This window comes from Dermacentor andersoni, chromosome 2, assembly GCF_023375885.2.
Source record: "Dermacentor andersoni chromosome 2, qqDerAnde1_hic_scaffold, whole genome shotgun sequence".
NCBI classification, from domain to species: Eukaryota; Metazoa; Arthropoda; class Arachnida; order Ixodida; family Ixodidae; genus Dermacentor; species Dermacentor andersoni.
Window position 1 is genome coordinate 28,903,886 of NC_092815.1, and position 110,869 is coordinate 29,014,754.

Here is a 110,869-nt window from a genome sequence, read left to right on the forward strand (position 1 = left end):
GATATCGCAGCGAGAAATGCGCGAGAGGTTCTTCCTAAACTTTCGGCTGTGCTTAGTGCATCCACAGTGGTAGCAAAGCGATCCAATAGTTGCATCAATTGTACTTTATATTTAATTGAAAATAAATAGGGAAATGCGGGAACTTTTTTCTAGGTTGTCGTCATTGCTTGGTGAAACGAACAGGACCCAACGGTTCAGCAGGTGTTGATATCCTTGAAAAAAAATAAATAAACGCACAGGATTTCTGGAAATTTTGCCTTGTTTGATGCGCTTGGGCGTGTGTCAGACGACACACGACAACGCCTGTGTAGGCGTTTTCCTCCAGCTTGAGTGCGCAAGCGTCCTTGCGCGAGCTTTTCAAACCAGGAAACCTAAAGTTCGGCAATTTAGTTGCGACACATAATTTCAATATAGGCCCCCACGCATCAAAACACTTGTATACAGATGTAACTTTCGAAAATATTTTGCATATATTCACATTTATTTCTTTTCAGCTTACTGTTCCTCAAGTCCGCCGCTGCGATATGCACAGTTTATCGCTTCGTAAGCTGTACTAACGATGACATAGCCGGTATAATATGACAATTCCCTTTGACCAATTCTGTTCTATTCTGATCAGTTTATCACTGACCGAGAAAATTAACTCAGGTTAACCTCATTGTGGCATGTAAATGTGATAACGAAGCGTCTTCCAAGTGATTTTCGCCACTCAGCTGCATGTATTTCGTTATAGAAAGGTAACGAAGGAACGAAAGTTACGGAACAACGGAGTCCAGTTGGCTAGATTACGCGGCGTGCGTGGGTGACGTGAAAAGATGGAAGATCGGAAATTTGAAAGGAAAAAAGAAAATGCAGGCGGAAATGAAAGAAAGTCGACTGCGCATGCCTGATACCACGACGACCAGTGGTAGTACCTTCGGCCGTCAGGATGAATGCAGACACACTTCTGTTCTCAGCTTTTTCGGGTCACACGCTTTGCTTTTATTGTCGGCTCGTGGCGAGGAACTTTTAACCCTAAGAAAGACGTCCAGGGCACTCGTGTCTTTCCGCTTCACCGTGCCCCGCATACCTCAATACCACGGAATGTCCCGGTGTCGGGTCTGCTGGACACAGGTGCTGTAGGCTTAACCAACGGCGGCGTGACACTCCACGAAGAGTCGCCCTTTCTTTGCTGTTTTTTTTTTTTTTTTTTGTGACAGGTCCACGTGAGCGAAAAGCAAGGAAATGCACAGCGAAGCCACTCTCCTTTCCTTTACCCGGTATGTACAAATATGAAGGCTACACGCACCCCCACATCCATCACGTGATTGCAACAAGTCATGCACCTCCTCCTTCAGTAAAGAAACTTATAAACGCAGCGTGGAAACGACGGCAAACAAGGCCTGGTGAACTAATTAAGCTTATCTGGCGGTGAGAACAGTTAAGAATCGGCGATGAAGCGAAACGCAGAAAGCCGCGCACGCGTTCAGCTGTTCCACCTGCACGTGCACCGATGCAAGCTCATCGTATGCATTTGCACCGGTCATTGTTACCATGCTTTCACGCTGTGTTTCAATGCTCAGTGACAGATGAGACATTCTTTTACACGTATCAAACTCGCATACAATCCGCCATCATGCATTAAAGCTTCTAACACAAGCGAACTCACAGAACAAGTTAGGTTTTGAAACCTACAGTAATGAAGAAAAACAAAAGACATTGCACACTTCCGGCCAGCTGTATGTCATGTAGACACAGCAAACGCTTGAACAAACACAGAGTACAAAAACATCTTTGAAATAGTGGAAAGAAGGCTGACACTGAAACGAAGTTAAAAAAAAAAAAGTAGGCAGAATAGTGGGAAAGGCGTGTTGCAACGTGGCAAGGTTAATCAGAAAAATAACTGCGATAATTCTAACGCATTACTTTATTATTAAAGGAAATACATAAACTGCTCAGTTACTCTGGCGCCGACAGCTCACCCGTTAATTTAGCTTCGAGAATGCTGCAGTGTTACTATTTTACAGACCTTACGAAATGTGCACTTTTCGTACGTTAGACTTCATTGACAGAATACTTTCCTCGTGAAGATTGTTATAGAGTCAGTCTTTCGGATCACTAAAGTTGAAAGCACAGCATCATAATGGGAAAGGCGATGAAATTAACTAGTAATAAAAAAAAGCGCGTTTCAAAGGTAAGGTTCTAACGTAAACGTAACAGAGCTTGAAAAATGCACTTATTCCCAAGGACATTATGGTGGGCAAAGAAGACTGTTTATATACAGTGAATGAAATAAAAGAAAAAGATCTATGCTTTTTATCACAAACATCGCAAAGAATAGACGGCGAACTTGTAATAAGAGCATCACAGAAATATTGTATTTTGCAGGAAAAAAAGCAGATAAAAAGAGAGAGACATCGACAAATATTTAACACAAGCACAGCAGAGCTTGGACAATGCACTTATTGCTGAATACCGTCAGTGGAACACTATAATATATATAAAAACAAAATTTGTCAGCATAACATTACACCCAAACAAAGAGGAAAGAATAGGAGAGACACCAACAACATGACCTCCGTGTTTTCAACAACGACTCAAAGAGTACGGAGCATTAAATGCATGCAAAGAAACCCTGTTTGTCCGTTCACTGATCATTGTCCTCGCGAGTAGTGGAAGAAACTGCGCTTTACACAGTACGACATCGGCGTGAACGAAATTTCACTCACAAATATTTTGCCGGTTCGTAACGGCGCATGAAGAAGTGAGAGAGAAAACAGGTCCACAATAATAATAATAATAATAAAGAGAACAGTTCAAAGAATCAGAAACCAGAGATCACCGTGAACAGATAACAGATGGCACGCTGAAAGCTTTTGAGGTACTGCAGCATGCTTATGTGACACCTGGTCACATACAGTCTCATTGTGTCATCGGGACTCGTATGAGGCGGCCTCTATTTCACATTTAGTAATTTGCGCTGCCGTACATCCTCCCTCCTTCGCCTTTCTCTTTAATCTCACAAAACGGTAGGAAATAAAAAGCTTTACAGGACATGTATCGCATCTTTCATTGGCAGCTAAGTCATGTCTGCAAATTTAAGCGATTTTTCGTTTAGGATACACAAAGCCAGGCGATCGCAAAAAGACAACTCGAGCCTGTGAACACTCTTGCATTTAAGTTGAGAATTAGAAAAAGAAAATCAAGCCAGTTTGAGCATGCAGAGGCTTCTTACACTTTGAAGAAAACGTTTTTTTTTTTTAAATACACGTTGTTTCCCGCTGAAAAGCCTTATTTAATTACTCTGGACTGTGTACCACATGATCAATTAATGGCTAATAACGCCTAAAATAAGTGTTTCCACTCTTTTTTTAATGCGAGAGTTAGTACCTCAGGGCATACAAGGGTATGAGCTGCGGCCGAATAAGGATGATTAAATGAATGAAAAAAAATATTTGCGGATTTAATAATGTCCACGAGGGAAGCACTTCGTAGGCGTTGCTGGATTCTCAGCTTATTAGAAATTGTTCTACCAGAAATCAATGTTTCCCGAGATTTACAGTTTTCGGCTAAAATTAATGTAGACTTTCGGCTCAGCTGTTTTTTTTTTCATGTTAATACAAGTTTAGTTTTCTCTTTTTTATTTTCTTTCAGAGGAAATGCACACGCCTTGTGTATGCAAACCCCAAACGCAGAACTGGAGCCCTGTTCTGTGTTTAAAGTGTGGGTTAATTGTCGTGCTGCCAAGAGCTTTCTAATACACTTTTTTTTCATGTTAGGTTATTTGCTTGGGCGAGCACATTCGTGGCACTAGTGACCAAAGCCAGTATAGTCAGTTGTGAACAAGCTAGCACCACACTCCTGGTGCAGGCCGTGGTCACCAATGGAATTACTTATTCGAAGTAGACAGAAGTAACTTACTTTATGTCGATTTTACAAGCCTGCATGTGTGCAAAAGGAAATAAAGAGGCGAGCTGACATGTAAACAATACTGCGTGACCACGAAACGGAGTTGAGGATGATTTCAACGTTAACGAACCGAGCACATGCAACGAACTCATCGAGGTTGAAAGAAAAGAGAGAGAGAGAGAGTGAGAGAGAGAGAGAGAGAAAGAAAAGAAACTGCTCAAGGGGCGCCCGGTTCTCCTAGTGCCTGAGGCCGGCATAGACCGAAAGAAAGCAACGCAAAAAGGAGGCGGCGCTGTGAGATTGCAGGAAGCGCACGACGAAAGAAAGGCGCTTCACGACAACATAGCCACTTCAGATGTTTGCTGCGCATGCGCCTGAAGCTAACAGCCTGTCCTCTCTTCTCCTCTTCACGCCCAGAGTTCAGGTTTTTTTTTTGTGTCCTTCTTTTTCTCTCGCGTCCCCCGTTTGTCGCTATGAATTGCGGGGCGACACTGCGCAGTGGCACCGATACGAAAACAAACCAACATCGTAATGAAACAAATACGCAAGACTGACACGTACGATGCAGCGCTAGAAATAAAGAGAGAACAAAAGACCACCGTGCTGACTGGCTACAGCCTCTTAGGTTGCCATGACAATAGGGCCGTGGCGCCCGAGAGCAGCATAAGGGTGGAAGAGGACAGGGGTAGCAAAGAGCAAAGAAACGACGATCGTAGGAAAAAAAGAAGACGAAAAAAGAAGAGAGAATAACAGTGTGTGGTGCAGTATATTTACACAGCGTTGTCAGAATGGTGTCGTGGGCTTCCATCGGCGCTTGCGATAGCTGTGCCAGGACAATCCTGTCACAATCGATGATGTCTTTTCCGGTCCGGGAAAATCGGCTGCGTTCGCCAGACGATGCACGCACAACTTGTTCGTCCGCCGACCGATGGGTAAGAAGTCACTTCTCGCCTTGTTCTCTTCTTTCCACGGTTTCTCTCTGTTTCTTTCTTTCTTTTTTGTACGCGACAGTAACATGGTCACGTCACACGCACGAAAATTCAAGCACGCACGCACACACACACTCACGACGGCGACAGGCTCGGAAGTTGCTTCTCTGTACCTCCGCGTCTCCATTCCTGACTCACCGTGGACGAAAAAAGAAAAAGAGTGGCACCCCGACGACAAGCTTCACGTGAGGTGCGACTGTCCTTGCCGTTGTAGTTTGCTTCTCTGCAGGAACCTTGACAAGGTAAATAAGGAAGAGAATATAAATATCACGACATGACGGAGCAGCCGGAACTACGCAGCAACACGTTTGAAAGCCGCTCTTCGATAGAACCAACAACAACAAAAAGTACGCCTGTCTTCTCGCTACTCTTGAACGGCTTGCATTAGCGGAGCTGGGGGACGCATGCAGAGCAACTGTATACCACGACGTTCAACTGTATGTAATACAACATAATGGAACTATATACAACGCTAGACATGTTCGCTGCCATGCAAAGAGGGACATACATATTCGCTACTCCTGATGGGAGGTGTGGGGCTGGGGGAGCAAGTTCAGCAAGCGCCCTGCATTTATTCTGTTCCACTGCTCCTCCGATGAGCTCTACACGATAGCAACAGCTAACCTGAACACAAGAACGCGAAATCGCCACTCATAGCTGCAGCTGTGAGGAACACCATTGTAAAGGGCATGAACCTATCACTGATTCACTAAAATTTATGTTACATTTAAATATACACCACTATTGTTTTTTGACGCCGCATATAATTGCTCCGCCTATCTAATAAAAAAAAAAAAAAGCAATGGTTTGTCAAGCGTACTTTACTGCAAGCATAGTGTCTACAAGGTGAAGCCGACTCTAAATACCAGAGCGCGGAAAGGAGAGATTACTCATTCTACTACTTCTACTACAGATTGCAGCTTGTTGACTCTAACGAAGGCCACGTAGTGAGTAGCTGACCCGCTGTATCTGACGTTCGGCGTTTCTGATTAAAAATGAACAGCACAAAAAATACAAATGTATTTCCAGCTAACATTTGAATATTAGGCGCAAATCAAAACAGGTCACTCTTCGAGAAGAATAAGTTTCGCGAGCAAGTTTGAGGTTTCGTCGCAACGATGCAGTATCGTACACGCTTTCGTTTGTTGGATAAAAAATTTCACCTTATCACGATGGATGCTGACTGATACTAAATGTTTCTTGCTGTCGAGGCTTAATGGGAGACTGCTTACACACATTAACTTTAAAGCGCTTGTCGCCAGTAAACTCGATGTGCTGTATAGTCGGTAGCTACGACACGCGTATATAAGCAAGACGGTGTTGTATGACCGCACTGCCTCAGACGTAGTAAGGAGCTGTTTGTAAATACATCAATTTCCGACTGATAAGAAAAAGTTAACATCTGTCATAAGCTCGTAACGAATGATTGAATATCGCAGAAGTATTGTGAACAGATTGGAAATATTTTGTGTAAATAATCACGAAAAGAAAGTAAAACAATCGGTGCTTCCTTTGCATTTATTTGGGATAGAATGGATACCCAATAAGCGACGTTAAAAACTCGTGCACTGCCACTGAGAACCTCACGAAGCTTCGATAATGCTGTACACGCTGCTCAGAACGATACAGCAATTGAATTCGTTGTTTGCGGCCACGTACCTTTCACATGACGCGAATGCAATAAAAATATAGATCACTTCGCAAGCTCATGCATAACGTACGGGTCGATCGGCAAACAACCCTGGGTGCAAAGCGATGCGTGGCGACATGGGGCCATGTACGAAAGGTGGCGCGGGCGCATAGAAATCAGCGAGCGTTGCATGCTCAAACGCATGTCCTGTCTGACTCCGCGCGGCGACGGAGAAAGCGTTAAAGAAAAATCTGTGGTGGTGGTGGTTGTGGTTGTTGTAGCTTTGCGATCCACATTTCGAGCAAATTGGTGTATCTTAAAAATATGAGATGACGTGCAACTTCCTTGCAGGTTATAGCGGACCTTTCTGGAAACAAAATGTTTTAGGCACGCAAGTGGAAGGCCTTTCTTCTGTACGTTCTATAGACGAGCATCCTTTTCACCACGTTATCTTGATCACAAATCACGACCACAGAAATTGTTCGATGTCCCTTGTCTCATTGCAGTAAGTACAGAGCGGAGAATATGTACCTCCCGCCTTGAATAATCATGCAGGCGTATCGGCAAAACTTGACTTTATCCAATGCAGTAGAGAGGCTTTCTTTCGACTAAACCGTTTGGTTATTCAAGGCGCATGTGGCCACTCGCAACGACGTGTCATGTGGCAGCATGACAGCCAGCAGGTTTTTTGGCAGGACGACACATGACACCAGTCCGTCACCTGTTGCCTGTGCCTCGGCGTCGAGCGGACAATTTTATTAGGCCTAGAGAGCCGCGCATCGATGCCGCAGAAATGGACGCCTCAAAAAAAAAAAAAAAAAAAAAAAAATACAGCCGTAGATAACCGCGAGATGTTTTGTTTTGTTCCCATTCCTGACACTCTCATGTTCTATAGCTTTGACTTGAGAACAGCTTCGCGTAGTGCATGAGTTCTTCCGGTAGTGACAAGAGCTCGTATTAAAGTATCACACTGGAAATTTGCACAAAATGACCATTTGGGGTTGTATATATGCAGTGTTATTTCCACAATATGCGTTTTGAAGAGCTCTTATCTAAACACAACGGAGCGGAGAAACTGTTGACGCGAAAGCACCAAATGGACCATTGAGCGAAGAAGCCGGCGTCTGTAGGAGTGAAACGGCACCTAAATTCACACTGGCTGCGACGCCACGTCACGAGCGCGCTTCGACGGAGCAGATGCGGCGACGCTACGCCGCGGGGCGAGACGGGTTGTCGTCGGCGAGCCAGTCAGGTGACACGCGCGTGTGGGTGGGTGTCGCCATCTCGCTCTCGGAAGCCGGCGCGCGGTCCGTCCTCTCTCTCTCTCTCTCTCTCTCTGATGTTAGCCGCGGCGCGCGCCTGCAGGTCTTGGTGGCCACTGCTGCTACTCGGTCGCTCGTCACGCAGGGCGTCGGTAACGTGCAGTGTTGGCACCGTAGGCTGCTGCTGCTTGCTGGTTCAGGCAGCAGATACCGCTATGTTACATTACTCGCAGCGCGAAACTAGAAGGACGGCTCATCAGCGATGGGACTTGCAACAGTATTAAAAATACACAATAAGTATTCTTTTCAGAAAAAAAGAAGGTGTCACACTCACTTAGAAATGTAGCTTGGCATGACCTAATTCCATAGCATGTTGGAGTCGAGCATGCTCCAAGATTGTAACGAGTTGTAGCAGTTTCCGAAGTCTGGTGGACTGCAGGAATTTGCAGCCTGCAATCAAAAAGTGGAATATATCTCAGACTGCATATTTTCAAATTAACACATTTCCCTGAAGAAGAGTAAGCGCTAACATGAACTCGAGCACCTTACGAAACAAAGTGTCATCTTTTTATTGCTAGTGTCCATTAGAACGGAATAAAAATACCTACTTTGTGTAGCGCATGTCCAGATTGCAAGCACCATTCCATAATTTGAGGGCCTTCAACTTAGCAAAAAGAAAGAAAAAAGAGAAACAAAACCTTTTCGCTTGCGCAATGAAAATATGATCACAGAAAGAAAAAGAAACAAGAAAAAGAAAAACAACACAGTTTATTACTTATGCCGAGCCCGGTGTGAATCCACTGGAGCACGCTCAGAGCCATAGCTGAAGCACCTTATCGGAACCTTATAGATTCCCATGCATTCTATGATGAGTTAATGATGATTTTGTAACTGATCTATGTATACACCTTGTAATGCCACTGTTTCTGAGATCCCATTTGGGCGTCTGATTTCAGTTTTCGTTCAACGTTTTCTACAACATTTCGGACCAGCTCGCATCACCCTTTGCAGACTTATATACCGCGATGACGTAATGATGATGAACTACGATATCATTTCGAGTCGGAGTAACAGCTCAGTACAGCAATCCCCGAAAAAAAAATGCGGCTGGGTTGCTACGGGGTTTATTGACGGTTAGCTGGAATCTCAGTCACGTCGGTTCCAGCATAGAGAGCAGCCGAGCAGTTCCAGCCAAGCGCCAGCGCGAGGTAGTTGTTGTTGTCCTGAGTGGCTGTGGCACATACCTGCAGTGGGGGATCGGCCATGAATCGGGTGGTTAATTAGGTGTATAAAAACAAGGGAATTAACAATTTGAACGTTGGAGCTTAAAAAGTAAACGTTTTGTGTGTGGAGAAAAAAAATAATCAGAAGAAAACCTTGTATAAGCAGCGACACCGATCTTTTGGTCTTTGTCTTCCTCACTTCAGGAGCCATGCGGCCGCAGCGACGCTTGTGCTATCTTCGTCATTGCAATGGCCCCACGGAGAAGAGTAGCGATCCTGGCGACTCAAGGTGACGACATGATAAGGGTACCATAATACGGTTTAAGTCGGCTGACGTGCATGGTCTTACGACCGCAACGACCCAGGGCGTCTGACGGCGTCAGAAGTTCGAACACATAGTTTACAGCAGATGTGCAGGCGACGATCCGGTAAGGTTCGTGGTATTGAGCGACCGGGAACCTGAGGCGGAATCCACAAACAAATGAGGGAGCCGACACGGAAAGTGGTAGTCCCCAGGTCGTTGTCATGTTGACTCCGCTGGTGAGCTTGACCTTCCGTCGTGAAGGTACGAGCAAGTTTGCGGAGTTCTTTAACGCATTTGGCTGTTTACGATGTGGGCCGATATTCGGAGGCGTCGGGTTGATATGGTAATACTGTAACGAGCGTGCACAAGGGTTCTCGTCCATACAACAAAAAGAATGGCAAAACACCTGTGGTCGCTTGAGTCGTAGCATAGTGAGCGTGGGTTACAAAGGGGAGAACAATGTCCCAGTTGGAGTGGTCCTACACGACGTGCGTAGTGAGCATGTCGCCAAGAGTGCAACTGAAGCGCTCAGTTAATCCACTGGTTTGAGGATGGTACGCGGTAGATGTGCGGTGGATGACGTGGCGCTCACCAAGCAGGGATTTAACCACTTGGGAACGAAATACAAGCCATCTGTCACTCAAGGAGCGCACTGTCGAAGCACGAAATTGCGCAGGATGAAGAAAACAACATCACGTGCTGTAGCGGCAGGAAGGGCGGCTGTCTCAGCATATCGGGTGAGCTAAATGGTCAACACCAACGATTATTATTAGGTTTCCAGACGTAGTGCTCAGCAGTGGGTCGTAAGGTCGAGGCCGTCGCGATCGACATGCCGCGCAGGGCAAGGTAGAGGCTGAAGAGCGCCGATCGAGGATTGCGGAGGAACCTTGCTTTGTTGGCAGGCTTCGCAAGCACGGATATACTTGAGGACAAAGCTGTACATACCGCGCCAGTATAAGCGTTGAAGCAACCTTCCGTAAGTTTTCAGCACGCCTGCGTGAGCACTCTGAGGGTCGGCATGAAAAGAAGCGCAGATGTCGGAGCGCATGTGACGAGGTGTTACGAGAAGCCACTTGCGACCATCCGGTACATAGTTGCGGTGATAAAGCAGGTTGTCTCGTACGGTAAATGAGAGGCTTGACGGCGGAGTGCGCGGGAGAATCCGACAGAAGGTCGAAAAGAGCATGCAATCCACGGATCCTTCCGTTGCTCCGAATGCATGGATTCGACGTTGAGCGCAGAGATAGCAGTGTACGAGAGAGACGCTGAAAAGGGCGAGTGCAGAGCGAGAAAGAGCGTCCGCGCCGGAGTGCTTTCGTCCAGACCTGTACACCACTTGGTTATCATACTCTTGTAGCCGCAGGGCCCAGCGACTGAGGCGGCCCGAGGGGTCTTTCAAAGTTGACAACCAGCAAAGAGCGTGGTGGTTCGTGACGACGTAAAAGGGTCGGCCATAAATGTAGGGTCGGAATTTCCCAAGAGCCCAGACTATTGCCACGCACTCGCAGTGGTTTCGGGGAAAGGGATAGACGTCCTTCCGTGTTACTTTGTTGGCACGGCGGTAATCGACACATAGTCGAATACAACCATTTTTTAGCGCACTAGCACAACAGGAGAAGACCACGGATTCTGGTATGGTTGAATGACGCCACGCTCGAACATGTCATTCACGTGGTCGTTGATTACACGACGCTCTACCGATGAAACGCGATAGAGGCGTTATCTGAGGAGTAGCGGGGGCCCGATGTCGTGGTGAGAAGCACTGTCTACGTACGACCCAAGGAGTGTTCGGTACAGTCGAAGGAAGAGCGTGAAGTATCTAGGAGACACAAGAGTTGCTCCCTGGTGCTCGAGGGAAAGGTTGGCGTCAATGCACGAATCAAAGACTTCGGAAGCCAATCGGGAGCTTTTCCGAAATGGCGTCATGGCGTCGAGCGAAAGACCAGAAGAGCAGCCAGGCACGTCCAAACACTCAGGTATGTCAAGGGGTTCGACAAAGCCGACGGACTTGTTGCGAAGGAGAGCGAGCGAGTATGCGAAAAGGTTGTGCACTAGCATAATTGTCGTACCAGCGGCGACGTGAAGAACGGCAAATGGAAGTGGTAGAGGTTTGCGGTGCAGAAAAGCAGAAGATGGCGTGAACAGTACCTGGGCGTCGGGCACAGACGGACGAAACAAAGCAACTGGTGTTGAAATTACTGGCGGCAGATCAGTGTCGGCGGTGACAATAATATTTAACGGGGTGGGAGAGGCAACCGGCACTGTTGTTAAGGACAGACAGAGCAACTTCGGCACGGGTACAGTCAATGACGGCACTGTGGCGCGATAGAAAGTCCCATCCCAGGATGAAATCATGAGAGCAGGAAGGCAGCACAAGGAACTCAATTGTGTAAAGTGCGTCCTGAATAACGATCCTAGTTGTGTATGCTGCTGAAGGTTCAATGGGTTCCGTGGTGGCAGTACGAAGTACAAGGCTGGAAAGTGATGAAGTGACCTTCCTGATCTTACGGCAAAGAGACGGAAACTGCTTCGCCCGTGTCGACAAATGTGAATGTAGCAGGTCCTTCAACCTGCACTTCTATAATGTTTTGCGGGGATAGCGCAGGTCCTGGCCATATCTACAAGCGTGCAGCTCTTGCCTCCGGCAAGAGCTGCACGCTTGTAGAATTGCAGAGTACTTAGTTTCCCTCGTTGGAAGGCGGCTGACGACGCATCTGAGATAGTGAACGACGGCTGCTGAAGTTCGGCGATGACCGGTGGTGGGCTACATGTACGTGTGGATCAACTACGACGGCCAGACACAGCAGGCGGCGGCGACAAAAACCCACCGCATGCCCTGCGAGACCGCAGGAGAAGCATATCGGCCGGTAGTCCCGCGTGCTCCATGGATCTAGCGGCCGGAAGTATTCAGAGGGCATTTGAGACACGGGGAATTGCTGGGCATGGTGGCGGCGTCGAGTAGGGGAAGCGTCATTGGTCTGGGACGCGACATGACTTTAGCGTACGTCAGCGGTGCGGCAATCTGAGTGTGCTGGTAGACCGGCGGAAGAGCTTCTGCAACATGCTCGCGGATGGCCTGCTGCATGGCCGAGGACAAAGGTTGGACAGCCTTCTCGGTGAGAGGGAGCAGCGAGAACTGGCGGGCCACCTCTTCACGAATGAAGGTGTATCAGCATCGACGTCAAGGAGCACGAGGAGAACCGCGTCAGGCTAGGGACAGGTCATTGACTAGGAAGCGAAGCGGACACGTGGCTCAGATCACGTAATGCCCGCGCGAGGCTCTGGGAGGTTAATCCGCCGAGGCTAATGACCGTCAGTTAGGGCCTTCTCTTCAGTAAAAAATATACTCCTGTTTATTGTGGACCATCGTCATCGCCAATTTTGCACGCCACAAAGACTGATTTGAGACAACAGAGACCCGTCATCAGTCCGTCCGGGAGCAGTCGCCAAACTGGGAAGGGAGGCCACGTGAGGAACAGTTTGGCAGGCAAGCGTCTTCAATGCCCTTGAGGATTTGTTTAACCTTACCTTTCTCAGCCATCGTTCGGCTCACTCGTTAGCAGGGATCGATGACGTCTTCGATAGAACTACTGAAATCCTCGCCCGACTCTCGCGCTTGCTGGCGGAGGCGTTGTTCGGCGCGAAGCTTTCGCACGGCCAAATATCTCCAAGAAGGCAGTCTTACAGTCATTCCATGTCGCAACAGTTGCACCGTGGTTTCGGAACCAGAGGTCGGCGACATCCGCAAGATAAAAATAACGTTGGTGAGCTTTGTCCAATCGTCCTATTTGTTGTGGTTGCTCACCTTTCGCACGACGAAAGCCAGTCGTCGACGTCAGTATCCGCGGCGCCACTGGACACACCTGGGTCTCGTTGACGAACGTCACCGCAGGTGACTGGTCCAGCTGACGAAGTGGGTCGCTCACCGGCGTCGTCTGGCATGTTCTTGGCGGTAGCGGCGGATAGAGTGTGGCTCCGGAGTTCCAGGGCGAGTAGTTATGGTACCCCACACCTCCATCAAATACTACGGGGTTTATTGGCGGTTGGCGGAAATTCTAGTCAAGTCGAGTCTAGTGCAGAGAGCAGCCGCGCAGTTCCAGCCAAGTGGCAGGGCGAGGGAAGCAGCGACATAGATCTTTTGGTCTTTGTCTTCCTCAGTTCGGGAGTCATGCGGCCGCAGAGACGCTTGTGCTACCTTCTTTATTGCAATATATAGTGCCAAAACTAAGCACAGAGACACGCACACACAAACACACGGCGCCCTCTTTCTTTGTGTGGGCCCCATTAAAAAAAATAAATGCTATCTTTAAAAACCCAAACATAACGCAATGGTTTTCCTCATATTTCTCCAATTGCAAGCAGTACGTTGAAGTGAACACTAAAAAATCTACATTTACTAACGTTATGTCTGGAGTTCCCCAAGGTAGTGTCTTGGACCCACTGCTGTTTTTTATTTTTATCAACGATTTTCCTAACTATATTACGGTTCCTATAAGGTTTTTTTTTGCAGGTGATTGCGTAATATATAATCCAGTTAAATCTCCTTCTGATCAATGAGAACTAAATCTAAACCTCCAGGAAATAAATAACTGGTGCATTACTTGACATATGCATCTAAACGCGGCAAAATCTGTTACAGTTAGCGTTTCCAGGAAAAAAAAGCATCCTAGAATGGACGTACTCCATAGGTGATCACGAGCTTGCCAGAGTCGAATACTAGCGTTTGCACTCGCCAACTCAACTTCGTAATCTAGCGCACCTTCAACCACTAAAATAAAGGACAGAGTACGACAGGCTTAAATTACTCTTTCTAATAAATAAAGATCAAGTAAAAATTGACAGATCAAAGTACATAGAAATAGAAACTGGGGAAATATCAAGAAACCGGAATAACATGTACATTCCTCCTCCGAGACACCACAACGATTTCTTTAAGTACAGTTCTTTTCCACGGGCGATCAATGAGTGGAACAGGCTGCCAAATTCCACTGTTTCATCTGAATGTGTACCTTCTTTCGTAAAAAAACTAAATGACTTAGTGTTTAAAGATGTAGAGTGTATTATATGCATTGTTTGCTGTGCTTCAGATAGCTTTGGCTATCCTTTGTCAATCATTGTTATATGTTCATAGTTGTTTGTATAAGGAGTGCTTATTTTTTAGTATGCATGCTCCTGTCCACCCCTGTTATAGCCCGAATGAGGCTGACAGTATAATAAAATGAAATGAAATGAAATTTTTCACTTTGTACTGATGGTGTTGCCACGAGTTACCATCCCACCCGAGCTTTCACCCATGCCTACCTGCGCGATGGTTGGCACGGACGTGGGCGGACCAAGCGGCGGCTGCCTGGCCAGTGCGGGTCCCAAGTGTCCCATCTGGGACATGCTGGCGTGCGGCGCCCAGCGCGGCGGTCCGCCGGGGTCCGAGGCCGAGCCGAAGGTGAGCCCCGCCGCGGCATCGCCCACCGAACCGAAGGGCGGCAGGCTGTGCGAAGGGAGCAGCGCCCCGGGGCTGCGGAACACGTTGCTCGTCTTCTTGCGCTTCTTCCACTTGGCGCGGCGGTTTTGAAACCACACCTGCAAGGGGCAACACTACAGGGTTGGTCCGAGGAAAACATGCAGCATTGGTACACGTAGCGCCTACTTTTGCGCGTCACTGTATTGCGCTTTGGAGCGTTCATTTTCGGAGGAATGAGGAGGGTGACAGTCTAAAACCCACGTGTCACGTGCAGCGATCCTATGCAGCGCTAAAAATGCCCTTTTCATATTTCTGTTTCTTCCTACCAATACAGTGCGGGTTCCTCGTCTTCTGGTTATCCTTGCTACCTTTCACATCCCCCCTCTCTCTCTCCCCTCGTCTTCTGGTTATACCTGCTACCTTTCACGTCCTCCCCCCCCTCTCTCTCTCTGTTGCATTCCGCAAAATAGATAAAGGACGAACGAAGGAGGACAATGGCACTTGTGCCATCCTTACAATAATATAAAACCATGCACATTAATGAAGTTAGTTCCCGAAGATGAGACGACTGGGTCTGACGGTAAAGTTTGCAGCGCACAGTGCGAATGAAACAAGAAAGCTGGATATCGCAAAAAAGAAGAAGGAAAGAAAAAAGAAAAACGATTGTATTTTGGTGCTGAGCACGTTAAACCGGGAGAAAGAGCTGCGTTCTCGTAGAAGTAGCGCCTTGCTGCGCGGAGATTTGATTCGGTAGGTCAACAGTAATCTGCCTGTAGAGGTGAAACGTAAAAAAAATAATACCAGTATTCATAATAAAGCAACATCAAATGCAACCACAACAAAGCGCTATGCAGAGCTTCTCGAGTTTACGAACCCTGAATGTTCCTCTGTACATCTGTCTGTTTCTGCAGAGTAGCGTGTCGGCCGAGCATATGCCGGCGAAATACAGTAAAACAGCTATCTTTCTCCAGATTAATGTAGGGTGTGCCTAGTTCAGCAGTCGTGTGTGCATGGGTGTGTGTGTGAAGGCGTAGACATGCGTACTCGTTCACTCAAAACGGCAAACAAAGAAAATATGTCGACCACATGTGCTACTGTCGGGCCCTATACCAAATGTGAAAGGAACAGAACGTATAATAACAAATATTCAAAAGGGCAGCACCCAAAAGGTTTTAACTAAACGAAACTAGTTGGCAAAGTGAGTCTATGTTTTCTTGGCAGATACAAAAATACAAACACAATACAGCATAGAAAATTTTTCTGTAAGCATTCGTATATTGCGGCCATCTAGAGGTAGGGCGAACTGGTCTCGGATTTGCTTCCCTCCTAATTGTTTTTTTTTTTCTGGCTTCTAAACAGAATCAGTTAAACAAGAAAATGCTGTTATCGGCTAAAGGAATGCGCTAGCCGTTGCGCCCAACGTGATAAAACTCCCGGCTTAAGCCCTCGACACGATACAGAACTTCGAGCCAAGACAGATCAAGGGAGAACTCTTTGCGGCAAGTTCAGTGCCCTGTCGCCGTACCTAATGAGAAGGCTGTTTTCCGTTCGGCGCCTACAAATTCCTTCCGTTCCGGAAAACAGGCCAGTGGCTTGCGCCCGTCTATAAGGCAGCGCCGGCGCACACCCGGAATAAATGAAACTTTGCGGCCATGAGAAAGTCACACAAAGACAGACAAAAAACGAACGCGTCCCGGCCGCGACAGCTCGGCCGGGAGCGCGAAGAAAAAGTTGCCGCAGGAAGAGAAGGACTTTGGGCCGGCGACACTCGCGCCCTCTCTCCCTCTGCGCGGGCAGCCTAAACCCCCGGTGCGATAGCCGAAGGGAGCCCGGCCAATAAACAGTCTAAGCAATCCTCGGCAAGCCCCCCGCAGGACAGCGAGAAAAGACAGTGGACACGCGACGACGCAGGCTGGGGGGAGAACGGAGGGGGACGAAGGGAGGAACTGGAGCGCCGCGGGATATATACGATCGAGCACGGGCCTGGCGCCCGACCAGAGCGTGGCGCCGCTGCGGAAGCCAAAGTACAAGAAGAAAGGAACCGATAACCGCGGCGGAAAATACCGAGGTAAGAGGGAAAAGGGCAAGAAGCAACAGTGACCAACACCTCGCCGGAGGAAAGAGAAGAACGCTCCACGTGGCAGCGACGTTCTCCAGAGACGCGACGAAACGAACACCGGCGACGAGGCTAGCGTTCTTGACGGCGCAAGAAAAACCACGGGCCGCTCTCTCGGCCACCGCAACTCCCACCGACGGTGGCACTCGGCAAGAAGATACGACTGCTTCCCCTTTCTCCTTTTCGCACCTCCTCCCTTTATACCTTAGCCGTCTTTCTTTTTTTTATCCGCGTTCAGCCTCCAGCTCCCGCCGACCGCAAGCAGCAGACCGGGCAGAAGCCAAAGTCGTATCCAGAGCCGCGGCGGCCACCTAGTATAAATTACCAAAAAGGGCAGGCCGGAATGACGGTGACAACCGTCAGCGGGAAAGCGGAGGCAGACGGCGGCTGGGGGAAGCGGCGTTCCTGGCCTGCCACCCGAGCATCCCTCTTTCCCTACGCGCCCAGACTTGTCTCCGCTTCCCCTGCCCGCTCCTCCAAGTATGCCCGGGAGAACCGTTAGGGGGCGCATCGTGGCCAAGTCTCTCTCCCGGCCAAACCGAGTCGAGCCCGAATCCCGAGTCCGAAGCCGCCCGCGTCCTCTGGGGACGCGGCGCCGGAGCGTGGGTCGGGCCCGCGACAGGGAACCTGCATTTGATATTAATGTGGTTTTGCTGTTCCATTAAAAAGTAATCTCTGCTCCTCTCGCTCTTGCTGCTGCGCCGCCTCTGTCCCCCCTTTTCTTCTTTCACCGCTGTAGGTGGGCGGCCGATGAGTGCGCGCGAGGTGAGGCCTGCTGCCAACCGACGCGGCGGCTTTTCTTCCGAGCACTTTGCTCGTCTCCGAAGCGTGTGTCTGTCCGTGCGTGCGCGAGAAGCTGAGGGCATAACCTGATGAGCAGCCTTCTGCACACTTATTGTTTCTGCCTCCTGGCTACGAAGGGAGATCGATACGCACCTGAGAGAAAGCTATCTGCAGGAACAAGTGGAGCACACGAGCTCACGAACATCGGCAGTGGCGGCGCAACTATAGCGTTGTTGCAGCCATCACATTCCGAAGGAAGAGAAGTGCTGTAACGCCCACGCACCTAGATTTTTGTATAAGTAAATGATCTTATGTGGCCATTTTTAATCCGAGTAAACCGCGCCTTTGAAGGGATGCTGATATCAAATAAATTGCTTAAGAAAAAAGGGCATGCTTTATCAAGAAATTACAAATCTCCTGGAGAGCCGGCATAGCAGAATGTTTTACATTGCGAACAAGTCGCAGTGTCTTTCATTTCTTGAAATACGTGATGAGGGAGAAGCCCTTAAAATCTGAAAATGATAGCTTTAGGCTTAACGCAGAAAAATAACTAACAACGAGTGGCTAAGGCTTTCTCAATGTCTTACTGCCTGACAACAAACACATCCCTGCAAGTAGTAAAACAAAACTTTGAAGAGACTAACTAGAGAGGTCAATCAAAAGAGGTCTCGCTATGTTAAATTGACGAGAAAGCTACGTGCACACGATAAGAATGGAACGTTTATGCGAAAATCTGACGTGAGGTCTTGTGTTTCATTGATTCAGATCCAATATTACTCAAGAAAGGCGTTACAATTATTTGTTTGTTTTTTAACGCTGATCTTTGCCGCCCATCTCTACATTTATATTACGTATAAATCTTGTTTCACTAACTCCAAGCTGGGAGGTCGCGACTCGCAGTAGTCGTATTCTCATCAAAATAAGGATCCAGCAGTTTTGCCAGCATTCATATGGCAAGATTCACGATTTTTCTAAAATAAAATTATTAATTAAAAAGAAACTACGAATGTTTATCATCAGCCCACTCGTTAACAAGAATGAACTAATAAGGACTTGCTCTCAAAACGATCACAAACTTCACTGAATACCGCACGGATACTCGCGCCTACATATAACAGATGCGCGAGTAAGACGCCAAAGAAATAACGCTGTGGAGTTTTCACCAGAATCAGGCATTTTGTCAACTGAAGCCGAGTTCTCATAGATTGGATGTCTCGGCGTTTAAAAATGCATTCGGTGCAAACTCCGGCTACATTTTTCTTGCTGAAGAATAAGAAGAAGAAGAAGGAAACAACAAGAAATGAAGGCGCAGAACATCTTCGTCGACGCAGTTTTTCTTATCTGGGCTTACGCGCTCTCTGTGCATCTAAGCGAAGCGGCACACAAATAAAAAAAACACGGTGGCCAGGCGCCGAAGGCGAGAAGTCGGGGTAAGTGGCTCCGGGCGCGAGGCAGTTTGTGCGTTGGCACGCGCGCGCGAATTGCTGCCGACGCGCGCCGCACCGTCTTCGCCCCGGCTCATTTCGACGCCCTTCACGGGACGCACTTGAAAACACCTCTGGGTGATATCGCGCGCGCGCGCATTTTCGTTCGGCTCCAGCGCGCGCTTAATGGAGCACGTCACCCCTCGAGCGCTCTCGACGTGATACAACTCGCTGCCCGCCGCCTCTCATTTCTCCCCCCCCCTCTCTCTCTCCCCACCTCGCAACCCTTTCTATTCGGTCGCAGCCGGTGTTTTGCGGCTACTCGCGGACTCGCCTGCAGGACAGGCGGTCGCTGTGCATCTTGTACATAGGCTATTTACAGAAGCAAAGGCCGTGGGAGCCGGGCCTCACAGCTCACAGCTCATCAGCCCAGAAAGCCCCATTCGAGCTCTTCTACACTACCTGAAGGCGACAAACTTTAGATATGCTTCACCTGGCTTAGTGCATGTTAAAGTGCGATGAAGACTCGTGTCTTTTCTCTCTCTCTCTCTCTCTTTCACCCCCTCCCCCCGTATAGGTAACCAAACTAGACAAAAGTCTGCTTCCTTATCTCTTTCTCTCTCTCTCTCTCTTGTACATTGTGCAAGAAATGCTAAATAAAAGGGGGAGCCCGTATTCGCGCACGCACGAACGCGAACGCACGCACACACACGAGCATTTACATTGGAAGCGTTCGTAATGGCAAACTCTAGCCAATCCTGATGTTTGACATATTAGCGAAGGCCGCCAGCCAATGGCGAAGAGCACTTACGACTAAAATCATTTTCAAATAATCGCCCGAAGGACGCGGCGTTAAAAAAAGAAAATTCATTCGTTCAGACTAGCAAATCTCGCAGTCGTCCTAAACAGTGTATCTTATACGCCGTCGACATTTCACAGCAAAATTGCCACTTTCTGACATGCATGTGACCCCGGACACCTCCCTTTTTATTTTCCCATATCTCACTTTGGGCCTTCGCCTTCATTTTTATGCGTGTACCAAGGGAATATGGTGCACGGCTGAAAGTGGATGTGGTGACCGCTTGTAATTATTCTGTAATTAATTATGGCAATTGAACCAACAGTTTTCAACGCTGTAATCAGGCGACAGCGTATACGTCGTTGAAGATATTTTTGCATCGGGAAGTTCTGTTCTGACCTGGCGACTCGCGCAACTTGCTTCGGTTTCGTGCAGTAGACGCGGCTTATGTAAATACGCTACCGCACTGTGTTCACTGCGACACTGCAGATATTGCCTGCTATTGACGCGAAAGCGTTAAGGGCGCCGTGTGGCAGAAAATCCGGCGTCGACGTCCCGCGTCAGGTGTCCAGCGTCGGAGGTCGTTTCAACAAAATGTTCGCACCACCAATACCCAGGTCCTCCATGTGACGCAAGGAAGTTGCTGAACTAATTGAATTTATGAAGCAAAATAAGTAGAAAAATCGTAAATTACGACTTACACAATACCTTCAGACATGATGGGTTCGGATTGTAATTTGAATATACGAGAAAACTTAATTCTGTTGCACGAAAACTCTTGAGGGCCACGGAGTGGCGCGCCCGTTTCCTTGCAACACTTCCAGGTGGCGCTCGCCTCCACCGCATCGTGGCCTACGCAAGAGGACGCGTTTCTACTAGAAAGCCCACCTTCGCGCACAGCGTTCGCCGCGAGCGTCTCCCGGTAAACATTACGGTTACATACGCTGTAGTTGCTATCACGTTCCACTCTTAAAGGCGAAGCTTAAGCGTCCTCCAAATTTGTTCTCTTATTTTGTCTCTCGATGGGCTCCCTGAACCGCGAATTCAGCCGGTGAAATACGGTACGTAAAATAATACCTAATAGCCGCCGAATTGCTCGAATGTTCCACAAGTTGAGAGTCAGCGAGCAAAGTTATATAGGCCGTAGGTGTCGCGAAAAAGCCAAATACACGCCACGGTGTCACTAGATATTTATGACTTTCCACTGCTGTTTACGAGGTCGCGGGGTCGTGACCTCCGGCAGCAGCGGTAACATTTCGGTAAGAGTGGAATGAAACAACGCTTCTGTTACAAGCTTTGGTTGCACGTTAAAGACACCCCCCTCCTAGGTAGATCGAAATTCGATCCCTGAGCTCTTCAATACCGCATTTATCACGGCATCCAGTGTTATTTTGGAAGAGTTAAACTCCGTTAACAAAGTGAAATACTGAATTTCTGTATAGTTTAAGCGCATAGCCTGAAACTGACAAGCGCGCCGTGGGCCTACGCACGCAACACCAAGTTCTCGCTCTGCATAGGAATGTGTACTGCCTATATACAGTAAAAGCTGCCAAACAATTTTTTTTTTTTTTTGATTTCGCGATTTCTGCGGTGTCTGTATACTTTTGCTCACGGACGCACAAGTGCGTCTGGTACGTCCGTGAATATACGGTCGCACAAGTCGCCAGCAGCCGCGTCTTATCATCCAGCCCGCTTCTGGGTCGGAGATTCGGCGTTTCTCGAAGGCACTGCTCACGAATGCAAGGTAACGAAGCAGCACGCATCAAAAGCAGCGGAACGAGAGATAGAGAGTGGGGCGTGCGCGTAACCTATAGACACCGAGCTGCGACGCTCGCGTGGCTGCGCACGCCTGACAGCTCGGCGACGACTGTCAATCAAGCGCGGCGGTCGATAAGAGGAGGCCACGCCCCAACTCTTCGCGACACCGATCGATGACGCCGCCTCTCTCTCTTCCCCGACGAGGATGCGGGCCTTCGCCGCGTCGCCCGCGAGCGTTTATTTGCCCTCGCGGCGCCTCGATTACACGCCGCTTGCCTCGGCGCTTGATTTGGAAACACGACTTTCTCGCGCGCGCACTCGTAACCGAGCGTCGTCGTGCTGCTTCGGCTCGCGCCCACGCACGCACGAGGACGCTCTCCGGTTTCAGTCAGTTCCTGACGGGCACGCGCAGTTCGCGATTTCTTGCGCGCCACGTTTTCCGGGTCTCGCGTCTCGAGGGTTCGTTTTGCGACAAACGAAACGTTTTGCCGTTATTCTCGGGCTTGTGTCACACCAACTGTTTCTTTTTTTTTTCCATCCTTTTCTACTATAATAACGAGCGCGAACTAAGCTGCTTGGTCCTTGCTTTTTATGACGCGACACAAGTAAACCGGGTTTCTGTTGCCTCCCAACAGAGCCTTTAGCATCAGCTGCCGCAAGTGTGCGTTTAAAACCGGAATGTAATTAGCTATATAGGCAGTTTATTAATTTCGTGGCATTAAGGGGAGAAATATATAGTCACGCATCTTTGTTCTACTTTTTGCCAGTGACCGCGTTCATCGGATTGTCACTGTTATAAGCTGTTGCTCGGCGTAGTTGCCCACACCTACACACAGTAAGCGAAATTTATTGAACAAAAATCCGCAGCAATGGAGACGTGCCAGACCTGTATATCCGCGCGTCGCGAATAGCGTTGTACATGCTCGAATTTACGTAAGCACTAGCGATTACTTTGACATGCATATGGCAATACCTGTATGAATAGCGCACGTACTCGACCTATGGGGTTGGATTCGACGACTGCGCTCGTAACTATCGCTGTGGTTTCGAGTATTGCTCGTCTTTCCGGGTGCAAGTTTGCCCAATAAATGGAGAGTTCAATTCTTAGCTTAGGTCTTTCAGACTGACACCAACCAAATAAGTGAATTTTATTAGCCCGACGTATCGGAGCCTGTTCGGCTCCTTCTGCAGGGGGTATTCTTCGGGGCTGGCGGTGTGCAGCTTTTAAACGGTCTTTTGTAAACGGGAGGGGAGAGTAGGGAAAGTGGGGAGACACCGGACAGACGGGAGAATGGGGCGGGGGGTCGAAAGGGTGGGATGCCTGCAGCGGTGCTGGTCGGCTGGGATGACCGATGCTGGGGGAGCTTGACCCGCGAGAGTGCCGGTGACAAGATGCGGGGGGGGGGGGGGGGGAGGGAGCGGTGTTGGTGACCTCGAGCGGAAATCTACCTGTCTGGGCGTCCTTTTCTTCTTTTCGTCATGTCACCAAGGCCATGGATATAGACCGAAGGTAGGTTGCACTTCACGCGGTTTATTCGGCCCCTTGAAGAAGGAGCCGAACAGGCTCCGAAACGTCGGGCTAATAAAATTCACTTATTTGGTTGGAGTCAGTCTGAAAGTCCTAATCAATTTCCCAATCAGCAGGCGATTCTGTAAAACTGTTTAGCTTCAATTCTTAGCTTACACTTTTGGCAGTGTTTGGTTTCTCACCTTCATTACAATGTGAGAATATACCTAAATACAAAAACAAACTTACTGAATGCGAGTACGAAAAAAATGAGCGAGTTCATTAATGGCGGGAAAAAAAAAGGAAAGGACTTTAGTGCAGAATTTAGATCACGAAGTACCGGTAACGGTTACATGGCTTCCCCCACGTAACTATTCTTATGGATATCATACAAGCAATGACACAGGAAGTTCTTTTATCACATAAGATCAAAGGAAACGAAATGTGGCAGCGCATAAAAATAAGCAAGCCATGGATCTCATATTAGAACAAAAAAGAAAATGAAATTATTTTTGTACTTGTTTACTAATCTATATTAATCCCTGTCAAATGATATGTCACGACGCATGCATCTTGGTGCATGTAGAAAGTATAAAAGGCCGACAATGACAAACTACGTTTCCATGATTTCTTCTTCATCTGACCAGACGAGATCAAAAATTTCAAACTCCTATTTACAGAAACACATATCTAACATAATCGTTCAGGCATTCGTACAGCTGCGCAAATTAGGTGTCATCAATACTTCTAATCTGAAAGCCCGTAATTGTACTTCACCTCATTATAACGCATTTTGCAGAAAAGCAGCCTTTACAAAAACAACAACAACAACAACAACAACAACAACGAAGTTTTTCTTTCCGGCAAGTAGCTCATATAGTTGGCTATGAGAACCAGGAGCCGTACTTCGTAACAATTATATCATTTTGCGCTGTTCTTTCATTATTACCCGTCACGCCGAGTGGCCGATACCGCCGGTAATATTACACCGCGATGTTATATTGTTACCATATTCGGCCATAGGATCAAAGCAGCAGGGACGAACAACAACCAACATAAAACGAGGCGTGAGCGGGAAACACAGCTATTGAGTACAAAAACTCAGAGGCTGTTCACCATTTAGCAAATGAAGAAATGTAAGCCCGCTATGTGAATGCATAAGCAGCCTAAAAATATATATAGTAATAAACGAAAAGAACGCCAACAAGAATGAAGTACTGGAATATTATTATATGCTGAGGATGAAAAAAAAAACTGCTATTTTGTGCAAAGTTCACAGCAGTGACGTGTATGTCTAGTGCAGTTTTACGCGCGGTAAGCTGGGTTGCATTAAACATTGGCGGCGATGCGCGAACGATCTGCGTGCAGTGCCACTGTCCGTCTACAGTCGGGCTTTGCAAGTACAGTCTGCACTTCGTGTATGACGATACTTGGGTACAGTACTGTACAAAACATTAGATCAAAGAGAAGAGGGTGACCGGCCCTCAGCTCCCATACTGGGCCGAATACGCTCAGGTTTACGTACATCATTTTGAATTACTTCAAATGACTGCAATACATGTAACGGAAATACAAAAGATGTGAATTTGCACTATATATATATGGGCTCTCATGACTTAAAGCTGCGTGCGCGCCTACTGAGAGGTGTTCTTGCACCTTTCTGGAACGCAGAAATAGGGGCTAGTTGGCCATTAGGACTTTCAAGTGTTCTGGAACCGCGACACGCTGGACAAGGAACACACATAAACGTGCAGGACCAGCGCTGAGTGCTATATAGACTTCACGTTGTACCATGTTATATCACGTTGCGAATGCTGTGTGCGTAGCATTTTATCTCTGTATAGTGAAAATGTGTGAGTAACCTAGTCAACGTTACAACATATGGAACCTTATTCTGTTTTCTTTTCTAAAAAAAATGCAAGCTGAGCGGACGCTAAACATAGGTATTAGTTTCGTGCATTTAATGAGCATATTCACAAAAATATTTTCTTTTGCTTTCTTTCTTGCGTATTATTATTAATTATTTCAATTTGGCCATAGAAGTTATGCTCTTGTACCAGCCTTTGCGGGGCTAGTTTTTATTATACTGGACTTCGGCTCCCCCACGGTATAAATTGTCTTAATAGATATAAAATAGTTGGCTCGAGCAGAATTTGATGGAATGGTTGCTAGAACGCATTTGAGGCTCTTCCTAAGCAAGATAGTCCTAAAGGGCCTATATTAAAGATATCATTAAACTTTCTAGACATACAGAACTGCGACTACTCCCGCCGCGGTTGCTTAGTGGCTATAGTGTTGGGCTGCTAAGCGCGAGGTCGCGGGATCGAATCCCGGCCACGGCGGCCTCATTTCGATGGGGGCGAAACGCGAGAACATCCACGTACTTATACTTAGGTACACGTGAAAGCACCCCGAGTGGTCTTAAATTGTTCCGGAGTCCCCACTACGGCGTGCCTCATAATCAATCGTCGTTGTGGCATGTAAAACCCCACGATTTTTTCTTTAGAACTGCGACTACATACGCGCGAAGCCACCGGTGCAAACCGAGCATTTGCGCTGGGCTTCACGAAGGCAGGCTTCGGAATGTGCGCACCTTTTCGTCCTCGTTCACGTGCCGTATGCACACTCTGGTCGCTGCAATGCACAGTGGTGCTTGCGGAGGTTCCACGTGAAATTTACGCCCGCCTGCGCATATAGACTATATAGCCCTGAAGATGACAAGGAAATTTTACGGCGCCAATGTATTAGGCTCTGCTGAAGTGCTAATGGACACCTCGAGGACGCCGAGGTTGATCAAGGCAGAGAAAGGGACGTGCCTGCCGTGGCTCGACGGCCATGGCGCTTCGCAACAGGGGTAAGATTCCCTATGGTGACAGCCGCGATGCGATTGCAATGGTGTGCGTGTTCGAGAACGCCTGTCCATTTTGATATAAAGCGGCGCTAGATAGGGAAACGAAAGATTTCTTCTCTATTATCCCCTTCAGTCACGAATTACGATCGGCCGTCGATAAATGTGTGATATTTGCATAATTTTATGCCAAGATGCTGGAGACAGCAGAAAGCAAGTCAAGGTGGGAGAATGACTGTGCATTTTACATAGTGACCCATAATAATTGCATAGCAATTAAATATTCATTTATTGTACAGTCGGTCATGCTACGTTTCTTCATTAAAATATTGAATCACCCGCTCTAGTTACATGCAGATGTTAATTATTCGGTGCAAGCATTACAACAAGGCAATAATAATTAAAAAAAAACAGATCTCTAGCAATTGGTACCGCAACACCCCGCTTCAAGTGTCCCGTCAAGCACGGCGGTGCCTTCACCGAAGCGGTCGTCTGAAGTGATACATTTTACTCAGAAGTAAAATTGTTTATCTATTCCTTGCAACCACTGCACAGAAATAGCAAAAATAAGTCGCGCCCATAAACAAGTACGCCGTGACAGAAGGGTTTAGTAAATAAGCCTTCCACAATGCCAAAAACACCCTTCTTACCGCGAGAATACCCTTGGTACAACCCAGAAAAGGGGGTTAATACGAAAGACGGGTAGCGACACCGACTTGAAGTTCCCGTACGAGCCCGTCATGACGTCATGAAATTTTACGGCGTCTGCTAGGGCCTAGGTAATTATTGAATGGTTAAGATTTATCACAGTGTGTCCTAAAGGAGCCAAAGACTGAATATGGCAAGTTTCGAGAATTTTTTGCTGAGCCAACGCTGCCAAAACACGAAAACTTACTTTGAAGTCCGCGAGATCACACTGACGTACAGACGTCCGGCTTTCGGCGCGAAATTAACGAGAACAGAGTCTTTGAAGACTACTTGGTCAATCTAAACTGACTCATAATTAGGAAGGCCATAGTTATTAAGGAGTCCCCCATCACGACGTTTCTTGTATATCCGGGTAAATCTTTCAAAAGTTAAGCGCCACGAGTCGGGGGAAGATGACCACTGCGCGGGCGCGCGGACTCTGTCCTCCTGCCCCCTCCTCTCTCTTCCCACTCACTTTGCTGAGTGTGGGCTTTTTACCTGGACGCGCGACTCGGTCAGTCCGATCCTCATGGCTAGTTCCTCCCGCATGAATATGTCCGGGTAATGTGTCTTGGAGAAGGAGCGCTCCAGCTCCTGCAGCTGCGCCGGCGTGAACCGTGTCCGGTGGCGCTTCTGCTTGGCGGGCTTGTCACTCCCGCCTCCGTGCTGCGATCCACCGTGCGGCGGGTGCTGCTGCTGCGGCTGCGGAGGTGGCTGTTGGCCAGCCAGGGGTCCCGACGAGCTCTGCGAACGCGCGCAAGCCCGCCATGTTGTCCGGCGCTTTTGTGTCACCGAGTGCGTCACGTGCAAGTGTACGGAATCAGCTGCCAAAGTAGTCTCGAAGCTTTTACACCGTTACCCGTGCACCTGCAAAGCTGTTGCGTTTCGATAGCCCGAGAAATTGAAAGGGGGGCAGCACGCTTATAAATTTCCTGTGCTTTGGAGCATCAGGCGAGCTATATATAGAGCAGCCATGCCAGAGTGTCACGTGCTATAAAGTGTCGTTCTCGAAGTATGTTTAGAAGCACTGAATGAAAACTACAATTTTGAGTTTTGAAACACCGCTATTTGCATCCGGAATTTTCAGCTGCGGCGGCACTGCCCAAAAAAGAAAATGCTCAATATTACGCACGACATTCGTTGCTCTGCAACAACGGAACGACACTACTAAAAGTTACCTTACACGGCGACTCGCGGCCTGCCACCGCGAACCTTTCCTGCATGCGGGATGGCAAACTCGCCTGCGACGAAGTTCCTGCTCCGTGTGCCCCCGTTGGCACTTCGCGGTTGCGCATCTGAGGAGCCTAATCAGACACCTAATCAGACACGCTGCATGTTTTCTATAAGCGATGAGTGTGAGCAGTTAAGAGAGAGAGCGAGGGAGGGGGGAATCAGTAGTCGGCTCCGTGCAAAGCATTTAAAGTAAAAAAGCTCGTTGATCGCCTAGCACCGCGGAAAAAATAAGCGCATAAGTGCAGCTTAATCCAAGGTGTCTGCACAATGAAGAAATCAGACGTGAAAAGGCCCCCGCTTCGCTCACCGAGTGCTGCTGCGGCTGCTGGTGGTGCTGCGGCTGTTGGTGCAAGTGTCCCGGCAGACCCATGGAGTGCGGGTTCGCCTGCACTGGAGCGACGGCCGATCCCAAGGGTCGAGTGGCGGCCTCCAGAACCTGCAGTGTGGCGTGGCCCTGCGTGGGGGGCTCCACCGCAGGCTTCAGGGTCTCCAGGTCGGCTGCCTTGACGGCTGCGCCAGACCAAACGAGTATAGCATGATGTTTAAAAGACAGCGCTAAATATGTACACCGGACAATAAACCATGGTAAAAAGCCCGTGGCCTGTAAGATAGCTGTTGTTTACCAAATCCCTTTGTCATGCGGCCTTTCGTACCTAGGGCAGCCAGGCCGATGCGTTAATGTAAGGCTATCGGAGAACCAGAATTCTTCAGACAAGAAATCTACAAACCTGGCAAAGCACTGTTTCGAATGCGACTGTAAACTGTTCTTTGATGACACAAAAATGCTGTTTGGGCACAATGATAGCATTACAAGAGGAGTGGCGGAAGCATTTCACATAATGAGAAAAGGTAGTGGGTGTGTTACTCAGCTTTCGGCAACCTTATCTTTGAAGGAAATCGGCTTGCTGAACCGGGGTGAACAATGGCGTTAATCTCACCCGCGACCACGAGGCAATGTGTTGGGAATGACAAGTGCTTTTATTCACATCGAGCATGCGCGCACGCTTGAAGTAAGGCTTCAAAAAGCCATCGTGCACCCGCCGTGGTTGCTCAGTGGCTATGGTGTTAGGCTGCTGAGCACGAGGTCACGGGATCGAATCCCGGCCACGGCGGCCGCATTTCGATGGTGGCGAAGTGCGAAAACACCCGTGTACTAAGATTTAGGTGCACGTTAAAGAACCCCAGGTGGTCGAAATTTCCGGAGTCCTCCACTACGGCGTGCCTCATAATCAGAAAGTGGTTTTGGCACGTAAAACCCCATAATTTTTTTTTTTTTTTAGGAAGCCATCGTGTACTCGTTTTTTTTTTTTTTCAATAAATGCAGTTGTAAGTAAGCACCATGTGTGTCCCATACTCTATAATGTTGTCCGGTGTATGTTTTCAGCACTGTTTTTTTAAACATCATGGAAAACCACCAACCCTCCCAATCTGCCGTTCTTCTTCGAACAAGTACGCTTGGAGCTGAGACTGCGCGAAAGCAGCTTTACTTGCACACAAGCCACGTCATGCGCAGTATTACGCGCGCTTTGTCGACGAGCGCTTCGCTCGAGGTTTTCTGTTCTCTCTGCTTGCTAGCATTCAATATGACTATATGCACAAAAAACCTTTCTTAAGCATTGCATTACATTTTGTATGCCTGTATTCAACCGTTCAACCCTTATATAACACGTGTGCACTTCTATAAATAATATAAAGAGAAACGAGTTCTTGCGTGCCATTATGTGAGATTTTATTCGAGCAAAATCGAACTTGCTGGAACTTGGCGAAGGAAAGGAGAATGCTCAGAATGCCCCAACCATTTGTTTATGTACTAATGCATACTTGACTTCTGTGTTGCTCCAGCTTATGGTTTTGGTGGATCTTGAAATGCCCGGCTTCCACGCTCACTTTAAATGTGTATTCGTTGATTCGATAATGAGGGAGTGTTCGCTTTCCAGTCGTATTCAATTTTCCCTGTCTGACCATCGTATAAGTTGGTTAACTCTATAAGTAATGCGCTCTGCTTCGTTCACCTTGATTGATCACCACATTCCGACAGAGGCAGAGCGCAAAAATGCCCGCGTACCAAGCTTTGGGGGAAGGTTTGTCTTGTTTTGTCTCATCTCCAAATACTGCATGGCTCATACCAGTACGGGGGATTGGCCATGCAGCATGCAGTTTCAAGTATGTTTATTAGAATTAAAACAAAATCTAAATTTGCATAGCAGAGCGTGGGTTAAAGTAATATAACTTAGAAATGAGAAAACTATACTGTTGAGAATGTTGAGATAAAGTAATTTAACTTAAAGAAGTTAAAAGGCTCGTTTCGTTCTTTCTTTCCTTCTTTCTTTCTTTCTTTCTTTCTTTCTTTCTTTCTTTCTTTCTTTCTTTCTTTCTTTCTTTCTTTCTTTCTTTCTCTCTTTCTTTCTTTCTTTCTTGCGTGCTGTAACAGAAGAGGTTGCCGCCTCTGGGTGACACTGGCTACGTCTCGTCGGTTGAAAAAAGAAAATGTTATCACAAAATTTGTCCCACGGTGCGTGACAGATATATCATAATATACAGTCAGTCAGCATGAACGCAAAGTTATGTATATGAGTGCTCAGAAACACAGAGATAATAAAAATGTATCGGGTGCATATGCAAACACAAGTATACTTCGAATTGTCCGAGAATACATGCAAGGACACAGTTTTGCAGATGAGTGCACGAAAATTAAGTACACATACATAACATACAACATACCTACTTGACAACATAACAAGCTTAGATACGCAACACATATGTCTTGCGTTATATTCATCTACTATCTAGTTCACTGCAGAGCATATACGTCAAAGAACCTAAAATAGCCAGAACATATGTGAAACTCCATAATATAGCGCGTCTCTCACAGCCTTAGTGTTAGTGTTGATTTGGGACGTCGAACCATGAACCAACCATAATAGATGTGAAGAACTCAACGGAGACAGATAAGGCGGTTCCTCAATTTTATTGAAGTGTCTCGTATTCCTCTTGTTCTCCTCCGGTACTCGTGCCACTTCGTCCTCGTTTTCGCGGCACTCCACAATTGATCATCAAAAAATGTTGTTACTTTTGTGGTCGGCTATGTATACACAAGAGGACATTTCAATAATGTTAAATTTTTATCGCATATACGGCTTAGCAGCAGAGTTCCAAACTGTTTTGTGTATTTTGTGTATTTCATTTGCGAGATTCTCGCGGCAACCGTGGTTAGCTGATTTCAGTGAACTTCTCTCACGACGTAGTTCGAAATTCGAAAAAGTTCGCTTCGCGGCAGACCACTCTTTCTTCTTTCATCGAGGACGCTCGGATATATCAGAACGGCGTTTCATTTTTTTCGTACGGCTGCCATACGGTACTGTGGGCTTTCTTTTAGGTAATAAATAAATATCGCGACAGAAACTTTCTCGTTTTTTTGCGATGTGTGGATACTACGCTGGCGCTGACCTACGCAGCAGGAAGCTCAGCCATTTCGGGGATATAGGTGAAACATTTAAGGAAGCAAAAGCTATACTGATTCATGTTGCTACCCCTGCAGGTGCTGCTTTCCTTTCGGGCATATTGTGTTTTGATGGTCGTCTTTAAGCATCACGCTCATTGTGGGGCTAGCTTCCCAAATTTTGCCACTGAAGCCAAGATGAAACGCGCAATTTAAAATAATTTCAATGTCATGCCTCTACAATTTCAGACTGTTGAAAGCAGGCAGAAAAAAAGCAGGCATGATTTGGAGAACGATTGTTTCTGTTTTACTGTGATATATTCGTGTCAACTAGAAGATAGAGCTTGAAACCCCTTCAATAAGTTCAGTTTTCAAGCGCCAGCCTTCTCAAACAATAAGTAAGTGTCAAGTTCTGAATGAAAAAAAAAAAAAAACACAGCAACAATAACATACGTTTCAATAAAAAATATTACCAGATTACTAGATCTAACCGACCAATGAAAATGAAAAAAAAAACCCCTAAATTTATGATTCATCGTTCATACACAGATTACTATGTTACCCTTTGGTGAGTGCGACGAGCGCTCCATGCTCTAGCTCCCTCCACACTTCGCGGCTTACCGGTCCTGTGCGCGTCAACCTTGAAGCTATACAATTTTATACGGTCGCAAGGAGTTATAATCCAACATAGGGCTCAGTGAGACATCAGGGTATATTGCTTTTTGTATGTATCGGACTGTCGCGTTACGACGCTCTGCGTGTTCTGTATATCCAAAATCGACTCTATATGCTATTCGTGTGCTTTCTGGCGCTGAGGTAGTATTGAATACCATATTGCTCTCCTCTGTAATAGCCGCAACCTTTGCACACTCAAAACGTCTGTGTTTCTCTCACGCCCTGACGGCTTTACACCGTCTAGGTGGAACAAAATTAGCGCTTAAAATATTGTAAACATGGTGCCACATGTACCTTGTAGACCAACGCGGGTTCAAGGGCAGTAGCGATTTCTCACGCGTCATCAATACCTCGCCAAATATCGAGTCACCTACTTAAGCAGCCCTGGTGGTCGCTAGCCCGTCAAAAAGGAAAGGAAAACATAAACGTGCTCCATGTGTTCAGCTGGAAGCGTTCGCTCTCGGCAATTGACACTAACTGTCTCAGATTCCAAGGCGTTCAACGAAAACCCCTCTGCCACTCTCACAGGCCCCGAAACAGTATTATGCTTCAGCCGATGCAGGGCGCCTGTCGGCGGTGAGACATAATGAGCTTTGCCCGGCACTTCTTTTTTTGCTGCGTCACTTTTTTTTCTTAGGCGGGAGAAAAGTGCGCCGAGAGAGGGGAAGGCGCCTTCCCGTGACCAATCATGTCCGGCGAGGGAGCCGTTGCTACGGCAACGTTGGCCCTGTCGCCCCGGCAACAAGCAACGGGAGGGGGAAGATGGTGAGAAGGAAAAGCTCTGACGTTTCCGACGTGGACTCCACCCACGAAACCGCGACGCGAAGCTTGGAGGGAGCAGCGGCGGCGCGGTGGATACTTCTCTCCAAGCGACAGCGCTTGGACCCCTGAGCCTCGTACAAGCAGTTATGCTGACTTAGTTGCACGTATGACACCGTATAAAAAGCATATCATGAGAAGCCAACAAACACTGACACCAAGGACAACATGGGGGAAATTACTTGCGCTTAATAAATGAAATAAAGAAACGATAAATAAATGGAAATGAAAGTGGAAGAGAAACAACGCGAAGGTTGTGGGATCGTTCCTCATCTCGGCAAGTTGCTTTCTTTTAATCCACTTTCATTTTCATTAATTTATAGTTTATTTAATTCATTTATTAAGCACAAGTAATTTCTCCTATGTTGTCCTTGGTATCAGTGTTTGTTGGCTTTTCATGATATGACTAATAAAAATCGGGCTCCTCTGTTAACCGTCTTTCTTCTCGTTTATTACCGTGTAAAAATATGACAGAAATGGTTACTGCGACGCGAAAAGAAAGAGCGGATTTGTTACTGCCACACGGGGAGGAGAAAACTGAACTTCAACAAACATAGGCGCCCTCGTAGCAGGAGAGGCTGGATCGACGGGATTGGTGAAACGAAGGAAGTTTGGCAAGTGCATGGGTATCTTTAACGTTGAAGCGATCAGTCGGGTTCGTCGTCGCGACGTTTTTCGCACTTTTGTTGTCAGCCCTTCTGCTTGAATTTTTACACCTGCGCTCCATTGAGTAGTATGCGGTCGGTAGATGGAGATGAGAAGCATTGCTCATTTTCCTTCAAATATCAAGATTGCGAAAATAAAAAGAAAGCAGAAATGTACCACAGGAGCGTCTGGGAAGCTTTTATTAGTTATGCGGCGTTAACTGAGAACAAGTTCAAAGGAAAAAAAGAAGAATTATAAATAAAAAAAAAAAACTTAGTCGCCGGTCTAAATATCAAATTTTGGCCGATACTCGGCATAGGAGAAGAAAAAAAAAGGAAAGGAAGAATAGACTTGGAAAAGAAAGAAGAGGATAAGAAACGAAAAACGATGATGATAGGGAGGAAAATAGGGCATGTATATCGAAGAAGAGCGGGCTCTCCCGAGACTTTTCGGATTCATAGCGCTTTCAAGCAAGAGCTTCGCCACATGGCTTTTCACGTTCGGTGGTCACGTGAAGGTTCTGGCCAAGGTCCTAAGAGCAGAAAACTTTATTTTCTTCCACTTTTTTTTTTTTTGGCGCTCCTTGCAATTTGCCGTGGTCGCAGGTCTGCAGCGAGGCACCGTAAATAAACGCGTTGATTTTGCGTTTCTGACAATTAAGCGCTTATCGCCCCTTCGAGAACGGTGTGCCGTCGGCTTCGCTGCGAAGAATCGAAATGTAAGCACCATCATATTCCGTGCAAATTGCTAGGCAGCGATACATTTACGTACATAGACCCCTTTCATGCTTGCAAACAGAGCTCCCAGAAGAGCTCTGTTTGAAGCATGAAGAAGAAGCGCTGAGGAACAACACAAGTTACAATAGCCTATACCAGTTTTGCTGCAGAGTTGGAGTGTTTGACAAGTGAATTGTATTGCTAAGTGCAAAAAAAGAAAAAAGAACAATACGAAGCCTATACATAAGCTTGACGCACGGCGCCCCTTTATGTGCCTGCAGTACACTATATGCGTCAGAAAACTTCTTTTTTCTTGGCTAACTGGATTGTCGAAAATGGCTGACCGGAAGTTCTCTAGGGTCATGAACGCCCTGCTGCCACATCGCGGATGCAAAGGGTTTATAGCTCATGGAGCATACGTATACCATAACTCTACCCAGCGCCATCGAAGAGTATACGTTCCGCTTTACTCTATCTGCATAAAGGTTGTGTGCACGCACAGCATGTTTCCGCGCAGCGGCTCTGCTCAGTCCGTAAAGATATGCGCGCGCGTCAAAGCCTGAGATGACTGTAAACCAAGAGATAAAGCCTGTGCCGTTTCAAACGAGATCGATTGTGCAGCAACTTTGAAGAAAGCGCCAAGCTAATACCATACGCTGTACTGCACGACGTACAACACGTGCTGTTTGGGCTGCATGCAAAATGGGTGGGCTCGCGAGTTCGTTGCGAAGCCACGTGCACGAGAGATGCATATATACATGTAATCGTTAGCACACCTTCGTGCGTCTGCTGCAGGCCGGCGTTGTAGGAGTAGGTCTTGAGCAGGTGCAGGCTGAGCTCGAGGGCCCGTTGCCGGCCCCCGTGGAGGTCGGCCATGGGACTGCGCATCTGCGGCGGGTCTGCTGCTACAGGGGCTGCGACCGGCTGCTGCTGCTGCTGGTAATGATGAACCGCTCGCCTCACGTCCATCGGACGAGAGCTGCTGCGACAGTGGGTGTACGCACACTTCAGGGCAAGGGTACACGAGCGCGGGGCACGCGCTGACGCGGCCTAGAACGCGCGCATTGACGAATCACGATTGTATAATTAACTAAAGCAGTAGACTCGAAAGAACGCGGACACGAAAAATAACGACAGAGACAAACTATGTATGTAGAGCTGAAGGTATACTCTGGTCGTTAATTACTCCGGTCGTTTTACAGTACGCGTGCGGCTTTAACTAAGACGTAGATAAACAATTAGCCCGCCCGTATACCGGTAACTCAAGTGTAATGCATTGCTTTTTTTTTTTAGGGTTGACATGCTAATGATGATAGAGCCTGAGTAATCCGCCTTAGTCTCTGCTGCTGCGCCATCAGTGCAAGAAGTTGGGATGGTTCGAAACTTGACATCGGATACCGCCAACGCTTTTAAGAAAGAGGAAGGGACAACGTCAACAATGCTGTTCTGTCGCCTCGCCGCTTTTTTAACGGTATGGAGCACCACAAGGCTCATGAGGAGGTCGTGGGTATTATATATGTATACGACTCCCACCAGCCGTAAATTTTATTTTTCTTAATCTTTCGTTTCCTTCCCCTCCCACACCTTTTTTTAATGCGAAAGCTTTAAGTGGCTCGTACCCCCGATGTCCTCGAAAAAAAAGAAAAAAAAGCGCGTCGTCCAGTCCAATGGTACAAAAACTGTCATCATCAGCAGTGGCTCAAAACCTCCTACGCAAGCAAAAGATGAAATGGCTCATCCCTCTCGTAATGCAGAGTATACAAGCACTCACCAATCTGCAGCGTACAGTTTGTACATTCATTGGAATCACGCATACAACGTACATAAACGCGGCGTCTAGACGAGTGATACAAAAAATGAAAATCACGTGACCTCAATGGCACATACCCCCGTAAGTAATAACTCATACACCCGTAAGGCTGAGGCTACAAGCGTTCAGCAAAGTTAAACGAACAGTTCCTACATTCATTGAAATCATCCATACAACATACAGAACAGCATACGTTTCAATCCCCTGCTTAGAGGATGCAACGTAAATTCGAAGAGAAACGTCGTTGGAGCGAGTCTGACCCCGCTATACGAGCATGCGAAGCCGCAGCGAAGCGTCGAAAACGAGCCGAAGCTGAACTGCGAACGTTCCGACACGGACAGAAAGAGACGACGACAGCACCAACGAGCTCAGGCAACCACTATTCTGCGAAAGCAGCTACGCGACGATGCCAGACGGCGCATTGCACGAAGTGTGCAGCAGGCTTTTACCTTCACATGTTACAAAAGTGTAACATGACGCTGAATTAAAAAAAATATATATATATTTATGTTTAGAAGCATGGAAAGGTAGGCTACGTCAGAGCCAGCTATCCCAAAATCTGAAATTCGCCTGCCAAGAAAATTACAAAAAGAAAAACAAAGAAGAAATAATAAAATTTCACAAAGCACGATAACACACGAACACAAGCGCACAAAGGTTGTCTCTTCTGCAGTCACCAGCACCAAAAGCACAGTCCAATACCTGTAGGATGCTCGCCCATTACACAGGAGTGCAGGAGTCCAGACAAGTCTGTTCATATACACATTAAGGACAACACCAGCTGGAGATCAGCTCGTTAAAAAAAGAAGCACAATGCACAAGACAAAACAGTAAATAATCACAGGCCGTCTATGCGATTAGACTCCACTAAAAAATCGCGAAGGGCACTTACAGCACGTCTCTGCTTATTGGGGTGTGAGCACGGTCCAAGATCTTCGCTCACTGTGAGAGCACGTTTTTCAATGGTGCTCAAGCGATCACGCAGGTGAACCCGATATCGGTCATATTGGGTGCATCCTATGATAATAGGCTCCACTGAGGCGTCGGAGTTATCACAGAAACTACAATGTGGGAACTTTCGTCTCTTGATGCGACAGAAGAAGTGAGGCGTGTAGGCTTCGTCTAAGAGTAAATGATGGAGAAGTGTGTCGAACGTGCGGTCAATCTATTGGTTCGGTGAAAACCGCAGAAATGTGCCAACTCTGTGTGGAAGTGATGATTTTGCACGTTCGTATAGAACGTGTCTTTGCAAAGTTTGTGCCGCAGAGTGCAAAGAACATTCTTGGCGTCTGATGCAGAGAACGCCACGGGTGTCAAACTATAGAAACCTAATGTGTGTGCTGTATAGTTACTATCTGTCTGCCACGTCGTTTCCCAAAATTCGAAGTGGATCGGTAGCCACTGAAAACAGACTTCAATGACGAGCAAGATAAGCGATGGTCAATGTTCTCATACTTTTATATATTAAACATAGCGGCTTTGCGTATACCCAGAAACCCAAACATTTTTGTATAAACCTTTTGTGTTCTGTGGTACGCCTGGCCGATAGCGCCACCTAACTTCGGGTTCCGTTTTTGTTGCCAGCTAGAACCGAATTTCACACATTACAGAAGGCGACCCGAAAGTCACGTGTGCCGAGGGTCACGTGTGTCTGAGCGAAGAACGCAAGGTTAGCTGCATGATTACCAGTGTTATGCCTGCATGGTTACAAGGGTTAATATGCGACATTAATCGTTTTAAGTATTATGATGTGTATTGTCTTCTCTATTATAACATATTATTGTATGTATTCTGCTTTATAAACTTTTTTTTAGCTTTACGTCTGTACATCTTTCTCACGATAGTCATTTTATGAAATTTCTTTTGCATTACTCTTTGCTCCCCCGTTATGTTATGCCCAGCTGCGAGGTGTATAATAAATGGTGATGAGGTTGGTCGATCAACCTTCAGATTAATCGGTTATTGCTTTAATCTCGATTATTATTATTATCAATTATCTTGATTGATATATTAAGATCAATCGATTAAATACAGGCACGCGTTGGCACCGACGTCCCCGCCTAGCTTGCTCAACGACAAGAAAGGGAAGAGCAGACTGAGAGACAAGTGGCCGGTTGTCGATGCGTGCCATTAATTGTCTTTCTCGCAAGTACGGCGGGCACACACAAAGCACACGGTCTATATAGTCTCCAACACGGTGCAGATTTCACAGTCCGCGCTTTCCGCACTGCCACTAAGAGGCCGATCAAGTCTCAGCCCGTAGCTTGCGTGGATTCTTTGGCAATTAAAACGATGCCTGCGTGCGCGTCTCTCCGGGGTCGGAACTTCGATCCAGCCAGCGGAACACGGGATCCAACCAAAACCCTCACCGCAGCGGCACGTATACGATTAAGCCTGTGTTAGTTTGATGTGCACGTGATATTTGCGCACTCAATGAAGGTGTCGCTGATCCGGTATATCAAAGGCAACTGTACACTCCAATCGCACGGCTCGTTTTTTTTTTCTTGAAAATCTTTGCAAAAACAAAAAAAGAAGGATCTAGGAGTCTGCGTTGCTCAGCTCGGACCTGCAACACCAACTCTGGGCCGTCCAGTGAGCCGAGGAAGCCGCCAAGGGCCAACAACCATTGGCCGAAACTTTCTTGCAGGACGTTTACCACACCGGCTTTCAATAAACGACAGAAGTTTTGGAGAAGAGGCAACCGAAAGCCGGCTATCCCAACATTGCTAACAATAACACTCCCCCCCCCTCCCCACCAAAAGGAAGAAAGAAAGAAAAAGAAAAGACAAAGATATAAAGAAAGGACAAAGTGACACAATGTGAATAAATAAATAATCAGAAAATAAAAGGACGTGTATACACTATAGCAGTCCTGCCAAACAGTTCAAGAATGGGGTCTGAGGGAGGGGAAGATGACACAGAAAGCCATATTGAGGTTTAAGAAAACATTAAACGGTTTAGGACTCGAAGCTCGCGTCAGAATTTTATTGCAAACGTACTATAGTTACTCAAGCGCAGACTGATACTTTTCCTTAAGAAGATAATGTACGACAGTTGGGGAAAGGTTTAGAGCCGGCGTTGTGGCATGCCGCAACCGCCAGACACTGCCAAGCGCAGAAAGGTCGGTAAAATATGTTGTTGATTTGGATGATGATGGTTCATGGCCTATCTCCCGTAGTGGGTTTGTGCCATTATGCAAGGTATCATCATCATCTGATAAGCAGGAATGTCCTTAACGACGGAAATCATACAGACTGGTCGCTAACGTTCGAGGCGTCTCCTGGAACAAAGTCAGATGCATGTTTACTTCGACATGCCCTCGACTTGCCAATTTACTTCACTCAACAGGTAATGAACTGGGTCGCGTCGATGCGGGATGAAATTCCGACCGATCTGATAACGCAAGCATTCCAAAAGTACAACATCTCGATGACGTTGCATGTCTTCTCGCAGTCGAATGCATTTTTTTTCTTCGGCTTTACACTCAATGAATACATTTTTTTTTCTGACCTTCCAATTTTTGGGGGCCGGTCTAAAACCGAGACCAGCCCAGGCTCGAGTACGTACGTTTGTCAAGGAATGAATACTGAAGCAACGCGTTGATCCGTTCGCATAAATATGCACTACACAAATGTTTCAGCGTACTTGAGTCAATACTCTGCCTCCCTATATATGGCACCGGATTATTTGCAAGAATGACCCGGCCCCCACGTCGTGTGAGTGAGAGATTTACATTTGGATAACACTGAAAATTGGAGCAATTAATTTCCTTGCTCAGAGTATGATAACACGAGGTGATACGAAATACGTTCCGGCGATAAAGCACATTTCGCAAACGTGCCTAAACAGTCCACATAAAAAAATATAAATAAAAGACAGCAACAACACCGCACGTTCTGTATATTCTGCCATTGAGCACTGGTCAATAAGTTAAGCCAAATGGAACATTACGAAGTCAACGCACACAGACGCACACACGCACACACGTACGCATTGAATGCAATGCTAAGTGTTCACATGGATGCATAGATACAACGTCACTTTCTAAAAGCCGCAACACTGCGCTGATTCGTAGCCGTTAAAAAACCCTCGACGAGACTCGCCGCTGCCACCGCACCCTGCTGGTGTCAACAAACTCCGTCTGCGGCGCTGCGGTCTGCCGACGAGGGGCGACGTGCCGCGCACGTGTGGCTGCCGGTGTGCGTGGGTGGCTGAACCTAGTCGGCGCCGAACGTCTTTCGAGGCGTCGGCGAAGAGTAATGTTGTCCTTTGCCGCCTTTCCGAAGATAATGAGCGGACGCGCCAAAATCCCCTTCACGCAGTCGCCGCGCGGACATCAAAAAAGCGCCGCTCCTCTTCCGCTCAGCCTCGCTACACAGTCACAGCGTCGGTAGAAGCCCGAGCCCCCTTTTCTCTGAGCTACTCGTGGTGGAGGCGATGTCACTCGGGAATGCAAGTTTTGTTGTTGTTGTCGCCGTAGAGTTCAACGAGTTCAGTAGAATGCTTTCTGGGCGAGGAGCGACCACCCCGAAACTCCACGCTATATGTCAGGCATCTCCTCGGAGACCCATTATATGTATTGGAGATTTCTCTTGGGCTAGTTGGTACGCAGTGTACTTAGAACGGATGCAGCGCAAAAATATAACGGAACAAAAAGAGAGACACAGACATTCTCGGTCTTCGCGCTGTTTCCGTTCCCGATGAAGTCTAAGCATGTGTCATGGGCCGACAGGAGCGCAGAAGACGGCGCCAACGTTTTCAATGAGTTGGCAGATTTCTTCACGTAACCGCTGTAGACACATTACCGATATACACACACAATTAAGCGCTGTACATACAAAATGCGGTTACAGTACACTGCAACTGCTGTGTACGGCAAAAACAAGCACTGGAGGGCAAGATGGAAGAAAAGCGATTAGGACTGCAAGTCTTATGTTTAAATCTTGTTCCAAAATGTAAGGTCAGAATAATGGGACGCTTTAAAGGGATACTGGTTTCTGAATGAATTGACTTCAATTAGTTGGACCGACTGAGGAATTAGTAAAACGAGGTAAACTGTCAAGGCGTCATTGTACTTGCTAGAATAATGCAAAAAGTAATATACGAACAAGTGAACCTTTTCTTTTTCGTTGTAAGGAGTTCTTCACTTATTTCGCTTCGACAAAAGTAAAGCGGAGCTCGTCATGTTATTTCTTCTATAGTTACTATCTCTTTACCACGATGTTCAATCAAAGAAAACATAAAATGAATACCCTAATCACAAGTGCATCATACGACAAGACTCATTTCGCGCGTCGCCAACAGACACCACGGCATGAAAGAAACTAATTTACTCAGATTGGTACAGGCTTTTGTCATAAACAGAGTAGCCTACGCTACCCAATTCCTGCAACTAAAGAGTGATGAATGCACTAAAATTAACCTCACGATCAAGAGAGCCTACAAGCAGGCTCTACACTTCCCAATTACGACCGTAAACGAAAAGTTTGAGGCTCTAGGAATACACGATATTCTTAATGAGCTCATAGAAGCACAAATAATTTCCCAACTGAACAGACTCGCTGTGCCAGACGGGGCAACACATTTTCCAATAACTCGGGATTACATACAACACCCAATTCAGACCAAAGCGGGACATTCCCACAGAGTTACCATAACCATTACCATTACCATTACCACAGATTGACCATTACTCCCACTATAACCTAAGAACACCCACCCTTTTCACAACCAAGAGCACAGGCAGGAAAGAGCCAAAAACGCGGCCGAGTATCGTGATCGAGAAGCCATGACAGCGGCTGTACTATAGATCAACAAAAAACCATCGCTGCAAGCTCAGTCATTACAACCTCGCCGGAGGTCGGGGAGAAAGTCGTAATAGCCTTGGCGTACGCCTCCTCCACAGCCAAATTGATAGTCAGCGACTCAAAGACAGCCATACGAAATTTTGCGAAAGGAAGCTAGCAAAAAAAAAAAAAACTACCTTTAACGGCGACTGCATACGTGAGCAGTTGCACGCGAAAGTAAGCGCAGCAGCGCCGTTTCTGCCCCATGCGGCGCCCGTAGAAAGCTCGCAACGTGCCACGTAGCACGGCCGCAATTCCATTGCCGTAGATCTCCATTAGGGAGTTTCATGTCAACACGACTACGTGTTTTTATGAAAGGAACTGAGACCGTCGTTTAAATACGATGGTTGCCCCCTAACTGGCTATTTTCAAGCTAAGTCCTTTAAACCTTGACAGTAATCTGTCGAAATGGATTGAGTGTTTTCTTACTAACCGCTATCAATTTGTTACGGCTAAGAAGCTTCCCTCATCATTGACTGAGGTTCGCTGTTGTGTGCCTCAAGGATCAGTACTAGGGCCTCTTCTTTTCCAGATTTATACTACCGACCTATCTTTTTCGTTGACGTCTCACATTCACCTGTTTGCAGATGATTGAGTGATATATCGTGAAATAATTACCACCGACAACATTAATTATTTTCAATCTTAATTGGACTATGTGATTGACTGATGTAACATCTGCCTAATGGAACTAAACATTACTAAATGGAAAATGATGCATGTGCACAGGAACACCAATACCCTTTCTACTTACTATCGGAATAAAATTCATATGAAACCTGTTTACTCACACACGTATTTAGGTGTCCATATAACTACAAATATTTTGACTTTGTACACTTTGTGCACAAATACGGTGCAGCCGCCTGGGACCCATGCCGTGGTAACCTCATTTTTCACTCGAATTTGTTCAAAAAAGCTCAGCGCAATTCATATATTTTAATGATAATCGTATCGCTAGCATAACCTCAATGAAATGTAATCTAGGTAGCTCTTCAATCACTTGCGTCATGTGGGACAATAGCACGTTTGAGCCTGTTTCGAAACAGAGTTCATACAGGTAACACCAACAATTTCAGTCAGTCCTTGTTTTCCCAGATCATCGCAATAATGGAACCACCTTCCCGGTGACGTTGTCGATATCGTCGATAACAAACACTTCCGCGAGGCGTTAGCGAACTTTGTATAGTGAAGAATGATTAACACGTTATGTTGTTTACCTTAGTTGTGGCGCTTCATCTATATGCTCTTCCTTTTACCACTCCCCTCTGTAATACGCTTGGGCCTAGAGGGTAACATTATCAATCAATCAATCAATCAATCAATCAATCAATCAATCAATCAATCAATCAATCAATCAATCAATCAATCAATCAACTACTTACCGTGCCTAGGAAACAACAACAACACTACTACTACTACTACTACTGCCACTACTACTACTACTACTACTACTACTACTACTACTACTACTACTACTACTACTACTACTACTACTACTAATAATAATAATAATAATAATAATAATAATACGAGCAATAAACTGCATATGGGAATGTAGGCAACATTAGAACCAGCTATCCCAATACGCATTTGAGAAATTGTAACTACCCATTTCCCCATTAATCTATGCACACCATGTTACAAGCAAACACACCTGGTTTATGAAGTATAAACGTAAACATGAGAAGAAAAAAACAGGAAACGCAAAAGTTCATGTACGTTGTACAACAGAACCACTATTTGCGTGACAAACAAATGTCATTTTTTTTCAAGCATAGCCCTCGCATCAAACACTCAATTTAGAAACAGTTTATTAATATCTACGACTCAAATCAAATTAATTAATTGTTGTCTACCAGAAAATCCCCTAAGGCTGTCAAGGCACGTCTCTGTTTAGCGGGGTATGACCACGGACGTATTGGAAAATTCGTCTTTTCTAGTATGGGATCACTTATCTCGGAAATGAAATACGATGTGAAAGTTATTTAGTAGATATGGAAATTGTGATTTATTATTGTATACGTGAAGATTGAAGACAAATACGAGGGTACCTCGTGCGAGGACGTCATGTTAGTTGTAATGCTGTTGAGTATAAAGTCTCTGTCGTACCTTCTGTTTCACTTGTATTGCGTCCTGCAATCAAGTTTCTAGCTGTATATATACACCATTTGTACACTACAACATCTCAACTAGGATTACAAGCAAAAGGCGATGTATTTTAAGCGGACATGTATTCAGAGCAGGAAATTTAGCGGTAAAGTCATTTCTAAACTATATCTCAGGCTCTCAGGCAATAAAAAAGTATTATAGTTCTCTATTGTGTAACAAAGAAGTGATAACATTCAAAAGCTTTTACGTTACAGTAAGAGTCTGAGAAAAGGGCAAGCATGTCTTCAGGAAAGAAACAGTAAAGTAAGATAATAGAAGAAATTGGATACATCTCGTAAAATATTCCTTTATTCGTATTCTGTTTTCATTCTTTAGTTATGAATTTCTTCATATTCATTTATTAGCTCTGTCTAAATTCTAGGTAATATATTTCTTTGTCGATTAGTTCTTCTCGCGTCTAAGTTATACCAGGTTATACTAAAAAGGCTTTTCGATATATTTTAGAACAGTCGTATTCAAGCGCTGCAAGTACGGTGCGCCCAAAAAACGATTTCCGAAACTATTTAAGCATTACCTGAAGTAGAAAGAAGCAAGTGCTTTCATTACATCTGCCTGGTTCCCAGGTTAACCTACACCTACATAGTATTGAATAGAAAGCTTTTTTTTTATTACAACAAAGTTGTTTGTGGCTAGGGTTCCGTGGATTTTTCACGTCAATAACAATTCTGCGCGCGCAAAAACTCATCTCACTAAGTTGATGCAAAATCGCTTCATTCTCTGCAAAAGCTTATACTTGTCATCACTTGGACCTACATTTTCAGTAGATTAGTTATCAATAGGCACCATTATCAAGATCTCTAGATTCTCAGGTAGATAATTTTATTTTTTGCTTGTTTGTGGGGGTATGAGCCATTGCTTAAGGGGGTATGAGCCATTCGTTGTCTTACGTGACGGAAACATTTTTCGTTAGGCAGGCATAGAAATGCTTACGCATTTAATAACAGAGGTGATACGAGAATCTGTGCGCGTACTTATCGTCACGGTGACCACCGATCAGGACGATAAATGTGTTCGTACCTTTGTTCAAAATTATGTGTCAGCTCTGTGTCGTGTGCTAAACAGCTTCGCTGGTCATGCACCTTCACAGAGTGGAATGACTCATGATTTTTTTTTATCTCTCGCTTTTACGAAACAATATTCGTACCTGCAACGTGCTTAAAGTCTGCTACAGCTTACACTCATGCTGAGCAGAGCTTGTACGAGGGAGCAACGCGCAGAAGCTAGATTGCAACACAGAGTGGAAAATGACCACACCTTAGCCTATGTTTTGTTTGACTGGAAAAGATAACTATTAACGCTAAGTGAGTACAAGATACGCAGCATATTAAGAACTGTAGAGGGATAAGGAAGTTCCGTGATCCGTCTCTTGAATGTTTCAGCACATCAAGCAAGTGTTCATGAACGTGCCGCTAAGGAAGTTAGAAATAGCTACACTCTTAAACAACTGTACACCCTTTGCGGCGTATATTTGCCACACAGCAATAATCGTCACCTGTCTTGCTTGCGTTTCTTTTCTTGAAAACGCCGCGCCCGCTATTTTTCTGTCGAGAATGCTCTGTCATGCTGATAACGTGCATGCCGTTAGTGACTTGGAAGTACCGGGCTCGCAGTGTTAAAGAAAGGAAATGCGGACAAGACAGATGACGATTATTGTCGTGTGGCAAGATATGACCCAAAGGGTGTAATTTTGCTTAAGAGTGGAGCTGTTGGAACACGTGTAGATAGATGCTGCATGTCATCAAATAATGAATTATTTCGCTTACAAAAATAAAAAAATGACACTCTATACTGCCCATGTCGGGCTCATGTAGGCACGAATCGACAAGAAATTTAAGCTAGACAAAGATAAACCGCGAAGTGGCAGTAAGCGTACATAGGCATTCAGACTGGACATTTAACACTAGTATTTATGAAGAGAAGAAAATTTGAAAGTTGTGCGCCTTTTGGAAACATCGCCAGGATGCGGCAGTCGCGGTGACAGAGCGTTGCCACTTGCGGATAGGTTTTCTGTTCTCTCTTTTTTCCGGCCAGCCGAGCAAACGAGTCGGCGTCGCCTTCAAATAGGTCCCAGCGCACACGGAGCACATTGCACCCTAATTGGGGTCGTTTCGCCGAGGCATCAACTTCCCGCCCCCCCCTCCCCTACCCGCCTTCGGTCACTCTTCTAATCCCTTCGGCCACGCGGCATCCGTCTGAAGCCCAGTGACCCCATTGCAGATGCGTAGTCCCGTCCCGACCGCCAGCGACGCCGGTGAAAGTACCGTGGCGCCTTCTCCGTCCTTGACGCCACACCCGAGACTACTCGGCGCAGTGGCCGAGGACGCGGCAACACTCCCCCAGTCGGCGAGTGCTGTGACTTCCAAGTGAAAGAACGAAGCGAGGAAGGTGTCGACATCGTCGCCGTCGCGGCTGTGTGACTACCGCTTTCGCTGGGGTGCGGGTCGGCAGCACAAAGGGGAAGTGGACAATGGTCCAGACGGTCAGCAGCTGACGGCGACGCCAACTACCATAACCAGACGTCGAGCGAGCCTTCGAGTGACCGGACGTATGGTTTAGGGCCTCACAGGAGGAAGTGTTCGTCCCCGCGAAGGTGAGACGGCGGTCGCACGCTCGAAGGCGCGTCCGAAATAGTCGCGGACGTGGTTCTTGGAATTGCCTCCTAAAGCGAAGACATCTGTCTTAGCAGGTACAGCTCTGAAAGCTTGAAATATGCCGCAGCCGGTTTCTTGTTTTCAAAACGTACGCAAGGCCAAGACTGACCGAAGAATCCCTTCTTCGCTTGCAAATTGAATAAACCCAGCACGAATAAACGATTTGTGGCGAGTTGTTGACAGACAATATGCATACACTTGAGCTGCAATTTATTGCGTCTTGCTAATTTATGCTGTACAAATCAAAGCATAACATGGCATCATTCTTAACCGTGCAACACTTAACCGGAGCAAAGGTCGCATTTTCTAACGATCTACTTCATTTTTCGTTCATTCGCACGTCCTCATTGGCTGGGACGCCACTACGCTGCCGTTGTCGCTGGGATCGGCCACCCGGCACTACGCACGATAAAAAACGAAGAATAGAAAAATTTAATGGGAAGCTATAGAAAATATACGGACCAAGAGTTTTTCTGCGCCGGACCATTAAGTTTATCAACACTGTGTAGAAAATGCATTTTTATATGACAGAACACACGTCGCAAAGTCCACGTTTATCACATAAATGACGCATACTTCGGCGAGTTACGCACAAAACATTCATGCCACAATTTGCTTGGAAAGCGGGCGCTCTGCTCTGAATGTGGTTTAGTGAGCGACGGTGAAGTGAGGTTACCGAGTCGATTTAAACCCGTGGGCCCTTCTGGGAATGTCGCGTGTCTGGAGTTTAGAAAAGGTAACGATTAACGCTAGGTGAGTACAAGATACGCAGCATATTATGAGCTGTAGAGGGATCAGGAAGTTCCGTGATACGTCTCTTGAATGCTTCAGCACATCAAGCAAGTGTCCATGAACGTGCCGCTAAGGAAGATAGAAGCCTTGGGTAGAGACAAGACAATCCGAAACGTGCCCCTTTCTTCATTGATCAGGACAAAATGGACATAACCAAAGCGGTACAATTAAACGAGAGAGAGGTTATGCGGTGAAATGTAAAGAAATGTCCAGCTCGGCCGTTCTCATAGAGCATGCACGTGCAGGTGAAAACAATTAGGGGTGCAACGAAGTGCACACCCCAAACACGTCGCATACATACACAAACACTGATTCCGAAAGCCCGCCAACGAAAAGAAGGTCGAGTGCTGCAGTTTTTTAGAAAAAATATGTTCTTAGTTAGAAGTTCTCAGAAGAAATGCACATTCGACAGGAAACGAGCAAGTCGTCGCCAGTGAGATTCCAGACAAGAAGTTGGTCTGTCTTGTTCGAGCCCTTTCACTCTCAAGACTGCAGGCGTCGGATGATTACAGGAGAGGTGTCACCAAGAGCGAAAACGACAGACAGAGAGACAGGGAAGGAAGCGGACTTTCTTTCCTGCAAAGACGCACGTCTCGGAGGTGGTCGGTGCCATTTGAAAGCACTTGGCTGCCGCCTTAGTTACACATGGCGCCGCGTTTGCCAGCAAGACCGACCCTGACTTGGCTTCAAGGTCGCCGACGCACGTTGGTCTATTCTATAGGTTATTTGATTTAGCGCGCCACAGAACCCTTCGGTACCAGAGTACTTTTACTAAGAAGTATCTATAGCTAGCCTCTGCTTAACTTCCCATGCCTTTCTATACATAGGTCCTTTCTCTTTCTCTTGTTACTAAGTGATACGCAAGGACTTTTTGATACAACGCTCACAGCAGACTGTGGGCCTATGTATAGGGACGGAGCCAGAATATGCCTGCAATCTTTCAATTTCAACGCGTGTAGTAGTGGTGTAAGCCTCAACTTTCCGTTCGTAGTGCCTTTACTTTATATTTTTAATATAATTTACTGCTAACACTGCTTTAAAAACTCAGCTTATGTACATTTCCATGTTAGTAGCGGGTAAATGTTTTTCTTTGCACATGTCTCTTCCACATTTTCTATACGGAGAGTTGGAGCATGTAATTCATGCAACTGAACTGCAATACATGTAATTGAAAGAAACTGTCTCTTTGTAAGAGCGTTCAATTAACTCGCATTATCACAATATGTAGCATATCTTTCTCCTTCTCCGGCAGCCACGTCACAAGATTGGAACGCTCGATCCGAAGCAAAAATAAAAGAAAATAAGTCTGATATATGGTAGTTTTTCGTGCGCGATGCTATTCTTTCTTTTCTAACGAGGTTCCGCAGATCTACAATTTAGAATTAATATTGTGATGTCAACGAACAATCTGTAACGACGTTCCGGGAACGGCGTTACCAGCAATTTGTACCAGCACAGATTTTGTTGTTGTTTTTGTTAAGTGAAACACGCGTTCGCCATCATATGGTTTTACTTACGGAGTTTTGTCTCAACTAGACAAGGTTCTCCTATGCAAATGTTCTTTTTCGGACGATCGTCGCCATCTACGAGAGGCGTTATCATTTGGGGTCGCTAATACCGCAAATGCCATATTGTATGATTGCAATCATTCCGGCAATATGTGCCTCGAGAAAGCTTCTAACACGCGTGAATACTGAAATTACCGCTATGGACGGCTTACTTTACTACGCATGCAAATAACCTTGCATCCAGCTGTAACACAATGAGAGATACCATTCAAGTGACTGGAGGACTACAAATATATATATGAAATAACTATATTACTCACATTTCCAATTCGCGCGCAGAAAATCCTCGCTTTCCCGCCGGTTCCATCGCGTCCTCTCACTCTTACCTTTTGGTAAAAGAAAATAACAGGTCATGACCAGCCTACATGGTTTTCCTTTATCATGCAGCATATAAAGGCTGCAGGTGAAGCCTTGTCTTGATGTCGGTAAAATAAAAATTTGCGCCTCGGTTATAGCGATATGCTGAATCTGTCGCGCCAAATGCTCTGTTGAATAAGTTGCCATGGAGAGATACCCGAGGTAGTTGGGTGTGTTGGTACATGTTTGAAAAGGCGGTAGCGCAAAAAAGAAAAAAAAGGACTCGGACGGAGGCGAGACGACAAGGACGAGCGCTTTTTATTCGTGATATTATGTCTACGAAAGATCTGCGTCAATCTGAAATAAATAGCAATTAGCTGTTCCATTAGCGGACTTGCTGCAGACCATGTCCATCATATCGACTGCAGGACTGCTCACATTTTGCTGTTCTTCACTGCGCTAACAAGGTTCGCGTTGCTGCCCTCGTGAGATGGGAAGCTCATTGAAGATGTTAGTCGTTGTCCCTCATAGCGGCCTAAAGGGTTGTGCCGAATAACGTGTTCGGAACGAGTATGCATTCGAGAAACAGTGATATATAGTCGCGGACATCAGAGCCATGGTTCCTGAGCCGAGACCATGATGGCTTGGTCGGAGATGCATCCTCAAAACGATAATTCCTGCACGCATTGGGTACAGGAAACGATGTCGACGCGAGAAGAGCTGGCAAGACAAATTCTCGAGGAAGATCTTAACAGCAAGAAAGCGGAGAAGGAAGAGGGTGCCATAGTACCGTGGATGCGGCGATGTTATAAAAAAAGAACACCAGCATTAAATAACATTGGACACACCGTTACAGCAATGGGGTGAATTGTGAAGGATGAATTCTGTCAAGCGACAACCAATTGAAGGCACTGGATGCTAAAACCAAGGAAAGCATAGCAGAAATGAACCTTTGCTCTGAAACTGAGAGTCGTAAAACATCTGCACCCTCGCCGCCCTCCAATAGATGTGAGGGAGTTTAAGGTTATGCTTATATTAGTCGTTAAGTGAAAAGAGTGAACGTGCGGGAAGAAAAGAAAACCGTATAATTATGCCAAATGCAACCTGCACATCTCGCCTTCTTAAGTTGCCATTCTAAAAGGAGTACTGACACACAATTTTGAAGTGGAGGTAACGCATGAGATCGATTTACGTGGGAGCACACACATCGTCTGCAATATATCAACGGCGAATATAGCTTAGCACATAGTTAAAGTCAATTTTAAAGTACGTGCGCACAGCCAACCGCAAAACACGGCACCTCGCGACATCGACATCAAGGAAAGGTTGTAAACAATCGAGAAAGCGTTACGTCATGAATTTTCGTTGGCTGCCATGCTGCCTGCATGTGCTCTTCTTCTCAGTTATCACTTGTAGTGGGATGCTCTCCGTGTCGCTGCAACTACAGAATTAAGCGGCAGTTTTTGTCGTCTCCGCCAGAGTTCCCGCAGTATCAGCTTGACTGCGCTGCACTGACCACGAACGAATTGCGTGTACAACACAATGTCGCGTATATACGGCGTCGTTGACTTCTGCTGATCAAACACATTCGGGGTCGGGAATTGCGATGCATCGTTTTCCCCACGTTAGCATTCACTGGCAGAAGTGGACACGCTACTGTTAATGACCGTGCAGGCCACCACGTTCGACGCCGATTTGTCGTGTCTTACCATTGAAGGCTGCCGATGCGAGGGTCTTGATATTCGTCCTCGCAGTCGCCGGTGGCAATATCCGAGTCACTGCTTTCTAGTGGGTCGAATCGAAAGTGATTGGCCACGTCTACTACGCCGGCGTCTCCCGCCTGCAGGAAAGCGTCACCGTTGGACGACGAAAACGATGACGGCGATGGTGGCGAGGACATGCCAAAGCACGTGCAGGCGCATAGCAGACCAACTAGCAACACGAAGCTCGCGCGTCAGGGCATACGTCAGAGGATTTTGCGACCACGTGCCCGGCTGCGTTTACTTTCCTTCTCTGACCCGTCTCGTTGCTCTCTGAAACCGAAACTTGGACTGGTCGCTACAAACAAGACTGCATATGATTACCTCTCGCTTACTGAAGTAAATGAGGTTTCGTGCGGTGATTACTGGGCCATTAGATACCTAATAAAGCCGAAAAAACTTACCGAAGTTCTTTTGTCTCAGTACTCCTTTAAGTGATTTATTTGATACTATATTGGTAATGTTCACAACTCTCGTTGCTTGCCTGTACGCAGCATTTGACTGTCATGTGAACTTACGGAAATGTCATAAGAGCTAAATATTGACACACACACACACCGACACTCAGACAATGTTCGAGCTGCGATTTTTATGCAGCGGTGGAGTATGACGCTTCCCTATACACCTTTGAAGCACCAAACGCATGGTGTTTCATCATAGTTGTCAGACAATCAGATGGTCCTTGGTAGCGCTGCGTATATGCACATTGTTAGTACCGTTTCTATATTGTTGTTTTTCAGACGTTTCCTTAAATAATTGTTTCGTGTGTCTTTCTTTCTTTGTCTCACTCTTTGTTTGTCCAAGTACGTGTTCTTTTTGTTCAGTTCACGTTGCCATCTATTTATTTTCCCACATTCCTATGTTTCGCGTCAGGAAGAATAAGTCCTCGGCGAGTGCCCGAGGCGCCTTTAGCCCTGTTTACTCTGGCTAGTGTTTGGCCTGGAAATAATAATTCTATTACATAATTTTTTTAAATGCGAAAGCGTCAAATGGCCCATTGAGCGAAAAAGCCGGTGTCTGTCCTCTGTTGTAGTGAAAGGGTGCCTAAACTCGCATTGCCATTGGCTGCGACGCCACGTTACGAGCTGCGCCTCGACGGAGCAGACGGGCGAAAGGGCACACAAGGTTACGTCTGCTGCCCCGATAGAGCGTGAGGGGAGAGGGTATCGTCGCGACCTCACGCCGCCCTACTCTCGCTCTCGGCTGGAGCGCTCCTTGACGGAGCCGAGCTGGCAGATGCGAGCGAATGGGGACACCTGCTGCGGCGATAGCGCGCCAGGTATTTCGTGAGGGGAGAGGGCATCGCCGCGTCGGTGGCATCCGGCGTTGGCAGCGCAGGCTGTTGCTGTTTGCTGGCTCGGGCGGCACGTACCGATATGGTGCATTACTCGCAGCACGAAACTCGAAGGACCGCATTCAGTTGGACATTAATGCTTTCAATTCAAAACTCATAAGAAGTGCTTAGGTGTCCTCGGACTTCTTCTGTATTTTGTACATGATTTATGTTCATTAAATCTTGTGGTGCATAACCCGTTTAGCGCCACTGCGGGAACTCGGGATAAATAACACAAATAAAATGTACTATGCAGCTGCGGGAAGCATTTTACCTGTTCTCACGTACGTATGCCTTGTAATAATGTTTAATATAATACTTTGACCGCGATATGTAGTGCGACGGGAATATTTACACGACATAACGCGCATTTTCGGTTGAGAGATTAAAACCAAAGAAAGGTGTTAAGCTCAAGTGTTCGCAATACTTGAAACTTAAAATTAACTTTTAGAGCCATCTTACGTGCAAGCTCTAGTGTTCTGGTAGCTCGCCGAGTGTTTGTCAACATATATTATACCAGATCACGAAATACTAGCGATTGCATGCTGTCTGCTTCTTTGTTACATTCTTATCACATGTATTGCAACTTTCGCCTGAGTTGATAGCACTTATATGCAGTCGTGTATGCATATATGTCTGATGTTCACATGCCGCACAGAATTGGCCCTGGCAACAGTTATTCATCAGTATTAAAAATGTGCACGACATCCCAGCTCAACAGTGACTGTCAGCGCTTTCCAATGTCCGCTGTTGTTCTTCCGCGTAACAATGTTTCGTTCGCAGCAATTTATGCATGCAAGAGCCAACATCTCTCTATCAATTTCTTTGCGGCACCTTTATATAACATAATCGTTTTATGCAAAGTGGCAAATTGTTATTTGATTGAATCTAAATGTGGCTGGAAATACTTCACATTAAAATGAAGACGTCCTTGCCAGGGAACCAATAGATGTGTGCTTCATTCGCTTGCAATCAGCCCATTAATTTTTTTTGCAATTTTATAGAGGACACAGCAACTGTGTAGTACCTCTGTCACGAAACTGCAGCACAACGTCACAACAGTTAACCAGTGAACAATGTCAAGGGCAGGAATTACCTTCGGAGTTCCATGTTTAGCCAAAGGCATATATACGTGATTTGTTGCTTTACAAGAAAGAAATTAGAGGAGTAAAAGTAAAAAAAAAAAACTATCGCAATATCTGCATTATTAATACTGTTTCGTACACTGTAGAACAATTTGTACATTGCAGACGAAACGCTAAGGATAATATTGAAACTTGCCCCATGGCCAGATTGCGAAGTTCCCGAGCCGCTCAGCAACCTCCAAAAGTTTTACTTGAGAAGCAAGAAACAGATGAGACATACGGTGGCAAATTAGACACTCAGTAAATGCTGATCGAAACCGTTTACTTGCACAGAACTCGCGACTAGTTACAGTACACTCAAGAAGAGGAAAGTCCAGGTTATACTCCTCGGTATCCTCTAAACAGACGGACGCTTCAAGTTCCTGTTCGATTGACCCGTAGATACCACTTGCTCGGAAAGCGACCAGGCAATTCGGAATGAAGATGAAGGTGCTAAGGGGTGGAGAAAAATCTACCCTTTCAAGCGAAGAACGTCTTCAGTATCGGAGACTGCGAAGGGAAGCAAAAAGAGGGCGCCCATTTATGAGGAGGTGCAACAACGCAAGCGGAGCAAATGGGCGCATTTACGGGCGCGCGAATGCGTTAATCCAGCAAATTTAATCAGGTCGCTCCCTCCGGCTATCAAACCTAATCAGCAATTAGCGAGGCGCCTCGGCCCGCCTTCTCCCCTCTCTCCTCGCCCTCTCCTGGTTCGCCCCCCTGTTGCAAGAGTGCACGCCGATGCAGGGCAGCGCGGCAGAAGCGAACCCACTTCTCCTGCCGACTTGTGAGCACCAGCGTCATTTTCGTCGCTCACCTGACTTCCGGCGTTGCTGACCGCGGTGGCGTAGCGCGCCGCGACGCATCGTGAAGGCGTCTTTCACGCGACGCCAGGCGGGCGATCTCCGGACGCAGAACCCCTTCTCCCGACCAGCTGGCGGCAGCCGAGCACGACGACCGACGAGAAGATGCTGCAGGGGCTGAGGCGTGCGTCCAAAAACAAACACCACTCCACACGCTCGGAGTCGGGGTGGCGGGCCGATATGCGGCTGTCGCCAACGATCGGTCAGGTTCGCTATCCAGGCGATTGCACGTAAAGGGGAAACTGTTAGCGTTTTAGGGATCGGGCTGCTGGGCTCTTCCTTCCACGCCGGGCCCGATGGCTGGTGCTCATCAGGGACGAGGGGAAAGGAGGCGCGTTCCCTCCTTCGTCCTCCCGGATGGGACCAATCGAGAACCGCGTGCCGCCTCGCTCCGCCCACTGTCGCCCTTGCCACGCGGCCCGTTTACTTTGCCGGCTATCTTTCTCTCTCTCGCTCTCTCTTTGTCTCCTGCAACTTCATTCTCTCTCTCGTCGGCGGCGTCGACGAGGATTCGAGTGTGGGAGACGTTTGCGCGGGAGACACCAGGACGCCGAAGGGAGAACGTTTCAAGATGGCGTCGAGTACAGTACTCGCTGATACCGTTGGCTCTCCGGCACGAAGCGGCCGAGAGAACCGTTGTTGATCTCGCGCGGCCTCGGACAGTGTGTGACCGCTTCCTCGGTCGCCTATTCCCTCCAGCATGTTTTTGGAAAGCAGCGCGCGATGCATTCAGCATGTCTCTTTCTTCGTTACTGGGAAAGCAGCGCAGCACGAACAGGGAAAGGACAGAGGAGACAGGACATGAGCTGACATCAAAGTGAAAAAACAAAGTTCATACAAAACGATGCATGATTTAAAAAGCCGGTCATTGCTGTTTTGGTTTCTTTTTTTTTTGTTCACGTTCTAGTAGGACGCTATTTTTTGTTACGAAGAAGCTAAATCAACGAGCCCACTGCCCTTTTAGTTGGCAAGCGCGACTGAGAGCGAAATTTTGACGAAGCTAGCTGTCCTGTGCTAGCACGGACAAAATAGCGGCCGTCAGTCACAGCTTTTGTGAAACTTGCGAATAAATTTCTTTTCGCAGTTTGGTGGTAGGGCCAGAAAACAAAAAAAAAAAATTGGTGCGAGCTTTTCCAACTTCGTTATTACGCGTGAAATGTGACCAGCTGTGCTTTCGTTTGTTATGCGATGTGCCAGTTCAGTGGTGCCAAAAAGAATGGCAAGGTGTCGCTGTTCTCCTGAGGTATAGAGTTTCAAACTCTATTGCCTGAAGCTCACTGAACGACACATACAGAGCTCGAAATAAAAATGCGGGTGGAAGTGTACGGAGTAGCACGATTTTAAACGCGTTTGAACGCAGCCAAGCGGGCTGAGTTCGCAGTTCGAACGACATTGTTATGTAGTGAAAAAAGGAGGAAATAACACCATGGAGCCGCACAAAACGATGGCCCTTTCTTATATTTACTTTTTTTAAATAAACCCAAAGCTTCCTTCAGAAAGGAAAGGAAACAGTTGCACAGAGGCAAAAACTGCGTGTTCGATGATTAAAATAAAGAAAAGAAGTGCCCGAGAGAGGAGGCGATTTCAGTCTCGCTGGGAAACTGCGTATATAGCAAAGTGGGAAGTTGCGGCAAAGTGGGAAGTTGCGTAGCAAAGGTTCGGGAGCCACTCGGCGCTTCCAGACAGAATGTCAATTCTGTCGGTTGACGTTTTAATGCATCAGCGCGGCACGCCGGCCGTCGCAACTTTTTCTTCGCGTTCTTCTTATCGCGCTGCTCTCTCCGTCTCTCTCTTTAAGCGCTCTCTATACGCTTCTTGATACTATTTTTTCTTTCTTTTCTTTTTGTGCTTGCTCGCTGCGCCGTGTTCCGCTTTCGTCGGGACTCTATAAGAGTGAATCTTTAGTTTCAACGAAACTTCTTCTTTTCTTAATTTGTAGCCATAATTTTTTTTTTCTCTGTGCGTTTCTGTTCCATTCTACAGATTCGGTTCCCTTCCGCTTGCCTTAGCGTAGAGCTCAGTATAAGATACATTAAGTTTTCCTTCGCCACTTCTCTTTTAGCACTGTGAAGCTTGCACTCAAATGGGGCTCTTTGCATATTCCTGCCCGAAATTGTGGCTTTGTTTCATCTTGTGTTTTGCAGTAAAGCGGCTGACAAGCTGGTAAGTTATTAGCGCAGCATTTAGCCGCGACTGCATGACCATGGCTAAAAAAACGCAGCTTCCTTCACTCATTGTGTTCATAGCGGTGTCAGGTGGCATGACCTGGTCCACAAGGTCCATAAATGAAAAGCCTTATTAAGGGCCTTCACTTCAAGGTATACGCTGTCAGAGCGAAGCGGTTCACGATATTTTCTTACGTTCTTGCTTGTTTTTTTTTTCCTGCTGCAGCTTTCGTTGCTGTGCCAAGGAACGCTGGGAATAAAGCCCGTTGTTTACCAGTCTCTCCCAACAAGTAGGCAAATATTTATCGAAATTTCACAGGGGATTATTAACCCGGTTATAATGCTCACGTTTTTAAGAGAATCGACACAAGGGTGTCGGAAGATAAAGGCGCTTCTAACGGTGCATGTAAAGGGATGAATACATTGAGGCATACATTAGCTTATCATGACGAGATGTATGTATGTATGTATGTATGTATGTATGTATGTATGTATGTATGTATGTATGTATGTATGTATGTATGTATGTACGTATGTATGTATGTATGTACGTACGTACGTATGTATGTATGTATGTATGTATGTATGTATGTATGTATGTATGTATGTATGTATGTATGTATGTATGTATGTATGTATGTATGTATGTATGCGCGCACGTACGCACGCACGCATGCACGCATGAAAGCTTTCTAAGTAAAAAAAGAAAACTAATGATATTGGAAATTTCGCAAAACATCAAAAAAAATTTAATTATGGGGTTTTACGTGCCAAAACCACTTTCTGATTATGAGGCACGCCGTTGTGGAGGACTCCGGAAATTTCGACCACCTGGGGTTCTTTAACGTGCACCTAAATCTAAATCTACTCACACAACTCACACAAACATCAACTCATGCCATAATTTACTTGCACGTAAATGAAAGTGGGAACATGTGACAACAATAAATGAAGGTAAATCCGTTCAACCGAAGATTCTGCATTGATATTCGAGCACGGGATTTCAGTGATGCACTCTTTCTTCAACACTTACGCAACAATGGTCAGCAATCACAACTCGCACAAAGCGTTAAATATCTCACACACGCAAAACGCACATGCGCAAATGTACTCGTGCACGTACAGGCACGCACATTTAAATGCGCGAAGCTGAGTTAAACAATCTAGTCTTTGAATATTTATTTGCTCTGTATCGGGCGTTTTGCGTTAAGCGAGGCTAAGGAAGCAAGACGCAGCCCATGTGTCACGTGAGAAGAAAGAACTTCGACGTTGAGGCTCTATAGGCAATGGGTAAAGAGAAAGAAATACGCAGGGCAGAGCTAACGGGAACGAACAAATCCAAGGTGCATGCAGCCTCATCTCAAAGCACCCGCAAAGAAAGAAAGAATGGGGGCGGTATAGTCGGGGCCGAGTTTAAGAAGAGAAAAACAGGGGAGAGAAAAACTGACATGGCAGCAGCACCGCGGATGCTTAGAGTACACTCTCTTCTAACTCACCCCCCCCTCCCAATTTTCTCTCGACTCCTCAGGCGCGAAGAGCTTTTCTTAAAAAGCAAACGATTAGAGCCCGATCGAAGTGAGATTGAAAGGATGTATAAGGAGTGAACAGCGGCGCACACGAAGACAGAAAAGACAGAGTTGCAAACAAAACAAGAAGACAACACAATCCTGTCGCGAGAAAGTATAGGAGGCGCCAACGTACACCCAACGGGAGCGAGACGCACTGAAAAAGTGTCAAGCTGCGCAGTATAGCTGCAGCGACGGTGGCGACGGTGGTTTGCGTGAAAAGTTATCTTCTTCAACACATTACAGACTCTTCCGTTTATATTTTTTTTATTTCCAGGAGAGTACAGAAGAATAAAGTAGAAGAAGTGAAAGAAAAGAAAATGGAGTGGTACCTTGACACGATATAATTCCTTAACGAAGATAAATGGACCTGAAAAAAGTTTGGCCTTCTTGATTTAGGTGTCAACGTTTAATTGTGTTTCTTTTTATTCCTTTGCTGCTGATTTAAAACGATGCCAATGTACCTTTCCCGTTATTTTCTTCTTTCTTTACATTCTTTTCTGTTTGCATGGCGGTTGCGATGTTTTCCTTTTTTTCTTTTGTACACGGGATGTTTCTTACCATCATTTCTAACGTGACGTACCTTTAAAGAAATTGCGCTTGCGCGCTGGACATCGACGTTGAAATGTTGGAGAGAGAGAGAGAGAGAGAGAGGAAAGAAAAAAGAAGTAAGACTTGATGAATTGCTTGCTCGCTTGCGTGCTCATTTGTTTCTAACTTACTAGCCATCGTTTTTGCAGACGCCGGCTCTCGATTTTCTTCGTCAAGCATATGCGCTGCAAAGTATTTGTTGCAACCTTGAATTGCTTCCTTTCTTCAAATGGCCCGGAATGGAAGCAATGAGCGTTGTGGGCCATCTCGCATGTTCTCCACGCACCCCGAAGTTGTACAACGCTAGCTCGCCGGACTAAAATAGGCGCCTAAAAGTTTAACTAATGACACAGCGAGAAACGTAAGGTCCAGCACCATAGAGCTCGCGCACTTCTGTGTCAGGGTATGCCTGCATTTAAGAGCTCCGAAATGCGCAGGAATGTCAGTGCACGTCTGTCCAAACACAACCTCGACTCACAAACGTGACCTTGAGTTCTAAGAAGAAATCTCGACAATTTTCTTGCTTTCGACGTATATCTTTCTTGCCATTTTTCTTTTTTCTGTTTCTTTTTTAACCTTCCACGGGACCGTCGGTAACAAAGGGCATGCGGCATGCATGAATGAATTTGTATATAGTGGCCACTGCTGGCGCTATGCGACGGGGCGAGGCAAGGACGCGAACCGAGAACGGGCCTTGAATTATTTTTACTGAGCCTCTGCGATGCCGGTTGTGAGCGCGTTCGGCCGCCGGCGCACTTCTTTTTCTTCACTTTCGCTGCAAACAATGCATGGATTGCTATCATATATACGGATCGTTCATTGGCATCTTTAGGGGAAACGGGGAACAGAGAACAGGTTTCGAAGACGAAATTGAATTCAGATAATAATAATAATAATAATAATAATAATAATAATAATAATAATAATAATAATAATAATAATAATAATAATAATAATAATAATAATAATAATAATAATAATAATCACCACCACCACCTATTCGCTACAGAGGAAAATAAAAAGGTACGCCACGCGTAATCCTTTGCATGCTGCGATGTAACAATGCACTAAAAATTTATTTTCTCGACCAAATTCGAGCTACGCTTACAGGCAACCAAGGGCATTCAGAAACTGAAGAAAATATCGACCACTTGCTATCAGTGTCCACGATATGCCCCAGAATGACAAGAACTTGCTAACGCTCTCCAAAAGGTGGACAATCGGACGCTTTCCGTGCAGGTGCTGCTGGAACACCGACCGCCCCCATCGCTCGTTGGCCCATAAAGCGATGAAGGCACTTTTGTGCTTCTTGAGGACGACGGGCTTGTGTGAACGTTTGTGACTATTAGTGCAATTACTATTAGACCACACGCGTCAGCGAACTCACCGCTAAATTCCTTTCCTTCCCTCCTCTCTCCCCCAGTCATTTTTGTTTTCCCCTTTCCCATTCCCCGGTGTAGGGTAGCCAACCGGACGGTATTCTGGTTGACCTCCCTTCTGTTTTCTTCCTTCCTTCCTTCCTTGCATTCGGTCTTTTTTGTGGCTTTTGTGGTTAGTAAAGTTCTGAGATCGGGCCCACAGAGAATACATGCATATAAATGTGATTATTAAACAGAACACACAGACACACACACACAAAAAAAAACGAACACATGCTTTTTTTTTATCAATTTCGTCCGCGGCGACGGACGTCAGGCTATAGGTACGATTATCTTAGCATATGTTGTAGTTGACTGAAGCTTAATATAAGGAACGTTTTAGGTAAGAACTTTGGGAAGTATTTTGTAGTTGCTAAAATTAAGGCGGCCAGGATGCAATGCACGCGCACTTACGTATAGATACCCTTGTAGTATCAGTTCCGAGAACACGTCTTTAAAGATGTGTGGCAAAATGAAATGCTGTTTCAGTTAACAGGGAACATTTTCTTTCCGCAGCGCGCAAAAAGGCTAGCTGTAACACTTGTGAATTTCGCCCTCATTTTGTCGTCACACATGTATCATTAGCCGCGTTTACATGAATGCCCCAGTAGTGCATCGCATATCTAAGGACATTTGGGAAAGGCGATGCGAAGCCGCTTACATGAACCGCATTAACTCTTGCGAGGACGTATACCGCCACATGCGTGAACTCTATACACTCGCCTTGCGCATTAGGGCGATGCGCCTTCCTAGCGCATTACCGCTGTTTACATGAGTGCGATGTGCTAGAAATGCGATGTGGTGCGCCAGTGTCTAAACGCAGCTATAATTAAAAGCATGCCTTCCAAAAAGCAACTCGCATGGAATGGAATATTATTACAGTTTTCAAATCGAAGACGTCTGCCATAAATGAAATTAAATGATCTCTGAATAGGTAAGAGACAGATATAGAGATAGAGAGAAAAGAAAGAAGAAAGTGGATGCATAGAAACGAGGAAAAAGGAAATGGAACGATTTGGAGACTTGTTCGCTATCTTTAAGCGTGAGACGCGACGTAATCGCGCGGGCAAAGCGACCGAGCACGAGGGAAGCGACTGCCAGGAAAGTGTCGGCTGCTCAACTACACAGCTCGGCGCCCACTCGGAACTACCGAGACTGCGCAGTTTTGAATCGCGGGAAAGAGGCGTCACGGCAACCCGGGGCCGCGAAGCGGGATTTCCACGAGCCGTCGTTTTATAAAAGAACACAAAGACGGGGCCGCGCGGGCGGACTTCACAGGCGACCGGGGAAGGTTGAAGTATCAAGAGACGGCTAAATCCTCCCGAGAAGTGCACTAATCAACTCGATAAAGTCGTCGACGCGCGATCGCGCGGTAAATAATAGCTGCCAGACCGACTGACACTTTGGGCGAGCGGCGAAGCGTCGCCAGCGCGCAGGCGATACCCGTCCGGACGGCCGCGCTGTCGGGCTGGGCTGCAGGCTCTCCGCGTATGTGTCTCGCTCGTTTCTCACCAAACGCGACTCGTGAAAGCACCAAGACAACACAAATAAAGAAAAAAACAAATAAAGCTGTAGCGACACTGGCAAGAGAAACCAACAGCGAACGAAGGGCGGCTGCGTTACACGCGAGCTGCTCGCTTTACTTTTGCGGAACGATTAATTTCGATAAACGCGGCTTAAAACTCCACAAAGTTTGTAAAAACGGGCGCCATCTCTGCGGAGTGAGCGCGCGCGCGAGTGCTTATACACTGCGACTCGGGCTCCTTCTTTTGTTGATTTGATCGGCACGGGAGAGGGCGCTTGGCGCGCTAAGATACGAACGAGCAAGGAAAAAAAAAGAAGCATCTATACTGACAAATCGCTTTCTCGGCTTCCTCATGGGTGAAAGCTTTTGTTAAGAGCCGCCTCTGTTTTTGGAGCTGCAGCGGTGATAGAGCCGTCGAAGTGACACTTCTGTAGATCTCTCTTCTGCTCTCTCTCCTTTTACGGCGATTGAAGCGTCGATTTCCTTTCCTCTGTCAAGGCGCGCCGCGCTTGCGTCCGTACACAGTTCGAGTTTTTCGGCCATTAGAGAAATAATGGGTCCCACTTGATTTGGCGCGAGCTGCCTGCCCCATAGAGGCTCCGGCGGCGGAACGATTCCGCGTCGCACAGTCGACAGCGCTCGAGACGTTTCCTTCTCGGTGCGTGTGTATATTTTGATGATTGTTGCGGTACGCTCTCCGCTTGGTGTCCTCTACTCGCAAGGAAAGTAATAATGGAAGTAAGTTTTGTAGGCTGATGTGTGTATCCGTTACTCTACTTCACTGCATTGCCGCGAGCGTTTCGGTGTGTCTGGAAGTCACCCGTCTATAGCATTAATGCCAACCGCCTAAACATCTGGGCGACGAAGTGACACGTTCGGCGCTTTGCTGACCGCCTCCGCGCAAACGCGCCCACGCACTCGACCTTTCTTCTTTTTGTTTCCTACAGTGACTTGGAAGTAATTCTCGTGCTCATTGTTTTCAACTCGTTAGTAAGCATTAATGGTAGCATGCAAGGTGATCGCGCAACGAGACCAAATTAAAGAGGGCGCCCTTCAAAGATTCGTTGTCGCCTTCAAACAGTGCCCTGCTCAAACTGTACGACAGACAGTTCGACTGGAACGTGTAACAAAGCTGACGGAAAAAAATCTAACTACCGTTTGGTCTGTCTCCAGCAAACACTTTATGATGCTCCTGCACATGTTTCCCGAGAACAGAAATCCTGGCCATGTGTAGTAGGAAGGAAGGAAAAAAGTGGAGAAGGAAGGCAGGGAGGTTAACCAGTTTAGCTTAACCGGTTTGCTACCCTACACATGGGAGCGGGATGGGGGGGATGAAAGATGGGGAGAAGAGATAGAGGGAGCACATAACACGGCACACGCATCGTTGGTTAGAGTCTGTCACTCTTGCGCGGTACGTGACATCACTGTCACAGCCGCTTGCCCAAGCCCGTCTCACCAAATAACCTATAGTCTCAAACCGGGCAACGAAGCAGTACGTAGTTTTTTTTCTGACATCATATTTCTTCAACTTTCCGGTCTGCAAACAAAATATGCGTCCAGAACGCCATTACACTCATCGTCGTTGCCATTGTAGCGGAGCTATAAACGGCTACAACGCCGCCAGCGAGAAAGACTGTCGCGTGTAGATTTGCTCTTGAGAAATATATGAGCACCCACTAATATCTAGGCTCCACATTTACATATAGAACACGCTAGCGCGCCCGGTCCGAGAGGCCGCGTCCCGCAATACTCCTCCCCGAACTATCGCCATCAAGGCTGGCCAGCCCTAATTAAGTGCGACCGTGGTGGTTCAATCTTCGGGCTACCTCCACAGTTTGGAGAATCGGACGCGAATCAAACAAGCAACTTTCTGACCGCCTCCTCCTCCGCCTCCTCCTCCTCCTCCTCCTCCTCCTACTACTACTACTACTACGACTACTACTAATCATCATCATCATCATCATCATCATCACAAATAACCTATTTATGTCCACTGTAGGAGCAAGGCCTCACCAACCGATCTTCCACCATTTCGGTCCTCCATTTTCCAAAATCTCGTCGCATCGTTTAATTTTTTGCCACCCATGACTGCGTTTTCCTTTCCCTAACACCCATCTTGTTTCTCATAACAGACCACCAATTACTTGCTCCACTCATTACACGGCCTGCACTAACTCCACTTCTTCCTCTTAATGATATCATCTATCAGTGCTTGCTCCCTAATGCATACTGCCATCTTCTTGTGTAATAATGTTACACGCATCGAGCTTTTCATTCCATCGCTCGTCGCGCAGTCCTTATCGTCTGCAGTTTTGTTATCCTTGTTTCATGTTCCACTCATATTGTTGGCTAAGTCAGCCTGATTTCATGGAGTCCTCCCCCCCCCCCCCCAATTTAATGATCACTTTCTTAACATAACGTACGCTGCCACACCACGCTGTTGCCGCGACAGTTCTGTACGCCAGTGCAGAGTTAAACGTTCTCGCGGAGAAGGTGACTCAGCCATGTCCTCGCGGCATTAGGTCTCAATCGGACACTAACGCGGGGCCCGCTGTCCCCAGCCAACCGTCAGAAATACCCGCATGTCAATCCGTTTCCGATGAGGCGTCGCATAAAAGTCCAATCGATCCTCCCTTCGCGAACCTTTGGTTCGAAGCAGACGGCTACGCGGATCGCACCCGCAACCGCCGCGACACGCGCCGCCATGGCAAAATCAAAGGCACGGAAAAGGGAACGAAGAAAGAAAGGAAAGCTTGCGCGGGGAGTGCGCGGGCGACGCTACCGTAGCTCCTACACTGCCCCCCCCCCCCCCCCCCCCCACCAAAATCCTTATCCCACGACACGTGTTGTTGTCGGTGCGCAAGTTGGCCCGCACCGCCCAGCACTTCGCGTACACTTGCGCAGTATTTGTACGTTACGTTCGTCTCTTTCTCTGCTCCCATCGGCCGCCGCCCCTCGTCACCGGGGCTGCGCGGCACGAACTCGCGGAATTTATTCAATAAAGGTTACCTAGCTGTCGCGAGGAGAGCGGATCGAGGTTTCGAGTGCGCGGAAGGACCGCGGCAAAGGGAGGCGTCCTGTCCGGCTCTCTCCTCCCAGCTGCGCGGGCGGGCGGGCGCGCGCGCGGGTCCCGAGTTTATTACGAGCCTGGAATGCGCTTCGCCGCCGCGCACGCTCGGCATGCGGCGCTCCTCGCTCACAGGGGCTCGCTCGACGACGCGTCCCGACGGCGATGCCGCTGTTGCGGGAACACTGTTCTGCCTGGCGCGCGGTTCACTTGAGCTTCGCTCGCTATATGAGAGAGCGGACCCCGCAGCCGCGCCGATACTGTTTCTGCCCCTCCCCGCGCAGCTCCCTGCCGAGATTTCTTCGCCTCCTTCGTATCTCGTCCAACTTTCCATTCCACCCTGCAGAGAAGAGTCTGCGTGCCGCCGGCGCTGGACACGACAAACTCTGTCGCATCCCGCGGCTGCCTGTACGCGTTTACGCACGGTGTGATGAGGAAAAAGAGAAGCAGATAGGAAGAGTGACCTCCTCGCCGCTAGTTCATTGCGTTCCTCTGCATTCCTTTGATCTATTTTCTTTTTTGAACCATTCGATCGGACGGCAGCCCGTTCTGGTGAAGAGAAAATGGAATGAGAGAGCGAGATTTGAAATAATACGAAACAAAACGAGAGGCCCAATATTATTAGATATGAAATTCTGCGAGGTACGGTGAACCTTAGTGGTTTGATCAATTTTTTGAACATTGCAATTCCATACTCGGGGAAGAATAATAAAATTTATGATTGCTTCATTTCACAATCAAGTTAAAGGATGATGATGATTAGAATGCGCGCTGGCAGTTGAAGTAAGTTGCATAAAAGTAGAGAATTTCTTCATGTTTTGTTGGTGGCCTGGTCGGTTTTGAATTTCGCTGATCGTTTGCCAGAGTGAGGAGACGGAGGAGGAATCCGACAAGAAGGCTACACATATGGGCTAGCTGGCCTTACAGCAAAGCCAAAAGTCAGGATCCGTGTTTGTCGCGTTTTTGGGAAACTTGCACCTCGTCTCCTCGTGCTGCTGGACTTTCACGTGGATCCATAACAGGGACATGCTTGACAAGAAGTTTAGCACGGTACTTAGGCATAGAACGCCTTTACGCTTATAATTGCACCCCACAAAATACCAGAAACTTCAATAAAGAGCGAAAAGAAGAACTGATGCTCTGCCAAGTAGCAGTGCAGGAGGAGCAAGAAGAAACAAGGACCGTTGTTTTCCCTGCTACGCAACATGTTAGAAGAAATTAAAACGTTGCTGGAAAACACACACACACACACACACACACACACACACACACACACACACACACACACACACACACACACACACACACACACACACACACACGCACACACACACACGCACGCATACATAACCTTTAACGCTGTAATGCCCAAACACAGTTTCATATCAAGAAAAATAACGACTAGATTGCCTTTATTTGTTGCTATGAAAAAAATTAATATTTCCTGTGATAAAAAACATGAAATGTTCTCTTAGTTAAAGCGTAATTACTAAAGTAATTTTTTCGTTTCCTGAAATATTCAGAACTGAAAACTCGCCCTAGTGTATCAAAACGCTACTGTAGTCTATGCGTTAGGTTTGCCGCACTTGAATCAGGGGCCTAATTCACAACGCCCGTCCTTCGTAAGAACTTCTCCTGATTGATCGGCAGCCTTCGCTAATATTCGCTGTCGCGATTGGACGTTTTTTGATGCGAAGGTACCACATGGCCCATTGAGCGAAAAAGCCGGCGTTTGCAGTCTGCAGCAGCGAAACGGCATCTAAATACCCATTGAGTGCGACGCCACGTCATGAGCGCGCCTTGACGGAGCGGAGCGAGCGAAAGGGAACACCTGCTGCTACGTAAGTGCGCCGCGTGTTGCGTGAGTGGAGAGGGAATCGCTGCGACGCCACGTCACTCTCGCTCTCGGAAGCCGGCGCGCGATCCGTATCTCTCTGTCTCTCATCCCCACTAGGCTTAGCTGCTGCGCGTGCCTGCCGGCCTAGGTGGCCACTGCCGCTTCTTCGGTCTCTCGACGCGAAGGGCGTCGGTGGCATGCGGCGTTGGCACCGCAGGCTGCTGCTGCTGCTGCTGCTTTCTGGCTCGGGCAGCACGTACTGCTATATGGTACATCACTCGCAACGCAAAACTCGAAGGACCGCTCAGCGGCGTTCAATTGGGCGTTAGGGCTTCCACATTCACAAGTCATAAGAAGTGCTTACGTATCCTAGGAGTCTTGTTCTTACGAACTAAATATCATAACTTTCTGTGAATTCAGGCTTGGGGCCCGAATTCGCAAAAAAACTTTTTACGCTAGATTGTTCGTAAGAAAATATTTCAGCCAATCCTGATGCTGGACATATTAGCAAAGGCGGCCGGCCATTTGAGGAGAGCACTTACGAAAGAAAAGGTTTTTGAATTCGGCCCCAGGAGTTTTAAATATCAACCTCGGAGTAGGTTCGGCATTATAGCTAGTGTTAAATCTTGCTAAGCAATGCAAGTATGCGCTACTATATTTTCTTAAGCTTCGTTACAGATGACGACACTAATTCGGAACGACAAGCCAGAACGCATTTCTTTGTTTGAAAAGATCTTTCTTTAACACAAGGGGTTGGTGAGGGGGGGGGGGGAGGGGATGGATGTGAAGGGTAAGCAGTTTCCAAGCGTAGTGGCCGTTTGAAAAAAAGTGTAAGTGCTATGGGAGGTGAGGGGTGAATTGGAATGGGCATGGGGGGGAGGGGGGGAGAGGGGCGTTCCAGCGCATTGGTAGTTGCATCTTTCGCACGTGGTCGGTTTCAGCAAGAGCGCGCTGCTTCGGTTGAACAGCCATATTGTTTATATCGGTAAAGCCACACATTGAAAGCGCACTGCGCGTCATATAGCTTGTCACATTTAAATTTTATTTATTTAGTTTTAATCAAGTACAATAAAGGGCTCATACCATGCATATCGACGCGTATGTAAAGCTTTCGTTGAGCTGTAAAGGTGGGCTAGTGACAGCCACGTTCCCGATATTGCACTTTGAAGTTTTATAATTTCTATGCTATCGTGATGGTCGGTGTAGGGAAAAAGGAGATGCCGATAAAAGTAACTGTGTTACTTTTCGCGCCTATATTAACGCTTCCTACTTGAGCCATGTGGCCTCTTTCTGTACATATCACTCATATCTGTAAGAGTTCACGCCGAAAGCTGTAGGTGTGAGGAATTCAGTACAGAGATATGAGGAATAACGAGATAGAACAGTTCTTGGGCAACTGGCCTGGACTTCTGTGCCCTGAACGCGCATCCCCCCTCCCCGTTTCATGCACCGCGGTAGCTTAGTGGCTATGGCGTTGCGCCGCTGAGCTCAAGTCGCAGATTCAATACCGGCCGCGGCGGCAGCATTCATATGAAGGCGAGGAGTAGGAGGAGGACATAAAAAGAGAAGGCATGGACGTTAACCAGAAATGCGTCTGGTTGGCTATACCCTACTCTGGGGGACGGGAAAGAGGGAATAGAAAGGTGAGATAGAGGCAGGAAAGCCTCAGTGAGCTGTCGCACGCACGCGGAGGGCCTGATCGAGTCAAAGGCTTTCACATAGGCCATTCGCCATAAAGAAAGACAAAGGTGTCTTCACAGCTTTTTTTTGTGGGCCGACGAGCGATTGGGACGGTATTCAAGTAACACCTGCACAGACAACGGCCTATCGTCCAGTCGTCGCAATGCGATAAACAATGTTTGTCTTTCCGACTGAAATCGATGGCAGTGGCGCAATAAATGTTCGATGTTCTCTTCGACGCCGCAGACGTCGCATGAGGCACTGTCGGTCGTTGCAATCAAAGTAGGGTACGCCTTCGTGAAAGCCACTTCCAACCACAGCCGGCATAGAAGCGATGCCTCACGCCACTGAAGCCCGGGTGGAGGTCGGAGTTGGAGCGAAGGGTTCAGTTCGTGCAACCTGGTGCGTCTTACATTTGCAGTGTTCCACTCTGTTATAGCGAGTTTGTGTGCCAGGTGACGAAGCTGCCGTGCAGCGTCTGTACTTGAAAGAGAAATGGGAGCGCGTGTTGTTCTTGATGTGACTCTAGGGCAGCTTTGGCTGCGTGATCATTTCCACTGATCCCGCAATGGCCAGGTAGCCACTGAAAAATAATTTCGTGACCTTTCTGTTTGACGTCGTCATGAAGTTTGACGACTTCGTATGTTAGCTGTTTGTGAGCTCCGCGTCTGAGAATTGACCGCGTGCTGTGTGAAGCCGGCCTTGAGTCGGAAAATACGGCCCATGTGCCAGGACTCTCTGTGTCAATAAATTGAATCGCACTGCGCAGAGCCGTGACTTCTGCAGCCGTGGACGTCGTGACATGAGACGTCTTGAATCGCAATGTTATTCCTCTCGTAGGTACAAACACAGCACCGCCAGAACTGATCGATGTAGTCGATCCGTCATTATAGATATGTGCGTGACTACTGTATCTCTCGTACAACAGGATTAAGCTCATTAGTTTTAGTGCAGATGGTGGTAGATCTGACTTTTTCTGAAGCCCTTTGAATTCTGAGGTTTATAAAAATTCTGAGGACGGCACAAACACTGTGGAGCAGACAACAGCATGGCCGCAGGTATGTACCCCGATGTAAGCGAGGCAAGATATGCACTGACAGTTGTGCTTTATGGCGTGCGGGGTCTTCCCACGGTGAGTGCAGAGAGGTGGTGGCAAGGGGTGCGGCAATGTGCCTGAGATGTGCACGCATTGATTCGACGGCGACGTGCGTCGTGATTGAATAATCTTCAGCAATGGCAATAGTTTAAGCCGTTGACGAACTGCGTGGTAATCCAAGGCACATCCTCAGAGCTTGGGCTTGAATGCTCTAAATTGTACGCAAATTGATTTTGCAGGTGTTGGAAATAACAGGTCGGCTGTACCGGAGGAACCCAAAAAGCGACACCATGGACAGCTGTAACATGGATTGTGCGGACACGTCCCGCGCCTTTCCTGCGGGGAACCTAAACAGATGACAAATAGCAATCAGTAGCTTCTTCCCGTGGTTCACGTGAGGAGTTCAGGACAGGTCTCTGTCAATCACAACCCCCAAGATCCTGTGATTTCTGTTGGACGATATCACTTGTATATTGATTGATATGCCGTATATTGATATACTGTATGCTGTATATTGATATGCCTTGATTGATATGCCATTGATTGATATGCAGTCTCCACCTAACGCGTGCCTCATAATCAGATCGTAGTTTTTGCACGTAAAACCGAAGAACCTAATCTTAATTTTAGCCTCATCCTCCTCCTCCTTTTTTTTTCTTTTTCGTCATATCACGGCAACTGCACCACTGGGTTCGTGCGCCTGTGTGCACCCGTCAGGAGCCGTAAACGCTAGCGACAAGTCAGCGGTGATTTTGTTCGAGCCACTCGCGCTCTTGAGACATGGGTTGGTTTCTTCGGATGCAGGTTAACGTAGCTAGTCTTCTCACAAAGAAGCATATTTTTCAAGACAGAAGGAAGACGACACGGCATAGAATAAACCCGTGCCAGAATTACACTTTCGTTTGCGTTTAGGAGCATGTGCACCATTATCCACTGAAGCCTCGTCGGCACTTAGTTCTCAGTAACTGCGGGTCACTGATTGACTCGAACGCGATAGTTCGTTCGAGGCTCTCTGAACAGAACTACCAACGCTCGCGATGTTTTTTTCTCGTGTCTCACCTTTCACTGTGGAACGTATATCATACGCGCGCAGCGCATCGAATTTCCCGCAAACCCCGCTGGCCTCATACAGCCGCAGCTGACGTTCGCTCAACCTGCTTGCGCCTTCGCGAGCGCGAACTTCTTTTTGCAGTCTTTGTGTCATTGTCACGAAATGCGGCTCACAGAAACCGTCCAGGTACACGCTCACCGTGATCGGGATGCCGCAAGTCCTTAACGCGCGCGCGCACACACACAGGACACAGTTTGGAAATAGAAACGTCGAAAAAGGAACGCGATGGCATCGCGCACATAACTTTTTGCTGTAGGTCGCGAACAGGAATGCATCGTGCACGTCACATGCGGTGGAATGCCCCCACCGTGGATTCGTGAAGCTATGATCAGAACGCGTGCGTGGTTTCGTAAGAATCTCGCTAAATCTTTTTTTTTTTTTTTTTCTGTCACGATGTTACGACATGAGTCACATTCATATAATAAAATAGGAAAATACGCCAAGTGTCAGGAAAAGGTTGCTGTAGGCTGCTCCAGCACCCACATGCAGGGCAATAGCTTGGAGGAACAGAGGAGTGTGGGACAATAAATGGAAATAAAAACGATAGCCGTGACATTAAGAGGCATGAGGACTGTACGGATCAGTGTTAGAACACAAGTAAATGATACCCTGGTCGAGATTAAGAGCAAGAATAGGCAACTTTGAATAGGCAACGTAAAGCGTAGACTGGATAATTGTAGCTGCATTAGACTGATAGAAATTAATGCAGGCGAAGGAAAGCGTAGTCGGGACCACCAGAGAAGTGAATGCGCTAATCTGATTAGAATATCAAAGGCTATGATATGGTGGGTTCGTCTTAGGCAAAGCTGATCTAATTCGCAATCTCTCGGAGAGAAATTTGTCCTACACTCAACTTGGATAAGCCAGTCGTGATAAAGACGCTTTCCGAGCACTTCCTTACTTGTACTCAATCGAAAGCTCGCGCTTGGCCTTTTTACGCTGCATCTGAGTTATATTCCCTCTCAACGCAGGCGAGTGGCCAGCCTGCATTCTCTTCCTCTTTAGTAGCACTACAAAATCACGTGGTAGAGAGCTAGTTATACTTAAGGCGCCTGAAGTGGGGTGCCAACGCGTTTATGCCTTCCTAAAATGTATAGCTAATGTACTCACAAGCAATTCGCCATGGTCCGAGACCCCAAATCCAGATGTATTAAGTCCAACAACGATCTTTCAAGTGAACGAAGTTGTGACCTGGCTGGAAATGTGTTCCCCGAAATTATGGGAAGATCCTCTTCTCCCGCAGTCCGAAATGAAGTGCTGGTTAGGCTTACTGACGTGCATTTCCGATTGCAATTGAAGCTTCTACATATGAATCTGTACTGTAGCATAGTTGCAAGCAACAATTCTAGAAATGGATCAAAAGAAGTTGCTCCTCCCCATGAAGACACCGTTACTGAAGGTATTTAGTTTTCGTGCAAGAGGAAATTTCCTATTGAGTCTAAATAACATATCAACAGTGCGTGAATTCTGTGAAATTAAGCCTTCATCGTCACTTGATCAGAATTTTGTTTTCTTTTCCGCTCTATGTAGCGTCCGGTCAACTGCAGACGTACGGAATATCTGTATGCGTTCTACAAGTAGTTTGGCGAGTTGCACACCACGTATACTAGGAAAACTGGTTAAGCATACTATTTTGTACGAATCAATATGCGACATTTCTTCCGGCTAAGCCACTGTCTCTACGTTGTTTGGTTATATTGTTTTTGTTTCGCGCGACTAGCCTGGGCACCAGGCATTAAACAGGCATTAAGCATTCCCATTGCAGGAGTGGGCAAACATAATCGTCATTGGTAAGACAGAAATGCAACCTACAGTTTCACAATTGCATGATGAACATAACAGAATAGTAACACTCAAAGTGCAGCCATAGCTGTTACGCTGGTTTACAGGCATTGGTGTTTGACATCACCAGGCTCGCAAGCATTGATGCCACAAATGCGCCCCGTCACCACCATTCCCGTCACACTACAAAGCTTAGTACTGGACAGCTATACTTCAACGAGAAAAAGCGAAACGACACGGACGAACTGAAAATAAACAATCAGGTCATGCGCCACTTCCAAGTGCAGGCGGTAGAGAGGACTGTGGATGTGCTTTCCTCTTTCATTTTTTCCGTACGTCTATATTGTCTGGCGTTTCCGGTTCCTATAGTATCGCGTGGTATTTTCTCGACCACCACCCCATTCGATAGTGCAGACACTACGACAGGTTAGACGAGCTCTTTTGAAATTTGGAAAGTTTGATTACAACTCACGTAGCTGAAATTGCGTTGTTACCTGAATCACGCACATACCACCTGCGCGAACGGAACACCGACTGTCCCGCGCACCGAGCCGTCCGTCGCGTGAAAGCCGCGCTGCTCGCGAACACGCTATACACGTACGAGCCCGCGCAAAAGGCTTTCCCCGCTTGTCGCGAATCGCGGGGGCGAAGCGCAACCGCCCGCGCGCGCCCCACCTGCGCTATATAGGCGTGGGCACCGCGGAAAGCATCCATCAACAGCGACTCGCGGTAATAAATAACCCAGAAAAAGGGGGGGGGGGGGGGGGGAACGGGACCTCGGCCTTTCGGTCAGTACTTTTCGTGGAGACTCCGGCTCGCGGGTGGGCCGGGTTACATCCGGGTTGCATCCGATATTGCTGAGTCACTCAAATGGAGACGACTTTATTAGACTACCCGTAGCGCTGGCTTGGCTTCCCTGCACGAAGAGCAGCCGGAAAGGAAGCGCCACGCTTGCGTCAGGGGCGTCCCGCAGCGGCTGGCGGCTCAATTAAACGGGAACCCCGTCGTACGCCCGCCACGCTTCCGCCGGCAGCACACGGGAGAGGTCGCGTCGCGTGTCACGACACGTGACCTATTGCGTCCGCATCGCGGGACACCGTGGTTCCCCAAAACGGTTTCTTTCTGTTGTACTCCGCACGTGCGGTCTATAAGCTGCAGCGGCGCCTGCAGGTCGATGAGACCCGCCACGGAGCAGAGGCAGCCTGGAAAGCCGCGCGTCCAGTTGTCGGAGAAAGCGGCGACGGCGCTTCTGAGATTCGAGCAACGGTCATCCAGACGGCTTTGACATTGCAGCGTGTTTCCTTTGGTGTGGATGTCCGACTTCTACTTACCACCTACGTCCTCTCTTTACCTTTCTGTATTTATCTTCCCCTCTCTAGGGTAACAATGTTTGGCTTATATCTTTCTGTCTGTTTCCGTTCACTTTATATATATCCCTCCCACCGACATCTATAAAAATGTTCTACTTTCTTTTTTTTTATTTTCAGGGACCCGCACCCGTGCTTTGCAACGAGCCAGTGATGTCACAAACCAGCTGGGTAGCCTTAATGAAAACGTTTCATTAATGGTTATTCGAAAAGGGTTTTTTCTAATGCGTTAACAGTCCTTTTCTGATGTGCTGGTCATGACTGTGTTTGGAGTGAACGTCAGCGCTGACACATGTGCGAATAGTTATCCTTTAGCTTCGTACATTTCTACGGTCGAACCTCTTCGGGCGGTCTCTAGTTCCTACTACACAATACCGCTGTCCATGAAAATACATATGTTAACAGTAAAAAAAAAATCACAAAAATGAACGCGCGGATTCATAAGGGAGTGCGCTACAAGAATCGTCACGCAGCCTATCCAGACGCGAACCGGCCTCCCCCGCGGATCGGGAGCTGGGCGCAATGCCGACGCGTGGCCTGTCCCGCGAAGCGTTAGTACCGTGGCGTTATTGACACAGCGCCGGGGTTGCACCGTCGCGGAACTTGGCACGTGTCAGGGGGGGATGTTTGGCGCCGCTGGCGCTGTCGCGTGATTCTGCACAACACTGACGCCGGCGCACGCGATCAGTCGAGTCGTTCCCCACGCTCGCGGACGTGTAATGGAGTGAGCGTAGTACGCTCGCTTAGCTGCGGTTTTGTTGCTCCGATTAACGCCGATCGTATTTCGCCCGCTCTCCAGTCCAGCCGCAGTATCTCCGCAAAACCACGAAATAGGAGATCTTGATTTCAGGTCAACTGGCTCACGAGTGAGCAAGAGCGATTTCTCTAGAACAGGGGGGGGGGGGGGTGACTTGATGTTGAGAGAGAGAGAGAGAGAGAGAGAAGGGAAGACAGAAAGGCAGGGAGGTTAACTAGACTGAGTCCAGTTTGCTACCCTACACGTGGGGAGGGGAATGGGGAGTGAAAGAGGGAGAGAGAGAACTTAGGTATAGGATGTCTACAGTCTGGCACTCATGCTCGTGATTTTGCGAGTGACACTAAAACAATAAAAGAGACTGCACGACACAATTCAGAGTCACGCATGATAGCTCCTCCGTGCATGTGAGTGCAGTTTAATTCATTTCATTTCATTTATTATAGCTCAAATGCCCCTCTTGTGGTAATACAAGTACAGTGAAAGTGTGCGATTACAATGCCGCCTTGAATTGATGTGGAATGGAGTGGTGCACGACAATTGTAGATTGTTGACCGATCGATCAATTCGGTTGACCGATCGTGCATAATGTCCAACATCTACACCCGGGCTAGGAGGAATGCTGCTGGGGAGTGTTCTGGGTTAATATTGTTTACCTACGGTTTTTTAAGTAACACGTAAATAAAAGTACATTTTTTTTGGCATTCCGGTGTTACGGAATGTGACCGCCATGGCTGAGTGTCGAACTCTCCATCTTGTGTTCAGCACCAGAATGGTACAGTCGTAGAGCCACTCGGGCTGCTATGTTGTGTGCGATTGTGTCCAAGTTAAACGCGGAATTCTGGACAGTTATGAGTCCGTATATGTGCATTCAGATTACCTGGCTCATACCGCAGCTACAGGTCCTTGATTTCAAGAAATTTTGAAATCAAAGAATACCTAAACCCGCAACCTCCATTGGCTCTCTTCCATGAGCTTGCATAAAGGCTAATTTGACGCACGCGTTTTGCTGGCCTTTCGTTTCAACATACCAAAAAATTGTGGACATTGCATCTTCGGCTATTTGTTGAACTTCACCGCAATACACCAGTGTAACTGAATGGGCAGCACATTAAAAAATATGGGCGCTCGTATATTCAAAACTTTCGAATAAAGAATCGAATATTGTCCTACTTGATTCGGTCCTCAAATCAATTGTCACTATTGGAAAGTACGAACATTTCTCGGATGCTTTACGTCGTCTACTGTACACCATAAAACACGAAATTTAAGCACAAATGCGGTGACTTTCATCTCATTGACAGGGGACAAAACAATGACCAGCACGCAGTGTCGCTCAGATAGCCAGAAATGCGATCATTATATGAAGAAAATTTTGTTTAGACACGCTATCAGACGATGGGATTCGCTTAGTACTCTTTTTAGATTAAGAGCCTGTCCCTTGTAAATATTTTATACAATAGTGACACAATCTGACGCAATCATTTGAAGTAAAAGAACGCTTTTTGATTTGTGAATTGGTCGCGAAGTTATATACACAGATATTGTTGGCCAATGAGATTGCCATTCTAACGTTAACATAAAAATGAATGACCACGAATGCTCCAGAAAGCCTGAATTTGACAATGAACTGCCTAATTAGTTGTTCTTAATATGCGCCTTTAGTGCATTTTATAAAGCATGCCCTATATTGGCCCGCGTATAATGACTGAAACTTTCTATTGTTGCGAGTACCAGGATGTTAAAATTGTTTTATAACGACGGCGAGAAGGTTTTACATTATTCACAATTTATTAAAAAAATATTCGATATTCGAGTCGATTCGCTTATGGCACAATTTAATTTGATTTAAAAATATACTGCCGTACACTCGTCTCTAAAAATATGGTATTTTAAAAAATCGGCCGAGTTCTTGCAACTTGAAGACAGCAGCGCTCAGAAACTACCCCCTTCTAATTATATAAGCATTTACAGCACTTGGTCGTAACATCCTTGCTGATTTATAGCACCGTTTTCGTCCGAAATAAAGCAAAACACTGCTATGACGCAGCAGGGAAGCTATGAGTAATTGTCGTAAATGCATATGATACTACAAGGGAGCACGCTCCTGACGTTGCTAACTGAAACTTGTTGAAATTCGGCCAATCTGTAGAAATATAATAATTTTATTCCTGCCCATTAGATTACGTTGGTGTACTGCGGTGAAGTTCTATAGATAGCCGAGGAGACAATGTTCAAAATTCCTGGATACGTGACCATTTGAAGCGAGCACTCGAATGTGGTACGATTCAGTTGACTTATCGGGTGTGCTGGCCTAATTACGTTTTTCGGTCAGGAAGCCGTCCGTGCTGATGACGGAGGGCACGTCACCTCTGGGGTCGAGCCCGTGTCTTCGCACTTCAGCTCCTATACTATAGTGTAAGGATTGGCACGTCTTCTTGGACATGTCTCGAGAGTTTTGTTTCCCCTACAGTGATACCATGGACTCCGAAAGCGACTTCACCGCTATGAGGAAAAAAATTGAGGAGAAAACACCGCAGGACATCTGAAGACGTGAGTGAACAAGTCTCCGCCAGATGGTTTCCTCCGACTTACACGATTGCCAACGTGCTCCTCGATATCTGAAAGAATTGAATTCCATACGCGGGCAGATTCTGAGCGCTTAGCTTGAAGAAATGGCAACATATGGGAGAAATTAAGTCCGTTTTCATACCAGCAAGAAATGGTAACGATAGATGTTGCGACGCAAGCCGCACTAGAAAAACTGAAAACCGTGCGCATAATCGTGCATGTAAAAATCCGCTCGTTTGTTGTGCATGACAATCAGACTAGGGCCGGTGTCCTCCGTGAATTCGTCATGACATCAGTGACAAAGGGTTGCAAGAGATATGTCTTCAACCATCAAGGACATTGATATCCATGTGTTCGGCTGCTCCACAAGGTTAAAGTGCTTTTTGAGGGAGACACCCTAGCTGTTCACGTCAAGGTGGGCTGTTTGAGGCATCCTGTGCGCCCTGATGTGCCCTTACAACTGCAGTGCTACAAGTGCTTAAGGTTGGTCCATATTAGTGCTGTCTGCACTGGCCAGACAACACGCTTCCACTGTGCAGGCAGCCATGACCAATCCTTATGTACAATCGAGACAACAAAAGGCTCCAATTGCGATGGCACCTATGAGGCAAACTCTAAATATTCTCCCAAGATAAAAAAGAAGAAAATCACAATACTGCAACACGTGAGCATGAACAGTTTGACCCACAAGGAGGCCACAGTGTCAGTTTGGCAATCGGAGTAAGCGATCGCGTTTTCAGCGAATTTAAGAGCAAAATCATAGCCCTCGGCCTGTATTCATGCCGGTCTTGCAAAAGTTGTCTCAAGAGATTTCGGGTGAACCTTCAAAGGCGATCCGTAAGGTCAACAGCGAGAACCTGGACTTAACTACCTTCTTTTTATGAGACGTGCTAATGTAATTTATTTATTTACAATGACCTTGCTCACAGCCAATCTCTAACTACAGCTTATGTTAGCTCCAGAAGCTAGTAGACTGTTATCTAATAAGTTACCAAGAATGACGTCCAAGGCGATGTTGCAGATAGGCTCTGGACTAAGGGCCTCTTGTCAAATATAGCAAATTAACTACATGCACATATGTCGATACTTACTGGTAGTCGATTGGTGCGCGCTTTCATAGGTGAAAACTAAAGGTATCTGCGTGTAGTGGTCAACAGAAGCCCCTATTGGTCCCTGCAGGCAAAGAAACTGTACGGGAAGATCTGTACAGTATCTAAAATGTTCAAATACATGGCTGGATCGCAATGGGGCACCACATTCCCGTCAATGGTGCTTCGTCCCAAAGCTAATGTCTTCATAAAGCTCATGTTTACTAGCACCTACTCAATCTGCATAAAAGCGCCATCCCGAACAAGAGAACTCTTGAAGCAGTGCGTAATACCGGTTTGAGACTCTCCCTTGGTTTTCCAAAAGGGTCGCCATGCCTGGGAACCGAGGCGCAGGTGACATGCTCAACGCTTGACGCTTTAAGGTCACAAAAGCACTTCGTACTTATCTCCGCCACGTTCTAAACGCTAAGACGCATTTCTTAAGTAGCATTACTATAACACGCGCATACTCCAGCTTCGGGCAGACGATTGAAGGCACCTCTGTTTCATGGCCAGTAATCATAGCTCATGTCGTCGGATGTCGCACTTTGGGCACTCTCACTTTTTCCCGTCGAATTAACTATCCCTGGAATGACTGGTAAAAAGAGCATGCCGGGAATACAGTATCCTCCACATTGCTCTGGGTTTTACCACCCAGCATTACTCTCATGTGACTCACGAATTTAATGATGGTACCTCCACCTATCAGAGCGTTTAGTGTGGAATTCTCGTACCATGTCCAGGTTAACTACACCATCACCATGAGTGAATTACGTCAAGCGCAACAGCAGAACTTTATGAAATCAAGCAGGTTGTTCTATAAATATATTTGAGCCATATTTGTACTGTTTCAGCATCAGCTCTGCAGAACATTCGCAACATGAACAAGACACGGAATAATCGTCACGTGATTCGAGATGTCTCTCTTCTCTATCTAGCCATCGGCGCTAGCCGCTCTATTACGTTTCATTGGATTCCAGGACACTGTGACCTGCACAGAAATGAAACACCAGATGAAACTCCATGTAAGTTTTTCACTAAACGAATTGCGTGAAGTTTTACTTTACGAAAACGGATGCATCAGCGATGGTGAAAGGTTAAGTTTGTGCAGAAACATGAAACATCTTGGGCCAGCCGCTTCACCAGCATGTCTTCCTGCATTCGGTGAAACCGTTTTTGAGATAGAAACTTCCGAACCAATTTGCACGGCCGCTACAAACCCTTTATGATCGTATTTGATGGAACGCTGAATTTTACAAATACATATTTGCGCCGCCTTCGACAATCTACCAATCCGCATTGTGACGAATCTGGTGCTATAAAAACAGCTCAGCATGCCCCATTAGAGTGTTCATCCTCTGGAGATGAAATAACATGTTATGAAAGTCAAATGGAGAAAAGTTATCAAGCATCACCTTAGGGCGAAACTCGCCAGGCATCCTTAACACCGAGAATAGCTCTATATAGCACGCCTAGTACTTCTAGGCAAAGTCAGGCTTTGAAATTATTTGCTGATCTCTGGCACTTTGGCTTGCTTTACAAGCTCTAGGAGATGCGTTATGCACATTATAATAATTGAACTTCATTTTTACATCAAATCATATGTATATATAAAATTTGAATTTTTTTCTTTAACCTGCACTCCCTCTTCTAAGACCTTTTAATCACTCATCCTGTTCCTTATACAGAGTAGCATGTAGATGACTGTTCGGACGCTGGCAGAAATGTTAGCATTTCATTGAAGAGCATTCTCTCTCTGCATAGAGCTGGCTTTGATGCTGCACATTAACAATATTATTTAGGTAAAAAAGCACGCTTTACAGGGAAATTGTAATGGGTAGAAACACGGGTTGGTGCGGTGCCTTTGTTCGACTTGGCAAACAATGAGTGATTTAAACACACTGTTGCCCCAGATTTGGAATAACAGTGGTTGCAAGTACTATACGAAACGGAACTAAAAGTTTACCTAAAGTGATAACTTCTCACAGTGATTTACCCATGCATAATAAATCGCATGAGTTCGCCCTGCCTATCGGTGTGTCTGGGTTTACATAGCGCCATGCGTGGGCGACATGGTAAATAGCCGATTGGTCGGAAAGCAGCGTACGCCATGAGGAGCGCTGAGTGTTGGGCCACAGCGCGGGTCCTGCGCGGAAATTGGGTGCAACGCTGTCGGAATGTCGGAAGTCAGGACAGGAAACGGGTGGATAACGACACCGGAAGTGGGCGGAAGCGGCGGTGGCAGCGGCTGCGTTTGGTTCGGGAGTTTCTAACCATTGCACAGGACCATGCAGTTCGAAAGCTGCAGCGCCCTATGTAACGTTATTTGTCTGGGCCTCGCGTTTAATCGGAAGCCACTGGGGGGCGCTGACAGCGTATGCTAGGTCGCTCATTCACTCACCCTACACGAAAAGAATTAATAGCATCCGACCGGTAGCAGCCATCATTAAGTAGCATGCTCTTTTGCGACTTCTACCGCCACCCTATTTGTTTTAATTTGCACTTTCTTTCTGTGTGGAGGTGACCGACATATATGCACAGTCAAAAGCGATGTTTTCCTATGCAGGTCATAAACAGTTCGTTCACGTTGATTGAGGTGGTTATGTTAAGTAAGATGATCATGGATATATTTTTATTGTGACATATCAAAAGCCGCCTCTCGTTGTCGAATGTTACGGAGGCTCATAAATGACCCAATTTTAAACCATGTCGGCCGGAAATCAACAAAAGCGTTCGAGACCTCCCATGCCATTATTCCTAGCATATTTAGCCAACATTAAACAGTCTAATTAACTTGGTGTTTGTTTGCGTGGATTTATTTTGTTTCAGTAAAGAACTTGCTTGCTGAATTTCTTTTATGCTAGACAGGCCTGTCGTTGAATAATCGTTAGCACTTCGGAATAAATTACATTCCTTCTTGGAACTTTCAATGTTCTTTCTTTTTTCTGTTTCAGAAATTGTACTTCTGCGTCTCTGATGCCTTTACACGTGGAATGCTACGCTGAGGCCATCGGCACTGACGTATAAGGGAGATTAGATATGATACCGCTCGTTGATAAGTCAGGCAAAGGTATTTAGGTGTTCAAAGGGTGAAAAAGAAATACGCAAAGGCCAAGCTCATATACTGAGTCACCTCCAAAAAGTCCATGACTAGGAAAAGGAAATAAAATCGAGGAGAAAAACTTTAATGAGAGGTTCAAAAGTCCGCACCCGCGTGCGTATGCGTTAAGAAGAAAGCGGGAGCCATGGTAGAGAGAAAATTAGGATGTATGTACCGAAGACAGCCTTGCTATGGCAAGAGCTTCTATGGAGCGTCGAAGCGTGTCGAAGCAGGTAGGATAGCCGAGAGGTACTCGCCCCCGGATCCTGCGACGGGAATCATATGTCCCAGACCGATACGAAAGTATAATGTACAGGAAATTGCTCATCTTCGGATACTGGAAAAGTTCTGCGGAAATAAAACTCTGTGATGCAAAGGAAAGTTGCTGTTAAAAAGGAGGTCGTGCACGCTGGTTTTCTGGTATCAGAGAAAAAAGCTGCAGTATCTTGCTCATGTGCAATATAGATGATCGAAATGGTTAAAGGGCCCCTCACCAGGCCTGGCCATTTTGAGCTGACAAGCGCAGGGCATACAATGCACGATAATGATCGTGTCTGCCAAGGACTACATCGCTACGCGGCACGGCAAGATCTGAAATTTCAAACCAAACGCTGTTTTTCCTTTCCCTCGTGGCCGCCGCGCTCCAAGCCGGAGGATGACGTACACGTGCTAGTGCGCCTAAGTACACGTGTTCGCGCTGTGACTTCGCTCGTGGTGATACGCGACTTCGAGAATTATTCAAGCCAACATCTCTTATTTGTGTATTATGTTGCTAGAATCGACGAATTAAAGCTTAGAGAAATAATAAAACACACAAACCGAATGTGTGCATGTTTTTGCTTTAATTCGCACCACAGCAAGAGATATATACTTCCGTTTCGTCTGCTTGTTCCCCTGTCGTGCAGTCGCGCGCGCAGACGCCGAAACTATGCCATTTTCTACCGTAGTCCAGCGCGCGATCATGCTCTGTGATCCGCTTGTGTCTGCCTCAAGTGTGGGAGGGCAAGTGTGGGAGGGCAAGCAAAGAAAGCTGAACTTTATAAAGCAGTAGTTTCGCCCAAAGGGCTAAGCATTGACCACGATAGCAAGGTTTGGCGCTGCACTCCAGTTCTTCGGACAGTGTCCTGACGCTAAGGTATACGCGGCCTGCTGACGTTATGCAGTACGCGAGGCAACAGCATGTGTGCACTGCGTAGACAGCGGCCCATCAGCCAGCGGCCGTCTCGCATCGCTGGCCCGATGAGGAGCACAGCCAGCCGCGTTGCAGGCGTCGAGCATCCCCGGTGCACAATATGAGACCGACGGAAAACTGCTTGCATTTGCCAGCGCCAAATGAAAGTGCTTTCGTTCGATTTGATCTAGAAAATTTCACTATTTGAACACCTTTAGTAATTTTTCAATATATATACTAAATGTAGTGATCGGTTAACCAACTCCACCACCGCTTCTCTCTATATATTCGCCTTCCATCGGCAAGCACCAGCTTGGATTGCTCAGCGCTCTCGAGCACTTGTCCTTTGATGGTCCTTTTCTCCCCCGTTGCTTCGGGCTATCTGCCTCATTTAGCCGACCACCTTGAGGGATTCGACATAGCGGCACTCGGTCCAGCGTTCCTGTCACTGCGTGACACAACCTATATACGTGCGTGTCGCCCTTATTCTCCCTTCTCTCTTCGAGTGGACCGCACCGAAACGTTCTCCTCCGATTGCGAGGAACGAGATGATCGAAGTCGCCCGGAGAAAGAAGCCACCTTCACCGCAGCCGCGGCAGTAAACGCAATAGAGGGCAATAAACGCCACCGTAAACGGCTACTGAGGGCTCCGCCTCGCCCGCTCTATACGGTCTGATGCACTCGGCTATCGTGCGGTCTCTCTTTCGCACACCCCATAAAGACGGAAACGGCGAGGACACAGACTCCTCTGCGCTGCGACCACTTTTCTCTCGCTTCTGGGATCGCAGGCTTTGCAAGGGCGAGGCAATATTGTGTGCGCGAGTATGGCATGTTCGCATCGGCGACTTCAATCTGTTTAGAAAAACATACGACTGCGAACGAACTCTTTGGAGAATTGGCCCTGCCATACGTGCTTTTATTTAGGAAATTCAGCGGCGTGGTCAGTGAGGAGAAAAAATAAGTACTGCGAAAACGTGAATTTTAAACTAAAGCTGTATAGCGCTTAAGGCATCCGCGGCAATTCTACTGTTTAATCAACCCCACTTGCCAACCACCGACTTTTCTTCTCACTGCAGACTACATGAAATAAAAGCAAGCAAGGCAGGACGATACTATCTTGATATACTATTCTTTTCTTTTTTATCTTTCTGAAAGCTGGAAGAGCATAATGGTCTGATAAGTTTCGAGACAATATCCGCATGTGGTCCTGGTCATTATTCGCATGTTCTGCCATTCTACGAATTTTACTTCGGTTCTCGTTTTATAAGGTACTGAAAACGGTTCTTTACTCAAGCAAATTTCAAGAATATTAAGTTTATTAGGCGCCAACTTATTATGCATCTCTAATCTCACACGTCATCCTTTGAATTTAGAGCAGAATGATGTAGCGGGCGGCCAGAGAAATGTTTCCGGTTGTCTTAATATAAATATCTTTCCCCGCTTATTATAGACACCCTCGTGCAATTGGCGCATGCCTTTATATGTCAGGGTTCCTTACGAGAAACAGTTCTTCCATTCCGGCGCACGTCTTCGATTCATTGGCGTTCGAAAACTCGCATTCTTCCTTGTGCTCGCATTTGACCGATCGCGTTTCACCACAAACACGCGCCGTCACCGACTTCACTCTCGACGTCTACGCCCTATAGCGAAAACGCGTACAAGACTTCCTGCACACTGCCCGTTTTATGGCCGTACGTCGCCTGGTCGCACAGCCTGCATGGGCAGCGTACAAAAATCAGCAAAAACAAAATGCGCGAGAGCAATATTCATTTCATGAGCAGTTTGTATTTCTCACGGCTGTTCCTTGCCAAAGCCAGTACGGTGGGTTCTCCCTTCCAGCAAGCCCCCCTTTTTATGGCCGCCATTAAGGGAACTAACTGCCCCGTAATGCGTCCAGCTTGTTCCCTGCTCCACCGATGCAGACGTCCACTCGGCGCACAATGAAGCGAGCGCGCGCGCCTACATATACTGGATCCAGGGCAAAACGGCTGCGCCTGTTCGATCCTGTTCGATGTCGGTGAAGCTGACACTATAGATACGTGACCTGAAAACATGCAGAGTGTGCACTCCGAGTTCGTTCGGCGTGCCGCAAATGTGGTTTCGATCGGGATGTACGCGGAATATTAACAGGGTTTTGAAACAGCTTGCCCTCTATACTTTGTCGTTTCTTTCTCTCTTGGGTTTCCTTTCACCTTGTATATCGTCGCAAGCGGGCTGAATTTTGACAGTTCGCCTAGTTATAAGGCTTCGACGAAAGTTCATTTCATCAGATTTAAGGAGGAGGAGGAGGAGGAGGAGGAGGAGGAGGTGTAGGTGTGTTCCTGGCTGCAGGCGGAGCTATAACCTCACTAAATTTGCCGGCAACTGCTCCACCCGAGCGCCACTTAACAAACGCGGTGCGTTCTGAAACGACTCACCGTATATCCGATAACATTACAGCACCCTGAAGAAAGCGGGTTAACCAAGGGGCCCGATTTTTATTAATCACATCATGAGAAGTCAACAAACCAAGACGCGCGTAATGCGAAGACGTGGGATCGTTCCCCACCTGTGGCAAGTTGTTTTTTCATCCGCTTTCAGTGCCATTAATTTATCGTTTCTTTAATTGATTTAGTAAGTACAAGTAATTTCCCCTATGTTGTCCTTGGTGTCTCTGTTTGTTGGCTTCTCATGATATGGTAACAGCACCCTGTCACACAAGGAACTTGCCACGTAGCGCAACACGTTGCGCGTTATCGATCCCTGTCGACCGAAGCCACTCGCCATTCACGCTCCAACCCGTTAACACGAAGGAACTTTAATCGGAGCCGAAGCACATTTGCACTAAATATCCAGTGTCCTCGCGGGAAGAAAGTGCCACTTGCATTTGTGTGGAGGGCCATTTTGCGCTTCAGCTCATCTATTAATATTTTAGCTTTTTTTTTTTCAAATTCAGGACCCACTAGTAAGTAATTCGACCAATGTCACCAGGAGCTTGGCAATACACACACGACGACGATGTGCTAAGTCCTGTGTTGCACCGCTGCGCTAGACCTTGCGCTAGCCCTGTCCGGATGCGACAAAGGTGAGATTTACTGACAAAAGGTTGCAGCTACAGTCAATGACTAATTTACCGCAGAGCAAAAGTTGAAATATTGTCGTTTCGGAACCCATAGCTCTCTTGAGTTTATTTTTTTTTTTCTATACAGAAATTCTAGGCAGAAAAGCGCAGTGACCGTGTGCTAGGCCCAAGATAATGGACACGTTGTACGCAACAATGCCGGGCATTCTTATTCGGGTTTTCGACTCATCTGTGAATAAAATCGGAACCAGGGACGAGAGGAGGAAAATACTAATTGTCAGTCGGTGAAATCTACAGTTTGTTTATTCCTTTACTTCGGATGGCTCTTGAAAGGATAGGTTTACTTGCTTCTTGCAGGAAAAGACCACGCTGCATATTGAGTGGTATGGAGGACTCAACTTTACCTTGGTCTCTGAAATAACAAGCTCCGCGTGCGCGGTGTTCTCTTACGCCTCTGTAAGCTCTCTAGATTAAAAAAAAATATTTAAAAGAACACGTCAAGTATTGAGATGCACGCAATGACTATAGTAGCTTTCCTTGTTCAAAATGTGCATGCAGTAATCTTGCGCTATGAAAGAATGTCCTTCTCCCGAACTTCACTACGTCCCAATAATCAACAGTGACTGTCTAAGTGATGGGACTAGGTGATCCCTTGAAGAAACGTGGAATATTGACAACATTAATCCTTATGCACTGCTCTTGAACATGATCTTTCCTCCCTTACAATGGAACCACCTAGTGGTGGCTTTCGTCTTCGGTGACGAAATAAAAACATAAAAGTATTGTGGAATACTACTCAAAGAAAAGCTTTCTAGAAGAAATTGGGCTGAGTAGGCTGGGCGTTCGAGCCAAGAAGACGTGTCTCCGGCTTCACTCTGCACTGACGCGTCCGGTAGCCGACCTTCGGGGCGTTGCCCAAGAGGGCTGGAGAATCCCCGGCTGCCCAACCGGGCACTTACGCAGGACCAAAAGCATTGCATAACAGCTCCATCTACGCTGTCTATCAGCGTCAAGCTGTCCTCCCTGTGCAACGGCGGTGAGGAGGCTATCACTATCATCGTCATTTCCGGATAGTCGTTATGATGCTTTCGTTGCTCATTGTTCCGCGGTTGCCACTTGATCGTTGTCAGTCCGTCGTCGTCATGCTATGATCGTTACAACATCGTCGTGCAGCTGTCACGCCATCGTAATTATACAGTCGTCGGCATGCCGTCATATTCATGCAGCTGTCATTCCGTCGTCATCACGCCGAGGCCCTCGGGAACGTACAGCCGTCGTCATTCCCCTATCGTCATTTCACTTTTGTAACTTTTTCGTCGTCATTCCTACGTCACATGCCGTCGTCGTCACTTGGTCGTCGTAATATCATCATCATCATCATCATTATGTCGTTTCCACACTGTTGTTATCATGGCGTCGCTACGCCTCCGTAAGGCGCAGTCGTCGGCGTGCCATCATCGTCGTGCAGCTGTCGTCGTTCTGTCGTGGTCGTCAGGCCGCGGTTAACAGGCCACCCAGGTTTCATGGTGATTATTACGCTATCGTCATTAGAACGCCTCCATTATGTTGCCGTCATGCCATTCATAGGCGCCGACTACGAAGAGGCTCCGGGGCCCGAGCCCCTCCAGAGTTTTCCGGGGGGGGGGGGGGAGGCAGAGCCCTCCTCCCTCCGCCGGCAATGCCAAAGCCTACTCCCCCCCACCCTACCCCAACTTAAGTGTCATTACCAGAGTTTTGTTAGCCACGTCTTTTGAGCTTTCTTTTGACTTGACTCTATCTTCTCACCTAAAATTTTATTGCGGCTAATAGCTTACAGCATCTTTGTTGGCGCGTACGTGCACAGCTTCGAATGCACAATTTCGCTTTCTTTCTTAAAATCTTGACAATAGGATGACAAGCGCATTAGAAGCATCAGCGGGGGCTGGCTCATCCGCATTTTCTCCCTTCAACATTGTTTTAAGTTTCCACTGTAAACACCATGCACATATGCAATAAATTTAAGTATATACGCAGACTAAAGTTTATTATATTTTTGAAAGATAAAGAGGTAGCCAATTAACAATTATTTCTAAAGGTATGGATAGTCTATGCCTATAGAATGAATATGTTGCTCTATGTCCACCTCGTTTCAAATTTCTCTGCGTGGTTTTTTGACCCTGAAATAAAACTTCAGACCAGTGACATCTTCGGCAGAGTCTTATCAATGGCGTGTGAAATGCTCGTGAATGATATGTGTTTCAGTATTGCTTCTCTTTCCGGTAAGTAATGATAGCGACTCATGAAAAAAAAAAAAGAGGAGAAACTCTTCCAATAAGTTATAACATTCGTTAGAGATGGAAACATCGTCACTTGCATCCAGAAGTCATGAATATATACAGGGTGTCGCAATTAACTATGATGCACTAAGATTAAAAAAAGAAGTCCAATGGTATACTCGAAGAAAACAGTGCATATTATTTCCAGTACAGTGTAGTAACCGCCAGTAATTTTTTCGCTACTTTGATTTATTTAGGTAATTGTAAATAGTTATCTAACACGAGAGGTACTATCCTAATTATGAAAGTGTCAATGAGGCATCTCTAGCCACAGCCAAGGGACATCTAACAGCGGTATCTTCAGCGATGTACTAACTGCGTACTAATTTTCGCCACTAATAAACAAATACCGCGAAATATGAAAAATACCGCGTGACTGCGCTTCCACCCGTATAATAAAGCAGCGCCCTCGAACAGGCTCCCTCCGAGTTAGCCAGCACGAAATAAAGGAAATAAAGAAAAACATCGTGATCTAGCAAGTGCCTTATCTGTCGCGCCCCGGCCAAAGTAGCACGTCATGTTTGGTGTTAGTTGGAAACAAACTGGGATAGCTGTCTTCTTAGCGTAGATAAAGTGCACGGATGTTTCTTTTTTTTTTCTGCCACGGAATCTATTATCACAAAAGCGAAATTATAATGTGAGTGCATAGATTTAAAGGTGCCTTTTGTTTCATCCCAGTAGCCATGTCTTTCTCTAATGAGCAGAAGGAAAACATGATATTTGCCTTGGGAGCTGTAAATGGCAACAAGAGGAAGGCCGCAAAAGGGTACTTATTAATTATTTCATACCACATGTTAAAGAAATAACTTGCGGTGTACCACAGGGCTCTGTTATGGGTCCCATATTGTTTTCACGTTACATTAATGATCTCTCACAGGCTCACCCGCCGTGGTTGCTCAGTGGCCATGGTGTTGGGCTGCTGAGCACGAGGTCGCGGGATTGAATCCCGGGCACGGCGGCCGCATTTCGATGGGGGCGAAATGCGAAAACACCCGTGTGCTTAGATTTAGGTGCACGTTAAAGAACACCAGGTGGTCGAAATTTCCGGAGTCCTCCACTACGGTGTGCCTCATAATCAGAGAACTGTTTTTGCACGTAAAACCCCATAATTTTTTTAATCAGGTGAAACAACTCTGCTCAGGTCCTCTGCACATGTCACATGAAGTACTTTTGTTCATTATGCTTGCCGCATTAGAATTTTGCCATCGGACACCCAAGTATATTTCCAGTCTTTTTCTCATCTTGCTGCCAGAGCTTTTCCGTAAAGTAGTATATTCGCCGGACAGAGGTGTTCTTTTATGAGGATAGGATCATTTACCTCAAAGCCCACCATGGATGTTTTTAGCCGGCACTTGGCTGCTAGCAGGACACGGGTGCGGCCCTTCATGGAGGCGAACTTTACAACGATATTTGATTTGTTTTTATATTTTGTTGGGACACGGTATATAACCTCTATGTCTGCTTCCTTAATATCAGATTTCAGCGAAGAGCAAATGGTCTCCATTATGTCAAACAGGTTCTCGTCCTGTGCTAAAGGAACGACCAAATTTCTCTTCCGACTTTACTGATGGAGGTCAACCACCTCGCTCCTTACTTCTTTCAATTCCTTTACAAGGCGTTTGTTTTCCTGTTTAAGGTGGTGGTTGTCATCTTTTACAGAAAAGCAAGGTCTCTTTTGAGCATTATAGTTTCTGTCTTGAATTCTTTGAACTTTTCATTCATAAATTTTATCGACTCTTTCACACTCTCCAGTTCTCTCTCGATCATTTCTGTCAACGCCTCTTTCAGCCTCTCCTCCTTGCCATTGAATCGAGCCTCAAATCGGAAAATGCTTTTGCCAACTCTTTTATCGTGGAAGGTGTCTTGTTAACCATTTTACCAGAAAAGTATCCACTAAACACACAAAAATACACAGAGAACCATAAACAGTTGGAGCAGACCAAGAGCTAGAAAAATGTGGCTAAATAACCAACATACCTGCGCAGAAATGAACAGTGGGTGAGCCACTGCGCAACCCTGTGGATGCCTGGTCTTCTCCGAAGTGATGGTCCGCCCAGGCTTGACCGAGGTTATATAGATGCCACGCCGCATGCTGTCATGTCGTCTCACGAACAGAGCAGTGCAGTCGTTGCAGTGGTAAGTTTGAGGTGCTCGTAGTTGCACGTGTGAAGAGCTGCAGTACCTTCGGCAGGATAAGCAATTCGTCCGGTCGTCCGCGTCGATGCTGAAATCTTGAAGATTCCGCCGGTGGGAACTGCGCAGAAAGGAACAGCAGAGTTAGTCACTGCGCAACTCTGCGGCTGCCTGGTCTGCTCCGAAGTGTTCTGTGTCCTGTCCTCAGAACGCGCCGTTATAACCATGTTTTTTCATGCGCAATAGACTGGAAGGCACGGTCCTGTAAATTGGCCGGCTAGGTCACCTGACTTCTCTCCACTCGATTTCTTCCTTTGGGGTTATGTGAAAGATCGTATTTGCATGATCGAGACGACGATGTGAGATGGGCTCAAGGGAAGGATAATCGATGTCTGCCGTAGAGTTCCAGCGTCGGTCATCAAGAATGCCACTGAAGATGTGATAAAGCGGACTCGGTGCTGCGTAGCTGCAGAAGGACGCCTATTCGAACACGCCCTCTAGGCCGCAGCTGGTGTTCAACGGCGCTTACGAATTCACAGATAATAAGGGCCACTGAAACATGATGGTTTTCCTTTTGTATTGTTTTTGTGCAGACGTCGCGATTCCCGATTCGGCTCAGTTAGAAGCGGTAAATTTACTTTCTTGAACGCATCGGTTTTGCCTTTTCCTTACACGTGAGTCGCTTCCCGGTCTGTTTATTTCGCTTTTATCTGTTTTTGCAGCACGTATACACTCTAATGAAAAATAAAACCTTCACTTTGATTTGACTTTGTCCGAAGCAAGTTTCTGCCGCGAAATATAGCTGCGCGCGTGCTCTTTCGATGCAGTGCGAGCAGAGCCGCGATTTTGAAACGTTCTATGCCTATTGCATTGCTTATCGCGCTTAATGCGTGGCCAGAGCGGCGCTTCGGCCGCGTTATCAAGGGCCTTTGTTATTTGTGTGATCTGTCGACCTTGAGAGACGAATAACAAGCGTGACGTAGAAATGACAGGAAGGAATAACTGCGAAGCCGCGAAACCTCTTGTTGGTGCTCCTTCCGTATCATTATCAAGGTGATGCGCTGTCTCTTTCTTCGGGTTTGAGACAGGAAACGCGGTTGCTTTCAATCAGCTTATGTGAGGGCGCTGCTTTATGATGCGGGTGGGAGGGCAGTCACGCGGTATTTTTTATAAGTCGTGGGGTTTCTTTAACACTCGGAAAAATTAGTACGAAGTTCGTACGTCGCTGAAAATACTGCAGTTAGATGCCCCTTGTCTGCGCCTGCAAATGCCTCATTGAAACTTTCATAATTAGGACAATACTTCTCGACTTAGAGAATTGATTACAATTACCTAATTAAATCTCAGTAACAAAAAAATAAATTACTGATGGCTACTCCACTGTACTAGAAACCATATGCACTAGGTTTTCTTCGAGTAACACAATTGCTCTTTCTTAAAGACATGGTGCATGATAGTTGGGACACCCTGCACAATTAACTCAATAACCGAAATGAGGCCAAGCCGAATTCACTCCAAATCAGAATCAACAGAAGTCATGCGCAGCACCGCTTATACTATACTCCCAGTAAAACAAGAAAGAGAGAAAGAGAGGACACACACACACACACACACACACACACACACACACACACACACACACACACACACACACACACGCACACACGCACACGCACACACACACACACACACACACACACACACACACACACATAGGGAACGGAAAGCTGGTCAGGCCGGCTACCAGCTACCGGCTTCTTTCTGAGTAAACGAAGCCCCATTACTCAGTACCCGTTACCAGAGGCAAAAAGCAAGGAGGTCGCTAACATTTGCTCCATTACGTTACATTTGCCTGAATGCGTTACGTTTGGTTATACATAGGTTGCACTTGCATTATTAAGACTTGATTTGCGTCATTTTATGCAAACGTTTCAGTTATTAGCGTTGCGCTTGCATAACGTTTGCGCCAACATCAAGCAATGGTTCGCCTAACATCGATCTCCCCATAAGCGTGGGATTCATCGATTCTATCTGCTTCGAACTTAACCTCTCCATCACAGCAGTAAGTGAACGGGGGGGGGGGGGGGGGTCTTATCGCCGTCAAAGCAAAAACCTTCACAAGGCGAACCGCTTGCTGCTGTGGCACGGCGAGTCCCACGCGCCGTGTGATGCCCCTCGTCTTAACCGGAGCTTGCTCGTTTCGGCGCGTGCGCTTCTCAGGATAGCTGCCCGTAACCGGAGGGACCGCGCTAATGAGTCGCAGGTAAACAATCAGCTCTGGTGGGGGCAATTAATCACCTGCTGCCGTTGTGTTCACCGACTTCATTTATCTTGGGCACAACCGCCCGGAGGCGGAGATAATTAATTAATTAACGACTCACAAATTATTTTCTCTGCTTGTTAGCGCAAGCGCGAAAAACAACGAAGTCGCTGTTTTCTACCCATTTTGGCACTCGAACAACGAAAAGAGCTTTCCGAACAACAGCAGACCTCCGAAGAATGTTCCCTCTGTTTCTTGCATGCCTAAAGCTCTCCGCTGTATATGCAGTAGATTCTTTACGTATTGTAGGCCCGTAAAGCTTAGTTTCAACAGTGTATAATCAACAAAAGCAACGGCTACAATCAACAGCAACAAAACGGTTTTTATTTGCTCAATGTCTGGTTTAGCTTTTAAAGTGACTTGCGCTTTACGTTATGAGTTGTTAGCTCTTACGTTTATTTTGATTACCGTTTGGTTCGTTCTCAAGTTTCTTATTGCCGGTTCTTTCTCGTCCACCTTGTGATTACTCATCTTCTTCCTGCGAAAGACTAAAGCTTGCCACTCACTCACTCACTCACTCACTCACTCACCTCACTCACTCACTCACTCACTCGCTCGCTCACTCACTCACTCACTCACTCACTCACTCACTCACTCACTCACTCACTCACTCACTCACTCACTCACTCACTCACTCACTCACTCACTCACTCACTAACTCACTCACTCAAACTGTCTTCACAGCAAACACACAAGTTAGCGGCTGAACATTTATTTTACAGGCAAATAAGTGAAGTTTAGCGTTCAGAAGTCGAACCTAACTCGTTTCGTGGTATATGATGTGCCTCGCCTCGTCGCGCTTTCCTCCTCTGTATGTGCGTGTTGCGCAGCGCGTTACCTTGAGACGCTGCATTGCTCTCTATAACTGTGCACCTGCTACCGCGCGACACTGAACAATACGAACGAGCACTGTGTTCTGTGCAGCACACCCAACTTCTAAGAGCTCGCGATGCTCCTGCTGCCGTGACACGCCGCAGTGTGTGCGCGTGTGTTCGTCTACGGCCCACCTCGCTGCATCGACAGCCTGTGCTTCGTGCATGCGCTTGTGCAGTAAACTGTCCTCTCGGTGCAGGCACCGTCTGAGAGGTACACGGCCCTGCGCAATGAATTGAATCGCCGGTTCGCATCAAGTCGTCATAGATATGCGGGCAACGTATACAACCGAAGCTTATAAAGATCGGCTGCAAAATTTTAAGCGGCGCGCCTCACTGCAGGTCTGCACGAAGAATCCACATGCATTTTAATCAAGTACATGTCACACCAATTTACGGTCGATGTCCTCTTCCTAAGAAAAAAAGAAAAAGAAGGAAAGAATTTAGGGCAGGAAGGAGCCAGAACTTCCGGTTCGTGCACCTTGAAAGTTCTAATCTATGCCGTGCCTCTGGGGAGATGCGTAAATTTTTCGGTCTCCCGACATTTTTTATTTCAGTTCTCCCACCACATCAAGCAGAGAAGTCAGTCAGGTCGAAAAAAGGTCGTTGAGAGAGTAGAGCAAGGATGTTGAGCATGATACCTGTCGGTACGAGGCTGCAAACTCTATCTCGAGGCTGCACTTTCTTTTGGTTTTATTTATTTATTTATTTATTTATTTATTTATTTATTTATTTATTTGCACGGGCACGGCAAACCTTATGGCCACAACATATGAAGGAGGTAAAACTACTCAAAACTTCATGAAAGCTATGCCGGCGAGTGACACACCCTAGCAAACGAATTCACAATGGTCAGGAAGTCAAAGAGAGAGAGAGAAAAAAAAAGGAAAGCAGAATGACCCACCATAATGGACGACGACGGAGAATTCTGGGAGAATTCTAGCGGCCGTTTTCGAAAGCGAGGTCGCTTTCGCCTTCCCCTCGCCTCGCTCCCGGTACAGCGACTTTCTAAAACCCTTAAACGTACGAGCCGAAAATGTAATAAGATCGTGAGAAATGAAAAAAAAAAAGTGTATATGAAAAGAGAAGGAACGTGCGATAAAAAGAAAAAGGAAGCAGGACACGAGAAGTGCGGACGGGTGGCACGAGCAAGCGGCGGGGCGGCGAGGTCCGCCGGGAGTGTGGACTCCGGGAAAGCAGAGCCAGGCTGGCGAAGGTGACAAATCACGAAACGGGGGAATCATGAATGATGAGGTGGAGGGGCTGCTTCGCCACCGCGCACGCGCGCTCTGCTGTGCTGTATCCACGAGGTGAAGCGAGCGGGCGCGGCGCTCTTTCGCCGAGGTGCAGCCCACTAGCGGCGGTGGCCGCTTTGGTCGCGGGTGGGGACTGCTACTGTAGGCGACGTCGGATCCCCGGGGGACCCTTGGCGAGTCACCCTGGGCCGCCAGCGCCGCGGAGGAGGGCGAGCCGATGCAGACCCCGCAGCGGAGAGCCGGGCCAGTTCACCGTGCAGTATACATAGCTACGCGGCAGACAGCATATACAGATATATATATATACATCTGATACTTCTAAGCGCTCTCGTGTATGGCAAAGCGAATCGAGACAAAAAAAGATGCTATCGTCTGATAGGAGCACTCACTTTCGCGCGACTCATCAGGGACACGCACTTTGATGTGGTTGTCGATCGCTCTTTGTTTTCCTGTGTGGACGATGACTGAGTCGGGGAGCTTAGCCAGAGGGTAGTTCCTATTCGCTATCCTTTACAAAGAGAAATACGGGTGGACGACGAGCTGAACTGTTGCTAGTAAAAGCCGCTGTTACATTGCAAGTGCGATATCGAAGTCGCCTGTCTTGCATTGAAGGCACTACGTTGTTTTCTGCGATCGACTGGTTTACGTGAAGGTCTTTAACTGTACAGATATGCTGTGTGGTTGATTGTGCGCGAAAGCCCTTACCAGATTATATCGCTCTCTTTCCGCTCTGTCTCTCCCAATTTGTCTCTCCCAATTTCCTGTATATGTTTCCTCGTCCTTCAGCGCAAAGCAGCAAACCGGTCTCTCCGTCCGTCCGTCCGTCCGTCCGTACGTCCGTCCGTGGATTATGGAATCCAGATTTGATTATGAGACACGCCGAAGTGGGGGACTCCGGAATAATTTGGATCACTAGGGTTTCTTTAACGCCTAAATGTAAGTACACGGGTGTTGTCGCATTTTGCCCCCATCGAAATGCGGTCGCCGTGGCTATAACTGTACTTCCGTGAGCGAAATAATGCATACATACACCGAATACCAGTTTGATGATTGGCAGTGATTGCCTCATGTTCAAGAACGTAACTTTGACATGCAAACAGGGAACGCAGTAAAAGTAAAAACAAAAACAAAATTCAAATGAAATCTTGCTTGGGATAATATGAGTTGAAAAGAGCGGTTATTGTAAGATGATCCCCATTCGAAGAAGAAAAAAATAGACAACGAAAGAGAAAACGCAACTCGTTAAACTTAATTACAAAGAAAAGTTCAAATTTCGCTGGATAACTGCTGTACTATTTGTATCCTCTTTTCTACTCTTGAATATAGTCAAATACGTTTTAAATATAGTCACATTAAAAAACAACGTAACTCTATCTCGAATTGAAACTTCCGCTTCTAATGCTCACATTTAGTGACCGTTAGGAAACATGTATTAGACTTTGGTGAGAGATCCCTCCTGAGTGAATCTTCTTTCAAGGATCCATATCTATCGTCCGTTATAATTTATAAACCTTTTTATTACTAGTTGATTTAATCGTAAAACATCGAAATATAACTTCCTGTATAGTCGATAGGGTGTGAGGATAGCCGAAGCGAAATCAGTTCTATACACGAAATCCTCTAAGGTATCTTGGAGTATTGACTAAAAGAAATTGTATAATTAGCGCATCATTAATGGCTTTGATTTCTGTATTTTGTCCTCGAGATTGAAGTCCGTCTTACACAGAAGCCAAACATACCGTTTCTTTAAATGCTGCTGGCTCCTGGATACAAAAATGAAGAAATTATGATGCACATGCGGATTTGGAAAGCTGACAGTGTTCTCCATACACATCTGGCTTACAAGAAAGCTCGCGCACGAGGAAAAGAGTATACTAAATGAAAGGGCGAATGAACACAAGACAAATGTAGAATGAAGGATCAGTCCAGGACACTGACATAAGAAAATGAGTGTGAAAAGTGCTGTTCGGACAAACCCAGCGGTGGAACGGTACGACTGAAATCGGCACAATAGCAAAATGATACAGGCGTAGCGATGTTGGAAAGCGACAACCTGACGACAAAAATATTGCATGCAATAAAAGAGAAACACGCACCCAAAGAGTGGCTTGCGTGGTGCCTGACAGGGCTGTTTACTGAGGGCAGTCACCTCATTAATAATTCGTTGCAGCCTGAAACTAAGTTAACCTAACCCGTCGTCTGCGCCATGCATTCATAATGCCGACGTGCCCTGCGCAGCTACATAAATCAGAGTGTTGGTCTTGTTTAATATGACGAGAAACTGGGAGCTCATTTTGACAAGTCCTACTCGCTTCAGGATCCCGCTTTTGTCAAGATCAGCCTGACGGTAAGCCCAGTGGTCCTTGAGCGTCGAGCTAAATGTAGCTTTACTGGGGCACTGTTCATTCCTGTGGTTTGAACGCCCACTGTGTTACCGCCTGCCACGTTTTGTAGAAGCGTTTGAGTGGACCTAATTGCTTGTTATATGTTTTACATTCTCCTTCTGTCATCGTCGTCACCCATATCATGCTCCTTTTTCTAGCTCTCTTTATTTACTCCCCCGCGCAGAGTAGCTGGATAGAGTAATGTACCTAAGGCCAATCTATCTGCATTTCGTATTATGAAACTTTTTGATATCTCTTGTTTCATTCATTTTTATGAGAATGGCGGAAGTAAATATCTGAAGGTGACAACTCTTGCCTGATCCGTGTTTTTCAAGATACGGTGGCGAGCTTTTAGATCGCAGCTGACGGTGCATCTCTTATTGCCTTCCGCTGAGTCCTATCACTTTTCGCTCTGCAGCGTTCAGAGTCGCACATGTGCAACATTTTCTCAGCGACATCCTTCTTTCTCCCTCGAACATAGACAAATGTGTCGAAATCAAGAAATATTCAAGCAAAGTTTGTTTTTTCTTCTAGTGTGTAGTTGTTAATTTCACAAAACGCCCCTACCTCAGGTCTTTATTTTTTCTTCAATTTTACCTGCCAAAACCACAATTTGATTATGAGGCACGCCGTAGTGGGGGACTCCGGGTTAATTTTGACCACGATGGGACCTTGAACGTGCCCCTAATGCACGGGACACTCACTCAGGTGTTTGACGAGGAGAAAAATTTGTTCACTTTTCAACAAAAATGTACACTGATCAAGGTTTAAGTACTGATGACGACGATGCAAATGACGACGGCGAGGACAACAACAACAGCAGCAACAACAACAACGACGACAACAATAGCAACAACAAATCTGAAAGAAGGCCCGCCTTTTAGCCACTCCCATTTCTCTTCGAGCCCGAAAAAAGAGCTCGCTGTTGTTTCCACAGCCCACTACACTCGCTTGCTTGACAGTATTAGCGGAATGTTCTGAATTCAATCACTGTCTCTAGTGCTTCTCTTCCCTAGTTCCTGCGCTCACTTCTCCTATCTAGCCTGTATCCCACAGGTCGCAAGGAATGAAACTGTCACAGCTTGCGCTGCCTTCTGGAATTCCTCCCATGCTAAGAATTTGACCACTTCCTTCCCCGCTTTGTTGACGCTTTCAGCTCCATTCGACGCCGTTGCAATACCCAAATTGCATTTAGCTATTTGCATTCTGCGCACCATCTTGCAAAGGTGGATTTTGGGCCGAAATATGAAAGACGGAGCGAAGTACGTGTGAAGTAGCTGAGTCATTCATGTGCTACATTGCATCAGCAATCACTTCCAAGGGTGTTCCGCCTTCGTATGCCGCATTCTCGCTGCCCTTGCAAATTTTTATGAAAACTCTCATGTCACGTATTGCTTGGTTCGTTGGTCAAGAATGGCACCTCGTGACTAAGTTTATTTGTGCAGATACATGGCATTGAAGCACGCCCTTTGTCACAACACATTACTATGAACAACACGGTCTGCCACCAGCACGACACTCACCCTGTCATTTTCGGAGGACTGGTCGTACAAAGCTCATATGGTGTAAGCACACTGGGGTGTTGGGAGGCGCTATGGGAGAAATGTTTCAATCATTCTCAAATTGTGAACCGAAATTACGGCGTTGAAGCACTGAACTCGCGTCACAGAGTAGGAGCGTTAGCACTTCCATGTAGTCACGATAACAGTCTGACTATTAAAGAATAAGAAGAAAAAGAAGCTTAATCGGAGGTGGGGAGGGTATAAGTGCCTCAACCATGCTTTGAGGCAACGACACCAAGTGCCTGAAATATGCGAACAAAGTGGTCTTGAAAGAGCTAAGTTGTGTCGAACAGCTTGGTTTTTGGACAACTTTATCAATTGTCCGTAAGCGTTTCGGTATTTTATATACGCAGGCCTCATAATTGCCCGTGGTCACCAGCAGGTTTGAGTATACCTCCACGTTCAACTTCAATGCAGGGACATTGTTCACTCGCGGATAGGCTTTTGGTATAAGATGCCTGTTTTTTTTTCTTTTACTTAAAAGCTCTCTGCCTTTTTCATGAGCAAGCTACTCTACGTTGGCTTAGAGACTGAAGTCATGCTTCTCTTGTCCTCACCAACCTCTCCGCTTTCTTCGACAGCCTTCTCCTACCGCCCCATATCACGCAATGCGGGAGATCAAGAAAGATGACGCGCATACAGTTTCGAACCTGCGCTGGTCTAATGTAGCCGCTTCTTCTTTTCTTCTTCTTCTTCTTCTTCTTCTTTTTTTCACCCATCCTACATGGAGTGTAGAAAGGTGGGCTCACACGGGAAGAAGCGGGCTAGTCTGCGGGCATCGTGGAAAGGTGATTTCATGCTTCGGCTTCTTGAGTATGCCGATCTCAGAGCTCGAGCAGCGAGCTTGGCTGAAGCGCGGACGACACCCGTGGTCTATCCCTGCCACTCCGCGTTCACCGGAGTGAATAATAGCAAAAGAAAGAAAGAAAAAGAATTTAATGTATATCCAAAACGGTCTGAGGGACGAAAAAGCTACAGGCTCCCCTTCGGAAGATGGGACAATCTATCTCGTTGCACCACTCATAAATCCAGGTTTCGACGTCGACTCCGCAAACTTTTGACAGGTGTGCCTTCCGCACCAGGCTGTGCCATCGAGTGGCTGCAACCCGTACAGTTCTTTCTTCTTGCTGTTATCTGTTTTCTTTTTTCGTGCCCCGTGTTGACGCACACTTGCCTCTGTGCCTCCAGGCAGGAGGCTAGAAAAATACTCTTGGGCACGTGCTCGCGCGCGAGATCTATCTTTCTTTGGAGCTGGTATTTTGCAAAGCTTTCGATTTTGCCGCAGCATGTAAGCGTGTATGACAAATCGGAGAAGATAAAAGCGTGGTTGGACTCCAGAAAACGAAGAGAAAAACACAAAAAAAGCGAAGGAAAACAAAACAGTAACAAACAAATAAATGTACAAAGTCAGCTTAAGTACTGCCGCTACTTCTAGGTGCTTAGCGGTGTTTTTGCGCTGAATGGCGACGATGATGAAAGACCCTTTGCTCTCCAGGAACGCTGTAACCACTCCGGGGCATTTTACCGCCTAGCTCTACCTACGTTCTCTAAGCACCATGAAAAGCCCAATAATGATGCTTTGTTCCGCCATTGCATGGTTTATGATTGCGTACTGTGGACCCGTAATCTCAGTCTTATCTAGTGCGTTTTCTAAAGGTAAATTTGAAGCTGCAAGCGGAAGCGAATAAGGCATGAAGTGTTTAGCACGCACATAGAGTACATAAGAGAAAGCGTACTGCGCATGTATGGCGCTTTCGTTCTATGAAGAGAGGCACCACACCCGTACACGCACGCACACATGCACACATTCACACGCGCACACGAAGAGAGCGTAAGAGAGAGGCTGAGGCAGTCACACCGAGCGAAAAAGTACTCTGCTGCTTCAGAAATATGATGAAGAACATGGGATACATCTCAATATTTGCATTTTCCACGTGACTGCGTGTGCAGTCACCGAAATATCATGCCATTGTACTCCGTTTGAGACCGAAGCGCTTCTTCTCTCACACATGTGGGCGATGCTGGCGAGATAACCGCGGGAGAGTGATTCGCGACTAAAGACAGCGGCAACGTTCGGCAACTCGAGCTATAATAATTGAACGGCTGCATAACCGTAGCACACGCGTTTATTGCGGGTTCCCAACAGCGCTCGTTGTAGTCCTTCACTGCTCACTACGCTGCTGACAAGGAACGAACGGCTCAACTCTTTCGGGGACAGCGGTCGCAATTAAGTGATGCTTGACGAAACAAGACGTTAGGCTCGTGCGATATAGCGCGCCTGCCGTATATAACCCTCGCAGTTCCAAAGAGGAGACAGGGCGTCCTGCCGTAGTGCGCGCAGGTCGCAGGACAGGTCATAAGGCCGAGAGGCAGCAGGGTTCTGCCAGTCGAGCGCCCCGTCGTCTACGCCTGGTGGGCGCGGGCGGCAACATTCCTACGGGGCGCGTGGCCGCGCAGCGTCGGCGCGGCTGATCCGCGGGCGATTAGGCAGCCGGAGTAAGGCTTAATCCTGGATTAAGCGCCGGCTACGATCGACCGCCGCCGTTCCCGGCGGCCATCCATCAGGAAACCAGGGGGGTATACGCTTCAGCGAGGCTCCGCATGGCTGCGACTCCCGCCGCATCGCGGGGAAGCCGAACGGCGCGGGCTCCGAACAGAGGACGGCGAGCCCTGTGGCGAGGGTTTATTACCACCACCCGACACCTCTTCGAATCGCGGGCACATGTATCGCTTTTCGTTTATTTCGTTCTCCTCGGCGTGTCGACGGCACGCGGGTGTGCCGAGGAAGTGTCTATATCACCGGCTTGTTTTGTGCTAAGCCACGTGTAGCCAGTGAAGCGTAACAAATTACCTTAGCAGAGGTAACAGTGCGTTCGGATTTTTAAACAAACGTGATGTAATTTGCTGCGTTGATAGGCTCTTTCTTTTGTCCCCAGGTATGGCCAGAAACTGGGCATCCAACGGAAACTGTTGAATAAAATATGTATTCGATTTGTCCGATATTGGGCATTCTGAACGTGCAAGTGCCCGACACTCAAATGAGGGAGCCATCACCCGATATGTCCTACGGTCGTGCTTTATAAGCTCGAATAATGGTAATGACGCTCAAATAAAGATAACTCGAGCGCCGAAGCGCCTTTGCGGCATTTTGCTGCTTAGCACGCGGTCGCAGGCTCGAGTCGCTGACGCGGAATGGAAGAACTCTCTTGTACCGTGATTCGGATGCATTATTATTCTAAAGACGGCGTACTTGTGGAAACATATAAAAGCACAAAAGCAATTAAAGACAAGTGTTGGTCTATGTGTACGCAAGTGTGCTGCCTTTAGAGCTATAATGACCAACCAAATGGCACACCAATGTCGCCTCAGCAAGTTCGGGTGCATTTCAGAGAACTCATGATCCTCAAATATATCCGAAGCCTTAGCAAATATACCTGTTCACTTCATGTTAATTTCTGTGTATATGTCCCCTGTTCTGAATAACAGGTGTCTCCCATGTGTTAATTGTCATTACTGTGTATATTTAGTCAGCCGTGCGTTCTATTTTCGCCCCCGGACTTGTGATAGCCAGCTCGAAGAATACTTCGGCGTAAGTGCCGTCTTGTCAGCTTCGACAAACGGTGTAAGCCCGTACGCGTGCGTCATCACGCAGGGCGAAGGTCCAGCTTTTCGGCAACTCGGCTTTCCACCATAACAGTGGCACATCAATACTTTAAATCCATAAATTACGTGCCTAGCGCCCTTCACGATGAGTAAAATGTCGGTGAGACAGCAACTCACGGCTCTTGTTCTCGTGTGAAAACGTTGGCTCATACCCACTAGGGGGATCAGCAAAGAAGCAGGTGGTTTGACACGTGCACAGCCCTAGCATGTGCACTTCGATCTTCGCCTACACTGGATGGCCCTAGTGACAGCAGTGCGTCATGCGCTCTTCATTCTCCATCTTCGGTTTAATGATGATCAGAGCTGCCGGCTGGCCGTAAATTTAAAGGAAACGAGCTAAATTGATAGGAAAAATGACAGAGTCAACGGTTCGAAGCATTCTCGTTCTAAAGTACCATTATGTGTAAAGAAAGAAAGAAAGGAAAGCAGCACAAGAACTGAATTAAAATTTTTCATTAGTACTCAAGGTGGTGTAAGTATAGCGACAAGGACAAGCGAGATATTTTTCTCCCCCAGACAATTTTCAGTCCTGTGGAGTCAAACCAACGCTTATAATTTGCCGCATACTGTCCATTCTGTTCGTGACTGTTGTCTACGTTGGGCTAAACTGAGACGAGAAAAGGCAAATCACCAAGAGTTACAGGGCTCAGAAGGGCAGGCGTGGAGACGTTCAATGTCGGGTCATCACCTTTGCGGGCTTTTCGTGTGCCACCGAGGCATCGCCAGTAGTCGGGAAAATTGTTCTTCAGTGGAGACGAGTCATGATCAACGGGCTCAAACCAACGTCCACTTGCCCTTTTGGCACTTCAGCGTTACTCCTTGCTTTCACATTCAATGTTCTTCCTGTGGCACCTAACGGTGGCATCGACCAAGCAGCTACTCTTTTTGTCTTTCAGTAGTGATGTTCAGTAAAATATTAACCTCAAGACACGCCGCTTTAAAATGCAACACCGACGCGACAATAGTGCCTTACACACCAGGTTCCACATCCGCTAACCAGGCGATAACTTTTTCGTAACTCGAAGACGCGCGCCTTGGCGGCCGCAGTCTTTTGGCTCTGGGTTCGTCACTGCCGCTGCTGCTCGTTGAGCTGTCCATCGAGCGGCGACGACGGAGCGCACGGCGTCTATTGGTGTTGAGACTGCTCGTTGACCTGTCCCTTGATCGGCGTTGCCTCTTAGCAGCGAGCCTGTGATCGTCGCCGCTGGACGTTGACAAACTTCTGAACCTTCGTTTCCTCTGAGGACTCAGCCTGCTGCTGCTGCTGCTGCTGCTGCTGCTGGACGAAATGCCCATCGACGATCGGTACCTCTTGCTGCTTTGTCCGTCTTCTTCGCTGCAGGTGCTCAAGGTGTTGCTTGGTGACTCATTCAACGTCTCGGCGCTGCCGTGGCTGGTACCATTGCTCCTCGTGCTGCTTGTCCAGTCATCCGTTGATGTATGTTGACTTTCAGTGCTCGCATAGCTGCCACCACTGCTTATTGACGAACTGCTCAGCGACAGGTGCAACATCTTAGCTTTGCAGTAGGCGCTGCTGTTGCTGCCGGCTGAACGCCGTTGTGCTGCGTGACTACGCGTAGTTCTACTCCGCAACGGTGCGCTTGATGAGCACGGTTGTTCTTCATCACTGCAGCCGCTTCCGCTGCTTTCTGACGATCCACCTGTGCTAAAACTACTTTGGGACCTGATTCCAGCATTCTCATATTTTTGACGATCCGAAGGCAAACTGTCCGTGTTGTGTCGAGACGGCTTTGCTGATATCGCGTGCGAACGATGCACGGCCGCCGATTCCATTAGTGACGTACACTTGGCCTTCCCCGTCGAGCGCTTCGATGCCTGCTCCTCTTCCGCCATTCTTCTCGACGCAGTCAGCGTTGCTTGACCACGCTGGACAAAACGGTGCCTGTTCTTCCCCTCCGAGTGCATCGTTCTCGTCATCCTCGCGGTCATTCGCGCCGGATCTTCTCCCGACCCAGTATCGTCTGTAGTGGTTGAGGATTCGCATTCTGATTCAACTGACTCTTCGTCGGAAGTAGTCCTCGCTGTCTTGGGTCCGACTGTGGACCGATTCTGAGGCGCCTTCGTTTTCGCTTCGCTCACGACACCATGGGGTTGTTTGCCGACAAGCCTTAAAGATTTCCAGTCGGCCCCGGACGGACCAGGCCGCGCGCCGGTCCTTCCACTTCTTGGACTCATGTAAAAGGCGCCGTCGGCTTTCCAAGCACACGCAGGCTCACCCTTCGAGTTGTCTTTCCAGCTGCCCGAACCAGGCCCGCAGGGCGGAGACGCCACTCCGCTGCCGGAACTGGCGTCCCTTAGTCAGAGCCGCATCGCTGGAATGAAGCTCCTCCTGCTGTTGTTTTTATTGTTACGCTGTTTCCTCTTCTTTGCCTTCGGTTCGGAACGCGCTGCCGGGCGCAATAGGAACACGTGCCACTTTTAAAGGAAGACGACTTTCGCCGAGATAGATGCAACAATGGCACGGTTTATTCGAATTCCGAGGAGCACGAAGCGCCGCTTTTTGCGAGGGAAAACCAGAAGGGTAGTATTTCATTTTCCGTCACCGAAAACGCCCCTGCTTCTGCGTGTATGTTTGGGTCGTCCTGCTGCCGTTTTATTTCGTGGTACGGGCCAACGTCTTCCGCAGCCTTCAGCGCATGCCATGGGAAGGGAACACGCGGGGAGTACGACGGACGGAATACAAGAGACATTTAGATTATACGGTGACGCGTAAAGAAATTTCAGTAGCGACTACGTCTCCAATTTATGGTACGGTGTCTCGTGTGTAGCCGGCCCAAGGCGCCTGTTGTGAAATGCGAGATGAACTTGAAAAAGGGGACACCAGCGAAACACAAAGGACGCGCACACAAGGAATAGGTGTTAGACACGGACGAACGCTGGACTTTCAACTGAGCGAAAGCTCAGTTGAAAATTTGAATGCTGAAATTTGAATGCCATTGTTGAATGTTGAAAATTTGAATGACACTTCGTCTGCTGTATGACTTACTCATCACATTAATGAAACCCGCCGTGGTTGCTCAGTGGCTATGGTGTTGGGCTGCTGAGCACGAGGTCGCAAAATCGAATCCCGGCCACGGCGGCCGCATTTCGATGGGGGCAAAATGCGAAAACACCCGTGCACTTAGATTTAGGTGCACGTTAAAGAACTGGTCAAAATTTCCGGAGTCCTCCACTACGGCGTGCCTCATAATCAGAAAGTGGTTTTGGCACGTAAAACCCCATAATTCATTCATTTAATGACTGCCTAAGAGAACATAGGTTAAATGCAAGTAATTATGATGACGGTCGTTTATCCGTTCATTGTCAGGAGTGCGGCTGCGTCCCTTTGTTTAACGTATGTGCGATTCTTGTCAGGCACCGAGATAAGGATGTTCGCTGAAATTATTGAGGCACAGCTATGAGGCGGAGTAGTGAAAACTGTGTATAAGCACTGCGTCGATGGGCCTTCTTGTTAAGAGGTCTTTTTCGAAAAGAGCAATTTAACGTGTTGACTAGGAGCGGTGCTGTAGTGTGAGGAGAATGAATTTTCACGGGAATAAACTGTCGAAGTTAGCGCATCGTGCTGTCTATATACCTCTCCCATCTGTCGTTGTTCAATGGTGCTGTTATGCGACTCATGACGCAAGTTGTCATGAAAGAGGTCCATTGAAGAGCGGCACAAACCAGGTGCGACATGCCCAGTGAGCCAAGTTGGTCCGACGGCAAGTTTCGCACCCAGTTCCCTCAGTACAGCAGCTCGATGTTGTACCCAATAGACCGTGTGACCATGTGACCCAGTGACACAAGCTGGCAGGAAAATGGTTAGATAGAAAGTCTTGAAAGTGTGGGAAGTTCTAAAAGAATGACAAGCGCAAAATTTTAGAAAAATTCACCAACGATTACGGTACTCCCTGAAACCAAATTCCAGCGCAGTCAGCGCAGCTCTATACGTGTTTTCATTTCGCGATATGTTCGCTGGCACAGACACTCTGTCTCGTGCGGCACCTTGCAAACAGAGCTCAGTGTTGCGCGACTTCCTCTCTAACCGGGAAAGCGCGAGAGCTACTCGTTAAAGAAAATTACATCTTTTGGGTCGTATCTTGCTTCTCAACAATAATCGTCCCCTGTCTTGTCCGCATTTCCTTTCTTTAACACTGCGAGCCCGGTATTTCCAAGTCACGAAGGGCATGCGCGTTATCAGCATGACAGAGCATTCTAGACAGGAAAGTAGCGAGCGCAGCGTTTTCAAGAAAGGAAACGCAAGCGAGACAGATGGCGATTATTGTGTTGTGTGGCAAATATACACCCCAAAGGGTGTATATTTTAGTGTAGCGCGTGGGTGACGCGTGGGAGCGATCCACAGCCGCCGCCGCCGACAGACCCCTCAAATGACGCGCGCTACTCTGGCGTCATCTCGTGACCATCGTCGTCGCACTTCGCTTTTCTTCTCGCCCTTTCGCCATATCCTCCACCTCCGCTTTCCTCCTCGCCTCTTTCATCCCTCGCTGCGCTCCGCGTTCGCTTTCACGTTTCGCTGTGCTCGTTTGCTCGGTTACGCCAACGCCGTCGCTCGTTGCAGAAGCGGGTGCCCAAGAGCTGCACTGCAAAGCTTAAGCCACTGACTGACACACGCTATTAAGTGGTTTGTGTGCTTTGGAGATACCTATGAGCCGACATTATATGAAAACACTTTAGGCCGTGATTTATTTGGTTACACAGACCAAAGATGGTGCTCACTGGTCCAGACGTTCCAGACGTTGCATCTAGTGTTTTCCACTTTTTCAGCCCGCTGAAGAAGTTCCTGGCAGAACAGCGAATCACGAACAACGATTAAGCCAAGACAGCAGTCCGACGGTGGTTCCACGGTCAGCCGGACGAACTTTAGTGCTGCGATGGGAGAAATGGTCTGAACCGGTGAGGGAGCTATGTGAAAAAATAGTGTAAGGTACCTAGAATAGTGCGTTATATTTGTAATTACCTGTATGCACCTTATTCTGGCTAATAAAAAATATGGGCAAGGACTTTCTGATTCACCCTCGTATTACACATTGTACAACAGATTCACGCCCCAAACAACGCTTGCGCTCCAAACAATGGTAGCTCTAGAGATTGACGCCACTAAAACAGCAATTTGCCTGCACACACATGACACTAAAATTATCCCGATTCGTTCGGATAGCCAGGGAGCACTGCGTGCCTTTACAGAAAATGAGCTCCCGAATTATATTCATACTGCACTAAACAAATACATGCAATAACACCCTGCATCACAGGTTCTATTGGAGTGGGTACCACGTCACCAGGGGAAAGATAGCAACGAACTAGCGCATGCCTTAGCTGGCGATCCTCTAACACAGCGTGAGCAACCCCACTAAGTGGCCCTAGACTTATTGCACCAGAAGTGTCATAGGTGAACATCGAAAACAACGCCGTAATCAGCTCAAGGAATACAAACACAAGATTACTTTTACCAATCCCCATCAGAAACACACACTACAGAGGGAACGCTGCACTAATCCCCTGGGCACTACCATTTATACTAACCAACGATGCTATCCAGCACCCCATTGTGAATAGACGTGGCCTACCAGCGTTTCAAGTACATGGCAAATACCCCAACGCACTCCATAATTACTGGAAATGCTCTAGAGGGACTCTCTTCTCCGCACTTTTTAATTTACTTGAACGTCTCTCTCTCCCTTCCCTACTACGGGAGAACTGGACCGCTCCACCGCAAGAGCTGTGCCTTATACACTGTGGCTACAACTGATAGCCAACATCAAACACATTATTAGATCCAAACTAATGGACTCAACAGCAAGACCTGAGCCGTTGTGATTCGTCGTTGGTATAAGAGTCGTTCTGAAGTTAAGTTTATCTCTCTATCCAGCAAACCGTGTTAAATATCGTGGTATTTTGACCCATAAGGTATTGTCAGTGAGTGCGTCTATTCGTCGTAATCAAGCAATAAATCAAAGCACAATACCTTCATACATATGTAGTAGGCTTTCAGGTACCTGTAAAACACACAGACGTATATGACCGCATGATATTCAGCGGTTTTATTATAGCGGTGTGACACATATCCTGAGCTCTTGAAAAAGCATGAGTGCTTACTAACTAACTCACCAAAGTTGCGGAGGGTGTCCGAACAAGTGCTTACGCGTTCAAAGCAAAAACAAAATCAGTAGTGACCACACATAGCAACTGGCCATATGACACTAGGTATCTGCCCATTCTTGGCCAACGCCCCAGAAGGGGCATGCGCCATTTGGTTTTGTGTCCAAATAGACAAGCAGACGAAAACAATCGACAAGAAGTGAATTTCCCTTAGTTTCCGCCAGTTTAGTCTACTTGTGTCAATTTGTACAGTCATTTCTGTCATTAGCATTACGTTAGTATAACATACGTGCAAATATAAAAGAAAGCTTCGCTTAACGCCGATCCCACGTACGCGTGGAAACCATCTTCTTTTTTGTTTTGTCATTGTAACAAAAGGCTACATTAAATAAAATTGAAGAGTTGCTAAACGGTTATGCTCAATGCGACTCGTAACAAACAAACGTCGCTCAAACGGCGGTGAGAACTGGACGCATAACCGACGGCTCTGGGCAGTGAAATGCACGCGTCGCGACAAGGCAAGAAACCCTAGCTTGAACCTGCGGTCCGAACAGCTACGAGTGAAACGGGAAACCGGCGTCGCTACAGGGAAGCGGGCGTGCATCAGCGCAGCGATCACGGATCGAGGAGCGACTCGGCGGCAGCGCGCCCTTTTGTCTCGTCTGGCAACGACAGGCGGACCGGTCCCGCGTTACACGCGCTCGATGCCGGCCTATTGTTCCGCGCCGCGGGGGGTAGTTAATAAAACTCCCGCTAGGGGGGCTCGGTGGATGACTTCCCCTTTCTCGTCCTGCCGCTCTCTCTCTCTCTCTCATTGCCCCCTCCCCCCCAATCTGTGCCTGGGCGTGCGCGAGGAGCCAGAGATTGCAGGCAGGGAGTGAGGTTTCGACCAGAGGTCCGCCTGTGGCTTCGCTCCCTGCCCGGTACGCGCCGGCTCTCCTGCGCAGTAACTTGTCCCGTACTTAACCGCTTTATGGACTTCGCCGACGACTGTTCCGTTTAGGGAAAAGGACAAGCAGGTTACGCGGCCGGGGTTAAGGATGCTGATCCGGGGAGTGTTCCGGGCAAGTCCGTGCCTAGTACAAGAATGCCACTGTCACACAGGCCCTTTCGATCGAGTTCGATCGGTATCGAAACTCTCGACCGCGATTGGCTCTCTTCCGCAGCTTGCGCTAAGGAGCCAATCGCGATCAGCTGAAATTTGATACCAAACGGGCTCGATCGCGATCTGAAGTGTCCGAGTGGCACCGGTATAATTGGAAGGCGTGGGTACATATACCACCTGCGGCCAGTTTTTTCATCCACGTTCATTTCCATTTATTTATAATTTCTTTAACGCAATTAAGAACTACAGATAATTTCCCCTATGCTTTCCTTGGTGTCATTGTTTGTTGGCTTCTTATGATATATATTATATATATGTTCACCGCAAAGTGATCTGCCTCTCATGTTATTTTTTCCCGCATTATTATTATTATTTGCATGCATGTAGAGAAGGTGTTGGTACACGCAAAGAGCGCCCACTACTCTGAATGAGGAAATTGAAGTACACGAAGACACTGCGAGAAATATGTCTACCTTGTAGGGCTGCATTATAAATAAATAAATTAATTAATTAATAAATTGTTCATTTACTGAAAAACACGCCCAGTTCGTATGTCGTGAGCGCAGAAGTAACAGACATCGCTAATCTTTGTAATATGAAGTTAGATGGAACTGGAAATAATCAAACCGTAGTTTTGGCCCGTAAAACCCCAGAATTTATTCATTCAGATGTAATAGGAAGATCAACATAAAGTTCAACAGGCACAAGTGAAACATATCATAAGAGCATGACGAGCCAAGCATTAACAATATTTCTGTCCATAGACAGCCGACACGGATTCCCCTTTTCTCTCAGATTGTAAGTAGGCCATATAACTTTCGGGGTAATTCTTGGAGTAAAGACATCAAATATCAGCGAACAGAAGCGTCGTAGGTTTCAGAGGTTATTTTCATGGCCATTCTCGCACGTCTTTGTGGCACACTGAGAAGTGAACTTATGTCAGTGGTCTCTTCTCTTGTAAAGGACGCTTTACTGCGTCGCTACCTTTGATGCGGGGAAACATCTCTGAAAAAGTAGGGGTGCGTAGAAGGCACGAAATAGTGACCATGTAAGTACGAAATAAATTAAAGTAGAAAGAGAGAGAGAGAGAGAGACGGAAACGACAAACAATTGCACAGGCGCTACGTTCAGTTTTCTCTGAGCGCCTGTAGCATTCTCTGAGCTGTTTCGTCCACATCATCTCCCTCTTTTTATTTTTTTCTTTAGTTTCGTTTTCAATTTCGGTGCTCTTTTAATTTATTTCGTATCATGAACTAATTCGACCAACAGCACTCCTTGTCATGCCAAGAAATTTCAACGCCACTCAGCCTACGACAGGACTGAACTAGTTCGGCCGAGATCGTACAGGCGCGGCCAAGGGTATTGGGAACACGAAGCCCATGTCATCGCTGCACGGAGTGCCCCACCACCGGCGTCTTATGAAGTGTTGGGGCGCAGGCATAATCAAAGCGATTGGCGAGTCTTCTGCTATAGTGAGTCGTCCGCCAAGACTTCACGAGGCGCCGGGGGCGGCGCTCCGAGGACGCACTGCCCCGTGCTCTCGTGTTCCCGCTAGCAGTGACCGCGCCTGTACATTTGTATTTCGAAAGCGTCTAAATTTGTTCGTAGGCAAAACGTACGTGACTTCTAAGTGGGAAAAAACGCAGAATCCAAAGTTTCGTTTTAAAGCGAATAGTTCAATTTTTTCGGGTTCTGGGTGCTGCCTTGACCCTTGCCGAGCAGACAAGAGTCCATTACCCGCTACCACAGAACGCGCTATCAACTATCGCAC

The 110,869-nt window shown here is 47.1% G+C and overlaps 1 protein-coding gene across 2 annotated transcripts; it reads right to left on the bottom strand.

Annotated features, from left to right (window-relative positions):
- Nucleotides 1-944: 944 nt before the first annotated feature.
- Nucleotides 945-89,755, bottom strand: LOC126542514 (uncharacterized). 2 transcript variants are annotated; one of them, XM_055077296.2, is made up of 7 exons: nucleotides 89,661-89,755; nucleotides 34,980-35,182; nucleotides 28,217-28,419; nucleotides 27,175-27,420; nucleotides 14,598-14,873; nucleotides 8,104-8,219; nucleotides 945-5,110 (listed from the first exon to the last, which is right to left on the bottom strand). In XM_055077296.2, exons 2-6 carry the CDS (start codon nucleotides 35,170-35,172, stop codon nucleotides 8,127-8,129), a joined length of 1,011 nt encoding a protein of 336 aa, XP_054933271.1. In that variant the 5' UTR covers nucleotides 35,173-35,182; nucleotides 89,661-89,755; the 3' UTR covers nucleotides 945-5,110; nucleotides 8,104-8,126. The 2 variants fall into 2 exon arrangements, with proteins under 2 accessions (XP_054933271.1, XP_050045578.2); XM_050189621.3 differs by lacking the exon at nucleotides 89,661-89,755 and adding an exon at nucleotides 54,374-54,675.
- Nucleotides 89,756-110,869: the final 21,114 nt, after the last annotated feature.

Coding starts and splice junctions, on each gene's coding strand:
- LOC126542514 (XM_055077296.2), bottom strand. CDS start 35,172: ATGGACGTGAGGCGAGCGGTTCATCATTACCAGCAGCAGCAGCAGCCG. Junction 27,421..28,216: donor AGCAGCCGCAGCAGCACTCG/GTGAGCGAAGCG, acceptor GCGCGTTCGCAG/AGCTCGTCGGGACCCCTGGC. Junction 14,874..27,174: donor TGACCGAGTCGCGCGTCCAG/GTAAAAAGCCCA, acceptor TGCCCCTTGCAG/GTGTGGTTTCAAAACCGCCG.